The 144,179-nt window shown below is 45.6% G+C and overlaps 2 protein-coding genes and 1 long non-coding RNA gene across 6 annotated transcripts; 1 reads left to right on the top strand and 2 right to left on the bottom strand.

Annotated features, from left to right (window-relative positions):
- Nucleotides 1-79,916: 79,916 nt before the first annotated feature.
- Nucleotides 79,917-82,805, bottom strand: KCNA5 (potassium voltage-gated channel subfamily A member 5). The gene has a single exon (XM_003846207.5). The coding sequence runs from the start codon at nt 82,516-82,518 to the stop codon at nt 80,710-80,712; it is 1,809 nt and encodes a 602-aa protein (XP_003846255.3). The 5' UTR covers nt 82,519-82,805; the 3' UTR covers nt 79,917-80,709.
- An 11,647-nt stretch (nt 82,806-94,452) lies between these two features.
- LOC100985239 (eukaryotic translation initiation factor 3 subunit F-like) lies at nt 94,453-96,660 on the top strand. Its single transcript, XM_034934993.3, has one exon. It carries the CDS (start codon nt 95,537-95,539, stop codon nt 96,107-96,109), a length of 573 nt encoding a protein of 190 aa, XP_034790884.1. The 5' UTR covers nt 94,453-95,536; the 3' UTR covers nt 96,110-96,660.
- Nucleotides 96,661-102,330: 5,670 nt separating this feature from the next.
- Nucleotides 102,331-129,515, bottom strand: LOC100986566 (uncharacterized). 4 transcript variants are annotated; one of them, XR_010108885.1, is made up of 7 exons: nt 110,720-113,483; nt 109,825-110,006; nt 108,992-109,169; nt 107,097-107,177; nt 106,171-106,374; nt 104,961-105,074; nt 102,331-103,759 (listed from the first exon to the last, which is right to left on the bottom strand). It is a non-coding gene; the product is annotated as an uncharacterized LOC100986566 (long non-coding RNA). The 4 variants fall into 4 exon arrangements; XR_004665577.3 differs by having other exon boundaries at nt 102,333-103,759; nt 109,825-113,483; XR_010108884.1 differs by lacking the exon at nt 108,992-109,169 and having other exon boundaries at nt 102,332-103,759; nt 107,023-107,177; nt 109,825-129,515.
- Nucleotides 129,516-144,179: the final 14,664 nt, after the last annotated feature.

Raw genomic sequence — 144,179 nt, 5'->3', positions numbered from 1 at the left:
CACATTCCTTATTTGAGTATACTACTCCAGGCCATTTACTGAGCTGCCTGAAAAGCTGTTAGTTTTGAATGGGACCCAGAGAGAGGCTCTCCAGCAGGTCCAGATTACCATGGAAATATCCCTGCTATTTGGGCCATATGATCCAGCAGATCCCATGGTGTTTGCAGTGGCAGTGGTAGAGAGAGAGATCTCTTTGGAGTCTTTAAAAAGCTTCTGTAGGTGAATCATAGTCTAGAACATTAGGATTCTGGCACAAAGCCCTGCCTTTTTTTGCAGATAGCCACTCTCCTTTTGAGAAAGCTTTTTTTTGCTTGCTATTGGGCCTTAGTAGAGACTGAATGCTTAACCATGGGCCACCAAGTTACCTTGAGACCTGAGCCACTCGTCATGAACTAGGTGTTATCTGACCCACCAAGCCACAAAGCTGGGTGCTCACAGCAACATTTCATCATCAGATGGAAGTGGTATGTATGCAATTGGGCCCACATAGGCCCTTGAAGACATAAGCAAATTACATGAAGAAATGGTCAAATGCCCAAGGTTCCCTCTCCTGCTACGTTGCCTTCTCTTTTCCAGTACACATATATTGCCTCATGGAAGGTCCCTACAATCAGTTTACTGAGGAAGAGAGAATTTGAACCTGGTTTCTAAATGGTTTCATGTGATATGCAGACACTACCTGAGAGGGGACCACTGCAGCACTACAGCCCCTTAACTGCAATCCTGAAGTATGGTTGTGAAGGAGAACCCTCTCAGTGGGCAGAACTTCACAGTGCATCAGGTGATTTGGTTTGCTTCAAAAGAGAAGTGGCCAGAGATGTGAGTGTATAGCAATGCATGAGCTATGACCAATGGTTTGGCTGGATGGTCAGGAACTTGGAAGGAATGTGATTGGAAAATTGGTGACTAAAATTGGGGAAGAGATGTACAGATAGACTTCTCCAAATGGGCAAAAAGTGTGAAGATATTTGTGTACCATATCACCAATCATTTGTGAATGTTCACCAAAGGATGACCTCTGCAGAGGATAATTTTAATAATCAAATGGATAGGATGAATTATTCTATGGATAGCAGTGAGCTTGTTTTCCCAGCTACTTCTATTATTGCCTAATGGACTCATAGGCAACGCAGCAGCAAAGATGGAGGTTACACACAGGCTCAGTAACATAGGTTTCTACTCACCAAGGCCAGCCTGGCTATAGCCATTACTAAGCGCCCAATCTGCCAGCAGCAGAGAACAATGCTGAGTCCCATCAGGGGCTCATTACCTGGAGTGAGAAGCCAGCTACCTGGTGACAGTTTGATTACATTGGACCACTTCCATCATGGAAGGGGCAGTGTTATGTTCTCACTAAAATTGAAACTTACTCTTGATACAGATTTGCCTGCATGTAATGCTTCTGCCAAAAATACCATCTGTGGACTTTCAGAATGCCTTATCCACCATCATGGTATTCCAGGTAGCATTGCTTCTGATGAAGAAACTCACTTCACAGCAAAAGAAATGTGGCAATGGGCCCATGCTCATAGAATTCATTGGCCTTATTACATTCCCCATTATCCTAAAGCAATTGGCTTGATGCAATGGTGGAATGGCTCTTTGAAGATGTAGTTATAGCACCAGCTAGGTGACAACACCTTCAGGGATAGGGGCAGTGTTCTCCAGCAGGCTGTATATCCTGTGAATAAGCATCCAGTATATGGTGCTATTTCCCATAGCCAAGATTCATGGGTCCGGGAATCAAGGAGTGGAAAAAGAGGTGGACTCACTGTTACCCATAGTGACTCACTAGCAAAATGTTTGCTTCCTGTTCCAAGAACCTTATACCCTGCTGGTCTAGACATCTTAGTTCCAAAAGGAGGAATGCTTCCACCAGGGATACATACAATTTCACTGAAGTGAAAGTTAAGACTGCTACCTGGCCACTTGGAGGACTTCATACCTCTGAATAAATAGGCAAAGAAGGGAGTTACAGTTGTGATTAGGGTTATTGATCCTGATTGCTAAGGGGAAATTTGAGGGTTATTGATCCTGATTGCTAAGGGAAAATTGGAGGGTATTGATCCTGATTACTAGGGGTAATTGGATGGCTATTACACAACAGATGTAAGAAAGAATATATCTGGAATTCCAGAAGTCCTTTAGGTGCCTTTTAATACTACCATGTCCTGCGATTAAAGTCAATGGAAAACTACTACAATCCAATTTAGGCAAAACTACTGGTGGCCCAGGCCTTTCAAGAATGATGGTTTGGGTCATTTTATTAGGCAAAAGCACAACCAACTGAGATATTTGTGGAGGTCACAGGGAATATGGAATGGGTAGTGGAAGAAGGCAGTTATAAATACCAGCTTTGACTATGTAAGCAGTAGCAAAAACAAGGATTGTAATTTTTTTTTTAATTTTATTATGAATATGTTTGTAGGTGTGTATGTATAAACATATCTGTATACATAAAATACCCTTAATATATCTTTGTTTTCTTCTTTGTTATCCCCTTATCCTATAACATAAGATGTATTAGCTTTATATTATAGCATTTAAGCTACAGGATGTCAAGGAGGAGAATGAACATTATCCAAGGACTTTGGATCTTCTTCTAAAGAAAGGCTTAGTGCACTTTCAGTTGTATGCAGAATAGTTGTATTGTTAGGTGGGAGTATGATTTTGTAGTTATCTTTACTTGGATATTAAGTATGGTTTAAAAAGATGTGTATGGATGGCAAGTTGACAAGGGGTGGACTGGGAGGGTTAATTTAATGTGTCACTTTGGCTGGGCTTGGTGTTTACTTGTTTGGTCAAACACTCCATGTTGCTATGAAGGTATTTTGTAGATGTGACTATCATTTACAATCAGTTGACTGTAAGTAAAGAAGATCATCCTAGAAAATGTGGATGGGCTTCCTCCAGTCAGTTGAAGGCCTTTAGGGCAAAAAGGGCAATTTCCTGGAGAAGAAATTCTACCTCAAGTCCGTAGCATGGAAATTAAACCTGAGTTTCTAGCCTGCCTGGCTGCCCTACAGATTTCAAACTTGCCAGCCCTACAGCTGTGTGAGCCAATTCCTTTAAATAAATCTCTCTTTCTGTGTCTTTCTCTGTCTTTCTCATATATATGTATATATACATATATACACACATATATGTGTATATGTATATATATAATCATGCTTCACTCTTTATTGTGCTTCACATTAATGTGTTTTGCAGATAATGCATTTTTTTTTTTTTTTTACAAATTGAAGGTTTGTGGGAACCCTGCATTGAGTAAGTCTATCAGCAAGTGCTCACTTTGTTAGCACTTCTTAGCAATAAAGTATTATTTTACTTAAGGTATGTTCATTTTTTATACATAATGCTATTGCACACATAGATTATAGAAGTATAAACTTATATGTACTGAGAAACCAAAACATTCATGTAACTCACTGTATTGCAGTATTTGCTGTGGTGATCTGGAACTGAAGCGATAATACCTCTGAGGCGGAGGAGCCAAGATGGCCGAATAGGAACAGCTCCGGTCTACAGCTCCCAGCGTGAGCGACGCAGAAGACGGGTGATTTCTGCATTTCCATCTGAGGTACCGGGTTCATCTCACTAGGGAGTGCCAGACAGTGGGCGCAGGTCAGTGGGTGCGCGCACCGTGCGCGAGCCGAAGCAGGGCGAGGCATTGCCTCACTCGGGAAGCGCGAGGGGTCAGGGAGTTCCCTTTCCGAGTCAAAGAAAGGGGTGACGGACGCACCTGGAAAATCGGGTCACTCCCACCCGAATACTGCGCTTTTCCGACGGGCTTAAAAAATGGCGCACCACGAGATTACATCCCGCACCTGGCTCGGAGGGTCCTACGCCCACGGAGTCTCGCTGGTTGCTAGCACAGCAGTCTCAGATCAAACTGCAAGGCGGCAGCGAGGCTGGGGGAGGGGCGCCCGCCATTGCCCGGGCTTGCTGAGGTAAACAAAGCAGCCGGGAAGCTCCAACTGGGCGGAGCCCACCACAGCTCAAGGAGGCCTGCCTGCCTCTGTAGGCTCCACCTCTGGGGGCAGGGCACAGACAAACAAAAAGACAGCAGTAACCTCTGCAGACTTAAATGTCCCTGTCTGACAGCTTTGAAGAGAGCAGTGGTTCTCCCAGCACGCAGCTGGAGATCTGAGAACGGGCAGACTGCCTCCTCAAGTGGGTCTCTGACCCCTGACCCCTGACCCCTGAGCAGCCTAACTGGGAGGCACCCCCCCAGCAGGGGCACACTGACACCTCACACGGCAGGGTATTCCAACAGACCTGCAGCTGAGGGTCCTGTCTGTTAGAAGGAAAACTAACAAACAGAAAGGACATCCACACCAAAAACCCATCTGTACATCACCATCATCAAAGACCAAAAGTAGATAAAACCACGAAGATGGGGAAAAAACAGAACAGAAAAACTGGAAACTCTAAAACGCAGAGTGCCTCTCCTCCTCCAAAGGAACGCAGTTCCTCACCAGCAACGGAGTAAAGCTGGATGGAGAATGACTTTGACGAGCTGAGAGAAGAAGGCTTCAGACGATCAAATTACTCTGAGCTATGGGAGGACATTCAAACCAAAGGCAAAGAAGTTGAAATCTTTGAAAAAAATTTAGAAGAATGTATAACTAGAATAACCAATACAGAGAAGTGCTTAAAGGAGCTGATGGAGCTGAAAACCAAGGCTCGAGAACTACGTGAAGAATGCAGAAGCCTCAGGAGCCGATGCGATCAACTGGAAGAAAGGGTATCAGTGATGGAAGATGAAATGAATGAAATGAAGCGAGAAGGGAAGTTTAGAGAAAAAAAGAATAAAAAGAAATGAGCAAAGCCTCCAAGAAATATGGGACTATGTGAAAAGACCAAATCTACGTCTGATTGGTGTACCTGAAAGTGATGGGGAGAATGGAACCAAGTTGGAAAACACTCTGCAGGATATTATCCAGGAGAACTTCCCCAATCTAGCAAGGCAGGCCAATGTTCAGATTCAGGAAATACAGAGAATGCCACAAAGCTACTCCTCGAGAAGAGCAACTCCAAGACACATAATTGTCAGATTCACCAAAGTTGAAATGAAGGAAAAAATGTTAAGGGCAGCCAGAGAGAAAGGTCGGGTTACCCTGAAAGGGAAGCCCATCAGACTAACAGCGGATCTCTCAGCAGAAACCCTACAAGCCAGAAGAGTGGGGGCCAATATTCAACATTCTTAAAGACAAGAATTTTCAACCCAGAATTTCATATCCAGCCAAACTAAGCTTCATAAGCAAAGGAGAAATAAAATCCTTTACAGACAAGCAAATGCTGAGAGATTTTGTCACCACCAGGCCTGCCCTAAAAGAGCTCCTGAAGGAAGCGCTAAACATGGAAAGGAACAACCGGTACCAGCCACTGCAAAATCATGCCAAAATGTAAAGACCATCAAGACTAGGAAGAAACTGCATCAACTAACGAGCAAAATAATCAGCTAACATCATAATGACAGGATCAAATTCACACATAACAATATTAACTTTAAATGTAAATGGACTAAATGCTCCAATTAAAAGACACAGACTGGCAAATTGGATAAAGAGTCAAGACCCATCAGTGTGCTGTATTCAGGAAACCCATCTCACGTGCAGAGACACACATAGGCTCAAAATAAAAGGATGGAGGAAGATCTACCAAGCAAATAGAAAACAAAAAAAGGCAGGGGTTGCAATCCTAGTCTCTGATAAAACAGACTTTAAACCAACAAAGATCAAAAGAGACAAAGAAGACCATTACATAATGGTAAAGGGATCAATTCGACAAGAAGAGCTAACTATCCTAAATATATATGCACCCAATACAGGAGCACCAAGATTCATAAAGCAAGTCCTGAGTGACCTACAAAGAGACTTAGACTCCCACACATTAATAATGGGAGACTTTAACACCCCACTGTCAACATTAGACAGATCAACGAGACAGAAAGTCAACAAGGATACCCAGGAATTGAACTCAGCTCTGCACCAAGTGGACCTAATAGACATCTACAGAACTCTCTACCCCAAATCAACAGAATATACATTTTTTTCAGCACCACACCACACCTATTCCAAAATTGACCACATACTTGGAAGTAAAGCTGTCCTCAGCAAATGTAAAAGAACAGAAATTATAACAAACTATCTCTCAGACCACAGTGCAATCAAACTAGAACTCAGGATTAAGAATCTCACTCAAAACCACCCAACTACATGTAAACTGAACAACCTGCTCCTGAATGACTACTGGGTACATAACGAAATGAAGGCAGAAATAAAGATGTTCTTTGAAACCAACGAGAACAAAGACACAACATACCAGAATCTCTGGGACGCATTCAAAGCAGTGTGTAGAGGGAAATTTATAGCACTAAATGCCCACAAGAGAAAGCAGGAAAGATCCAAAATTGACACCCTAACATCACAATTAAAAGAACTAGAAAAGCAAGAGCAAACACATTCAAAAGCTAGCAGAAGGCAAGAAATAACTAAAATCAGAGCAGAACTGAAGGAAATAGAGACACAAAAAACCCTTCAAAAAATTAATGAATCCAGGAGCTGGTTTTTTGAAAGGATCAACAAAATTGATAGACCACTAGCAAGACTAATAAAGAAAAAAAGAGAGAAGAATCTAATAGACGCAATAAAAAATGATAAAGGGAATATCACCACCAATCCCACAGAAATACAAACTACCATCAGAGAATACTACAAACAACCTCTACGCAAATAAACTAGAAAATCTAGAAGAAATGGATAAATTCCTCGACGCATACACTCTCCCAAGACTAAACCAGGAAGAAGTTGAATCTCTGAATAGACCAATAACAGGAACTGAAATTGTGGCAATAATCAATAGCTTACCAACCAAAAAGAGTCCAGGACCAGATGGATTCACAGCTGAATTCTACCAGAGGTACAAGGAGGAACTGGTACCATTCCTTCTGAAACTATTCCAATCAATAGAAAAAGAGGGAATCCTCCCTAACTCATGTTATGAGGACAGCATCATTCTGATACCAAAGCCAGGCAGAGACACAACAAAAAAAGAGAATTTTAGACCAATATCCTTGATGAACATTGATGCAAAAATCCTCAATAAAATACTGGCAAAACGAATCCAGCAGCACATCAAAAAGCTTATCCACCATGATCAAGTGGGCTTCATCCCTGGGATGCAAGGCTGGTTCAATATACACAAATCAATAAATGTAATCCAGCATATAAACAGAGCCAAAGACAAAAACCACATGATTATCTCAATAGATGCAGAAAAAGCCTTTGATAAAATTCAACAACCCTTCATGCTAAAAACTCTCAATAAATTAGGTATTGATGGGACGTATTTCAAAATAATAAGAGCTATCTATGACAAACCCACGGCCAATATCATACTGAATGGGCAAAAACTGGAAGCATTCCCTTTGAAAACTGTCACAAGACAGGGATGCCCTCTCTCACCACTCCTATTCAACATAGTGTTGGAAGTTCTGGCCAGGGCAATTAGGCAGGAGAAGGAAATAAAGGGTATTCAATTAGGAAAAGAGGAAGTCAAATTGTCCCTGTTTGCAGACGACATGATTGTATATCTAGAAAACCCCATTGTCTAAGCCCAAAATCTCCTTAAGCTGATAAGCAACTTCAGCAAAGTCTCAGGATACAAAATCAATGTACAAAAATCACAAGCATTCTTATACACCAGCAACAGACAAACAGAGAGCCAAATCATGAGTGAACTCCCATTCACAATTGCTTCAAAGAGAATAAAATACCCAGGAATCCAACTTACAAGGGATGTGAAGGACCTCTTCAAGGAGAACTACAAACCACTGCTCAAGGAAATAAAAGAGGATACAAACAAATGGAAGAACATTCCATGCTCATGGGTAGGAAGAATCAATATCGTGAAAATGGCCATACTGCCCAAGGTAATTTACAGATTCAATGCCATCCCCATCAAGCTACCAGTGCCTTTCTTCACAGAATTGGAAAAAACTACTTTAAAGTTCATATGGAACCAAAAAAGAGCCCACATCGCCAAGTCAATCCTAAGCCAAAAGAACAAAGCTGGAGGCATCACACTACCTGACTTCAAACTATACTACAAGGCTACAGTAACCAAAACAGCATGGTACTGGTACCAAAACAGAGATATAGATCAATGGAACAGAACAGAGCCCTCAGAAATAACGCCGCATATCTACAACTATCTGATCTTTCACAAACCTGAGAAAAACAAGCAATGGGGAAAGGATTCCCTATTTAATAAATGGTGCTGGGAAAACTGACTAGCCATATGTAGAAAGCTGAAACTGGATCCCTTCCTTACACCTTATACAAAAATCAATTCAAGATGGATTAAAGACTTAAACCTTAGACCTAAAACCATAAAAACCCTAGAAGAAAACCTAGGCATTACCATTCAGGACATTGGCATGGGCAAGGACTTCATGTCTAAAACACCAAAAGCAATGGCAACAAAAGCCAAAATTGACAAACGGGATCTAATTAAACTAAAGAGCTTCTGCACAGCAAAAGAAACTACCATCAGAGTGAACAGGCAACCTACAAAATGGGAGAAAATTTTCGCAACCTACTCATCTGACAAAGGGCTAATATCCAGAATCTACAATGAACTCAAACAAATTTACAAGAAAAAAACAAACAACCCCATCAAAAAGTGGGCGAAGGACATGAGCAGACCCTTCTCAAAAGAAGACATTTATGCAGCCAAAAAAACACATGAAAAAATGCTCATCATCACCGGCCATCAGAGAAATGCAAAGCAAAACCACAATGAGATACCATCTCACACCAGTTAGAATGGCAATCATTAAAAAGTCAGGAAACAAGAGGTGCTGGAGAAATAGGAATACTTTTACACTGTTGGTGGGACTGTAAACTAGTTCAACCATTGTGGAAGTCAGTGTGGTGATTCCTCAGGGATCTAGAACTGGAAATACCATTTGACCCAGCCATCCCATTACTGGGTGTATACCCAAAGGACTATAAATCATGCTGCTATAAAGACACATGCACACGTATGTTTATTGCGGCATTATTCACAATAGCAAAGACTTGGAACCAACCCAAATGTCCAACAATGATAGACTGGATTAAGAAAATGTGGCACATATACACCATGGAATACTATGCAGCCATAAAAAATGATGAGTTCATGTCCTTTGTAGGGACATGGATGAAATTGGAAAACATCATTCTCAGTAAACTATCACAAGAACAAAAAACCAAACACCACATATTCTCACTCATAGGTGGGAATTGAACAATGAGATCACATGGACACAGGAAGGGGAATATCACACTTGGGGACTGTTGTGGGGTTGGGGGAGGGGGGAGGGATAGCATTGGGAGATATACCTAATGCTAGATGACGAGTTAGTGGGTGCAGTGCACCAGCATGGCACATGTATACATATGTAACTAACCTGCACAATGTGCACATGTACCCTAAAACTTAAAGTATAATAAAAAAAAATAAAAAAATAAAAATACCTCTGAGGCATGCCTGTGTATGTATGTGTATACATTTTATATATGTATATACACATACATATCTCCTGTTGGTTCTCTGGAGAACCCTGACTGATACAAAGCAGATGAAAGAGACACATTGACTCTTCTAAGTGCTTTGATGTGGGAGTGGACATGTGTTACTTCTCAGTCTTCTGGCCAGAACTAGGTCTCACTTTCCTGCCAAGATAAGGGTAGAAATTGAAGGGAGCCCATGGACCCTTAGGGAGCACTGTCTCTACTACATCTTCACTAGTAGAGTAATTTTAACCATCTTTTGGTCTGTTGAGGTAGTATGAGATGTAGAAAGGAGACTTTATGGGAGCAGGGCTCTTCCTACTTCAGAACTCATGCCACAGAGGCAGCTGCGTGCCTTATGGCTATAAGGCAATATAATTCAGTGGAATAAACCTGTTTTCAAACGCTGGCTCTGCAACTTACTAGATCTATGGATGAATCAAGTAAAATAACTTCTTTAAGCCTCAGTCTACATTCTGATAATATAAGAATGATGTTATCTAACCTATCACATGCTTAAGAGGCTTAAATGAGGTAATTTGTATGAAATTTAGTAGGCTAAACTGATAGTTATTAAGCAAGCTTTTGTCTAGAACTCATGATTTTAACAGAAGGCAATGTTAGCCAAAACCGAGTCTTCACGGTCTAGTGAGATGGGACATCAGGTGCCTTGGGGATGGCCTTTTCAGTGGTGTGTGGCATCTCCATGAGTCACTAGTGTCTTGCATCAGATGAAGTCTCCTGGCATTTTCTAGTTTTTGTTTCCAACAGGCATGCACCCTTTTCCATACACACCCACATTATGTTCGGCTCTCTCTATCTACAGATACAGAAGGACTTGAGCATCTTTGGATTTTGGTATCCACGGGGCATCCTGGAACCAATCTACTGACCCTACCAAGGAGCAACTGTATAGTCTAGCTTATACCTGCATCTCCATGGTCTCCAGGAGTGTGGACAACAAGCCATTCATAAAGGTCCATTCCAAGTGACAACAGTTCTCATGGGGCCTTGAGCCAACTGTGGAGAGGATAACAAAGGACTGGATAGCAGGAGGACTGGGCATGTTGGTCAAGGGAGTTCTGACCATACTTGTCCTAGGCCTAAGTCCTTGGTATTCTCTGAAAATAGGAAGAAAGAAAGCAGGAGGAAAGAGTTGAAAATGTTTAGGAAGACAAGCTAGGTTTGGAAACATCAGAGAGGGGAAGGGGAAGCAACAAAAGAAGTTGGAACCAGGGAGCTGTCCCTAGTTCTTGGCCTAAGTTAACATTCTTTCAAATTCTTTTTAAAAATAAAAGAAAAAGAGGAGAAAGGGTAATGTTATTGTACAAAAGCTACTGCTTTTAATTCTCCCATGGCAAGAGAGACGAAAGCAGGAAATTCATCCCTGGGTTTGGCCAAATCTCAGAAAAGCACATAAGAAGGATAGCCTAATTCCCAAGCGGCATTATAGAAAACATCAGAATGAATGAAATTTAAGCCTGAATGCAAACATCTGTGGAATTTTTACTTGGGGGAAGGAGAAAAAAAGTGAGATTAAGACCTACAGCATCTGAAAGAACAGGTTAATAGAAATAATAAGTATTTACCACAGTTTCGTAACTCTAATGGCACGCCCACAAGGCAAAGATTTTCTTAAACATCAACATCCTTGAGAAACCACAATGTTTACTCCGTGTTTAACCTGCACGTAATGTACCCACGAGTGTTGTTTTTGCTTTCCCGTCCTCTTTTCTCCCTCTTCTGCTAAAGAAACCTTCCTTCCTGTGAAAATCCATTCCAAGTGGTGCAGGCAGAGCTGCCCTGCCACCAGTCTGCCAAAACGGTGCATTAGTGACCAAACCTGGCTTCTGGCGGTGCTTCAGTCCTCAGGCCAGGGTGGATTGCTCAGAAATGGGCACATCACCCAAGGAGGGCCAAGCAGAGCCTGTGGTTTGACATGTAGACTTTGGGAAGGGGCAGGGGGCTTTCTTCTTCTCTGAGATCGTGAAAGTTGAGGACCAAAAACCTTGGAGAAGCTGGGAGCTATCTTTATCATTGCCTGGAGGGTGTCTGCTGAGAACAAAGATGATGAAGAGGAAAAAAACAGACTCAGGAGATGGAGTGAGACTCAGCTCTGGCTGACAGCTTTCCAAACAGGAGGCTGTGGTTTCTCAATGTCTAAGGAAGTCCCTGAGTGACCAGCACCAATAAGAAAGGGGTGCTGAAGTGGTGCACGCCTCAGAGGGAATGCCTTCTCCATCAACCTCCTGAGATATGTCCTGGAAGACAAGAGCATGGACCAAGAGCAGAGCCCACCATGGAGCTCGCTGCTATGATAGACAGGGTGCCCTGTGTCTGTCAGGAATCAGATCGTGTCTGCACTACCCTACAGACTTGTCCTCCTCTTCCTGGTTTTCAAATGAGAGTTCTTCATGAAAGGTCTCTTCCAATAAAATCTTACCTAATTGAAACCACACAAAATGTTGCTAAATTCTCCCAGCATCTTCTAAGTCTCTTAGTCATGAACATCAGCACACTTTCTAAAAAAGCTACCATAGATAGAGTTACAGGGATTAGAGGAGGTGACAAGTGTGCACTTAACCTTAAAATAGAACCTTCATGTTAGGGGCTCATGGTGATTGTCTTAAAGAAGCCTTAAACTGGTGTCCGTGTGTGCGTGTGTGTGTGTGTGTGTGTGTGTGTGTGTGTGTGTGTGTGTGTGTGTAGAAAGAAAAGAGAGACAGAGATGAGTCAGGGTCAACCAGATTTGGCACAAGCTGAAAAATATCTAAACCTGATACCCCTGAAAGACAGAAGGTGAAGGCACAGGAGGCTAGGGGTGGAGGTGATTGAAGGTTACCTGTGACAGTTTCCATCTCAAAAGTCCGGATCTATACTGACTCCAGGTCATAAACACGGCAACCAACATACCCAGGCCCCAAGGGCACTCACTGAGTCCCAGCTGTGGGACAGGAAAAGAAAAGAAAGGAGACAAAAGGCAAAAGTAAGGATGCATTCAGACAAATCTCTAAAATCAAAAGGAAATGAAACAGAGTAAGTGGGTGGAAAGTAGGAGGGAGATCTTTAACTCTTTATCAAAATCTGAAACTGAAAATGGAAATGTCTCCTCCGGCCTGCAGTTGAACACTTTAATCATTCTTAGGGAATGATTTGATCATTAGGGAAAAAAGATCAAAGAAGAATTGGATAGCAGATCTGGGATCGAATTTGAGTGTTCCCACGTGCTGATTGTCACACACTGCTTAAAGGCCTGGGCTTCATTTTTGTAAGGTGGGGGTGATAATGCCCCTGTGGCAGGGTTGTTGAGAGGAGAAAATGCCCACATGCATGGAAATTGCCCAGCACAGTGTCTGGGATGCAGTAAGCTCAGCCAGCATGAGCTCGTATCTATTTTCCCTTCTGCGTGTCCTGGCTGTCTTCCCACAGTGCCCAGGCCAGTTCCCAATGGTGCCAGTCTTACCTATTGTTTGATACCAATGGACATGCAGCACCACCTCAGGAAAGAAAGGGCTGGGCCAGCTCCAGCTCAAATGGAAGTCCCCCTCTTCCATGTTTCAGCCAGTCTTCAATCTAGTCCAGAATAAAGTCCCGCCTCCTACCTCAGGGGTATTCCATGAAGCTTTCTTTATAAATTCAAAACTTCTTAAGAATTTTCCCTACCTATCCAACCAGGGAGCTACCAGGATTCTCCTCTCCTTCAGAGCCCAACAAATGCACTTACTCTCTGCTTCCACATTTCTCAGTCTTAGCTATTCTGAGCCCATCAATTCCTCAGGCTAACCTGACTCCTCTCCCAAACACATCTCCCTGAATGAGTATCACCAAATGTAACATCCTCTGTAAGCCTTCTATGGGAATGAGTATAGCTCCCCTACGGACAGCAAATAGACAAGTCTTGCAAGAGTAGAGGATAGATGCTGGATAACAGAGCAAGTAAGGTCCTGTAGGTAGGGAGAGGCCAGATTCTGAGGCGCTAGGAAAGCCCGGTCAGTTCAGATCTGTTATGATGGCAAGCAGGAAGCCACTGAAAGTCTTTGGGCGTGGATGTGTTCAGTGACACCATCCATGCAGGCATTGAGATTTCTAGACAATGTGTTGTCTCTGGCCATCCTAGTACCAGCTTCCCACCCTTTCCACCCATGGGTATATAGCTAATTTCCCCAGTGATTTGGCAATGACCCAGGTGAAGAGAAGACACATATGAACAAGGTTATGGATTCCTGTATGATCATTTTGATGATGAATGCAGAGATATCCGTGTGCTCTACTTTTGTTCACAGTGAAAAATTCAAGCTGAACATTAACACTATTTTTCTTAGAATTTTTGGACAAAAGCTAAACGGTCTGAGGCGAAGGACAAATGGCTCTCCCAGCTACTGGCTTTCAGATGTAACCAGCTGCACATCAGCTCTCCTCTTCAGGCCCCAAGTAAAAAATGCCACCAGTCTGGGGGAGAGGGGGCAATCTTTTTTTCCCAGTCGTAAAGTGAACCGGAGCAAGATCAACAAACACCTGCCTGAATGCCTGAAAACAAACCCTTCGTGGGGCAATTTCCAGGGTGACATTGGAGCCGAAAAGGGATCAATGGTCACCAGGAGAATGTGTGAAATTCTTTCATGGATGGAATCAGAGCCTCTTGCCAGGTGAAGGGCAAGCCCAGAATGGGTAGGGAGCTGGCACTTCTATGTGGCACTTGGGGATTATTCCTGAACACATTGAAAAGGAGAAAGCCTCCACAAAAAGCAGAGTTCACAGAAAAAAAGAACAAAGTCATCTGGTTTGTCTCATTGATGTTTTTAACTAAAATTCCAGGAAGCAAATATTTCAAAGGAACAAGAGGCCAGTATACGGAGACGGGTTCAGATTGCACTAACATTGAGAGCTTCCCATATGCTAAGCACTGTGCCGGCATTTCATAGGTGTCATCTCATTTCATCTTAGCAACAACAAAAGCTACGTTATCATCATCCTCCTGTTCAGCTGAAATGCTGGGATGTAAATGAATTTAAATTTTTCCCATTTAAAATTGATGTATAATTCACAGGTAACAGAATGCACCTATGTTAAGAACACAGCTTAAAAAATAAATTGACAATTATACCTCCAGATAACCACCTCCCTAACCAAGATACAGAGTATTTTCATCAACCCAGAAAGTTTCTTGATGCCCCTTTTAAATCAAAAACCTTCCCCCAAGAGGCAGCCGCTCTTCAGTTTTCTATTATCATTTATTAGTTTTGTCCATTGTATTAATTTGCTAGGGCTGCCATCCATAACAAAGTACCACAGACTGGGTGGCTTAAACAACAGAAATTTATTTTCTCACAATCTGGAGGATAGGAGTCCAAGACTGAAGTGTTTGTAGGGGGTTGGTTTTTTCTGAGACCAATCTCTCTCCTTGGCTTGTAGATGACTTTCTTCACCCTTTGTTGCACATGGACTTTCCTCTGTGTGTCTGTGTCCTAATCTCCTTGTCTTATAAAGACACCATATTGGATTAGGGCCCATGATAATGGCCTCATTTTTATTTAATTACCTCTTTAAAGGCTCTATCTCCAAATATACTCACATTCTGAGTACTGGGGATTAGGATGTGAACATATGAATTTTGGAGGGGACATGATTCAGCCCATAACATCTATTCTTGAACTTCATATAAAGATAATCATATTAATGTAATCTTTTGCATCTGGCTTTTTTCACTCAACATAGGATTTTTGAGATTCATTCATATGGTTGTGTGTGTTGGTAGTCTGTTCCTCTTATTCATCATATGAATACATCTTAGTTTGCTCATCCATTCTTGCTAATGCACATCCAGATTGTCTTCAGTTTTGGCTGCAAAGTCTGCTATGAATATTCTCATTCAGGACATTTTGTGCATATGTGTTCATTTCTCTTGGGTAAATACCTGGGAGTGAAATTGCAGGATCATGGGGAAGATAAAGGGCTAACTTCATAAGAACCTATCAAACAGAGTTCCAAGGTGGCTGTATCATTTTATAAGCCCACAGCAGTATGAGAGATCACTGGTGCCTACACATCCCTGTCAACACTTGGTTTCATCAATCTTAAATGTAATCATTCTAGTGTGTGTGAAATGGAATCTCATTGTGATTTTAGTTCAATTTCTCTAAATACTGGTGATATCAAGCACTTTTTCATTACTTATGGGCTTTTATATATCTTTGTGACATATATAGCCAAGGTTTTTTTTGTCCTTTCTAAAAAATTGAATCATTCATTTTTCTCATTTATTTATAAGTAGTAAAACTTCTTATTTTTCTGTATAAAAGTCATTTGTGGCTGGGCACAGTAGCTCACTCCTGTAATCCCAACACTTCGGGAGGCCAAGGTGGGAGGATCGTTTGAGTTTAGGAATTCGAGACCAGCCTGGGTAACACAGTGAGACCTTGTCTCTACAAAAATACAAAAAATAGCTAGGTGTGGTAGTACGTGATATAGTCCCAGCTTCTTGGAAGGCTGAGGTGAGAGGATTGCTTGGGTCAGGGAGGTTGAGGCTGCAGTGAGCCAAGATTGCACCACCATACTCCAGCCTGGGCAACAGAGTGAGACTCTCTCTCTCAAAAAAAAAAAAAATCATTTGTCAGATTTATGTATTAAGAATATTTTCTTCCAGTCTGTGATTTGCTTTCCAATTTTCTTCACTACCATTTGTGATGAGAAGAATTTTTTAATTTTGTGAATTCCAATTTATTAATATTTTTATTGTATATTTAGTGTTTTTGATGTCCTATATGATAAATTTTTGCCTACCTATAATCATAAGTATATTCCCCTATGTTTTCTTCTAGAAATTTTATAACTTTACATTTTACATTTTGTTCTATGAGCTATGTCAAACTAATTCCTGTGTATGGTATAAGGTAGCGGTTAGGGTAGTGTCTGAAGTTCATTTTTTTATCCCCCATATGGAATCTGGTTTTTCCTGAATCATTTGTTTAAAGACTTTCCTTTCTCCATTGAGTTGCCATGGTGACTTGGTCAAAAAATTGACCGTATGTGTGTGAGTCTATTTCTGAACTCTCTGTTTTGTTCCATTGACCCATTTATCAATTCTTATGTCAGTATCACCCTGTCTTGACTATTGTGGCCTCATAACAAGCCTTGAAATCAGGTAGCATATGTCCTCTAACTCTAATCTTCTTTTTTATGATTGTGTTAGAAAACTTGGTTTCATTGTATTTCCATATAAGCTTTAGAATAAGCTTCTCAATTACTACCAAACAAATCTTCTTGGATTTTCACTAAAATTTCACTGCTTGTTTTCAGCAATTTAGGAAGTGTTTCCACCTTAATGTATTCAGTGTTCTAATCCATGAATATGCTACATCTCTCTATTTATTTAGATATTCTTCCGTTTCTTTTTAAATATAGAGTTAGAGGGCACAAAAACAGCTTTGTTACAAGGATATATTTCATAGCAGTGAAGTCTGGGCTTTTCGTGTAACTGTCACCTGTACAGTGTATCTCATAACCTCCCAGGTAATTTATCATCCCTTAACCTCCTACAACCCTCCCACCTTTGCAAGTCTCCAGTGTCTATTATTCCACTCTCTATGTCCATGTGTACGCATTATTCAGTTCCCACTTCTAAGTGAGAACATGCAGTATTTGACTTTCTGAGTTATTTCAACCTAAGGTAATAGCCTCCAGATCCATCCATGTTGCTGCAAAAGACGTGATTTGATATTTTTATGGATAAGTATATTCCATGGTAGATAAATACCACATTTTCTTTATCCAGTCATCTGTTGATGGACATTTAGGTTGATTCCATAACTTTGCTATCGTGAATAGTGCTACAATAAACATACAAGTGCAGGTCTTTTTGAGATAATAATTATTTTTCCTGTGGGTAGACAATTAGTAGTGGAATTTCTGGAATACTAAGACCTGAAACTATAAAAATTCTAAAAGAAAACCTAGAAAAAACTCTCCTGTACATTGGCCTAGGCAAAGAATTTATGACTGAGACCTCAAAAGCAAATGCAACAAAAATAAAAATGAACAAATGGGACTTAATTAAACAAAAAAGCTTCTGCATAGCAAAATAAATAATTAACAATGACAACAGACAACCTACAGAATGGAAGAAAATATTTGCAAACTATGCATCCAACAAAGAACTAATATCCAGAATCTACAAGGAACTCAAACAACTCAATAAGAAAAAAACATAAATAACCCTGATTAAAAAGTGGACAAAGGACAAGAACAGACATTTTTCAAAAGAAGACATATAAATAAAAAATGATCAACACCTCTAACCATCAGAAAAATGCAAATTAAAACCACAATGAGATACCATCTCACACCAGTCAGAATGACTATTATTAAAAAGTCAAAAAAACACAGATGTTGGCAAGCATATAGAGAAAAGGGAATGCTTATACACTCCTGGTGGGGATGTAAATTAGTACAACCTCTACAGAAAACAATATGGAGATATCTCAAAGAACTAAAAATAGAGATTCTTTAATTTCTTTCAGCAATATTTTCTAGTTTTCAGTACAGAGGTTTTGCACATTTTCCATAACATTTATTCCTGAGTATATTATATATTTGATGTTTTGTAAATCGTATTTTAATATTTTTATTTGTCAGGGTTTTTGCTAGTATATAGAAATACAACTTTTATATATTGATGTTGTTTTCTGCATCTTTACCAAACTAGCATTATTTCTACAAGGTTTTTTGTTGATTCCTTAAGATCATCTCTCTATATATAATGATGCCGTGTGTAGATTAAGAGTTTGACTTTTTTCCCCCAATATTTATGGCCTTCTTTCCTTTATCTTGGCTTGTTACATCGGCTAGCACTTCTACTACAATGTTGAATGGAAGTGGTGAAAGCAAACATTCTTGTTTTGATTCTTAGGGGGAAAAACATTTAGCATTTCGTGTAGGCTGCTAGCTCTAGTTTTTTCACAGATATTATTAATATTTATCAGATTATAGATGTTTCCTTTTATTCCTAGATTGTTAAAAGCTATGCTGCTTTTATTTATTTATTTTTCATGAATGGGTTAAATTTCGTGAAATGCTTTTTCTGCGTTTATGGAGATGATCCTAGGTTAGTGTGTTAAGTTATGTTAATTAAATTTTTAATGTTAAACAAACTGCTTTTCCGAATAAATTCTTGGTCATAAGTATTGTATAGACATTATGTAGAGCTAGAAAGAATTGCTAACATTTTATTAAGAATTTTTGTGTGTTGATTTAGTAACTCTTTCACAGTCACAGAGTTAATAAGTGGGCAACTCAACATTTGAGCCCACGTCTTTCTGATTTTGCATCCAGTATTCTGTCTAGTATTACATACAATTATATTCAACTGGGGTGTGTCAGGAAGCCTATGCTTTTTTAAATATCTAGGGAGATCCTAGGAAATCTGCCAGTAGCAGGTACCATTCAGGTATTCATGCCTGCTGTGATGGGATGCTACTTGGAATTAGCCAGGTGGACTGCAGAGATTAGATCCAAGGAAGGTGTCAGGTTATGTGTGTATGGACAGACTTCCATATTGGGAAAAATCAGAATCTTGATTATCAATCAAAACCCACTTTAATACCTGGAGAAAATGGTTCTGCTTAAACTGAAATGTGTTGTAAAGATAATGAAATATAAGCAGAGATCCTCAGGTTCTTTATTATATTTTATTTCATTCTATTTTTAGTTCCAGGATACATGTGCAGGACGTGCAGGTTTGTTTCATAGGTAAATGTGTGCATGGTGGTTTGCTGCACCTATCAACCCATCACCTAGGTATTAAGCCCCACATGCATTAGCTATTTACCCTGATGCTCCCCCTCCGCATGACCCCTCCCCCAACAGGCCCCAGTGTGTATTTTTCCCCTCCCTGTGTCCATGTGTTCTCATTGTTCAGCTCCCACTTATAAGTGAGAACATGTGATGTTTGGTTTTCTGTTCCTGCGTTAGTTCGTTGAGGATAATGGCTTCCAGCTCCATCTATGTTCCTGCAAAGGACATGATCTCGTTCCTTTTTATGGCTGCATAGTATTCCATGGTGTATATGTACCATATTTCCTTTATCCATTCTATCATCAATGGGCATTTTGGGTTGATTTCATGTCTTTGCTCTTGTGGATAGTGCTGCAGTGAACATACCTGTGCATGTATCTTTACAATAGAATGAGATCCTCAGGTTCTACCCCCAGCTCGGCCACCAGTTAGATGTACATCTGTGCATAACATTTTAATCTCTCCATGTTACAAAAAACTTACTTAAGATTACATAAAGTGCTAGACAAGTGCAATCTACTAACATTTAAAATCCAAAACTGACTTTAATAATGGATCATCAGTATTGACTTTTACCTTTGTCTATGGGGATGTTGGTAATATCCTTCTAGAAAATCAAATGTCCCTTGACCCAGCCATTCCATTACTGGCTATATACCCAAAGGACTATAAATCATGCTGCTATAAAGACACATCCACACGTATGTTTATTGCGGCACTATTCACAATAGCAAAGACTTGGAACCAACCCAAATGTCCAACAATGATAGACTGGATTAAGAAAATGTGGCACATATACACCATGGAATACTACGCAGCCATAAAAAATGATGAATTCATGTCCTTTGTAGGGATATGGATGAAATTGGAAATCATCATTCTCAGTAAACTATTGCAAGGACAAAAAAACAAACACCACGTGTTCTCACTCATAGATGGGAATTGAACAATGAGAACACATGGACACAGGAAGGGGAACATCACACTCTGGGGACTGTTGTGGGGTGGGGGGAGGGGGGAGGGATAGCATTGGGAGATATACCTAATGCTAAATGACGAGTTAATGGATGCAGCACACCAGCATGGCACATATATACATATGTAACTAACCTGCACATTGTGCACATGTACCCTAAAACTTAAAGTATAATAATAATAAAAAATAAAAAATAACAAAAAAAGAAAGACAAAAAATAAAAATAAAAATAAATTAAAAAAATAGAAAATCAAATGTCCCAAATAGCCTCCCTTCTTACAGCAGGTGCATTTCAAAATACTTTGTGAAAATGTAACAAAAACAGACAGAATAAAGGAATACAATAACGATGATAAACCTGGGCCCTGTTCTTTCAGTTCACTTACATCACGTCTAGTACTCAGCCTTTAAGGTCATAAAAGGGAGAAAGTCCAGTTGAAGTAGAAGCAGAATTTTCCAAAAGCAGTTTTAAACTCACAGCAGGCATAGCACCCAAGGCTTAAAACCTAATGTTTGATCTATATAATAGGTATTTTAAATCAGCAATATTTGAAGAAATGGGTAAAACAGTGCTTTGAAACATCGTGTTACTAGCATAAAAGTAATCTACCAATTCAAAAGGGAATTACATTTATAAGAAACTGTAATAATAGATATGATGAAATATCATTTTTGCCAGAACTCAATTTTAGATACTGAGTTCATCTGACCTTTAAAGTTGAAGAAAAGTCAGTATTCCAGTGTGTCTAAATAAATCCACACAGCTTCGGAAAGGAGCTGAAGTCCGTGTGTTTCTCAGTCTCCCAAGACTTAGACTCCTCAAACCCTACTCAGAACAGCAACAGATGTCAATCTGACAACCTATCTTCTCCTCCCTCACACTAAATTAGGACCCTATAGAACCTCAAGAGAGTTTATTCAAATTACCCAGACCAGACCATGGTTCAGGGAGCTGGGAGAAGAAAGTTATCAAATCCCTGCCACAGGCTGACGTTGAAGAAAGCCTGTTTCTTCTCATCTGCTGGGATCTGGGTCTCCAGCACTTCTTCAGCCTGAAAGCCTATTTTTCTTTCTCTCTTTCTTTCTCTTTTTTTTAAATAAGTACCCAACGGCTGGGAATGGCTTCCTGGAACCCCTTCTTTGTTTCTCCCGGAAATGATGATAAATTCATGGGTTTGCCTAAGAAAAATAAACCCAAGACTTCCAGCTGCTGCATTCTGTACTTTGTTCCCTAGATTAGACAACAGGCTTATTCCTCTTTCAAACATACCAAATTATCCCCAGATCAAAGTTTAAGCCCTTGAAACAAGTGATAAATGATAAGGCCCACAGGCCCACGGCTGTTCCTAAAAGGGCTTCTGTGGTGAGAGAGCAAATCTGGTTCCAATAGTAGGAAGAGAAGTTAAGGACTTTCTAATCCTATTATAGAGGGGAGAGGATCGGACCCGCAGTCCTCAAGCTTTTACTTAACTTGTCATGATGCCTGGGAGACACGTTTGGTCCTAGATGTGTCTGAACATGTGTAGTCAGTAAATAATGTGCTAGAGCTAATTCTTAGCTTTAGTGTTAGTATCTAGAATAAAAAATGTTAAAACAGTATACTTTTGAATAGCTTAAATAATTGAAGGAATGACACATTCTGGTGAGTTTAATATTTTAATAGCCAGAAAATATTTTTGCTCCTAACTCAGGTTGAATTTTTTTATATATATTTATGAGCTGATCTCATTGTGTAACAGAAAGAGATTCAACACTGACTCTTCCACCATCCAGCAGGGGCCCCTGGGCCAATTTGATATCCTTCTCAGAGCCTCAGTTTTCAAATCTGTTGGACTATGTGATCTAAAGCACCACGCTGCTCTAATATTCCATGGCCTTGCCTTAAGGACAGTAGACTCCACCGACTCTTCCTTTGACTCTGAAGGATCTCAAAGGAGGATCATTCTCCAAAGCGTCAACTCTGATACTGCTGGACTTGGAGAAGGAACAAGAGATTGGGTTGGATGTGCCCTTCTCGTGGAAGATGAGTGCTGCTTTATTTTAAGCCAAAATCTAATATTAATTCCACAATTTATTTCAACATGCATTTGCTTCCAAGTGCTTACTAGATGCAAGCAGCTGTTCTAGGTGCTTTGGGTGCTATAAGGAAAAACAAAACATAAATGTAGCCTTCAGGAACTCAATAGGAGAAATATGACCTGTATTGGACAGATAGCAATATTAGAAGGTAGCCTGGATTAGTGCTGAACTCCAAGTAAAAGGAACTGAGGGATTATTTGGAAAGGAAAGACACATATCAAAGAAATCTGGCTGAAAACATTGAGCAGATAGCTGAAGAAAGCTTACTTTCTAGTGCTCTGATATTTTTCCCTCTAAACTACTCTTTTAAAGGCCACTACAAAAACTTATTTTAAAGGCCACTAGAAAAACTTATTTCTAGAAGGCAAGAGTCTTCATGCTATTTATGGTAGGGAGAACTGAAGGTTATATATAAGTTAGTTAATTTTACTGGTGGTTTATAAGATGTACTAATAACATAACATTGAGAAGGGTCAGAGGGCAAACACTAGTAAAACTTTAGGAATTTTTTTGCTGAAATTTTAAAATTTATTTAACTAGCAGTATATGACACATGGAGCTCTGTGTGTTGATGGTGACCTGTGATTTCCGTCACCAGTATGGGGCATCTCATCCTCTTCTCCATCGGACCAGCCTTAGGAACAGGAACTCAGACTTTCACATCTTTGTGTGTGGTAGGTGTTCTTCCCTACTTTTAATAGGTGGATGTCTTGTTTATCCAGTCAACATGGAGATAGTAATGTTCTTTCTGATCTCTCAAATTATTAATGTATCTTTTGAAGAATTACTTTCCAAGTTAACTGAAGTTGAGCAACTAGAGAATTTCCCTACCCCAGAGAGTAACTGCCATTCCCCTTGCTTCATGCTTTCGTGCTGAGATGTCCACTGAGTAATACGTCCAGCCTTTCTCCCTGGCTTGGTCCTGGCCCTTCATGGGCCTTTACTTAGACGGACTTGGTGTATTAACAACTAAGCATATTGTGGTCTCTCTTCTTTTCCCTTTCTTTGGCACCACTTTCCTGACACTGAGATTGGGCATGTCTACACTCCAAACCATAATTCTTCCAAGATAATGGAAGGGCTAATTGTGGCTATCTGTCTCAACCACTTAGTTGAATTCAGCTTCATTCATAGTAAAAATGGCATTTTGGTATTCGTCTGTCTGACTCTTGTATATTCTCAGCTGATTTAGAACTCAGAAATATTTAAAGAGTGAGATCAGTTATCATCCACAAAACTCAGCATCTTAGAGCAGGGTTATTAAGCAAAGATAACTACTGAGTGGGCCTACAAAATCCTTAATAATTTCTCTTTGTCTGTAAAAGATCCTATCCTTTTAGGAGGGAGAAAGAAAACACACTGGATAAAATTGCAAACAGGGACCCTGTCATTAAAATTCTTCATCTATTTTACCCACAGTACAAAGCCCAGTGCTGGGCACTGATGAGTTGATACAAATGGTGCAAACCCTTGCACTTGGTGGAGGAGAAAGGGAGGGAGGAGGAAGGGAGCATCCCAACCACAGATTTTGTCTGTATGGAAGCTAATCCCCACTTGGAGCTGGAGTTAACTAGCTTCTGCCACACTCTTCTCCACTCTGGCATGACACAGGTCCCTCCATAGTCCCTGCGCTAAGAGAACATCATTGGAAGGGCCAGCTTCTCCTGAGGCACAGCCTCCTGGGTTGGAGAAGCTCCTCCTCTGAGGATGGAACTCTCCCAGAGTGGAGTCCCTGAGCTTCCCTAGCTCCTCAGCCTTCTCCAATTAAAGAGGCAAAACAGAAGGTCAGGAAGCTGAAATGGACGCCAGGAAGAGGGAGGCATCCATGCTAAGAGCAAATGCCTGATGGTATTATTGATCTCCTAATTGAAGCCTAAGTTTTTGCCTGAAACTTTGCCCCAAAGACAGGGGCTGAAAAAAAAATCCCTATTGGTTCAGACGCAAACTCTACCTACTTCAGGTGACCTAAGAAAAATCACAGGAGCCGATCTAATTGAATATCCTCCCCAGGCTGATAGACAAGGCCACACAACAAGGATATCCTCACACTAGGTGGCTTTGGGCTCTGATTCTGACACTTACTAGCTATGAGAATTTGGGAAAATTATTTGACTTATCTGATTCTTAATCAGATTCTTCCTCATTATAAATGGAGATTAAAAATACCTACTTTCTTGTGTTGCTCTACAAAAATATATGTATAGAAAGCACCTAAAATAATTCCTGATATGTAATAAGAACTAACTAAATGGTATCCAGCATTCTTCATTTTCAGGATAACTCCAAGAACTGTCTGTAAGTAGTTTTGACATCCAGGCATGCACCAAGACCTCTAGACATATACAGATGTACCTCATACATACACATGTACACGTTCTTCAGCACTTTTGATTCATCTGGGCATGATTCCCAGTTTAACCCTTCTGGAAGACTCTTGACACACACAAGATCCTTAGAACACTGCAAATAAAATACAATGAGTGAGAGATGACAGTGACTCTTAACCATGCTTCAGAAGTCACCCACAATCTTGCAGGTGATGCCTCAGAAATGAAAATGATAGAAAACTCCCCAAATATCTTAAGAAAGGAAACAAAAATTTCCTGGAACCAATCTATTCAAGAGTGAGACTGAAAATAGGCCAAAGTGAAGCAGAAAGGAAAGGGAAAAGGAGATCAAACAGCAGCAGAGGTGATCTTACATTGGGTTAAGTCCATAGAAAAGACTGTGAACATTAGAAGTCAAACCCTGCTGATGTTTGCAGCTGTCTGCTGACAGGAGCTCATCATGGGGCAAGTCACAGAAGGAAAGGGTTGTGAAAAAGTAGGTTTAGAAACCAAGACCCATAACATTTCCAGTCTGAATTGTGGTCAACTGGATTCAGAATTTACAGCAAAATTGGAGTTCGAGGGTAGGAAATTTAGAGATGATCTAGTCCTAATACTTACTTCCAAGTTCTAGGAGGCAGAGGTAAAACTCTTATGCATAGAGAAGTGTGCATAAATAAAGGTATTTAAGTGCTAAAAATAATAGGGGCAGCTGAACTACAGAATGCAATTAAGTATGATAGGGTTACAGTAAAAAGCTTTTAAAAATTTAACTTCCAAACTTCCCAATTGTTCTGCTGTAACTCTTTGGGTCAATAACTCCTCAAGGAAATCTGATCCTCGAAACCCTACTTGGAACTGTATGGGCTCCCCAGTGACCTCAGGAAAAAGGTCAAAACCTTATCCCTTGCTTCACAGCTGAGGGATAAGCAGATCAGAGGGAGAAATGATCATTCCTAGGCCATCAGCAGGTGACAGGTGGGATGGAAACCCCATCTTCTGTCCTTTGTCCTGTGCTCTTCCCAATATGCCATACTACTTCACAAAGGTGTCCCAGGTCGTTGTTCCTGAAGAGGTGGCTGAAGGTAACTAGAGGCAGCATCTCTTCTGCAGTGATTTGAATGCCATCCTCCCTGAAGGCAGAGGGATAACCAGCCACAGCCCTGCCATCTGAGCAGGCCATGGGTCAGTCCAGACCATAAAGGAAGTGATGAGTGTAGATGGACACTGTACCAGTCAGGGGAAAAAAAAACTCCTGCAAAGTTCTGGGCCAGAAATTCCTACCCAGAGTTAGAAAATTAACTGATAGCTCTTCTGCTCTAATTCAGAGGCATTTGAGCAATGCAGAGCAGTGAATTTTCCACGTTTAAGTCCAATATCATAAGGCATTTCAATTCCCCAAATCCCTTCTCTCTTTTCAGCCAGCTGTCTCCTTTCTTCATAGTGCTCTTTGTGTAGAGGCCTCTCCGGACCAGTCGGCTTCTATCATGGAAATCATTCTGTTTCCCACTAAAAGGGGAAAGAAAATTCACCCACTGAACCACAGCAAATTGCAGTGACAGTGTGGAGACCCCAGAGAGGTGCCATATTGATTAAAATGTTCAAGTTAGTAAGAAAGGAAGAGAGAAGAAAGGAACCGTGTAGACTCTTTAAAGATAGGGACGGAGAGGAGGAGGAATAGGGGTGGAGGAAAACAGGGAAAGGAGCATCCACCTCTTGCAGCCTGTCCCCCTGGAGACCTTCCAACATGATCGCTGGGCACGCTGCGAGAAAAAGCATCTAAGGTGCAGAGGGCCAGGCTGGAACTGTTGCCCATCCCTGCACTCGCGCATGGCAGATGTGCATGGCAGATGTGCATCGCAGATGCACGTCGCAGCCCTCCGCTGTCGCCCCCTTGTGGGGAGCAACACTGCGAGGTGCAGCCAGGAATCTGCAGAGCAGACCCTACCAGTGTAGTGGACGGTGGACAGCTGGATGCCATCTGGAGGTGTAGGTACAGCCCTAGTCCGAAGGGGGTTTGCAGGAAGCACTGAATTTTTCTGAATGACCCTGGGAATAAGGTTCCATCACAAGTGTCAGCTTAAATGGTTCCCTGCATTAACAGTCATCAGTAAACAGAGTAGCAATGGCTCACATTGTGTCACAGTGCTTGACAAAGTGCATTATTTCATCTAGTCCTTGCTGCCTCCCAATAAGGGAGAGATTTTTGTCACTGTTTTATGGATGAATAAACTGAGGCTCAATGAGATTCAGTGACTTACCCAGGAGACAGGAAAGCACAGTGCCTTGCCTTGAATGAGGTCTCAGCACTCCAGGCTCATAAAGCACCGTCTGAAACCCCAAGGAAAAGTGGTCTAACTCCTCCACCTCCCTTCTCCTACTCCTCTATGTGGCAATGACACTGACTCTCCCACCCTCATAGACCAAGGTGGAGCTGGTCTGACTGTAATGCTCCTCACGTGCTCTCCTGGTTGTATGTGAACTCAATTGGAACGGGCTCCAGCATCAGGATTCACTCAACAAATTTTTTTTTTGAATTCCAACTAGAAACTGGGAGATTCTGTGATTTTAAAAAATCCCAGGTCAAATGGGCCAGGAATTTTATTATTTTCCCCACTGAACAGAGAAAACAAGAGAAGCTCAGAATGAGACAGCTGCCTCAGTCACAGCACAAATCAGTTAGTCTAAATTCAAGACTTTTTGCACCCAACATGCCACCTGCATTCAGGGACCAAGCTCTTTTGCAGAGAAGTGGGAGACTGGACTGCATGACCTTGAGAACTCCCCTTGACCCTGGGGCTCTCATGGAGGACTGCGGCAGACTTGGAGGTGTTAGGGCTGTGATTCCTCCAGACTCAGTCTGATGGATAAGTAGTTGAATGGGATCTCAGAGACTTTGGCTCTAGGCCTGAGTTTTACCAGAGGCTGGATGCGTGACTTCAGGCAAGTCGCTTCACCTCTCTGGGAGTTGTTTTCCTGAGAGTGATCTGAGGGGTGGGATGGGAGGGTCTCTTCTTCCTGCTCCATGTGCTGGCCCCAGAGCCAGGTGGCCTCATGGGTTTGCTCTTCTGTGCTGGTTGCTGTTGAGGGTGTTGACTGAGTTCATCTGTTTACTGAGACACATGCAGCTGTCCCCCCTCCAATTACTTCATCACAGGCGCTGACAGACCCTCCGGGGCAGGGCTCTTGGCACTGCCTCGCTAGGGAGCATCTCCAATCATTGCCCGTCCTCATCAAATTCAGATTTATGGAGTGTGAGGGCAGAAGAGGCTGAGGAAGGCCACGGAACACATGGTCTCCAGGCCCCTCAGGAGCTTGTGCTCTGCTCTAGGGCCATTTCCCAAGACACTCTGTCCAGCGGGTCAATATCAGGGTTCTCACCTCTCCTAGGGCAGACACACTCACCATTTTAACAAGGCCACTCAGCAGCTTTACCCCAGCGGTGGTACAAAGCCAGACATGAAGCTCGTGTACTATTTCTGTTTTATCTGTATTGTTTGGACCACCAATTATGCTACGGGTGTGATGAAGACCAATATGCCGGAGAATCTTGAATCTAAACAAATTACATCAGCTTTATCCTCGAGTAATGGTAATACCAAGGGACAGTGTTTTCAACTCGTTATTGTGTGCCAACCATTATTCTAAGTCCTGTACATACTTTTACTCATTTACTCCTCCCAATCATCCCTGGAGGGTGGATTGATTAACTCTGTTTGACTTACAATACAGCCATGCCTCGGAGTGCAAGCTGCTTGCCTGGGGTTTGGACTGGAAAGGTTGTATGCCTCACTCTTGCCCATGTACCCCAGTTTAGTTGGGGTAACACAAACCAGTAGCAAACAGAAGAGTCCACCAACAAGGGCTAAAATCGAGTGGCACAGAGTACAAATGTGCGGGTGTTGGAAGGAAAGAGAGAGAACCAGAGGATGGGGCATTTGGGAAGGTTGGTTGGGGGCTGGCCTTTCCAGGATGAGTAGGATTTATCCAGAATAGTAGAGGAAGCAGATTCATAGCAGGGAAGAGCCTGAGTGTAGTGAGGTTGGAGTAGGATCTGCGTGGTGAGTGGAAAAGAAAGTGGGGCATGTTTCATTCTCATCCCTTCTGTCCCCTCCCTCGTGGCTTGATGTCCAGGGACTTCTGTCTCTGTGGATGGGTGTGCAGTGGGGATTTCAGACAAAGGCCTGCTTTCTTATGGGAGACAAGAAAGATAAAGAGAATATGACCCCAAATATTTTCTGAGCCTCTCTGCAAAGTTGGTGGACACTAGTTTTCAGGTATTTTTGTTCTTGGGGCAGAATTTCATCCACTACCTTTGAGAGCTAGAAAGTAGAAGGAGTTAAATTGCACTCTGCATTACTGCACTAATTACACAGTGAATTTTCAGTCCTGGTTTGCTCTTTGACACACCCTAAGCAGAATTCTTGACTATTTGGATGACAGTTTGTCCTCAGGCAATGCCTCGCACCCTGCTCTGTACCACCATTCAGATGGACAACAGAACAGTATGTATCCTCGGTGAACCCAAAGGCAGTGCTAGACATTGGTCGAAATTTGTCAGCATGTCTAAGAAGGGGCTGAGGTGCACGTGTGCTCTGTGACTAAGGGATGGGAGCCAAGCCCCAGGGCTGAGTGACCGGAATCCATGCCAGTGAGGGCCAAGATGGGCAGCAGAGTGGACTGGGGGCAGAAGATGCCAGGTCATTAGCAAACAAGAGACTTCAAGGACTGGAATTCCAGCTTGTGGTTTTAGGTATTACCACTAACCTATGCTGCCACCAAGTGCTCATTTTACCAGCAAAGGCTTCTTAGAGCCAGGGCTGGAGATGCCTCTCTCCTCCAGGCTTGCCTGGCTTCCACCACCCCTGCAACACACACAGCACACACATTCAGAAATAGGAAAGGTCAAACCGCAAACCTCCCTGACTGCTCTGTCCCCATGGCTTTATTTTTAGGTTAGAAAAGACCCTTTCCTCTTCTGACTCATGATCCTGCTGACAAATATTCCCTTAGTGGAGAAAGCTAAATAGAATCATTCCTCATGTCACATTCTCTTGAATCAAAGAAGCTCTTGTGACTGGAGCCTGTTTTGTCATTCTGCATGCTGCATGCACCCAATGTCCATGCTCTGTGAACACTTCTTCAGACCAGGACACTAAGGCCAAAGAAGCCACTCCCTCCCTCCAACTATACTGACCTTCCCTCTTGCCCCCGGCCCCCACCAAACTAAGGCAGTTTCTTGTAACATCTTGGGTGATGTTACTGGACATTTTGCTCAGGAGTCACTCCTTTGATGGCAGAGCACCCCCATGTCAGAGATGACCAGAGATATAAAGGGGACTAGAGAAACTGAGGTAAACTATTGACCTAGTCAGGACACTCTCAAGTACTGTCTTAGCCCATGAAATTGCAGAGTGTGTTGGAACCAAAAATCCCTTGCTGATGAGACCTGGATAGCAGACTCAACCCTGAATTGTGATTTTGGCTAGTCCTGGTGGCTTTTCTGAACCTCAGTTTCACTATCTTCCAATCTAATCTTTAGCCCTGTGAAGTCCACATGTTTCTCCCGTCACCTTCTAGGCAGTTTATTGCTCACAGATCCTTCCGTAGGGAGTAAAAATTAAGGCATGGATATCCAGCATATCATTTTCCTATATCCCCTTCATATAGAAAACTGACTAAATTATTTTTAAAAGTTTGAGACTAGAGGCTAAAACGAAGATACCTGAATCTCCTGTGAGTTTCAGGTCTCATGTCATCTGTCACTATAGAGAAAAGACACTTGGTTGAGAGCATCACAAACTGTTGATTTGATCTGATCCACCACCAAAATGGCTCACATTCTTCCAGCAAACTTCTCCACATTCATGATTTTATATAATGTTCATGACAATCCTGGGAGATAGGTATTTCTGTCCTCATTTTACAGATGAGAAAATTGAGTTTCAGGAGAGACTAAGTCTTTTGCTCAAGACCACTGAGCACTTGTATGAGTTAGGAATGTCTTCATCCCAAGTCTTCTGACCTCTAAGAATCCTTCACTTAGTCACCATGGAACAAACATCTGCCACACCGAGCACTAGGAATTCCTATGACGATGGCTTTCCAGAGGTCCTGGCCTTTTATGTGCTCCCAAATTATGACAGACAATCCCTCACCTTTCCTGGGAAATTGTCCCCCGTGGTTGCAGGGACCCGGAATTGCAGGTGGGAAAAGCCAGGCGCACAGCTGGTTCTCCCACCAGTCTCCTTCCTCTGCTCCCATGGAAAAGAAACCCAATCTCTCCAGCCCAGTGTTTGAGCTCCCGAGAGCCTCAGCCTACAGTGGCTGATTGAATTATCTTTATTGGCCTTATTACCATTGCCAAACCTCTGGGGAGGTGAACCAGATGTCCCCATTTGACCAGCCATTGCAGTTGTGTTCAGCAATGTCCAGCTGTTCCAGGCTTCATTCACAGAGCATCCCATTTATCTTGGATTTCTTAGTGCCATAATCAAGCTGCCAGGGGAGAAAAGGATGCTCCGTTCCTGACATCAGGGGGAAAATATGAATCAGGAATCTAGAAAATGTTGCTAAGCATTGTTTTCTTCCCAGCATGCACCCAGCCCTCCCTTTGCTCCCCACGGAACCAAGGAGGTATGCTTTGCTTTCCTTCCTTGAAGAACCTGATCCAGGCATCTCTCCTTTCAGAAAAGATTTTCTAATCATTCCTGAAAATCTGCTGCATTTTAAGGTCAATCCCACTAAGTGATTAGCTGTTGGGTTTTAGTTCCGTGTCTTTGGAGAATTAGGATAACACAGCTGGATGAATAACTCAGCTTCAAAGATCACCAAAAAGAGCTTTAAGCCCCGGGAACTCTTGGGGACCTTCAGCCCTTTACCTTCCCTTCCTACCCAAGTGTGATTTCATATTTATTTCCAGGACTGGGTTAAAGTGCCACTCCAGCTTGATTGTGATCAAGGTAGAGAAGTCAAGTTGTCACAGATTCAGTGCCTAACGTGTGCTGAGGCATTGACAAGAAAGTCACACTGTTTAAAAAGTGGAGGGACCTGTGTTTTGTTCTGACTGTGCCTCAGACATGCTGTGTGGTTGGATACACACTGGGGGTGTGCTCATCTCACAAAGATTTGGGGGAATATTTTCCACCCATCCTAATACTAAGGGGAGTCCCAAGCTGACTTATATAAGCAATCCAATCTTGCACCTCTGGAGCCAACTTAACGTATCAGGACTTGGGTACTGACCCAGACTGGACCAGTCAGAGTCCTTTCCCCAAGAACTTGGGCTTGGAACTAGGAGAGCCCACCTCCCTTGGGCTGGTCTCTTACACTGGTGAGGGGTGCCGATGGCAGCCTTTTTGTCTATCACACGAGCTGGAGAGCAGAGATGGCCCTGAAGAGAGAGGGGAATGAAGGGGGCCTAGAGAGAAATAGCTGCCCCCAGAAGTGACATAGAAAGGAAAAGAGATGACCACGGGAAGCCAGGCTGTCAGCTCTCTGCACCTATGCATTTTTCTCTGGGAATTCATTTGACTCAGCTTAAATAAAAAAGGTGATTTATGAAAGATGTTGAAACTAGTGGGTGAAAGTTTACAGCGAAAAAGTATATGTGCATGATCTCAAAGCAAAATTTGTTAATGACAAATGGAAAATAGTGACTGCACAGTGAAGAAGCTGGCAAACACCATCTTAAGAAAGTAATTGAGGTTAACTTCACCAGTAATGAGATGCCTCAGCATCGTGTACCACCTGATGTGCGGCACTGAGAGGGACAGGGGAGCGTTCGGTGGTAATGTTTGCAAAGGTCCATAACCTCAGTCCCATCATGAGAAACATCCAGAGACCCAAACTGAGGGACCTTTTACAAAATATCTGGCCAATACTCTTTCATGATCTCTGTCAAGATCATGAAAGATAAGGCTCAAAAACTGTCTCAGATTGATGAGACATGAAAATTAAATGCAACATGGGATGCTGGATTAGATCCTGGTAAAGAGAAAGACATTAATAGGAAACATGGTGAAATCTAAATAAAATCTGCAGTTCAGCTGATAAAATTGCATGAATGTTTGTTTCTTGGTTTTTCTCACTGTGTGATGATTATGTCAGAAGTGAACATTAGACAACGTTGGGTAAAGGATATGTGAGAATTCTCTGTACTATTGTTGCAACTCTTCTGTAAGTCTAAGAGTATCTCAAGATAGAAAGTTTTACAATGAGAACACAGGACTACAAAGAAGGGAACAACAGAAACAGGGGGCCTACTTGAGAGTGGAGGGTGGGAGGAAGGAGAGGATAAAAAAGTTTACCCATCAGGTAGTAGGCCTGTTACCTGGGTGATGAAACAATCTGTATCCCAAAGCCCTGTGGCACACAATTAACAAATATAACAACACTGCACATGTACCCCTGAACCTGAAACAAACATTATATATTTTATTATAATATAGCATATAATAATATAATATGGCATATATTATAATATTATATTATATTATATATTCCGTATATATATATAATTTTTAAGCGGTAATATGTTATCAAGATAGAGGGGTCACTCATATAATTCAAGATCATAGATGTGTTTGAGCCTCAGGCTTATGTTAGTGCCAGTGACTTTTGTTTCTTACAACCAAAACATTCTGACTGGTGCACCCTGAATAAGTCGTTTAAATTCTCAAAACTTCAGATAGAATCTACCCTCAATCACCACAGAACATTGAACTTCAGGCCCAGCATCTGACAAGTTACAAAGCATCATCCCTGTCCTCTCTTCTAGCCTTGCAAAAGCCGACTTTGAACATTTATCATGAGATCTTCTCTTTCAACAAATTTTTAAGTGCACATCTATTAACTATCGGCAACCAGACACCAATAAAGCTGTTTAAAAAAGGCAAGTTTGAGGACCAGATGGAAATCATGCTTCTATAAGGACCAGGAAGAGAGAAATGTAAATCTTATTTACTCACTTTGGCAATACTGCTGATCATTTTCCAGGCTGAATTATGGACTTTCAGAACTAGACCGCCATCCAATGATCATCCAGCCACTTGGACGTCATCTAGTGTAGCCTCCCTCCCAATGAAGGAAACCTTTGCACAATCCTGCCTAACACTATAACACATCTCAAATAACAGAAAGATCAGCACTGTACATCAGCCTTTTCATTTCTCAGTCAAGTCTCTACTCATTAGAAAGAGTTTCTTGTGCCTGGGGTGATGATGGATGGCCTGGTTTGTGCAGGGCAGTCCCGGTTCATGGGTGTCATTCAGGTGTAGTTATTTCTAGTACCTGTCTTAATCATCACCTTCCTTATACTATTATAGGTTCAAAACAAAACAGAACAAACAAAAAACCTGTCTCTTCCTAGCTAAACATGAAGACTAAAACTTCATAAAACAGAATAAAACTTCATAAAACACTCTTTCAAACAGTGCTTCAAATATTTGAAAACAGCAATCTTGTCTACCCCCATGCCTAACAGTCCAGTTCCCCAAGCTGAGCTTCCTAAGCCACAGCTTCCAGAATCCTCAGCACCCTCTTAGGCCCCCTCTGGATGTGCTGTGAGGACTAAGGCTGGAATAGAATGCAAACCTCCAGATGTGATGAGACTAACTCTGAGGCATTAGGATTATTACATCAGTCTTCTCAAGGTAACATTGACCAGTATTATCATAATGCAGGAATTAGAGGCCCATCAAATGACAGACAAGAGGGGATAAGTAAATAGTTTATGGTATTATCAAACTGTGGAATATTATATAGCCATTAAAATCGCATTGCAGAAACACACTTAAGACTGTGGAAAAGAACTCATGATACAATCTTAAGAAAGCAGGACACATGGGAATGAATAAGCTATAACTACCTGCAACAACAGGAGTGGACCTCAAAGCATTATGCCAAGCAAAAGAAGCAGACACAATTCAGTCTGGTTCCTTTCCATAAAGTTCAAAAACAGCCAAAACTCACTAATAGCGTTAGAAGTCAAATTAGGGCTTTCCGTGTATAGGGGAGACATGACTGCCAAGAGTCACGGGGGCTTCTGAAATTTTGGTAACATTTTGTTTCTTGATCTTCTGGGTGCAGGTTAACAGAATGTGCTCACTTTTTGAAAATGCAAGCCTTACACTTTTGAGTTGTGCACTTTTATGAATGTATTTTATGCTTCTAGAAAGTTAACATTAAAAACAAGAAGAAAGAAAAGAATCAGTATACAAAACTCAGTTCTGAAACTGCTACATATATTTTAGGATTGAATAAGTAAGTAAATGAGTCGTCAATAGTGAGAGCCAAGATTTTCACTGTCAGAGAAAGAAATTACAAATTAGTAAAGAAGGAAGACTAGAATGAACCCTATAATCGTGGATTAGAGATTAGTGTAACCACGTGAACTCTTGTTTATTTTAAGAACTCGTGTTTACTTATACTGATAAGTAGAAATACAGAAGTGATTATAGCTATGTGTCTATGCACATGTACATACAGATATTTCCTAGCTCTGTCTGCTGAGAAGGTCTGGAAGCAGGGACTGACACCCCAGTAGCAATGAGCATCCCCAGGGCCCAGTGATTGGTTTTTAAATACAATTCTCCAAGGAAAGAAATCAGGACTCCTAGGAGAAAAGGCTGATTGTAAGGCAGAGCAGGAAAAATATAAGAGGAACCTTGTAGAGCCAGAACGAAAAAAAAAAAAAAAAAAAGAAAGTGCTCACCAAAAACAAAAAGGAGGTGGGATGGGGAAGCTGAAGAACACTGGAGCCAAGCTGAAAGAGACCCTCATTCCCAAACTGGGACAACCTGAGTGACAACATGAATAATTATAACCCTGCAAAATAAAATGCATATCCATGGCTCCATAGTGATATAAATAAATGATTGAACACATAAATGAGAGACAAAGGACAAATATTTCTCTCTGAAAAATTCCAGATAATATATGTAGATACTCCCCCCACCCACCCCAGAAGGTTTGGAACTTAATCCCCCTCCCCTTGAGTGTAGGCTGGACTGTGACATGCTGCCAAAGAATAGCATGTAAGATGGGAACACAGTAACTCCACAGTGGAGAAACCAGACAGTCATAACCACGTGGTAGGTCCTGTTGACGTGACACTCTCTGCTGTGTTGCAGTGAGGGGGTACTTCACCTCTGTGGTCCTCCCATTAACCCACAACCCCAGCCTAATCATGAGAAAACATCAAGAAAGTCAAATTGAGGGGCACTCCGCAAAATATTTGACCTGTGCTCTCCAAAATTCTCAAGGTCACGGAATACAAGGAATAGCTGAGAAACCAGGAGACTAAGGAGACATGAAGACTAAATGCAGTGTCGTATCTTGTATTGGATCCTAGAAGAGAAAAAAGGACATTAGTAGAAAAACTAGTGGAATCTAAATACAGCCCATCATTTAGTTAATAGGAATGTGCTGATGTTAATTTCTTAGTCTTTGCTATATAAGATGTTGTTAACATTATGGAAAGCTGGATGACAGGTGTTTAGGAACTCTACTATTTTTGCAACTTTTTCCGTAAATTAGCAAGAATTATCCCCAAATAAAATACTAATTAATAAAAGTAATGATCTCTAGGTATTAGATGATCCTGTTTGTTTAAATACACCCACAAGCATATGCACACATATGTACATACGCACACGCACACACACATACTGCAAATAAAGAGCAGAAGAAAATACAGCAAAATATTAAGCATAGTATGTGTGAGCATACTCCACACCTGCAAGAGCAGTGTTCCCTGGGGGAACTCCTGGAGACAGGAACAGAGGCAGTGAAAAGGACCCTCTTATCCATTTTTTTCTGGGACATTACCAGAGATGAGCAGGCTGGTTGTCAGGGTCTGGGACAGAGATCTTGGCCTTTGGGTGGCACGGTTGTGAGTTGCCTGATTAGAGAAGCCACCAGCCTGGCATCATCAGGGCCAGGATGCAGCCACAGTGGGACATGGCAGGGCCTTGGCCCCCATCCTATCTGGCCAGCTCTGTGTCTGTGGTTGTGCAGAGCACCAGGCACTTCCCTCCTAGTCAGAGAGCTGGGCTCAAGCACTGCAGCTCCAGTTGTATGACGTGGCAAGCCAGTGGTCAGACTCACACTGGTGTTCACAGCTGGGGAGCATCAAGGAGGCTTCCTTGGCACTGGGCCAGAGCTGGCTGCCACCTCCTTGCCCGGGGAGCCAGCCTGACATGGATGTCTGGGACAAGTTAACTTTTACCTCTTAGTCACCACCCTGGTGCAGAAGCGCGGCTTTGAGACACTGCGCCCCACCCTGCTAGCAGCCAGTACCACGTCAGTCCACGGGGCTGGGAGGTGGGGCACAAACATCCCTGCAGGCCCCTGGAGGATGGTCGGAAAAGGCCCTGTGGACTTCCTGCCTCAGAGCACGTTCACTCCGCAGAGAGGCAGACAAGGGAGCCGTTTAAAAGAAAATGTGCATCTCCTGCCTCCTTGTTTCGTGGCCTTGAACATGCGTTTGGAAAGCAGGACGAGGCCGGCGTTTGCAGCCGCTGCGGGAAGTCAAGGAAGGGCTGACTGGGTGCTCTGCCAAGCCACTTCCAAGGGTGGAATCTGGATGGTTTTGGAGGATGGGAGAGTTACCCTGTGTGGCTTACTCAGGCCTGGTCCTGTGGACCAGGAGGCCAGGCACTGCCAGCCGCAGGATGGGGACGCTTGGAGCCCCGGCGACGGCCACTGGCTCTCCCTGCCACGTCAGGCCACATCACAGATCCAGCCACAGGTGTGTGGAGGAGGGACTCACCTGAACGAGGGAACAACTCTCTTGTGCAAGTGAGTGAGCGCCTCCCTCCCACTCTTGTGAAGTCATGGCCTCCCTCCCACCAGGCAAGTGAACCAGGAGTTGCCCAGTCACCTCCAACTCCCCTCCTGTGGCCTATGGTGGCTGAAGAGCACTCACATGCCCGGCAGGGTGCCTTTAGGACAGGGCGCTTGCACCTGGGGGCCCAGGATTGCATGGAGCAGAGCACAGGGAGCAGGCACAGCTCTGAGTAGGTGGCCTGCCAGCAGCCTGCAGGGAGATGGAAATGCTTCCAGAGGCGGCTGGCAATCCCAGCTGCTTAAGAGGCTGAGGTGAGGGGATTGCTTGAGTTCAGGAGTTCAAGACCAGCCTGGGCAACCGAGCAAGACTGGTTCTCTTAAGTACATACGCACATACACACGTGCTTCCAGCTGGTTCTCTTAAATACATACGCACATACACACGTGCTTCCAGCTGGTTCTCTTAAATACATACGCACATACACACGTGCTTCCAGCTGGTTCTCTTAAATACATACGCACATACACACGTGCTTCCAGCTGGTTCTCTTAAATACATACGCACATACACACGTGCTTCCAGCTAGTTCTCTTAAATACATACGCACATACACACGTGCTTCCAGCTGGTTCTCTTAAATACATACGCACATACACACGTGCTTCCAGCTGGTTCTCTCAAATACATACGCACATACACACGTGCTTCCAGCTGGTTCTCTCAAATACATACGCACATACACACGTGCTTCCAGCTGGTTCTCTCAAATACATACGCACATACACACGTGCTTCCAGCTGGTTCTCTCAAATACATACGCACATACACACGTGCTTCCAGCTGGTTCTCTCAAATACATACGCACATACACACGTGCTTCCAGCTGGTTCTCTCAAATACATACGCACATACACACATGCTTCCAGCCAGACTTCCTCCCTTTGGTATGGGCGCCGTCCAGACTTCCCAGCCGCCTGAGGGAAAGAAGAGGCGTGGAGAGAATATGCAGGCAGGGCCCCTGCACAGGTTGCTATGCTCCTCCCCGTCCAGCTCCTAAATCGCTCATGGATCCCTAAGAACAGGAGGTGGCTGCACTCAGCCACATGGAGCTGTGAGCAAGGCAGGAGCTGCTGCAATTTGTCATTGGTTCAGCTGTCTCAGGTCCATGGTCAGAATCAGGGAATAGGCCTCGTCACTCCCTGTGTATACGATGGGTCTTCATAGAGCTATATCTTCCCAGGGCACCTTAAGAAAACCTACACTTCCTGCATTGATCTCGGGGCATTGAGGAGGAAACAATGGCCTGTGAAGCTACTGAAATCCCCACCTCAGAGGCCAGCCCTGCGTGTGCAAAAAGGTTCCAGCGTGCAAACACCTGCTCTATACACGAGGAGAGGCTGTGACCTCCTCAACTCCCTCAGTGGCCACTCTAAGTGACCACGGTGGGGCTAGAAATATAGTCAGTGTAAAGGAGCCTCTTTTCAGACAAGGATGCGAAGGCAAATGTCACTTCATTTACAGCAACGGGCTTAGAATTCCCAATATAGCAACGGGGGAAGGCTGCCTACCCGCCCTCCCCAACCACACTCACACACACACACACATACACACACACACTGAGGGCCAAGAAGCAAGGAGGCTGGAGGAAAACCAGGAAGCCCGTTTAGGTGTCCAGACATTGACAGGGAAGCCGGGCAAAGACCTAGGACCAGCAGTGAAGGGACTTGTGGGGTATTTACTATGGATGGCGTGGTAAGGGAGGGGGACTTGTAAAGTCAGCTCTGCCCACAAGTACTGTGCGTGTGGCTTTGTCTTTTAATCTATTCACCAAATTTTAATGAATACCTTCTAGGTGCACAGAACTCTGCAGCTCTTGATTAACCATAACAAATGTTGAATCCCAGCCCAACTTCCCAAATACCCTGCCAAGCCTTGCATCCTTGATCTATCTGGAATTACTCTAGTGGCAAATAAACCAAATCCTTTGAAGAAGATTTGCCCTGCTTTTCCTGCCTTTGGCCCAGAGAGTCACAGAAAGGCCTGGAGGCAGATGCTACAGAGCCTTCAGATGAAGAGCTGGTGTGTGTTGGGCACCAGGGCCAGCCCATCACCTCTCTGTGCGCATCTGAATCCCAAATCCTGTCTGGGGACTGAGCAACACAAGACACACAGCATCTCCAAGTCTTGGCCCCTTCTTCTGTAGAACAGAAGTTTCACTCTCATCTTCCAGCTCCAACGACTCATCTTAGTGCCCACTCCTGGGTTTTTCCTTCCCAGTGATCTCCAGAAAGTCTTTGCACTTTAACATCTTGTGAGATGAAAGAGTCCGTGTAAGTGAACCGGTGATGAGAGCTCCCAAACTCTGTCTCTTGGCCAGCCCCAGCCTTCCCTCTAGAAGCTCAGTGTAGTCATTGATTCAAGTAGGTTGGTTAAAGCAGGGAAGCCTGATGATGATGCCAACTCATCAGCAGACACCCCTTGGAGCTGACACTTCTGGTTCTGAAGCATCTCTTCCTACCTCCAGAAGCTTTGTGCCTCCATGCACAATATATTGCAGGACTTACAGAGAATGACTCTCAGCTATGATCGGGCTTTCCCTCAAAAGCCATGCCACAAGAGCCTGTGTGTTCTGGAGCAGGGCACTCTCTTGGGCATGAGAAAGCTGGTGGATCCATCCACGCTTCAAGGGAAACCATTATGACTGACCAGAATGAGGGTAGAATCTCTGCCATAAGCTCTTCATAAAAATAACTGATCCATATAAAGTTCAAACCCAAAGCCTTGATATCATTCGACTACATCCTTTCAAATAAAACATGTCTTTTGTGCAAGAAGTGATTCATTCATTAAGCATTTTGACCTCATACTGTGTGCCAGACCACATACTGAGGACTGTCGATACAAAGATGAATGAAAGAAGCATTGCCATGGAGTCACTCATGGTGCAAACCACTAATCCTGTGAGGTAGCATGCATGGACGGTACTCTATGTGGGAGTGATTACTGCTACCAGGAAGGAAGGAGGATGCAGGAGAGGCCTCGCTGAAGAGGTTGTATCAGTCAGGGTCTTCCTGGCAGAATGCAGAACACACTGGAAAGGAATGACAAACAGAGCCTAAAGAAGGGACCAGGTGCAGGGGTGTGGGCAGTGCCATGAGAGCCAACAGGGCACCGGGAGCAGCAGGAAGCCACTAGACCTCTAGGCCCAAAGAGTCAAGTGGCTGGAGTGAGTGTGGGATGCCCAGAACCTGCAGATGGCTGTGGCTGTGGAGAAGAGCTGTTACAGGACTGGGACCTAGGAAGAGGGAGGCACCCACTCCCCAAATCACAAGGAGGACTGTGAGCACCGGGACCTTGCTCTCTGGTCTCCGGCTAGTGCAGGATTCATGGCTGAAGCCAACTGGAATCCAGAGAGAATGGAGCCTGAGTGATGGTCTCTGGGACAATAAGCAAGGAAGAGAAATGAGGAGAATGGATCCGGAGGAGACAGCAGAATGGCCAGCCTACAGAAGTGAGAAGAAAGCATGTTGTGAGAGGAAATTAATGAGGTGGGCGGTGGAAGACTAGGGGGAATGGAGATCAGCAACCGTATGTGGCTGGAGCTCAGATTTGGTGTGTGTGGTGGGACACAGGTGGCAGGGAGGAGAGGAGCTGGGGATGAGGCTGTCGATGCAGTCAGGAGTCAAGGATTTTGTGCAGGAGGCCAAGACGGTTAAGCTTTGTGCTGGCTGCAGTGAAAACCATGGCAGTTTTATTTTGGTTTTTGTTTTAAATCATGTGTGATTGGATCTTTGTCTTAAACATACAACTGACTCCACCATGGAAGGGCGTGAAAGGGGAAGAGACTGGAGAGCAGGGACCAGGGACCATTGCAGTCATTGCAGTAGAGATGGGAGGACTTGAACCATGAGGGAAGTGAGGTTGGAGTAAAAGGGCATGAGGGAAGAAATCATTGCAGCTTGAAAATAGCAAAACTAGGACCACAGAAGGGAAGGCCTCTGCACTCTAGTCCCAGAAGCAGCATTGCACAGCAATCTGGCTTTAGACCAGACATTTCATTTCCCCTACCAAACAGCTGAGACAATAATCTTGTCATTGCCCACCTTACAGGATTTTAGGGTCAGGCTCAAATAACAGAGGTACTTCGTAAAAGTAAAGGGTAAGACAAAGGAAAAGTGGTACTGGGGTCATTGTCATGGTTAGTGGGGCCTTGCTGATGAGAATGGTTTTGTGATACCGTGAAGTTGTCATAAAAAATGCATGTACAGAGAACAGTAGCCCTTTCCTTTGGGCCTGGGAGGTGGGTGGTTCACCCCGAACACATTCCTCCCCAGGACCCCTCCTTTGTCACCTGGATTTTTTGAGCTCAGCTAGCTGATGCATATTTATCAACTCAGAGGTCTGATCCCCTGGCTGGTCAGTTACCTTTATTCATGGAAACAAGTCAAAAATATCTATTGAATCTTTTCTGCTAGTTTGTGTACTGTTGGGCAGAAGAGAAAAAATGGTTGCGATATGGCATTTAACCATCAGGTGTCACCCAAGGACCATGTCCGAGATTCAGCTCAGCCTTCTAGCCTTTGATGGAAACTCATCCTCTTCCCTCCAAAAAAAAAAACACACACACACACACACAAAACAAAACAACAACAACAAAAAAACCCTAATCAGGAGAACCAGAGAAGACGCTCCAGGCTTTGAAATAGTTTTCTATGGGATACAAGTCTGTGGTGACGGAATAAGGGCAGAGGGCCTAAAACTACACTCGTTGTGATGGATGGAAATGAGTCAGGAAAAAGAACATTCCAGGGTTGATATGCGCTTGCCAATGGAATGGAGACTTCCATCTTTAGAGGACTTTCCAAATGATAGCCCCCTTTAGCAGTCTGGAGACAGGCGATGGGAAAGCCAGCTTCTGCAGAAACCTGTCATTGCTTCCAACCCGGGAGGCATATTTTGGAGCACATGAAGTTTGGTTTATTCTTGTGATTTTAGGGCCTGTCTCCAAGCTCTGAAAGTTCTTGCAGCTCTTGCTACCTAGTTTAGGAATTTTAGAAAAGATAAGAGAAAATGTGGGCAGAAAAAAAATCTGAAATTGTGCACTACATTCCGTTCATTTAATAATTATAGGTAAATTTGACTGAGCACATAATACATGCACAAAGCATTTTACAGGAACAATCTGATTTCATCATCACAGCAAACCAGTGAAATGGAGGCAATCCTCATTGCACGGAGTGATTAACTTGCCCCAGTCCCACAGCAAGTAAGTGGCAGAGTTGGGACTTCTACTCAGTTAGACCTCAAAGCTCATCTTCACACCTACAACATGTGGGAGCCTCCTGGTGTGTGCTGGGGATGGCATGGCTGCTGTGCCAGGGGCTGGGCATAGAGATTGATGAGACACAAGTTTCTGACCTTAAGGGAATCTGGGAGATGACTGACACATGAATGAGATACAAGGTGCCAAGACTAACATACAGTGCTCTAACAGCCCAGAGGATACGCCAGTTAATGGCCTGAGGGGTCATCAAGTAAAGTTTTGAAAACCTGAGAGGCAAAAAAGGTCATTCCAGGCACAGAGGAGAAGTGGTGCCAAGACACAGAGGCATAAGCTTACACAATGTCCAGAAAGAAGGTTAGTACATGATGCATAAAAAACAGAAGGAGATGAAATTAAAAGCATCAGTGAGGGTTGACACATGTATATCCCAACATGGGGGTTGGATTTTCAACATCAAGGCTGGAGGTGGTGGTTTGGGCCAATGCGTTTTGGAGGATGGGGAAGGGAGAGGTGCTTTGCAGAAGGACGACGGTGTATGTTCCCACTGGCTGCACAGTCCTGAGGGCTTTTCCACCCTCCCATGGTGAACCTGAGCAAGTTCTTGGTACCTTAGTCAGGGGGGAAGGAAAAGGACATCTTTTTATGTTAAAATGAATGAAGAAGAAATCAGAAATTTGAGTACCACTTTGGAAACCTACTGGGAAACTCCAGCTTATCTACTGAGGTTCCTAAAGGACCAAAGCCTCAGGCTCCTAGACAAAGCTTTGTGAAGCATAGGCAAGGGTCAGGGCACAGTGGGAATTGCAGAAGGATGGGGCGCTGGCACTGTGCTTTTTAGGGACACTGCAGAAGAAGTTTCCTTTGGAACAAAGAGCTCCCTATTAAGAGTCAGGAACTAGAGTCTCAGCTTGTATTTGCCATCATTCTACATAAGTAGGAATCTCACCTGTGCTGGGGAATGCTTCCTTTTCACAGAACGGCATCTGAGCTAACACATCTTTTGTCTTTTGTTTTCTCTAGACTATTTCTTAATTTAAAGAAATTAAGGGCTCAGATATAGGGCCCTGAAATAGTCAGAAAGGCCAATTACTGAATGTGGGGAACCACAGAACCAAGAGAAAAATACAGTAACAGCATTCTAGCGTGTGTGTGTGTGTGAGTGCGTGTGTGTGTGAGTGTGTGTGTGTGTGTGTTTCTCTAATCTTTTTCCTGTTCTCTAGGTAGAAAAATTCTTATTCTCCAGATAGTCTTCCTAGACACAATATTCCTGACCCTTGAAGAAACAATGTGCCCGCAGTAGCCTGACCCTTTAATACGCACTCGGCCTTCTTCTTTCACTCCCATGCTCCCTCCGCTGGAGCAAGGTGAGCCTTATCTGCCCCCTCTCCCACCCGGCTGTCACAGAGTGCCAGCTTATCCCTCCTGACCTCCATGGCTTTATCTTGCTTAAGAAGACAGATTTGGCAGTCCCAGAAATCAAAACATTTCTCTGTCTAGATTCTGCTGACCAAGATACAATTATCTCTGACCCATTAAATGCATTAAGTGGTTTTTATTATTATAGAAATAATTGCATGCCCATGATCTTAAAAAATAGCTACATCACAGAAAGACATGAAACAAGAAAATTCTCCCTCCTCTGCCCTCCAGAGATAACCGCAATGACTAGTTTCTGGCTTTTGTTCTTCTCATGGTTACCATCTTAGTAGAAAACAAAATGTTTATGCTTCTATTGCTGATTTACCTAATTTTAACAGAAATTGTTGTCTACCAAATGTCACAGATAGGGAATTTGTCGAATTCTGCAACCTCATACCCTCTCCTCGCTGGATCTTAATTTTTATTAGTAACTATTTTAATTTTTCCCTAGTACTTATCTTTGTGACATTAAATAACATACCTAAAATTACTTTAAACATAAATAAACTTTAAAAATACTTAGAATTTTAAGATTAGTGTTTCCTTGCAAATGTGGACAGTATCTGTTAACCTCTCTCTATGAAAGATGAGAAATTCCTTTTTCCTCTTTTCTATCTCTCAAAATCCCAATGTATTGTGTTATTTCGTCAATGTCGACAATGATCCTATTCCACGCCAAAGCATACCTTCTATCTGAAATTTTAACATTAATAAAACCCTGGTTTCTCTTGTTCGGTGTTAAGGGCTTCGCACATTAATACTGGTCTACAAAGGAAAATCCCCACAAACTAGCTGATACCCCCCTTCCGTTTCTTCAACTCCTCTACCTCCACCTCAATTACGTCATAACAGATAAAGCTGGATATATCTTTGAAACCATAGAAAACTGAAACTGGGATAAGCAACTTGTATGGCTGGAGAAGAAGGGAGATTATTTCCCCACCCTCAGGCGTCCTCAGGGAAGCCGAGGATTCTCATCCAAAGCTTCCCTCCGCCCTGCTGGGTCACCAGGCGGTCACTGTCCATCCGAGCACTCCGCCAGCCAATGGGGGACTGTGAAGAGAGACCCAAGCACGTTCCCAGGCAGGGGAGGAGGGGCTAAAGAGTGGCAGCCTCCAAGGATGGAGCGTCTTAGGAATGAAGCTCCTAGGTGCCTCGGTCCTCTCACCATAGAGCAGGGAACACAGAGAGAAGGGATTTTCCTGTCTGCCGCTTTTGGTTCCGCATCAGTAGAACCCCATGGGAAAGTCTGGACTGGTGAGAGATTCTCTCTGCTAATTCCAATAAATGGCTTTCTTGTCTAGAAAGGAATCATGCAACACGGTGTCGTCTGGGACTTAGAGTTATGGACATGTGCTGAGCTGGGCTAGTGTAAGCTTGCACCTCAGCAGATAAAAATGCAAAATAACATACATTTAAAAAATACATATGTAGTTGGGCTTACAAGAGGAAGAAAAATCCATAGATGTCTGAAATGATTAATTGAAAGCCAGAATGGGGAGATCTCTTACTGAAGCAGTTCCCAGTGGAAAGGTGGCTTGGGGTAAGGAATGTCTAGACCGGACCTGAACTGGGCCCACAGGCTTCATTCATCAGACACCAGGGCAGGAGAGAAGGCCATAAGGATCTGGCTCTGAGAACCCTATGCTAAGCTATGATCTTCAGTAAAAAGAAACTACAAAATCTCCAACTCATTCGCAAAGGGCAATGACCTCAGTAAAAAGTGACTATGCAATCTCTACCCTCCAGCTCAGGGAGCTGGCAGGGATGTTTGTCTTTACTTGGAGTTCTGGGTGGGAGAAGGCTCCCATGAGAAAGCAAAAATCTGCAAGGCTGTGTTCAACAAGACTTTGGTGTCCAAAAATATACTATACACATGATGAAGGAGGACATCAATATAGAAATTGGTTCTGGGCCACGATCCTCATTCTGAGACCTTTTGCGGAAGCCAAAGTCCATGCTGACCAGCAGGGACCCTACAGCCAAGTGGCCCAGGATTTGCATTTAAACAGTTCAGGTAAAGATGAGCTCAAGAGAAAACCCTACAGACCACCTTGAGAAATGGCATGAGAGTCAGCAAACATGTTAAAGACCTGACATAACAATGGAAGGGATGGAAGCACCATGAGAGTTACCTCATCTACACCTGACCTCGAACAAAGCTGCCCCCAAGCCATCCCAGGACAAAAGCCGGAAAATCCAAAAGGACCAGGCACCTTACGACCCAGCCCCACTCCTTGTTTGGCAGCTGAGGACTCTGAATCCCAGGGAGCAACTCGTGGTTGTGTGGGAGACCGTGATTTCACAGGATAGCTCGGGCTTCTAAGGCCACAGACGGGCTTTGAGGTTTCAAAACTGGAGGTGGAGTGGCCATGGGGCGGTATAGGGAAGCAGTTGTAAGATAACCAGGGAATCATAGCATGGTTTGTTATGGCTTCAGAGCTGCCACAGTGGAAGGATTCAGGTGGGTTGACTTGAGCCTTCTTTTCAAGGGGCAGAGGCCGTGTTGCCCTGATCGCCTCATCAAGTAGCCCGACCCTCCCTCCCCATCCTTCCAGATATCCAGATGTGTGTCTTCCACATAACAAATTCTGAATCTCTGCTAAAAGAAGGGAAGAGAGGGACCCTGAGGCTCCTGTTTTTGCTGAGACCCAAAGTGAGCACTTGGTGGTATCCTGGCTGCATCCACCTTGGTTTGACTCAATGCCATTCTCTTTGCTTTTTACATTATCTTTAAAGTGGAAGCGCCCTCTGCAGCAGTGGTTCTCCAACTTCAGTGTGCATTCAAACCATCTGGGAGGCTTTGAAACACTGAACGCTATACTCTATCCCTGGGATTTCTAATTTGGCAGGTCAGGGGTGGGGCCGGAGCATGAGTTTCCAACAAGTGCCCAGGTGAGGTTGATGCTCCTGGTTCACATACTACACTTGGAGAACCGCTGGGCTAAAACCTTGCTTCTCAAACTTTAACAGGCATAAAAATCACCTGGATATCTTGTTACAATACCGATCCTGATTCAGCAGTTCTGAGGTTCTGTGTTTTTTAACATGCTCCCGGATGATGCTGAGGCTGCTGGTGCAGTGCAGGGGCCACATTTTGAGTGGCAAGTTATTTTCCTATTATTCTACTTCTTGTGACATATGCCTATCCTAGACAGATGTAGAAGAGAGGAAGGAACCACTGTGATTCTTCATAAGGGCTCTTTTCCTTGCAGAGAAGCTGGGGGAGCCAGCACCGAGCCCATGGCCGAGGTCAGGGAACTAAGGGCTGCCGTGGAGTGACCCGATTAACATTGCTGCCCTTTGGGTTGGGTGACACAGAGAGAAGGCATAGATGGAGAGATGGGGAGCTGATACCTGGGATGGCAGGAGTGGTCTGGGTCAGAGTCTGAGGAGGCTCAAATACCTTGGCATGGGACCGGTACAGAATGCCCTAAGCACCAGCTTGCTTAGAAAAAAAGGAAAACTGTTCTAAAATTGGCCTTTCTTCTCTTGGGAAACTCAGATTCTTTCCAAACTGCCACTAGTCTGTGGAAGATGGGGTGGGGGAGGGTAGGTAGGTCCTTCCACACACCATTACCTTCTATGATGAATGACTTTTCCCTCAGGGCGTCACTGAGAGCCAGTGTGCTGAGTCTTGGCTCAGGCCCAGCTGTCTGGGAGCCTGGACAGCCCTGTCTGATAGGGAGGCACCGGGAACCAGCCCCTCCACTGGGTTCCCAGCAGCAGCCCTGGTTTTCTAATTATAACAGTCTCTTAGCTCCCAGGTTGTGCACGTGCTTCTCAAAATTCTCCATTCGCTCATTCATTCCTCTCATCAACAAACACTGGGTATCTGCAACGTGCATAGTATTGCATTCTGCCCCTGAGGAAGGAGCTGGGAACCTAAAAGTGATACTGATCACTTGACTACAAGAAAGGCACAAATGCCACCCTGATGTTTGGGTCTCCCACAGTGCTCTTTCTCTACGACATCTTGACAGGCAGGGAGGCTCTCGCGAAGGGCCTTTCCTAGCCCACAGAGGAGCACCCAAGGTCACAAGACACGAATAGTGAGCCTGGGAGCCAGGCCTGCAATTCGAGGCACATTTCATGAAAGCACTAGCATGGATTCCTTTGGGGGCTTTTCTCCACCTCCTTTTAGACCTCAACAAGAGCAAACAGATTCAGAAGAGGAGTTTGAAGGTCTGAAATGAAATAAAAGAAAAACCCCTGCTTGTGAGAGCCGGGGGACCCCAACAGATCCACGGGGAGACCACCCAGGACTACTGAATGGGGGCTGTTTCTCCCTGCATCATGCCTGGGGTGTGAGAAGTGATTGCAGCCTGGCAGGGAACTAGTGGGAGAGCTTTGGGTTTATATCCAGCCCTATGACCTCAGATGCTCTAACTGTCTGTGGCCAGAGCACAGTGCCACTGGGTTCTCCCAACAGCAGGAACTATTGCCTCCTGGCAGAAACCTAGTGTAGAAGTGCAGCTTCTGACATGGGAGCAGAAGTCGACCTCCTCCAAAGGCTGACATTTGGTACAGGAGCTGGTTGAGAGACCCTGCAGCATAGACTTTACAGTCAGGTAGACCAGGGCAGCTGTTCTTACGACATCTGAGCTGACCCTGTGGGGGTCAGAATCACCATGGGCTGCGTCTTCTGAGACTCTACTATGTGCCTGAGTTGGGGCCCAGGCTTCATAGGTGGCTCTGAGATGCAGTCAGAAAGGAGATGACCAGGTGGTAATAAATGGTGTAGATATACCTTCTCACTGGCAGAATTCTTCCTTCCCCCAGGCCTTTTTAAAAAATGGTTTGTTATGAAATTTCTCAAATAACCAGAAAATAATCCCTGTACCTACTGCCAACATTTAACAGATGTTTTTGCACCCTGACACATTTGTTCTGAGTATTTCTGTTTAGAAAAAAAATTACAGAGGCACGGAAACCTATCTGGAAGCCCTGTCTCACTCTCCACCCTGCCTCCCAAGAGGAAATTGCTCTCCCGAAGTCAGTGGCCATCCTTCTCATGCATGGATTCTACTTTTCTACCAGTGCACGTACCTGGTTAAAAGGTTTGCATGGATGCTATTGCAGTGCATCTTGTATTTTTCACTCCACATTATGACCTCAAGGTGTATCAACACCGATCCATATTGATCAACCTTGTTTGCCTTTACTGCTGTGGAGAGGTTGCCAAGCCCTGGACATGGAGTGCTGGCTGAAGACTTGCCTCACTGCCCTGGAATCTTTCTCTTAGGGCTTGAATCTGGCACTTGGATCAGGCGCTTATGGACTCCCGAGTTCCAGGGCTGGGTTGGAGTTGGCCCACACCCATGGTGCTGTCACAGGATCCACACTTGTTTGCCCAACAGTGCGTGTCAGGAGAGCCAACTCACCTTGCCGCTTTCTTGGGAGACCGGATCCTCTTATGGGGCAATTAGAAAATCCTGGGCCTCAGCCCTCTGCAGCCCTCTTGTTTCCTTTTCACCTCCTTGAGAAAGGGGTGATCAGCAGGATCCAGAGGTACCTACTCCCAACATTTAACAGATATGTTTGCACCCTGACTTCCTGTTGCTGCGAAACTTTCATTCTACCCTTTCCTTTTTCCGAAAAGTAAGGATCAGACACACCGAGCCCCCTGTTCACTCTAGCATCCCTTCGGAAGGGACAAAGATCAATCAGAGTAGAGGCCTGAGTTTGTAACTTACCCACAGACCACAGCATGTTGGGATGGAAGAAACCTAATGTTTCCATTATTCCTGATTTAACGATTGGGTTTTCCGTCTCTGTATCTATCCCATTCCCACCTCATAAAACTGTGAATGCCATGGGGTGGGAACCTCACCTCTTCAAGATAATTCTCAATTTATATGTTATTAAATGCTTGCCCTTTGCAAAGCGCAAGGCTTGGAATATGTACAGGGTGGAGGAGACTGCAAGAATCAGTAAAAGCCAAGCCTCTCCCTGCCCCTGCAGCCTGCACCAACACTTCTCTGATAGCTGGCAGATGCTGATGAGTGAAAAGAGAGTCATACAGAGCCAGGGTTGGGTACCCCGGACTTCAGAGGGACATGACTTAGGGGATCCAGAGAGCTTCTTGGAGAAGGTGGGCTGAGCCTGGTACAGTCCAGCTTGATCCTTAGAGTTTACACCCACTCACATCCTGGAGTGGAATTACTCATTGCTACACTGAGAAAAATGGCCTTTAAAATTTACAGCAGGAGCACCTATTGCTTGGAACTCAAATGAGAACACACAGTCTTCATTAGAAGTTTCCAGGAAACTCTATCAGCTGCTGTTATGAGCAGAGAGGAAGAGAAATAAAGGACTAATAAACAGGCCAAGAAGGTAGAAGACCCCAAGTGTAAGGACCTTCTACTCGCTCTTTATGATGAATACAGAGGTTGAGTGCAGTCCGTGGAAGGAAGACAGCAGAGACTACAGCTCAGAGAGGTAGCACCAGCCTGAGCCTCAACTGCTACTGTGCCGTGGGCCACAGAACAGCTCAGCCCACTGGGTAACTGCACACCGCTGACAACCCCGGATGGAGGAGAGGAACTGAGGGAGTCCCACAATGCACTGTAGCGGAGACCCCAGTCCCTCTGCATTCAGTGTGTGGCAGAACTTGTTCCAGGGATGGGGGAAGGTATCTTCTGCATTTCCCAGGGAGAACCCCATAAAAGATCTGGGAGATACTTGAAATCTTAGTAATAATGATTCAGGTTGCTTTCACCAACCTGAACTCATTAGGTTTGCAAAAATCCTGGGATTTAAACCACTCAGTTGCTATCAGTTTTTTATAGAAACAAATGCATGAAGATGTAAAAGTCTTCAGTCTTTAAGCTAGGGCTACAATTCCAGTCTTCTGATTACAAATCTATGGGATCTCCACTATGGCATACCGTCTGTCTTGCACGTACTATGTCACACACAAGCACCAACTGCAAGGATGTCAAAAAGTATAGGCCCAAGGTCCTGACGTACACTTCTCTTTAGCTTATAAAATCACTTTTCCAATGACTGCAAGAGGGTGCAGAGCTCTAAAGGAATCATGTGACTAAAAACAATCCAAGTGTGCTTGGAGAAAGAGCTGGGTCTGGAGATATAAGAAGGAAGAAGAACCGAAATTGCCTCGTGGTGGGGCATGGCCTGGGCTACCACATCATTAGAGGTGAGCCTCAGTCTAAACCAACTGGCACCTTCCTTCACCATCCTTAGATCCCGTTGCCTGTCTTGTACTCTGATGATCCTTTTTCCCCACTATTAATGTTGACCAAAGTCCTGGAGGTCCTATGTCTCTCGGTGAAGCATGCACTTTCTGAGTGATGTGTCTTTGGGGCATTTTTGGCTAAATAACACCCTTTGTTTGAATAATATATGTGGTTGTCTTAAAATCTTTCTCTGAAAAGGAAGATAATTTCATTTATACTCTTAAGGTTGCCACCTTCTTTGACTTCAAGGAATGGTCAAATGATCTCATTTGCATGTGAACTGCCTTCATGCTCTGAAACTGATCCAAAGGCCCCAAGTACTTTGCAGATTATGGGATTAAAGCACACTGGGAATCCCTGGGGACCTTGCCCCTCTTCTGCTCTTTGTCCCTTCTTCTGCTCCTCTCTCCTGTGTGTAGCACTATGAGCGGCTAAGTAAGCATCTTGTCCCTGGCTCATCAGTGGCTCCATCTGTCCTTACTCCCACCTGTCCTCCCATCCCACCTTCAAGGGGTTCAGTGCAGGAGCCCACAGGTGGGTGTGCTCACAGGAAGGGGATAGAAAGGCAGGCACATTTCAAAGGTGGTCATCGGGTAATTGCACTGGGTTAAGGCAAAACTGAACACAGATCACACATGGGATCCAGCTGCTCTGCTTTACAAGTAATTGTGGTTCACTGGAAGCGTGAGCCTGCCACCATCAGTCAGATTCTCAAATGGGGAGAGGGTGATACCACGAAAGAAAGGAGAGGGAGTGATCATCCTCCGCATGAATTGAAGAGGGTTCCTCAGACAGCTTCACAGTTTCCATTCCCAGGATGAAATCTTGGAAGCACATGGGAGGTGGAGGGAGGGAATGAACCAGAAGCCCGAACTGTGGCTACAAGGATGGCCTCCTGGGACTCTAAATCTTAATATCAGGCACTTTGCAAGCTAAATCCCCTCCATGGCCCCCAGGACAGTCACGTTAGGAGATACTGCCATCTGGTGGAAATGTTGCAGGGCTCCCCCACTTTTCCAGGCCTCATGCCTAGAATTTAAGAGCATCCAAAATGGCTGAAGGGTGGGGCCTAAGAGGTCTGTGCCCTTCTAGACCTTCCAAGGCTTGCTGTCATTACAGCCCATACCTCTTTAGGGTATGGATCTCCAGGGCCATTGCCTCCATTTCTGTGTTTTGAGATCTGGGTATTCATGTGCTTAGCCCTCTCTGGTAACAGCCTTTGCCTTATACCACAATGGATGGGACCTCTCTGCCTTTGCCAAGCCTGTTCCTTTTGCCTGGAATGCTCACTTTTCCCCCGTGCACCCATCCCAGCATCCAGTGCTTTCAGACCCAGCTCATTGCTCTCCTGTCTAGCAGCCTCCAGTATTGGCCTCCTCCAGTTTGGTTTCCCCAATTCTTACACAAATTGCAAGCCATTCTGTATGCCCATGTTCTCTTCGCTTGTCTGGTTTGCTGTTTAGCATTTAGAAGATGCTCAATACATGGATGCTGATTGATGCCCAGCTTATATAATAAGTACATTCCTTGAATTAGGAATCTGAATGTATAACTCTGAAGGCACCTGATCCTTGGAAGCAGAGACAGAATAGGAGACGCCTTTGATTCCATTTTTAAAGATGAGATCTCAAGGCAAAGTTGCATTTAGTTGTATTTTCACAAATAGCACAAGTAGGAGACGTGGACTCAATGTGTGGACCTGTGTGAGTCGGGCACTGTAAATGCAAGGCTTTTGTGCATGTACCTCTGTGGGTCCTTCTGGTGTGATGGTCGGGGCAAGAGGGAGATGTGTGATGCCCCTAGTGGTGTGATGGAAAGGTTTTGAGTCCTAAACCCGATTTCTGACTCTGTTTATTGATAACTTACTATGGGTCAGTCACTGAACCTCAGTTTCTTCATCTATGAAATGTGATTGGTAATTCAAGACAAAGGTAACAAGGTTGGCCCCAATACTTATCTCCCGCACATGGAGGAGCTCAGTAAATATTTGTTGAAAGAAAAAAATACCCACATTAGTGTTGCTGTGGAGAATTAAATGAGACAACACGAAAGCCATGTATAAACTATTCCTACTGCAAACTCTATTCCAAATGGTGACAACTAGAATCTGCAATGCCATGCAGATTCTAGTTGTCACCATTTGGAATAGAGTTTGCAGTAGGAATGGTTAGGCTGGGTGTCTCAGCATCCACTCCCTGCCCGCCCATTCCTTTCCTTCACAAAAAGGGTTCCAGCGTGGTTCCTCTGTTTCTTTCTCCTGCTTTCTCTTTTCCATTTGGATGGTTGTCTAAGCTAAGCATGGGTACCTCTGACAGCAGAGCCTGAAGTTACCATGAACAATGCTCCAACCCTAGTTACTTTTCTTCAGGCCCAATTGCAGCACATTTGTCTGCTGAGAAGAGGATCACAGCAGAGCCAGCCTCTCCAACAACAAAATGCACCATAGCCAGCCTCTGATTTTCCGTTCTGTAAGTAGGTCGCCGCTGCCAGAACCTCTCAAGGTCCTGCTTCTGATCCTTCCTCGGGCCAGCCACAGCACAGCCCTCTCCAGCGCTTTCTCTCTGCTCCAGTGAGCAGCCCAGAGCCACTAGAAGCAAGCTGGCTTGCCAGACTGCCATTGGGCTAGGAGCACACAGAGGTGACAGTAAGGCGGAAGTCTGGGAGCTGGGTTCAGAGGAAAGAGATGGAAGACCAGATTCTGGCCCTGGAGCTAACTCCACCTACAACTATTACCAGAACTTTATCTTTCTGGTCTTCAACTTCCTCATCTGTAAAATGAGAGGCTTAGGTTGGAGGATTTCTAAGCTCTTGTCCGGCTCTGTAATATTGGGGGAGATTCAGCTAACACAAGCAGATTGATGTACGTGTCCCATGATAATCTTCACCTTCCAAAAGCCAGAGGGAGTGCTCCTGGCCCAAGCCCCTAGATTAAACATAAAACCCTGTTGGTGGATAGCCTGCTATGCATCAGGCACTGCAAGAGCTGCTTTCTATGCTTTTACTTTAATACTTCTAATGAGCATAATTAGTCCAGAATGATCATTCTCATTTTATAATTAAATGGAATGAGACACTGTTGATTGACATGGTTAGCCTAGTTAGAAGGAGAGTGGATTATTTTTAAATTCAAGTTTTCTGACTCCAAAGACCATCCTGATACCAGGCTGGCAGGTCACCAGGGCACAGTACCCTGCAGGTATGGTGGCCTCACGCTAGAAGGAACATTACAATTTCCTTTCACATTTATCCATCCAGTTTTCAGTCACCTCATTTACTCTGTATTGCCTCATTCAGTATTCAGGATAACCCCCTATTGGCAAAGTGTAAAATAGCCTCCTACTGACAAAGGAGAAAGCTGGCTTGCCTACAGTTGCACCACTTAGCTGGCAAATGCAAGGACCAGGACTGGAGCCCTGGTCACCTGAGTTCAAATCAGGATTCCTGCTGCCGGGCCACAGCTGGGAAAGAAGAAACACCAAGCTCCTTTTTCCCTCTCTCTCTCTAATGTCCCAGTTCGCAGCCAGGGTAACTGAGGCATAAAGAGTCTAGGTTTCAACCAATCCGGAATGAAGATTGTGAGTTTGCACGAGGGAAGCCTCTCTCGCTTCCAGCACACAGTTCTTCCCATTTATTCCTCCTCACTCCCCATGTTAAACCAGGCAAACTCAAACTCCTTCCTGAGGCTCACAGGGCCCTGCCCAATCTGCCCCAGCTCCTGTTTCCAGCCTGCTCTGTAGCCTTATGCTGGGACTCAGTGTCCGAGAGGGAGTCTCTGCTCAAGGTCAAAGAGCTTTGAGCCCATAGACCTTGGGCCTGGCTGGTCTATGGGTTACAGCCAGGGATCCTCAGGGTAGCTCAGAAGAGGCAGAGGGGCATGGTGGGCTTCAGACATAGGGAACTGGAGTCTAAATGCCTGCTTAGCCACTCACTGCAAGTTCCTGAGCTCCCTTAACTTCAGGTCTCTTACGTATAATATGAGGATAATAGTGTTCGCCTTATGGGGTTATTCTGAGGCTGAAATAAAATATGTATATGTATTGGTAGCAGTAGTATTGGCTGCCCTGTGGAGGTTGTTTGCAGCTTTAAATTAAATACATATATGTGAAAATGAAAAGCACGGTGTGTGCTAAGTAAGAATATTCAGCAAGTGTTCATTCCTTTCTTTCCCATCCACCCCTTAGTTTCACCCCATTAAAATTCCTAGATGGCAGAGGAGGTGTTATTCTTCTGTATTCCTGGCACCTACCACAGTCCTGGGTACACAGCAGAAGCTCTATAAATGTTAGATGAAACAGAAAGGAAAATAAAAGAAAGGAGAAAAAAAGACAATAATTTAAAAATGTTTCTCCTGCCTGATAGGTTTTTTTAAAAAGTCAAACTGTAACATTATCATTACACTCAATTACCAAAGCTATATAAATAACCATGCATTTTACAAATGAACTATAGAAATACAAATCCTTTGTCCCCAGCTGCTCAAAGGATCTGGATGAAGAGGATCAGATCTCTTGTCCCATTGGCTTTATTACCTGGGTTTTGAATTCAGCTCTTGGCCTCTTGCCATGAGTCCTTCTATCACCTCTAGGAAGGAGTGGACCACCTTCCCCGCGAGGCTGGCCAGCTGACCCTCCCCCAGGGCCCTCCTCTAAGCTGAATTCATTATGCTCCTGAGATAAGGTCCCAGAGGATGGGAAAAAGGTGGCCAGAAAAATCCCACAACTTGTCAACACTGGGAAGATAAAAGTCATAGGCGTATCTCTTCACACCAGCTCCATCAGCTGGAGGTGCCTGAGGACCACCCCCAAAATAGCCCCCTCTTGAGAAATGTCACTCCACACCCTCCTCACCACCGCCTGAGCCTTTCTTCCTTTCAGCTCCCTCCCCAGAGACACGCAGAGCTGAGGAGATAATAACAAAAGCAGTAACTGAGGTTAGAGACATACTAGACAGTTCCTGAGCTCTCTTGCTGAAACATCTTCATTTGGTCCTCCCCACCTCTCCCTAAGATAGGAAAAGCAGAAAATAAGGGGGTTCCTTCAGCCACACCTTGGGATGAGCGACTGAAGCTCAGAGAGATCAACAATCTGCTCAAGCAAGTGACAGAGGCGGGACCTGGACCCAGATTTTTTCTTCTCTAAATTTGAAATCACATGACTTTCATACCAGCAATGAGGTTACACTGAATTTCTATAGTTCATCTCTTCTGAGAGGCCTTAAAGATTCAAAAATATATTTCAGTTCTCAAATATATTTTATAAATCTTCATACTGTCTCTGATTATTGGGGAAAGCCATATCTCCACATTTTATAGATCAAAAAAAAAGTAGAGCAAGAAATAGGATTTGATTAACGTTAGGCTCATGCACGCATACAAACAGCACAAAAAGAGCTCTTGTTGGTATTGCTTTACCTACTTTCCAACCTTCGTGGGGCCTCTTTTGGGGGCTTTGTGTTGGGATTTTCAGTGCAACATGCAAGGTCCTATCTTCTCATCTACATTCTTCGGGTTTTGTGTACTAATCCAGCTTCAATGGATGATTGAAACCTTCAGTGAAACAAAGTAAGAACTACACATTTGTAAGACTCAATTCTCTCTGCCACTGTGCAAACGAGCACTTGTCAAAGAGCAAACAAATATCTACAAAATGGCTTGAAGAACAAATATCAGGACAAACTTGAAATAACTAAGCAGCAATTTTCTGCATATTAAAAATCTTGGTAGGGCGCGGTGGCTCACACCTCTAATCCCAGCACCCTGGGAGGCCTAGGTGGGCGGATTGCTAGAGCTCACAAGTTTGAGACCAGCCTGGACATCATGGTGAAACACCATCTCTACAAAAAATACAAAAAAAAAATTAGTCAGGCGTGGTGGCGTGCCAATGTAGTGTCAGCTGCTTGGGAGGCTGAGGTGGGAAGATTGCTTGAGCCCACGGAGGCTGAGGCTGTAGTGAGCCATGATCACACTACTGCACTCCAGCCTGGACAACAGAGTGAGACCTTGTGTCAAAAAATAATCTCTTCCAAAGGCCTCAGTTATTGTTATTTTTTTACTACTATTATTACAGCTATAATTTATGAAATACCAGGCACTTTACTAAGTATTTTGTTTATGCTATCTCAGTCCACACAACAACCTCCTCAATTAGGTATTTTTTAATCACCATTTTACAAATAAGGGAACAGAAAATACAGAGGTTAAATAGCCTGCCCAGGCTAACTCAGATCATGAATAGCAGAGCACAGTCCAAAGCCATTTGCACGTGACTTCAGCCATTAAACTCCCAGCTGACTCTCTCAGGAGTGTTTTCTGAGGTTATAATGCCAATGTGATTATGCCCCAATTTAATATTTTCAACAATGATTTACAATCCACTTATTATGTGAAAGATACTTCTTCTGGGTAACATAAAGCAAAATAAAATGCTCAAGCCATGAAGCTGGACCTAAGAAGCTTATGCACTCATAAAGGATGTATGACATACACACAGATGTTCATGACAGAGGCATGGAGTTAAAATGTCATGGGAGGTCAGAGGAAGGAGAAACCACTTCTCATGGGAGAAATTGAGCTTGGTACACATAAACACAGGACAATACCAATGGAGAAAAGTCACCTCACCTAAGAAGGATTAATTACACAGCAATAAAGAAAAGCTGAAGAATGCACCCGCCTCTGGAGTGCCTCATTGTAGTCATTATTCTCCTTGACAGACACAGATAACACTGATGACCATTGCATGCAGACATGCACTCTGACTTGTTTCCCCAATAGAAGTGGCAGGTAAGCATGGATTCTTCCCCACTCTTGCACAGCTACTCTTTGTACAGAATGACATGCTTCCTGAAGTATGAAAAGGTGTGATCTTTGTCAAGCTTTTTTAACAACTGATATTCCCAACGACCACCTGTGCTAGGTGGAGGGCTTGAAGGGGGGACACTTACTGCCTACAAGGAATTCACGGTCCACCTGCAAGGCCCACAGATGGATCAATTGCATCACAAATAATAGATGTCAGCTTATTGCCTGCCAACTTGACATTAATATTTAAATAGGTTCTCCTAACACGCAAACCTTTTGGAACACATCTTTTAGTATCTAATGGGAGGTCACAAGCAGCTGTAGAAAAGAGAACATGAATGAAAACTTACAATGGAAAAATAACACAAAAACAACTTACAAACATGATTCCCATCAGCAATGGAGATACACAGTTTTAGCTATATGGATTTTGTGATGAAAATTATTTCTGGTCAGGCATGGTGGCTCATGCCTATAATTTCAGCAATTTGGGAGGCTGAAGCAGGAGGATCGCTTGAGCTCAGGAGTTCAAGACCAGCCTAGGTGATGTAGGGAGACCCTGTCTCTATACAACGTTAAAAATTAGCCAAGTGTGATGGCACATGTCTGCAGTCCCAGCCACTTGGGAGGCTGAGGCAGGAGGATTGCTTGAGCCTGGGAGGTTGAAGCTGCAGCGAGCTGTGATTGCACCACTGTACCTCAGCCTGGACGATAGAGTGAGACCCAGTCTCAAGAAAGAAAAAAATGATTTCCATGGTATGGTGATATGGTTTTTTAAAATTGATAATAAAATAATTACATTTAAGTAATCAATTAAATAACAACAATTATTTGAAGAGATTTAAGCATGGAGTGGCCTGGGGCAAGCAACTAGAAAGGAAGGAGAGAATTCATCATAGAAATGTGGTGTAGGAAGACTACCTAAAATCGTAGAAAATATTGGCTGGGCACGGTGGCTTATGCCTGTAATCCCAGCACTTTGGGAGGCTGAGGCAGGTGTATCACCTGAGGCCAGGAGTCCGAGACCAGCCTGGCCAACATGGTGAAACCCTGTCTCTACTAAAAATACAAAAATTAGCCAGTGTGGTGGCGGCTGCCTGTAATCCCAGCTACTCAGGAGGCTGAGGCAGGAGAATCGCTTGAACCCAGGAGGTGGAGGTTGCAGTGAGCCAAGATCACGTCACTGCACTCCAGCCTGGGCGACAGGGTGAGACTCTGTCTCAAAAAAAAAAAAAAAAGAAAGAAAATATGGTAAATAAAAGAGGGTTGGGGAAAAAGATAAATTACTAGTATTGTAGAAAAAAATGTAGTCTTTGGAGCCAGATGGGCCTAGATTAAACCTTGGCGCATCCATTTATTAGCTACTTGGCCTCTACTATTAAGCCTCAGTTTGCTCATCTGTAAAACGGGACATTATATTTACCCAGCAAGCTCCTTGTGAGGACAAGATACCTTGTTTAGTAAGTACCTAGCGTAGGATGTGGCCTAGAGTAAGCAATCATTCATGTTACAAATGTTACTGAGTGCCTAGGGGCTGCAAATACAGTAATGGACTGAACAAAAATGGTCCCTGCTCTCATGGAATTTACAGTCTAGCAAAGGATAAAGGGTTGTTTTAATTATTGTAGTTAACTAAGCAGCAAAACACAGCATTACAACACATAATCAGAGCATAAAAGGCCAGTCTTATAAATGGTGTAATAGCTACAACTAGTGCTTTCTCATGCAAACTCAACAGGTCAACCAGAGTCCTAGCAAATGAGCTAGTGAATACTTTAGAAACAGGTCACTCCACAAGTTGTTGGTCTAAAATTCTGGGTATGTTTGTCTCACTAGGCAGGCAGACATTCCAGTATTTGATAAAAGGAGGAATACAGATGAATTCCGTTACGTGAGCCAGCTGTATCAGTAAAAATAGTATGAGAGCTGGTACCACGAAATGGAAACATCTGGCTCTGGAGAAAAGGCTAAAGGAAGTGTGGTGCAGAGTGAAGTGAACAAAGCCTAAACGAGAGGGCTAGATTCTGGTCCTAGGGCAGCCCCTCAGTAGCCGTGTGACTCAGAAGAGACCCTTAGTTAGCCTTTCTCCAGGCCTGTTCTCTGACTGTGAAACTGAGTGAGCCCTGAAATCTCATCCACTTCTGCCATTCTAAGATTCCATAGGCACAAAAATGGAGAAATAGTTCAAGTTAGTTCGCATAGCAACAAGATTTGCTTCAACAAACTATTGGAGCATCTAGTAAAATAAAAGACTAGATCGTTCCTTGGCCTCATTTTGGAAGGTAGGATTTCTGAACACTGGCCATCACTTGGGGACCTGTGCCTTCACAATCAACTACTTGATGTTCTGATCACGTTGGTTTCCAAATACCGACTGGAGTAATGACTAGCATTTCCAACTATTTCCAGCTCTCTACCTTCTGGGCAGAATCGTTCTTTCTGGGTCATTTGTAGTTTGCTACAGTCATGTGACTAGTTCTGGCCAATGAGTTGGGAGTAACGGGAGTATCTATCATGTCTAGGCAAGCACATTTAAGTATCACTGTGAGATTCTTCACAACTCTCCTTCCCTTTGGCATGGTGGCTCGTAACGTTCGGGTGCTGGCTGTTTGTCACCATTGGTTCCTGAGTGACTAGAGTGACCAAAGCTCCCTGCTATTCCAAAATGGACAGATGAAGTGAATATGAAATAAATCTTTGTGTTTTAAGCCCTTGGGACTTGGAGGCTATTTCGTTACTGAAGCAGAATCCAACCTATCCTTACAAATACATTGCTTCCTATGAATGCTTTGCTAACTTAATAGCTTTTTGAAATACAGACTGGAACTATGTACTAAACTGCTTTTTATTGTTTTAAATATGATTTTCTTCCACCTGACTTGACACCACTGCATTGCCTGATTTGACACTACTACAAAGGATACAGACACCGTTCACATCATGACTCTGAAAATGCCATTCATATGGAATGCAATATGACTGGCAACACGGCACTCTGGATTTGCAACAGTATAGGTGAAATATAATCATTCCACTTAGCATTTCTACTTTATTCCTTTTCAATTTAACAGACAAAATCCTTTTTATTTCAAAGTATTTTATAGTTTTTAGAAGGTCTTGCATTCAAAAGAGACTACGTCATTTGTAAAATATTCAAAACCCTATAAGGCATACAGTATTAGCTCCATTTTACAACAGGGATCTGAAAGTCACACAGCTTAAGGGACTGCATGAGGTTGCCAGTTAGTAAGTGGCAAAGCAGGGACTCTTGTTTCCTGGCTCCACATTTGGTGCTAATTCAACTATGCCACATTTCCTTCCGCATCTTTACTCTCAACAGAAGTTTTTTGTTTGTTTGTTTCTGTCTATCCTAATCATATTTTCCTGAAGTGGGGGAGCACTGTAGCAACCAGTTGCTCATCATTATTTGTTTTATGCAACCCAGTTGTTCAAAAGAAAGTGCTGCTGGCAGAAACCCTGGGCTCCCAGGGCAGTGGAGTTGCTCTTACCGGTGGGTCAAGAAGAAAATGCCATCCTCCAGGCTGGATAAGCTGAAGGCCGGCTATCTGGTCAGCTCTGAGCTCCTGGCATCCTGCCTATGTTATCAGTCCAGGCCTTGATGTTGGAGAGGCTGACAACCTGTGCTACACATTGTCTCACACTCTGAAGTAGCCCGCCCATGAATTGTGGGGACAGTGAGCAGCATTTAGGGCAATGACCCTGCAGGTACTTCCTGACTCCTTTCCCTCTTCCCTCACTGTCATCTTTTTTCCTTCCCTCTGCTTCTTCTTTTGCCCCTTCTGATAAATCTTTGGTTGGGTGGATTGGCCTCCTTTCCTAAATTGGCTCTAAGTGAATGAAATCTTTCTATTTTCTGGGTTGCTTCTCAGGTATTAGTAAATATCTGAGATCTCGGTTGAGCTGGGGTAAAAGGACTGAAAGACCTGGGCGGAAAACCTTCATCATCAAGGCTCCTTCTGAGGTGATAAAGAAGCCTTCTTCCTTCTCTTCCCAATGAATACAGTACACCCAGATTGTCAAACACTTCGGAAATCACCTGTATAGCCCCCGAGTTTCCAAAGCTCTCCCATGAATCTATGCGGTGATGCTCACGCCAATCTATGGAGACAATGTGTCCTCTGGAGGCCCTAAGCTTGCCCCTCATTTCATCACAGAAGGCACTCCAGCCAAACATAGAAGAAGGGCCTTGTCTGCTTCTCTAGGATGTGCCACTGGGACTCCAGCTCCCACGGAGTCTCCATCCTCCTCTCCCCTGAAACCTGCATGCTGACCCCCATTTCTCTCCAAGCAGATCTGATGCGGTTGATTTGCTTTGCGAACTTTCTTCAACCTCAGAGGGTCTGGTGCTGAGTTCCCACACAGAGAAAGAGTAAGCTTTCAGGATGTTCTCTAGGGAATCATCTATTTCACTCCTCTCAAGGGTTCAAGGGGTCCATTCAGGGCTGGAAAAATGAGTCTGTTAGAGAGGGAAGAAGAGAAGCTGCCTAGAGGGTTGCATAGCACATTGTCCTGCTTCTTCTGTTCTTTCACCCCAAGGCTTTCAAAGCTAGAGTTAGGTTTTAAGGTCCCTAGCAGTAGTGACCACAGATAGGCTTGCAGACTCTTGGTATAAGGGGCCTTGTAGTTCCAGGTCTCTATCTCCAACACACCTGAGAAGGTAAACCATCACTTTCAGGCACCATAGACATGCCCTTCAGTGCTTTTTCACACATGCGATTTCACATAGGTTTACGGGACTATTTGATCAGTGTCTCTCTCCTCCATTAGACTAAGCTACATAAAGTCAGAGACTGTACAGTTTTCCTTCACCTGGCAAAGAGTAGGCATTCAATAAATATTTGCTCAATGGGTGAATTAATCTTCTCTGCTGACACAGCATGAGGGAATAAGCTTAAGCTATGGCAAGAAGGATTAGCTCAGAGCTAGCTCTGGAGCTGGACTGCCTGGTATTAAATCCTGGTTTTGCAATTTGCTTCCTATGAGACCTTAGGCAAATATCTTTCTCCTGCCTCATTTATAGTTCAAAATGGCAATAATAGTAGTACCTACTCCCTGATTGTTTTGAGGAGTGAATGAGATAGTACATAGAAAAGACTTAAGGCTGGTACGGTGGTTCACACCTGTAATTCCAGCACTTTGGGAGGCCAAGGCAAGTAGGTCGCTTGAGCCCAGGGGTTTGAGACCAGCCTGGGCAACATAGTGAAACTGTCTCTACAAAAACAAAACAAAACAAAACCACACACTTAAAACAGTCTCTGGCAAATATAAATGCTCAATAAATATTAGGTAACTACAGTTTGCTTGCAAATTGTGGGTAACCAAGGGAGAAGTTTTAATTTTGTCTTTTGTAAAATAGAGGACAGGTTCTATGCCTTACACTTATCCTAGGAGGCAACTTTGAGAGTTAAGACAAAAATAATTTTGTAACTGCAGTATAACTGTTAAGAAAAGTTTTGGCTATGCCTAGAGATAGTGACCTTATAACTAGAGACAATGAGCTTGTTGAAGGAATCAGGACATAAACCATGGAGACCTTTGGCAGTGGAGAACTGATCTTAAAGCATGTAGGACCAAAAGATATTAAGTGGACATCCCAATAACAGTCTATTTTAGTGAGGAAAAAACTCTCCAGAGGTCTAGCATGTCACACTTGAGTCAGTTCATGGACTCACAGCCTGCCAAAGAAGAAGAGTTCAGGTGAAATACAATGGTTAGAAGAGGACAAACTTTGCAGCCAGAATGCCTAAGCTTCAATCCCAGGTAATTCATGACTTGCCATATAACTTGGGCAAGTTACTTAACCTCTCTGGGTTCCAGCTTCTTTATCTGTAAAATGGGAATCATAATAGGACACCAATTTTCCAGCGTTATTACAAGGGATGAATATATAATAGTACATGGTAACACTGTGTATGTGTTAGGTCTAATTAAAATGATTGAAAATTATCACCTCTAGCAATGGAAAAATGGCTACCCATTTTTCTTAAAAAGGGAGATAATCTGAAATAAGAGCCTCTATAAAATAATAGAAAGTTGTCAATATTTTCACTCCTTAGTCAAGGACCTAGAAAGGCCAAAATTGTAAGGGTGGTGGCATGGATATTCAGGGAAGAGGTGTAAGGAGAAATCCTTCTGAAGGGGCGCAGAGTGTGTGAGTGCCACTATAAGGCCCCATAGGGAGCTGGAGCTTAGCACTCAGATCGACCAGATGACCCTCACTAGGATGTCATTCCGCCTCCTTCTTTGCTTTCCAAAAATCTACTGTCCCAGGAGCAATTCTGCCTGCTGAGCTTAATCAGACAAGATTCATTAGTGCTTCCAATGAAGAGGTCCAACTAATAATGCAGACTCCTGAGACCCAATAAGCTAGAAGATCTGGGGAGAGGGCCCAGTAAGCTCAATTTCTGGAAGCATCCCAAGTGATTTTTACACATCCTGAAATTTGAGAACACTGCCATTGTTGGACTCTGAGACCCCTTCCAACTCTGACAGTCTCTGATTCTGTGGTTGTCTGGTTGGATAAACTCCTGAGATCATCCCATGTTGTCAGATCCAATGGACACAGTTTCCAGAGGCTGAAGCCATCCCTCAGATGTGGAGATGACAGGACAGCAGATACCCCAGAGCCCTCATCCCATCCCTCTCCCCATGCCCATACACACTCCCATCTGGCATAGGTGTATCACCTGGGTCTGGGGTCAAGGGAGCTGGCACCCTCTCTCCTGGTAAAAGTAACCTTTCCTTTTCCAGGAGCCCTAACTACCTCGTAGAGGGAAAAATATCATAACATCTCACTGCCCTTCACGAGCATGTGAATTTCCAGCAAAAGATAAGCATGGTATTACGGAATATGTGATTTGGGTCTCCCATTTAAAACAAGAGGCAACAACTTCCCTTCCTTCCCAGAATGGGACAGGAGAAATAAATTATGACCTAAAACGTCCAAGTTGTTTCTAGAATCACCATCAGCATTTATAGTAAGAGAGCAAAATATTTGTACCTCCCTGTGATGGCAGCACATTGGCAGGCTTCCTTCTGGCTATGAAAATGTGCTTGCTTGGATCTGCTGAGTGCTCCCAGGCAACCTTGGACATGGTCGTGGCCCCCTGGTGTGGAGGAGTCAGGCCACAGGCTAGCAGGAGCTGGATAGAGCACTCTGAAGGCCTACTTGTGGGGAACATCAGCAGCTGTGCGGAAATGGAGGTGAGCAGAGAGGAGGGGAAATCTTTCTCAGGCAGAGCAGCAGATGGGGGAGTGGGAGCCTCCTCCTGCCTCCACCATGGCAAAACCTTATCTATGGTTTCCCTGCCTCAGCTCTCCCACATGCCATTCTCACCAGTCTTCCTAAAATACCACTTTCATTATGTTAATTCCCCTCTGCTTTATTTTCCATTTTTTAGAGATGGGGTCTCCCTCTGTCGCCCAGACTAGAGTACAGTCAGCCTATCACAGCTCACTGCAGCCTTGATCTCCTGGGCACAGGAGATCCTCCTACCCCTTGCACTAGCTGGCACAACAGGTGCAAGCCACCATGCTTGACTAAGTTTTCTACTTTTTAGAGAGATAGGGTCTTGTTATGTTGCCCAGGTCAGTGTCAATCTTCTGGCCTCAAGCTATCCTCCTGCCCCAGCCTCCCAAAGCATTGGGATTACAGGCGTGAGCTACCACATCTGGCCTTAATTCTCATGAGAGCTCCACAGCTGTCTTCACCTAAAGTATAGCATCGGTTCAAAATTCCTCAGTTTGTTCAAAGCTTACCACAGCCTGCCTCAACTTGACTTCCCAAATTTGGCTCACAAAATTCCCACAAACAGTCTCACATGCTTGCCAACCTTCTGCTCAAGCAACAACAGCCCCTCCCTCTCTTCCCAGTGTGTTTCCTGTCTACTCCTCACCAGGCTTCTGCAGCTGTGATTTCTCCTTCCTGCTACCCAGCTCTACCCGCTCTGCCCAGGCCCCTCCTCTCCACCTATGCAAAAGCTTCATTGCTCTGCCTGGACAATCCACCAATACAGATTTCTGCTCCTCCGTGTCCAGCCCTGACTGTCTGGCTGGGTGGAAAGAGACACAGTCTGGAGTCAGAGAACATGCGTTCGAACCCAGCTCTGCCGGCTACTAGCTGTGTGGTTTGAGGCACATCATCATCCTCTCTGAATGTCAGTAGCTCTACAACCTGGCACACCATTCCAGGGACTGGGAATAACGCATATAAAGTGTCTACCACGATGCACAGCACACAGTAGGTGCTCAGCAAGTGGTAGCTAGCAGTGCCAGTCATACCCACTACCTGGAATTCTTAAATCTCTTCATCTGTGTAGGGACTGACTCCCCAGTTTGACTCTTGGTATTTCACTGTGTCCTCCCTTCCCTATAGTATTTTGCTCACTTCTGCTTCTTAGAAGGGGCTCACAAGATATTTTCTGGGGTCTCTAGGTGTTTGTGCTACAAGTTCACTAGATTTTCTTAAGTAGAAAAATGGATAGTGATGAGGCCTGAGACCTGCTTTGTACTCAGTTGACAAGCCAGCTTCACAGAGTTCACAGACGAATCCGAATAACAGCCTTAGGATGAAGTCAGTGTGCACATCTGCAAGGGGAACCCCCGGAGAGTTTCAGTCCTGATCCAAAAGCCAAAGCTTTCTCCACCGAGCTGCCTGAGAACACCAGCAGCTTGCTAAAGAAACCACTTGGTTGTCAAAACATATCCCAGCTTCTCCTGTCAGAGGGTGTCAGCCAACATCTTGGAGAATGGCAGAGAAGCGAGCTCTTGGGAGTTCAGTGCTGATAAATGACTTGTAAATGTCACGTAGGCCCAAGGGGTGAATGCCAGTGTAGATGGAAGTTACCTCTCTTTCAGAGCAATGGAAAAATTGTGAAACCTCCAGCTTTCTTCTATAAGCTCATGGGCCATATTTTTAAACTTATCAACAGTAAAAATGACTATAAATCTACTTACCCTTATCCTACCACAATAATAATACCTCCCCTGCACTGGAAACAATTTTCTATGCCTTTTTCTGTCCTCAAGACCCATAATCTCATTACTCCCTTTACTCCATCCAGGTAAACCTCCTCTCTGTTCTGATTGACTCAGCCAGTCCACTAACAAGTGTTTATCACGTTCCCCTGCATGTGCAGAACCTGGTAGGCAACTAAGAAAGTCTACAGAAGAAAACGTGGCCTCTGTCCACAAGGAACCACTTACAATCTAGCGGTTTTGTCCGATCTGCACCATCCCAAAACCAACTTCTAATGACTTTCTTTCATCTAGTAGTGAGTTAGTCAATAAGTACTTATTACACACCGCTGTGTGCCTGGAATACACAGGGTGAATGAGCCAGGCAAGGTCCTGGTTCTCATGGAGCTTGCATTTTAGTAGGAGGATGAGGCAATATGCAAGTAAACAAAGAATACAAATTCAGAGAACAGTAAGTGCTATGAAGAAAGTAGGGTAATGAGATAGGGGGTGATGGGGTTGCAGGACGTGGAGGCCAGAGAAAGTCTTTCTGAAGAGGTGGCATCAACAGCCTGTCAAAAGTGGTGAGATAGAAGAGAAGAGACAAACTCCCTTCAGGAGAGGGCCTGACCATAAACCCTGCAGAAACTCAAAGGACATGGGGATGAACACAGGGCTGCTGCCTCTGAAACTTTCTGTGTCTCTGGGTCAAGGGCTATACTTTATTCATAGCACCAAGCACAGCACCTGATACATAGTAGATGGTGAATGATGAATGATACTGATGAGTAGCATTACTCACAATTTTCTATATACCAAGAAATGTCCTTGCCGTGCACTATTCCTTTAATTCTCATCACCACCGTGTGAGGAAGGTGCTATCATCCCTACGTGACAGATACAAACAGATATTCACAGAAAAGGAGAAGCAGAGCCTGGATTCAAATCCAAGCACTGTATTTCCAAACCACCTGGTCTCAACTCCTATGCTGTACTGTGTTCCTTCTACTTGATCTTAGGTCTCATAAGTTTCTAGGAGGGATACAGAGGTGAAAGTTATTTCAGGCCTTGGGTTGTTGGAATCTGTATGTTAAATTTTATCTGGTATGTCACTATACCCAAATGTTCACACCTTTTTTTTTTTAACTTAGAGTTGGGTTCTCCCGTCACCCAAGCTGGAGTGCGGTGGTGTGATCATGGCTCACTGCCATCTTGAATCCCTGGGCTCAAGTGATCCTCTCACCTCAGCCTTCTGAGTAGCTAGAGATACAGGCATGCAACACCACACCTGGCTGATTTGTTTGTTTGTAGAAATGGAATCACACTATGCTGCCCAGGCTGGTCTCAAACTCCTGGTCTCCTGCGATCCTCCCACTTCAGCCTCCCAAAGCTCTGGGATTGCAGGTGTGAGCCACTATGCCCAGCCCCTCATGTTCACACTTTCTTCATTATCCAATCAAATATGGCTACTTGTCTCAGAAAAGAGCCAGTCCCTGGAGGATTTAATTTCTGAGGTTGGGCAAATCAAGCAGTGAAAGAAATAGCACTTGCTATTCTGTGTAGCTCATCTGGAGAGAAACTTGTGAACTGGCAGATTTTTAAAATTGTTTCTTAATCATTATAAGTTCATTTTAATATTGACAAATGCTGCACACTGTGCTGCGGTGAGCAGGAATAAGCCCAGTTCTCAGATCCATGTTGGAAATGAAGCTCATGCTGAGATGAGGTGAGAGGACACCATTGCATTGAGGGCCCTGCAAGTCCTGTTCAGGACAGCTCTATTCCCACTGCACAGCACAAAAGATCCCCTCACAGACCTGGATGTCCTCACCTCTGTGCCTTCGCTCAAGCTGATTTCTTCTCAAGGACTTCCCTCTGCATTTCCCCAGCGGTGCGGACCTCCTCCATCCCTCCACACCCATCTCAGACACAGCATCCTCCATGGGAAAGGCTCTTTTGAGAGCACCCCCCCATACCTGACCCTTGCCCACTCCTGAGGACCCAAACTCTGCTGTCACCCAAACTGATTTCTATATCAGTTTTGGTTATGTGTGCACTTAGTTTGTGCTGTTTAGTAGACTGTGGGCAAATAATTCCCTCTCATTCAACTTTTTATGTCTTACAGCTGTAGTGCAGCACCCGTGATAAACAGTGTTGAACTAAATCTGATGGTGTCCCCATTTTGAAGGGGCAGAGCTTGCTCTAGGCTTTCTCCTGTACCTTTATATAATAATAGCAACAACTGGCCTCTACTGAGGGCTTCCTTTCTGACAAACATCTATGTCATTTATTACATTTGTCCCATGACAATGCTAAAAGAAGGCCGTATTATTATCTCTACTTCATAGTTGCACAAAACTATTTTATAGCAGGCCGCTTAGAAAGGTATCACCTGCGTTTGGTCACATAGCTAATAAATGACAAATCGAGATTCGAACTCAGACCTACCTGCCTCCAAGCCTCACTCACCTAACTAAAATGCTGGACTGACTCCATGCCGCTTCCCGCACCAGCCCCGAGGCTCCTCCTTATGTCTTCCCAATTCTCTCTTCCACCTCGGCCCCTTTTCCCAGCTTTCTGTCCTCTCCCTCCTGGGGCACAGCTCACTCTGCAGCTGCTCTCTGGAAGCCCTGTTTTCTACTTCCCCAAATTCCTTATCCCCCTCTGTTGTCCAGCATTCACTTCCAAGCTCTCCTTGCCTCGCTTTCCCCAGCTTAAACTCCCATTTCCCAGACTGTCAGATTATAGTTAGTTGCATTTGATTTAACTAATTCACACTAAAGTGTGAGTGACAATTAGCCCCTTAAAGTTCAATGGGAACTTGTCATTTGAAAAGAGGATATTAGTCATCTCCAAAAACAGAATTTGAATGTCTTCCCAACGAGAATTCCAAAATGTTTGAAGCAATGGCAACATTTTCTAATCACCTTCTCCAAGATGGCCTTCTCCAAGTTGACTCCTTTGAACATTTATTTATTTATATGCCTGAAAGTCCATAAACATAGATTTGCTTAAAAAGTATAATAAATTTATGGTTTCTTCACATGCTTTTTGTGATACAATTCAATTGTCTCATTAATGTTTATTTTTCAAAAGGACCATATCATTGTTCCCATTTCAGGCCAGTCTCTTTTGTCTCAGAAATGTAGTGTTCACACTAAATCACCTCTGCAGCCTATAGCCTAAGGGTGGCCATGCCCAGCATCAGTGATGGGTGATCACTAATCAACAGCAGAGATCACTTAATCCTCAGCTTTGCCTTCTCAGTGTTTTCTCAGAAAAGAGCCAACCAACGAGACCCCTCTGCAGGTGGCATCAGAGCAGCCTCCTTCAAAGTTGCAGAACAGTGGCCGGGTGCGGTGGCTCACACCTGTAATCTCAGCATTTTGGGAGGCCAAGGCGGGAGGATCACATGGGGTCAGGAGTTCAAAACCAGCCTGGCCAACATGGTGAAACCCTGTCTCTACTAAAAATACAAAAATTAGCCAGGCATGGTGGCGGGTGCCTGTAATCCCAGTTACTCAGGAGGCTGAGGCAGGAGAATCACTTGAACCCAGGAGACAGAGGTTGCAGTGAACCAAGATCATACCACTGCACTCCAGCCTGGGTGACAGAGCAAGACTCCATCTCAAACAAAAAAACAAAACACACACACACACACACACACACACACACACACACACACAGCTGCAGAACAAAGGCCTCTGTGTGGCTCTGGGAAATTGCAAGCTCCACACAGACTTAGGTCTGCCCTGGTGGCCACCAGCTGTCAACATCTGGAACCTATTTCTCACTCCAAAAAGCCACCCAGACAGAACTGACTTTACCCATGATTGGACCCAGTGATGTGGCCAAGAGAGCTCAGTGGAGGGACCCCTTGTTGATTGCAGGGGATTGGGGATGTTGGGTGAGGCCTGATTGGACCTCAGTAAACCTGGGCACCAGCTAAACAGAGTATCAAAATTTTTTGAAATAACTTGACATTTGATATTTTAATAAAAGCACTAAGGGAAATACTAGAACTTTCAGGGATTTTCTTAATTCACGTTTTGGTTGGTATTGTTCTTATTTTTGCACTATGTATGGGGGAGCATGATATTATTTTCAGTGCTTAGGACTTCTACAGATTTACCCAGTCCTGGGCTGAGGATTGGAGAAGTGTATTTTATTGGATTGGAGTTGAGAACCCTAATTAAATGCTGCACACAGCCCCCTAATGTCATATTTATGCTTAAATCTCAGCGTCTAGCATAGCCTCTGGCACATGAAAGCTCAGAATACACGTGGTGGCCTGGTTGACCTTGGCCCTGCAGGCACCACTTGCCGCCGGTATTATTAACTGACCCGACCACCCAGGGCTGCCCCACGAAAATGACAGCAGAGAATAATGGAAAGAGAAACTAATACCACCCTTACTACCCACTACTTCCTCTCGGGTGACCATTTCATTCATCTTCCAAACTGGGACGTTATGGGAGAAGATGGGATGAAGTGTTATAAATAAGCAATAAAACTTCATTGTTTCACGCCTGTAATCCCAGCACTTTGGGAGGCCAAGGCGGGCGGGTCACGAGGGCAGGAGATGGAGACCATCCTGGCTAACACGGTGAAACCCCGTCTCTACTAAAAAATACAAAAAATTAGCTGGGCGTGGTGGGGGGGGCGTCTGTAGTCCCAGCTACTGGGGAGGCTGAGGCAGGAGAATGGCGTGAACCTGGGAGGCGGAGCTTGCAGCGAGCCAAGGTCGTGCCACTGCACTCCAGCCTGGGCGACAGAGCAAGACTCCGTCTCAAAATAAATATAAATAAATAAATAAATAAATAAATAAATAAATTAAATTAAATAAAATAATTAAAAAAAAAAACTTCACTGTTTAACAACATGTATACCTGGTTGTCCTTGGCAAATGAGACACATGGTCACTCTATCTCTCACTGACATTTTTTGTTTTTTACCCAGAATATGATCATGTCCAATATTCTAGGTCTATCCCTCAGCCTATCCTCTCTTTCATTCTCACCTTATAGTTCTGCCTGGTCTCTGAAACACTCCCCTGAGTCCCTGTCCATACAGTTCTCTTTCTTTTTAATTCTAGGAGTCCAGCTCACATTAAATGTTATCATCCACCTGGACTGCACACATGGTGAGTCAAGGCAGAGCAAAGGGAACCATCAAACAAAGACCATGTCCTGCAGCTTCCTGGATGCCAAGGAGCATCTGTATCAATGGTTTAACAAATGCATTTGATGTAGGAGGCACATAAGTGATTGTACTTTCAGTCAGAAGAGGAGGCAATGCAGTCCAGAAAGTCTTATTGGGTACCTGCTGCTGCCACAGCCCAACTCTAGGCACTGGGATATACATGGGAACACGATGAGCTCTGATCTGCTCTCGAGGAAGGGTGAAGAAGTAGAAGTAGAAAAACAACTAACCACAGTTGGGGCAGGATACGTCTGTGATAGAAGTGCCAAAAAAGGAGAAATGGCACTGGACAAGAGGGACTAAGCGTAGTTTCTTTGAGGAGAAGATATTTTGGCATCACTTTAAGGAGGACTGAGGTGGGTGGATCACCTGAGGTCAGGAGTTCGAGACCAGCCTGACCAATATGGTGAAACCCCATCTCTACTAAAAATACAAAACAATTAGCCAGGCATGGTGGCGGGCACCTGTAGTTCCAGCTACTAGGGAGGCTGAGATAGAAGAATTGCTTGAACTTGGGAGGCAGAGGTTGCAGTGAGCCGAGATCATGCCACTGCACTCCAGCCTGGGCAACAGAGCAAGCCTCCGTCTCAAAAAAAAAAAAAAAAAGTCAAACTAAAGGGACTGAAATTATTCTATTCAGGAAACCTGGCATGACATGATAAGAGTGGTGTCCTGGAGAGATGAATTTGAAGTCAGGTGTAGGGTAGACTGGAGGTTGCAGTGAAAGGGAAGCAGAAAGTCCATGTGGAGGTCATGTTTGCCATCAGCCGTCCTAGATTCCAGTTTAAAACTGGTGTCCAGATGATGTAGAGTTGGTAGGTAGCTTCACCACAACCAAAGAAGAACATAAATAGGAATAACATGAAATTACAGAGAGAGTATAATAGAGGACCAAACACACAAGCAAACCCAGTTGTCCAAGTTGGGTATCGCTGAGAATATATCATTGTAATCGGATGCCTTGGTCACCTAAGTGTAATTGGGACCTCTTTCCTCAATTGGCCTAAGTGATGTCCATTTTAAAAAATGCAAGTGATTGCAGTAGTGAAAAGTTTAATCTGCTAGGGAAGAAAGCAAACAAACATGCATTGGTGTCTCATGTGCATTCCCTGTAATTGGCATGGATTACTGAGAGCTACAATTCAGGTTGTAGTAATCTCAGTTGTTTATAAAACATGCCTAAGGGGCAGCTGTTTGGACTCTGGAGCAAAGCTGCTGTATAAATCTTCAGTTTTATAATGGCAGCGATTTGGAAATTTATAATAAACATTACAATTGCAATAGGGTCACATTATTCAGAAATTCCTAAGAGTAGGTCTTATATTGGAACACAATTCACAGGATTACCAAATAATAAAGCTGAAGGCTCCTCAAAGTAGCCTGGTTCCAGAAGACCAATTACTACAAAACCGAAGACGTAAAAAAAAAAATGGAGCAAAGCTTGTTTTTAAAAAATGTAAACTCAAGATTCAACAGATCACTATTGATCTCTTACTATATTGCAGCAAATGGGCTCAATCTGTGTCACAGGCCATGAGCCAAGAGGGCCATGGTGAGTGACGAGACAGGATCTGCTGAGCAGGTCAGCTTGCAGCCTAGGTGATAGCCAGTTCAAGGGACAGAGTGACCATCGACATGAGAGGCCTGGGGAGTTGAGAGGAGGGTTCATGGGGCAGGAGGGTTCATGGGGCAGGAGGGTGGGGAAGACCTACAGTAATAAAGACACAGATTTATATGTGATCCTTCTTTCACACTGCTTCTGAAGGTCTCCTCTTTCAGGAATCCTGGCTCAAATAAGTGCGCCAGGCTTAGATCAATCCCCAAAACCATTAAGTGCAATTATATTTGTCTGTGGCATTTATAGCTGGTTCTTTAGATTTTGTCCTTGATTTTTATATGTGTGGCTCCCTATACAGGCAGGTGTAGCATGCCCACATCAGTCAGTGAGTTTCCTGAGGGTAGAATCTGTCTCCTTTCTATCCCCACCACACTACCTAGGATTGACGGGCTTGTTCTGAGACTTGAGACCCCTGTAGGAGGCAGAAGTGACATCCTCAGTGCACACAATGTCATGCACAAGAGGTTATAGAGAGCACAATGAGAGGAAGGGGCGCTGAGCAAGCCCCTTTGACAGTTAGCGCTGATGTCCAGCTCCTGCACAATTCACATCTCACCACTTCTCCCAAAGGCAGGGCTACAGGAAGGGAAAAATCCCATGCCTACCAGAGAGTTGCTGGAAGGAGGGACTGGTGTGTGCAGGATAAAAGGGGAAACTCCATTGTCTTCCAGAGCACTCCAGTCTGAAACATAAATGAGCATGCTTGTAAGGGTCCAAATCAAGTTCCCCATCCAGGTGTAAGTGAAGCTTTCCTTGTGAATTTCTGAGAAATGGCATTTTTTGCACACAGATGTTTGGTTTTCCTGATGCTCTCTTCTTGGCCCCACCACATCCTCTCTCAGATTTTTCGGTTCCTGTTCCTGGTCTTAGAATAGTTTTGAGGAACTCTAGGTCTCTAGGACTCCTTGCTCCCTCTGCACCCCTCTCCTCACCTTGGGACCTGCCTCCTCCAGGATCCCCAGGTTGTTTATATCTGCTTTTTGGCACATACCCAGAATCCACTGGGGTGTGCTGCTGGCTGGTGAAACAAGCCAGGGGCATCTGAGGGCCTTTGCCTGCCCCCTCAAATTAAAGAAAAAAAATCAGATTTAAGCCTGCTGCTTGCCTTTCGGCAGAAACTTATGCTGTGCCTCCCTCAGTGAAGTGGTCCAGCTGCATCTCTTTGGATTTGCTGCCTGCAGTGGCAGGGCTATCTTCCTGCTTCTTGATGGCGAGTGGCCAGGGCTGGCCCTGGGATTGAAAATCCTGCCCAAAGCACTCCAGTTACTTGGCTTTCCTCAGCTCCCAGCTCTGTCTGAGGTCTCCACCCTCTGCTTCTCCAAGAAAACCAAGGCTCCCCACAAAAGTCCCTATAGTCCCAGCACCACTGCTCCCAACTCATTGTCTCTTTTTATGTCTTCTTTTGCTTCGCTCAAATGTCTCCTCTTCTGTAGCCATGCATCTGTCTAAGTAGCACATCTGTCCCCCAAATGTAACTGACATTGCTCATTTCCTCAATTTGAAAATTATCTCTTCATGCTTACTTAATTGTTGATCCTCCCCACTAGACTGGAAATCCAATCAGGGAAGACCTCTTGCTAGTTATTCTCAGAGTCTAGCACGGTGCCTGCCTCATAGTAAATATCTGTTAAATGACTTGAACAAATGAATGAATGATAGTACTAAGTACGCTGGAATTGCAATGTTTCCATTTCCCCCCTTAGATAGTGAGATGCTTCTTTAGGGGGCCCTGTTCTTTACTGTACCATATTTCCATTGCCTATACTGCCTTGAAATTTGAAATAAACACAAGTTGAAATTAGTAACATCAAATCAGAGGAGGCAAATCAGGGCTTCAAAGGCAGCTTGGATACAGATAAACTGACATGGCAGGGATGTGCCTCAGGAAGGAGCGTAGGTAGGGCAGCTGAATGAGAACTGGGAGGCTTTCATGCAGAAGACATGGAGTGGAATTACTGAGAGGAATCAAGCCTAGGAGTCAGGGAAAACAATGCCAATATTAATTGGAGGCGGGACCTTGGGTGAGTTCCTCTTCTCTCTGAGCCTTGCTTTGTTCATCTGTGAAATGAACGGGACAGACCAGATTATTTGTAAGGTTCCTTCTAGTGGAAACATCCCTTGGAGGAAAATTTGATGCTAGAAAATAAATGACAAGTAAAAGAGAAGGTAACAGGCATCTTCCTCTGTCTGGAGGCCTGTGGTCTGGAGTTGAGTCACTCCAGGCTGGGCTACCCTGGCCCCAGACCCATGCACACTGCTACATGAGTAGACAGTGCTATACCTGTGCGTACCATACACACACCATGTGCACACAGAGGCCACCCGGCCCAGGGCTTACCTGTATAGCCAGAGAAGAACCAGCTAAGGGGGGTGGGGCAGGTGAAACGCCCCCTCCAGAAAAAGTCTAAGGCCAGCAGGAGAAGGAGGCCTACACTCTGGTGGTGGGGGTCCACTTCCACCAACAGCTCAGCGAAAAACACACTGGCCAGAGTCATAGGCAGAATTTCCAGTTTGGCATCTTCTTTCTCTTCCCTGAAAATAGAGCAGTCTGTCCCACAGACACATAGAAAAAAAAAATCTACATTTTATGAGGCGGTAGAAGCAAGCTAAATCTTTCTTCCCAGGTCTACCGTGGGCTAGGAAATGCCAGCATGCGACCTCCTCCCCAAACCAAAGATTGGCATTTGCAATAAATGCAAGTTGAACTGAGCAAAGTCAGATCAGGGGAGACAGATCAGGGCTTCGCAGGCATGACTGGATACCCAGGAGGCAGCCTCTGTGTGACTGATTAACTGGTGAACTGACGTGACAGGGATGTACAGCTCTGGAGCTGAGGCTAAGTGTTCACATTTTTAAAAGATTACATTGCATATGGTTATATAAGTAGCTACACGATAGCCTCAATTTTGCCTCTTGGCCTACAAAGCCTAGAATATTTACTTTCTGGCTCTTTCAGAAATGTTGCCAACCCCTCCCCTGAACAATTGCCGCATCCCCCAGCTACTGGTAAAATTGGAGCTCCTACTACAGTCACCGATCTTGAACTCTGGACTCTATCCCAGAAGACAGTGATGGGGACACAGCAGCGATTCTCCTCAGAGCCACTGCCCTCCCTGTCCTCATCCGGCATGCCCTCCTTTCTTCCCAGCCTCACTGCAAGGCCTGCAGCAGCTTTTCTCTTCTACACTCATCCTCACTGATTCTCTCACTCCCACTTCTGTTCCACATAGCTCCATTTTGGAACCCCCTACAAGGTACATGGACACACATTATCTTGCATGACTTGCTTTTGCTTTATACCTGTGAGACTTCAGCTATATGAAGGAAGGAATCACATCCTAAGATTTTTCCCAGTAAGTCCTTCCACACGCGGGAGAGTGCTGGGCCCAGAGTAGCTGCTAAGTAGATCTGTGCCACTGAGGTCAAACAAGAGAAGAATGCTTGTTCCTCACCCAGGGTCAATATCCACTGTGCACAAATCTGCCACTTCTGGAGAGGACTTGAAGAAAGGTGTCCCTGCACCAAGAGAATCACTCTGTGTCATGCTAAGCCTGGGAGTGCTTTCATCATTCACGCGAAAATAACACAAATCCCAACTCTCTGGAAAAACTCCGCCAGGGCTCCTTGTCTGTTTCATTCTCTCACCTAGGGGACGTCCCCAGCAGGGCAAGATGAGGAACTGAGACTTTTAAAGCATGTGAATTTTTTTTTTTTTTTTTCCTGAACCTGTAATTATCTAAGGTTTAGCAAGCATTTAGGCAGGAGAAGAAAAAAAGTAGGCAGTAAAAAAGAAGGAGCCAGATGTTTTGTTGTCCTTATACCCAACTGCAACCTGCTTTCTGGGCCTTGGTTGCCAAAGCTGGTAGATTATAAACTCAGGAGTGGTTTCCTCCCATGGGAACCAAGAAGAAACATCTGGATAAAAGGCTTGGCAGAGGCTCCTTGATTTAATCTCCTCAGGAAGGTAAAGGCTATGGAAATCAATAACAGCAGAGAAGCTGGGGAGGGTGGGAGGGGACAGGAAAGGGCTCTTGACCTCAGGTAGCCTCGGGAAGAGTCTTGACTCTCAGAGCCCTTCCCTGCTAATTACATCAAAAGGCAAAGCAGGTTGGCTGGAGTGCAATAGTGGAGCCTGTTTCCAGAATCACAGAAACAGGTGCACGGAGAATATGGCGAGACGGAAATACTCTGAACTGCCTAGTGGGTGCCCCCCCAACCAGCGCTCCAGGACAGATCTCACACATCACTGGTCCCCAGGACTGAAGGCTACAACAGGGAACTGAGATGCTGGACTCCAGGGTTCCCTCTGGAATCACTCTGGTCCCTTTTGGAAACCCGCTTCACAATATCCTCCCCCCCAAAAAAAATTACAGGGAGCCTCACTCTCTCACTCCCTCCTCTCTATCCTTGAGGATTTCTATAAGATTATGCCCGTTTACCGGACATTTTAAAGATGCAGTCCGTTCTAATTGAACCAACATCTTGTCAGGCACCTGGACACATGGAAGCCTGGACATGGAAGCCTGGAGGGCTTCTCTCTCGGTATTTGCTTGAGCCTAAAGGAATAAACCTTCAGGTCAAAGGTGGTGACATCGCTTGTTTTTAAGGAAAGCTGGAGCCCTAGGGGTGATTTCCACGTCCCAGTCACTAGGTGTGTGCTAAACTGCAAACATTAGCTTTAAAGGCAGAGAGGGCTTGGAGGTGAGACCGTGTACAGTTGAGCTCTGGCAAGATGCCCTGCTTTTAGGCAGATTGTAAATTATAAATAAATAAAGTGTCTCTGTTCTTCTTCCTTTGCCTTAGCATGCAATGAAAATCAACAGAGCCCTGTCTGCACAATCCTTCTGTTTCCTCCTCAGATTTGGTGTTAAAAGCTTCTGGCTAGAAATGACTTTGGGCACTCGCAGACCCCGGCTTTCCTTACCGTGCTGGCCATTTTATTTAAACCCACGATTCCCAGGCATTGACTTATAGATCTCCTCTCACCCACAGGGAGACCTGGCCACACCCTGAGAACTAGCCGTGAAGCCCACTGTTGTCCTGGGGGAGGTGTGATTCCAGCCCACCAGCCCACCTTGGTGAGGATGTAAAACAGCCCCAGCTTTGGATCATTCAGCAGAAAAAGCAACAGCAGGAATCCGTGGGGCTCCGGATTCCTATCAGCAGATAGCTAATCCCAGAGAGAAATGCTAGCTAGTGTTATGCCAACTGCAATGTTTTGCCGCAGCCTTCCAGTGACAAGGGAACAAGGAGATTTGTTCTGAGTTTAGGGATTACTTGGGGGCAAGGCCACAATCTGCAGAAAACAGCTCTTAATGTGAACAAGCAAATCCTTCCATTTGGCCTCTCACTGTTGCTGTTGCCATAAAGACATTACGTGCTCCTCTGCCATGCCAAGAGGGCAGTGAACAACTGGTGCAGGTCCCTCTGTGACTCGCACACTGGGGCTGCCAGGACTGCTTCATGTCTGTGAGAATCAGGCTTGCTTTTCTCAGAGCGGCTGAGAGCCACCCTGAGGAGGGCTGAAAACCTGCAAACAAAGGAATGAAAGCCAGTGCCGGGAGACCCAACAAGACTGGCAGGGGTCTGATCCCCTTTTTCCTTTAAGTGCCCTCCCTACTCCAGGCTGACCATAAGGGCTGATACTACTGCTTCAGAGAGCATCTCACAGGGGCGTCCATGCCATAAACAGCCTGGACAAAATTCACCCACCATTGTCTATGAGGCACCAAGGGGTGCACTGAAAAGACGTCGCCAAGCAAATCATGAGCTTTTCAGATTTCCTCTAATCCCAGTCAATGCGTTTGCTCTGATGTCAAAACCAGAAACAGCCAGTGACAGACTATTTTTAAAAATTTCAGAAAATGTATCAGCTGCAGAAAAACTAACACTTGCCTCAACAAGGTAACCTTTTATTTCCTGGGATAAAAATAAAGACAATAAATTATCAGAAGTATTCCTCCAATATCATTAAAATGCTTTTTTGAAGAAAGTTACAAGAATTGTTTAAGGCGCACAGAAAAAGTCAGATTTGCCTTTCTTCAAGAACATTCTCTGCCCTAGACACAAAGCACCAATACCACATCCCAGAAAAGACAGAGGCTTGGAGACACAGGAAACAGAACAGCCCATACCAAGATCTCTGACTCTAATATAAGTAACACAGAAAAACATCAGGACAACTCTTTCTTCCATAAATACAACATGTATCTTGAAAATATACCCAAAATATCTCTATCTGAACTACAGTACAAAAAGCCACTTACCAGGCATAAAAATAATATTTTCCCCTATACACAAATACAATCATATGTAAAGCAAATTTGGAACACATGGATGGAGGAGTTACATAATCTCTTGGGATCTGGGCTATTTAGAGTCATTTTTGTTTGGGTTATCCCTCTGCTGGGTATAGGAGACTGGCTACAAATACATCCATCTCACAGCGCTCACCATTTCCACAGCTCCTGCGTCATGGAATGTGGTACTTTTTAAAAATAGGCGACCCTTGGGTGTCATGGAAAGAATAGAGAAAATGGGGGGATCGAGGGAGGGAGGAAAGGAGTGAAAGGAGAGGGGTAGACTGAGGTTACAGTGTGACTTCAAATACTCTGCGGTATAATGTAGATATCCATGTTCAGCAAGCCTCCCATTCCCTACTCCACTGCCACCAGTCTGCCTGAATCTCCTTTCACAAATCTGTTTCCCGGCTGGTGTCCAGGCAGAGGGCATAAAGGGACCTCCGCAAGTCCACGTTGCTCTTGGCCTTGACGTTACACTTCTCTAGGGGGCAGCTGCCCCTTCGGGCACTGTCTGCATTCTCCAGGGTCCCCCCAGCCTTGCAGAAGGATCCCCTGCTCCCGCTGACCTTCCGCTGGCCTCCTCTGTCCAGCCCCGGCCCCTGGCTCTGAGTGCCCTGCTCTTCCTTAAGGACTGCCGGCTCCTCGTGATCCGTTTCCCGGTGGTAGAAGTAGTTGAAGTTGGAGACGATGACGGGCACAGGCAGGGCAATGGTGAGGACCCCGGCGATGGCACACAGCGAGCCCACGATCTTGCCCCCAACAGTGATGGGCCTCATGTCCCCGTAGCCCACAGTGGTCATGGTGACCACTGCCCACCAGAAGGCGTCAGGGATGCTAGAGAAATGGGTGCCCTGGTTGTCAGCCTCTGCGAAGTAGACGGCACTGGAGAAGAGGATGACCCCGATGAAGAGGAAGAAGATGAGCAGCCCCAGCTCCCTCATGGAGGCCTGCAAGGTCTTGCCCAGGATCTGCAGCCCCTTGGAGTGGCGGGAGAGCTTGAAGATGCGGAACACCCGGACCAGGCGGATGACTCGGAGGATGGCCAGGGACATGGCCTGCTGCCCATTCTGGCCGCCTCCTCCGCCCCCTGGCTGCTGCTCTGCCAGTTCAGTGCCCAGGGTGATGAAGTAGGGGAAGATGGCCACCACATCGATGATGTTCATGATGTTCCGGGAGAACCCTGCCTTGCTGGGGCAGGCGAAGAAGCGCACGAGCAGCTCGAAGGTGAACCAGATGACGCACGTGGTCTCCACGATGAAGAAGGGGTCGGCCAGGGTCCTGGGCAGGAGCGGTGCCACCGTAGGGCCAGAGGGCGGCGCCATGACCCCGCTGCCGTTGGCCCCAGGGGCGGGCGCGGGAGGCTGGTGAGGCGCCGGAGGGTGGCGGAGCAGCTCACGTTCATCCCTGAACTCAGGCAGGGTCTCCAAGCAGAAGGTGATGATGGAGATGAGGATAACCAAGACCGAGACGATGGCGATGGCCCGCGCGGACCCAGAGCTCTCCGGATACTCGAAGATAAGCCACACCTGGCGCTGGAACTCGTTGCGGGGCAGGGGCTTCTCCTCTTCTTTAATGAAGCCCTCATCCTCGCGGAAGCGCTCCATGGCCTCGTCCCCCAGCTGGTAGAAGCGTATCTCGTCCGCGAACACGTCCAGGGAGACGTTGACCGGCCTCCGCAGGCGGCCCCCGGACTGATAGTAGTAGAGGATACCGTCGAAGCTGGGCCGGTTGCGGTCGAAGAAGTACTCGTTCCTCAGGGGGTCGAAGTAGCGCAGGCGCTTGGCGGGGTCCCCCAGGAGTGTGTTGGGGAACTGCGCCAGGGTGCCCAGCTGCGTCTCAAAGCGCAGCCCTGAGATGTTGATGTGGACGCGCTGGTGGTGCAGGGACGCCGTGCCCAGAGCCTGGTCCTCCTCCGTGCCCAGGCCGGGATCGCCTTCTTCCTCCTCGTCCTCGGGAGGCGGCCGTCGAGGCCGTGGCAGCTCCTTTGGCAGCGGAGGCAAGGGCCGCACTCCCGAGTCCGCGTCTCTCTGCGCGCCGCGCCCCTTTGGCGCCGGCTCCTTGGGCCCATCGCTGAGCCCAGCCGTCGGGGGACACTGGAGCTCTCCCCCTGTGGCCTGGCCGCAGCCTGCCCGGGCCTCATCGCCTCCTCTGACGGTCATGGCACCGCCGTTCTCCAGGGGCACCAGGGCGATCTCCATGGCGCGGGAGCAGAGGGCATGCTGCGCCCCAGCTGACCGGCTCCCGCGCCCCCTACTCACGCTCCGCGGGCGCCTGGCGTCAGGCTCCGCTCCAGCGGTCGGCCGGCCCCTCTCTGGGGAGAGCTGGGGTTGCTGGCGCGATCCCCTCGCTTGGCCCTGACGTCAAGAAGCCGCTGCCCTGCTCTCTGCCTCTCTCTCTTCTGGCAGCCCGTTACCAAGCAGCCGAAAAGCCTCCTTCCAGCAGATGCAACCTTCAGCCGCCCCTCTCTGGCTGCGCCGCGCTTGGCCTCCACCCTCGGCGCCTCCCCCGCCTTCCCCCTCCTCTCCCCCTCCTCCCGCTTCCCCTCCCGGGTCTCGTGGCAGCGAGTGTCTCCCCGGAGGGCGCAGCTGGGGCCCCTAGCAAGGGAAAGGAGGGGCTGAGAAGGGTGCAGCCCAGCGGAGGGGGGGAAGGAGTGGGGAGGATGGAGGAACAGGTTGTACCGACAGCGCTGAAATTCCCAGGGCAACCAGATGAGAATAGCTCTGGATTTCAGTTCACCTGGGAACCCGCTGGAAACCGAGTGGACTCCAGGAGGAACGAAGTGCCTTGGGCTAAAGGGACGAGGCTTTGAGCTGAGTCGGAGTATGAGAGACAGAGACGGGAGACACCAGTCCTTTTTATTTTGGAGAAATAACGGTATTTCTTTGGGAAGGATTACAGAAGGGAGGGGGGCCACGTAGTTACGGACCTTGAAATACATGTATCAATGGAGAAGCATCTCTCTTCCCGTCTTCCTACAGATCCACAAAAATGTACAAGGGGGTTGGAACCCTGCAGGATTCCCATGCCCTAGCCTGTTTCCAGTACAGACCCGGTGGCAGCCCAGGCAAGCAGCCTAGTCAGGAGATGAGCTGTCTGGTCTCAACCCAGCAGAACCCCTCCACCCGCTCCAACGAATCCCATTTGCAAAAACCACAGCAGGGAAGGGGAGAAGCGATTTTTACAATCCTGGTGAGGGCTAATCCTGCCTGGTGAATCTTGGACCTAGCAACTGCATCTAGGTCCATGAAGGAGACTGAGGGTGGAGGTGGCTTATGAGAGGGAGCCAGGGAGGTTGTCCAATCTCCAAGGCTGGAGCATTCCCAAGAATGGAATAATAACAACCAATACTTACTTGGCTCTCATTATGCACCAGCCCACTCTCAGCACTTTACAAATATTGTCTCTGTGTATTCCTACAGCAACCTATTTTGTAAGTACTATTATCATCACCATTCTATAAATGAAGAAACTGAGGCACAGAGAGATGGACAGACTCACCCAGGCTTATGCAGGTAGAAACTGATGATGCTGGAACTCAAACTCAAACAATCAGAGTTTGGCCCTTGTCCCCTATATTTCACTCCTCTATAGAAATGCATAATCCCTTTTCCTGATACAAGCACTCCCTCACTCCAACATCTGGCCTGAGAACTTTAGTTCCCTGCTGCAGGAGGCAGGATGATGGCTGATATAACATATTAATCTTTCTAGGTTGGGACATTAGGAAATCTTCCCCTGCCCTGTCTCGACCCCTGCAGGGTTTTAGCAGGCATTGGTAACCAAGAGAAATCTGTTTCAAGGTGTGTGTCTGGAACTGCCAGACACAGTCTCCAGAAGTTTCTTGGTTTTAAATTATCATAAAGTGGCTGTGTTTTTGAATGTCTGTTTTCATTGTCTATTTTTGTTTCTGCATATTGTTTCAGATTTATATGCGTGAAGTTAGGACCTCTTGTCAATGAATGTCTCTATCCAAAGGGTGTGATTTGGAAACTTGGTCCTGGGTGCCCAAGTGTGTGTTGCAATAGCAGCACATAGACACACAAACTTGGGTCAAGGTTTGAGAAGTATGTGTGCATATGGCTTTTTAAGAGTTTATATGTGAAGGTGGATGTGAATTTGGTGTGCATAAGTATTTTCATTCTGTGTGACTGTGCATATTGTTGGCTGTCTTTGCAGACGTGCATGAGTGAGGAAGGGTATGAATATGAAAATCAGTATGTGAAGGCATCACTGGTTAACCACAGGGCCTTGCATTCCCTTTCCCCATATCTGTGCCATCCCTGCTTCATCTCCAGTGGGCTTTCATTCTTCTCTGGCTCTGAGGTTGCCAGTCAGGATCAGGTATTTTTCCTGGGGAGCCTGGGACTTACTGAGCTTGCAGACAGTGAGGTCAGAGACCCATGACAGTCTTGTCTACTGATTCATGCATCTTGCAAATACAAGGATGCTATATTGGTTCACCTGGGTTCTCCTCGGGCTCCCCAGAGGAAAGAATTCTCTGGAGCTTGTCTTTCAGGGGCTTTCTGGGAGATTGTTCCCTGAAGAAGGAGAGTACAACATAAACAGTCCAGGAAAAGCACGAAACCCAGGCCTCCTTCAATGTGGTATTTCCTTAGATCTGTTTCCCATGCATTTGCCAATTCTTATAGGTTTCTGGCAAAATCACCTTCAGATGTCACATGTGGTAGCCATGGAGGTATACTGCTCAAATCTCCCTTAAAGAAAGAATTTGCTTTTCAACTGCCAGAGTGCAGTGAACTGACAGGCTCCAGCTGTTGGCACTGCCTCAGCTTTAGTGCAGGGGCCACACTCCTTTGGGGTAGCCCTCTGAGCACAGCAGGGTTACAAAGACCTGGCCATTTCTACTCAGTGCAGATTTCCACTAACGGCAATCTTTGCTCTGCATTTCCCCAGCAGATTGGCCAAGACTTTGAAAGATCTACATTGCACTCTGAGACTCTGTCCAACCCCTCTGCCTCCCCTCCTTCCTTTCACAAGTGCCAGATCAGCATCATAATCTGAATGCTTTCCCTAATGAATTCTTCTTCCTATCACTTTTAACTTTCTTTGTTATCTCCCAGTAAACCTCTTACACTCCTAACTTGATCTCTGTCTTCTTCCCAGAGCACACATTATATAACTGAAAGCTGCCTTCTTTACTATCTAATCCTACGAGGTTAACTCTTTTATAGCAGTGCTTAATGTGCACCATTGCCTGAGGATCTTGTTAACATGCAGACTCTGAACCAGGGTAGGGCTTAGCGTGCATTTCACACAGCGCCCAGGTGATACTGATGCACCTGTCTAGAGATCACATTCCCATAAGAATAGATTTTTATCTCTATGTATGTATGCATGTATGTATCTAGCTATCTAGCTATCGCATCTGCGAATGGTATCTACCACACTATATCTATCTATCCATCAATCTATCTATCTATTTACCTACCTACCTTTCTAGCTAGCTACTCTCTAGTTACCTATTTATCTATTTATAAATGATAGGTAGGTAGATGAGAGAGAGGGAGAGAGCTAACAGAGAGAGAGAGATATTTTGAACTCAAGGAACATTTTTTATTGATCTTTGATTTTCTTTGCAACACCAAACATGGTGCCACGTCCATATTATGCATTTCACTAAATATGTACTGAACGCAATTGAACTAGGGGAAGGAAATTCAGCTGTTGGAACAGCGAGGGAGGGGAAACCTGGGGATAGGAACTGAAAGGTGGTTTCTGAGATTAGCTAAGTATGCAAAGTGGTTGTAGAGATGGGACCTAACCATCTGAAGACTTATAACCATTTGTTCGGGTTATATACCACAGCATTATCACAGACCACTTCAACTTTGTGGGCGAAAAGCAACAATTTCATATTTTGGACTGTATAGTTTAATTTCTTGTGTTTGAGACCTGAGGTGACTATAGCTCTGTTTATTATGTGAGTAACACAAAACAAGGAGACCTGCTGGATTTTCATCTAGTTCAGGGAAAATCTTTCCCCATTGGACAGCATTTAAAGGGACGGAGGGAGGCAGAAAATATGCCACTAGTCTTTCTGTCAGACATTGATTTTACTCCTCTGTGGTGCAGGGAGTTCATAGATGCAGGAAGCCCAATGTGAGGACAGGATCCTAGCAGTGGCCTTGTCTGACACACCCTGCCAGCCAGGTAAAGATACTAGCCAGTCTGTCTGTCCAAGTCTCGGGGCTCAGGATCCCTCTGCTCCTTTCTTTCAAGAGGAAGAGAGGTTGCTGCTGAAAGGACCACATCTGTAAAGCATCCCTAGCCAGCTCTGGCAGGGCTCCACCAGCAAACCCAGGCACGGCCCAGAGAGCTTGAGTAAGAGAAGTGCGCTCGGAGCTGCTTTTCCAGCTTCTTTTTTATTCCTCTGGTAAACCAGTTATTCCAACTTACCCCCATTACACCTGTGTCTGACTTCCCCAAGTTTTCCCTCCATTAAAAAAGAAAATTGAGCAAAACCAGCATTGTATCTTCTCCACAAGGGAGGCTGTCAGCCCCAGATTAGAGAAAACTTGTTTTCTCCAACCTCCCCACCATTCCTTGGCCAGCATCTTTCATCATCTAAAGCATTTAAAGGGACAGAGGGAGGCAAAAATTATGCCACTAGTCTTTCTGTCAGACATTGATTTTCCTCCTTTGTGGTGCAGGGGGTTCATAGATACAGGAAGCATCTATGTGTTACTCATATAATAAACAGAGCTATAGTCACCTCAGGTCTCAACATGGAGGCATTGGAAGTGGGAAACAAGGGCTCAGGACTTCTTAGGCTGGACCAGCAAGAGCCAAAGAGAAGACAGCTTGGTCAGAATAAACCATACTAAGGCACCTTTCTTTAAAAATAAATAAATACATACATAAATAAATAAGAACTTGATTAACAGGTCCTTGGTAGACTGGGTCTTACTGCCAAATATCACAGAGTCTGTAATTCCATGGTACATCACTATTCCATAATGCATGGCAAAGATGAATTGTCAAGCAATAATTGGTATTATTCAGTGTATTAATCAGCAAAAGAGTGAAGCTGTCTCTCACCTAATTCTCTATCCTGGATGCATTTGCCTCATAGATCTGCAGAAAAAAAAAAACCCAAAAAAACAAAAACACTTTAATGAAGGGGGCAGCTGTTCTTCCCTTCCCTCCCCTTCCCTTCTCACTGGCCCCTTAATCCAACACCTTGGGAAGGAAGCCCTGGAAGTGACCTTCCTTTCCTGTTTGACGGGAGTGACAAAGATGGAGTAAAACAAAACACAAAAACAAAACATGCATGCCTGTGCTGGGGGCAGGTGGCTGGTCACTTGCCTGTTAAGAGATGGAAGCAGGAGGGGGGGGCAGGAAGGAGGCGGAGGGTTGGGGGACAGCAGGAGATTATGCTTAAACTGACCCAGATCCTGACAGAGACCTCCAAGGGCTACTAGGATTTCCTGTTTAGAAAGATTAATATGAGAGCCCATTCACACAAATCAAGGCTCCCATCTGGAGCTTGATTTCTTCTTTTCCTCTCTCCCTCTCTAGGTATAATCCAGGAATAAATTCATTAATGGATTCATTAAATCCAGTGCATTTTCAAAGACCAGACATAGAAAATAAAGCAACCTAAACACACAGGGGCTGGGGGTTCAAGGGACAGCTTGCCCTGTGAGTGCTGCTCTTCTCTCTCTCCTTTCCTTCCCTTCCCTCCTCCACGGGCAGGCTGGTGGGTTACAGGTGCATTGTCACCCTCTCTCAGACTCTCTTTTTCTCTTGTCCATCTTTTCCTCCCTCAGACATCTCAAAGGTTTCTACTCCCATAACATGAAAACCTAACTGTGAAATTATGAACCAATGGCTTCATTTGTAGTTTAGGGCTAGACATTGTTTGAATTGTTTTCTGTGTCCTCAAGAACAACTGCAACTCTTATTTTCTAACTCTCTGCTTAGGTGCCCAGACCAAGGAAGGCATTCATTAACTACTTTTGAATATAAAGTATATTCAACTGAATATATGTCTTTTCTGGCTAGATTATTGTCCACATTGTATAAAGATATGTTTATGAATTTAACTTATGTATCAAGACATAGTTTTAAAGTACTTTATTTTAAAAGTGCTAAGCAAATGTAAGACAATTTTATTATTATGTAAGCAACATCCCTTCTAAGGCGGGAAAAATCAAGTGGTTGCGACACAATTCCCGCAGTTCAGGTAGACAAAGATGTGCGTAATATGAGCCTTTGCACCCATTTTTCCCAATGTCCTATCAAAATAAGTTCTCTTTATTTCGATTTGGCAAAAAGTTGGTTTAGTCACGGAATGGGATTAAGGCTTCACCACGGTTTGGATGTAACCGGACCTGGGGGCTGGGATGGAATGGCTTCCAGAGGCCTGCTACTCAAAATGCAGTCCGTGGACCAGCAGTATCAAGGTCACCTATAAATGTATCAGAAATGCAACTTCCTAATCCCATCCCCAGACCTATTGAATTAGAACATCTGGAGACTGGGCCCAGGAATTTGTTTCCACAAGTTCTCTGGGTGATTTTGATGCCTGTCAAAGTTTTAGAACACTGCCCTACAGGGCTGATTCTTTTACTGGGTGCCATGGTGCATAAGGAGTTCTGGGGCTGGGAGAAAAATTCTCTTAGATAAGAGCTTGGGATCTGGACTGGGGTAGACCTAGCCAGAGTTCCAGCAATATGCCTTACTCATGTGACACTCAGCATCTCTACGACTCAGTTTCTCTATCTGTAAATTAGACACTACTAGTACCCACCTCTTGCAGTTGCTCTAAGTATTAAAGCTCTGGTGGAATATATGTACTCAATTATTATACTTGGTATTGTTAATGCTAGTTAATCTGTGAAATTTAACAGCTGACAAGTACATGCATAGTCCCCAAATTATCTGCATTAATTGTCTACAGTGACCACTGGGGTAGTTAGTGGCCTCTATCTTTGTTCACCCAATGATGTGGCCATGATCTTCTAGCTTAGTGGAAAGTGAGGCAAACTGTTTCCTTGGGTCTTAGCCTCAGCATGGCAGATACCCTAAGTAGTTGGTGTCACAGTAAGAGACCCTCATCATCTGGTCCAGGCCTTCCTGGTAATATCAGTTTTCCAATTGCTGCTGTAACAAACTGCCACAAACTTAGTAGCTTAAAACAACACAAAATTTTTATCTTGCAATTCTAGAGGTCGTAAGTCCCAAACAGGTCTCTCTGGGCTAAAGTCAAGGTGTCAGCAGGGCTGGTTCCTTTGGGAGACTTCAGGGGAGAATTTGTGTCTTTGCCTTTTCCAGCTTCTAGAGGTCACCCATATTCCTTGGCTCATGGCCCCCTCCTCCATCATCAAAGCCAGCAACTGCATCACTCTGACCTCTGCTTCCTTTGTCACCTCTCCTTCTCTGGCTCTCCAGCCTCCCTCTTCTAGCTTTTAAGAACCCTTGTGATTACATTGGTTCCATCTATATAATTCAAGATAATTTCCATTTTAAGATCCTTATTTTAATTACATCTGCCAAATCCCTTCTGCCATGTGGTAACATGTCCACATGTTCCAGGGATCAGGATGTGGACATCTTTGGAGGACCATTATTCTGCTACCACACTGTTTTTTGTCCCTCCAAAGTATGCTGGGAGACTCATAGGATGAGGCTTCCAGAGACGCAAGAGACCTAAGAGATCAGCTAGTCAAATCATTACATTTTACTGTCAGCAAACATTTGGAGATTTGCTCTCGAGGAAGAACAGAGGCTGAACAACCTAAGACCCTGGCTTAAAACCCAGATCTGTGGGGTCCAGTGGTCTCACCAGCAGGCAAACTCTCTGATGCAGAGAAAAAGACCCCAAGCAGCCAATAGCATCAAGTCATAAAAATTTAGACCCGGACTTCCAGGAAGATGAAAGGTGATACTAAAGACTGAGTCATACCACGAGGTGCCTCAGTCTCCAGGTCTGTGGAGGAAGAGTTTATCGTGTTTGCTTATTCTCCGAAAGCTGTCTTTCTACTCCTGAAGTCCAGTGCATGCATGGAATATTTGCGAATTGGAAGCCTGGTCTCTCATTAATCACTGCCACTTCTCATGGAGCAAGAGACAGTGTGATTTCTCACACATAGCAATCATTTCTTTCCCTGATAAAGACAGTAATCTGGGGAAGGGCAATTATCTCAGCAGAATTACCAATCTTGCGGCGTGTCTGAAAGCACACGGTATTCATTTGCTGCTATTTTAATGTCTGCCGTCTTCCTAGCCCCTCCCCAGCCCAATGCTGAAATCCCCACCCTCCCACCCTCCTTCTTTTCTTTTTTCTTTTTTTTTTTTTTTTTATTGATCATTCTTGGGTGTTTCTCGCAGAGGGGGATTTGGCAGGGTCACAGGACAATAGTGGAGGGAAGGTCAGCAGATAAACAAGTGAACAAAGTTCTCTGGTTTTCCTAGGCAGAGGATCCTGCGGCCTTCCGCAGTGTTTGTGTCCCTGGGTACTTGAGATTAGGGAGTGGTGATGACTCTTAACGAACATGCTGCCTTCAAGCATCTGTTTAACAAAGCACATCTTGCACCGCCCTTAATCCATTCAACCCTGAGTGGATACAGCACATGTTTCAGAGAGCACAGGGTTGGGGGTAAGGTCGCAGATCAACAGGATCCCAAGGCAGAAGAATTTTTCTTAGTACAGAACAAAATGAAAAGTCTCCCATGTCTACCTCTTTCTACACAGACACAGCAACCATCCGATTTCTCAATCTTTTCCCCACCTTTCCCCCCTTTCTATTCCACAAAACCGCCATTGTCTTCATGGCCCGTTCTCAATGAGCTGTTGAGTACACCTCCCAGATGGGGTGGTGGCCGGGCAGAGGAGCTCCTCACTTCCCAGTAGGGGCGGCCGGGCAGAAGCGCCCCTCACCTCCCGGACGGGGCAGCTGGCCGGGCGGGGGGCTGACCCCCCCCACCTCCCTCCCGGACAGGGCGGCTGGCCGGGCAGAGGGGCTCCTCACTTCCCAGTAGGGGCGGCTGGGCAGAGGCGCCCCTCACCTCCCAGACAGGGCGGCTGGCCGGGCGGGGGGGCTGATCCCCCCACCTCCCTCCCGGACGGGGCGGCTGGCCGGGCGGGGGGCTGACCCCCCCACCTCCCTCCCGGACGAGGCGGCTGGCCGGGCAGAGGGGCTCCTCACTTCCCGGTAGGGGCGGCCGGGCAGAGGCGCCCCTCACCTCCCGGACGGGGCGGCTGGCCGGGCGGGGGGCTGACCCCCCCACCTCCCTCCCGGACGAGGAGGGAGGACGCTCCTCACTTCTCAGACGGGGTGGCTGCCGGGCGGAGGGGCTCCTCACTTCTCAGACGGGGCGGTTGCCAGGCAGAGGGTCTCCTCACTTCTCAGACAGGGCGGCCGGGCAGAGACACTCCTCACATCCCGGACGGGGCGGCAGGGCAGAGGTGCTCCCCACATCTCAGACGATGGGCGGCCGGGCAGAGACGCTCCTCACTTCCCAGATGTGATGGTGGCCGGGAAGAGGCGCTCCTCACTTCCCAGATGTGATGGCGGCCGGGCAGAGACGCTCCTCACTTCCCAGATGTGATGGCGGCCGGGAAGAGGCGCTCCTCACTTCCTAGATGGGATGGCGGCCGGGCAGAGACGCTCCTCACTTTCCAGACTGGGCAGCCAGGCAGAGGGGCTCCTCACATCCCAGACGATGGGCGGTCAGGCGGAGACGCTCCTCACTTCCCAGACGGGGTGGCTGCCAGGCAGAGGCTGCAATCTCGGCACTTAGGGAGGCCAAGGCAGGCGGCTGGGAGGTGGTTGTAGCGAGCCGAGATCACGCCACTGCACTCCAGCCTGGGCGCCATTGAGCACTGAGTTAACGAGACTCCGTCTGCAATCCCGGCACCTCGGGAGGCCGAGGCTGGCGGATCACTCGCGGTTAGGAGCCGGAGATCAGCCCAGCCGACGCATCGAAACCCCGTCTCCACCAAAAAAATACGAAAACCAGTCAGGCGTGGCGGCGCACGCCTGCAATCGCAGGCACTCGGCAGGCTGAGGCAGGAGAATCGGGCAGGGAGGTTGCAGTGAGCTGAGATGGCAGCAGTACCGTCCAGCTTCGGCTCGGCATCAGAGGGAGACCGTGGAAAGAGGGGAGAGGGGAGAGGGGAGAGGGGAGAGGGGGGAGGGGGGAGGGGAGAGGGGAGAGGGGGGAGGGGGGAGGGGAGAGGGGAGAGGGGAGAGGGGAGAGGGGAGAGGGAGCTCTATCTACCACACAGTCCTTCTCTCAGGATGAATCTAACCATTATTCTCTTTTTTCTTTTTTCTTTCTTTCTTTTTTTTTTTTTACTATCTTGGGAAATAACTTCCTTATTTGTAGCGGACTGATGCCAATTGTGGGAATATGATATTGAGGATCGTAATAAGGACTCTCACACTCTCAGCTGAGGCTTGGCCACCACCCATTGCATTTTTCGATGGAGCTTCAAAGCTTTTGTCTTTGCCGACAAAGAAATGACTGGCAAACGCCCCCATGGCTGACTTTGTGAAGGGCCTGGTGACTCTCAGCTCCCTGGTATTACTCTACTAAACTGGATAACATTGAAAACCAGTTACCAAGTGGTGAAGGCTGCTTTCCTAGAGCCCAGGAATAAGGCAAAATTGCAATGTGTGTGTGTGTGTGTGTGTGTCTGTCTGTCTGTCTGTCTGTCTTTGGGCTGAGGTGAGGAGGGCCTGGCTGCTAGCATCCTCTCTAGGCCATGTAATGAGCATGACATTGGCAGGCAGAAAACAATGGTTGAGTCCCACTCTACACCTCTGACCACTACCTATAAGGTTTGAGCAGCTAATTTATCCTGTCTAATGTTTTAACCTATAAAATGGGAAATGCAACATTGAGTTCATGGTTACAATAGGGTTTGTGTAAAATAAACTGCATTTAAACTGGGGCCTATTATGTAATCGTAATAGTTAACATTTCTTGAGCTGTTGTTATATGCCCAACCTTGAACTATAGTTTTCACATACTCCACAATGCTGCATCCTCAAAACAGCCCTAAGGAGTAGATGTTATTGTTAATTCTAGTGTATAGATAAGGAAACTGACTAATGCAGTTACACGAATTGTCGAAGGTCTCTTGAGTAGTAAACGGTAGAGCCCTGGTGGCTGCTGGTCACTGCTATGCCATTATTGGGGCATCTCCTCTGAAGGACTGTACAGCAGAGGATGTTTTTCACTGGGGTTCTCCTGCTAACTCTCCATACCCTTCTCTCACCCTGGCCTTACTTACATCAAGTACTATTCAAGGACAGTTGGAGAAAAGCCAATGATAAGGTATGAATAACTGAGAGCCCCGAAGAGCTCCCACGACATTGCTTGTTCATACACAAGAATCTCTAAAAGGTGGAATGCCTTACATCTTGTCAAACCTAAGTGACTTCAAGAGGCAGAAGTTTCAGACCTGATCGTCTATGTGACTTCTGACGGGGGAGCAGCCTATTGGCTCCTCAGCCAACCAAGGCAGCTCCACCTGCTGCCTCCTGGCTCCTGCCTGAGTCAGATCTGTGCAGCCTGGTTGAGATCAGAAGGAGTGAGATGAAAAGGAAGCTGTTGAGAGAAAGGAAAGTTAAGGCCACCAAGACTCAGCTGTGGAACATCAGAGGTTTGGTTTTCAATCTCAAAGGAAGGAGCCTTTGTGGAGGCCATTAGCACTTCAGAAACACTGGAAATAAAGAAGCACTTTCTTTTTGAGACAGAACTGATAGTCACCAGAAGCCACTGCTGGGCTATGCCAGTTTTCACCTCGTTATGGACATTTGTAAAGATTCAGGCTCACCCAGGGCCTTCCTTTGAGGGAACTCTGAGCCCCTGAGCCCATCATCGTCTCAGCTTTCACAGGAAAGAGGAGACAGGCTAGGATGAGAAGTCCGAATCTCTGAAGGAAAGGGCAGCAATACATGGTGATGGGTGTGAAATCTGACTCTGCAAAACTTACTGGCTGTGTGACCTTGGGCAAAACACTTAGCTTCCCTGTCCCTTCACTTCCTTCTCTGTAAAATGGCACTAATCCTATTACTACTATATTAATAGTAGTAATATAACAGAGTTGCTGTAAAGATTGAATTAGTTAATATTTGTAAACTGCTCAGACCAGTGTCTGGCACAAAACAGGCCCTATGTGTTTATTAATAAATGAAATTTTAAAGATAGATTTCATGCCAGGAAGAGGGCCCAACACATTCCTCTTTAGAAAGACTATAAATAGAGCCAACCAAAGGACGCAGGAATTTCCTGTGAGTTAGGAAGCTGTAGGGGCTATGCAGCGAGGCAGAGGGAAAGATCACAAGCTTTGGAGTAGAAAAATCTGGGTTTGGATCCCATGACACTATTTATGCTCTGTGTTACCTAGAGCAAGTCCTATAACTTCTCTGAGCCTCATGTCTCTCATTTGAAAGAGGAGAAGATGGCATCTAGCCCGCCAGGTTATCACCCAGATTGATGATACATGAAAAGTAACTGGGACCCCACAAGCCCCAGTCAGGGTTTGCTCCATTGCCATCATTCTTATCATTGTCCATCTACCGAGTAGGAAAACTCAGGAAGACCATGTAACCTTTGTCAGCTACTCTCTCCACTCCAGTTTTCATGCAGGTACACATACTGCCTCAGGACATCTTTCCTTTTTTTTTTTTTTTTTTTTTCTTGAGATGGAGTAGTCACCCAGGCTGGAGTGCGGTGGTGCGATCTTGGCTCACTGCAACCTTGCCCTCCCTGGTTCAAGCGATTCTCTTGCCTCAGCTTCCCGAGTAGCTGGGACTACAGGCGTGTGCCACGACACCCAGCTAATTTTTTGTATTTTTAGTACAGACGAGGTTTCACCGTGTTAGCCAAGATGATCTCAATCTCCTGACCTTGTGATCAGCCCGCCTCGGCCTCCAAAATGCTGGGATTACAGGCATGAGCCACCACGTCTGGGTCATTTTTTTTTTTCTTAAGAGATGAGGTCTCACTCTTGTTGCCTGGGCTGAACTGCAGTGGCTTTGTCCCCATTTCTTACTCCAGGTTTTCAGTGAGTCTGTGAAGCTTGTGTACATTGCAAGGAGGCTGTATTGGTCAGGGTGCAAGCAGAAACGCAGAACCTCTAAGAGGTATGTGTAGTAAATAATCAGTTACAGGGACTTGACCCTATGCAATCCCGGGAGCTGGTTGAGAGTCTCTATAAGGCTACTGTCTTTCTGTCAGATGCTGGAACTCCAGGGCCCCAGGGAATGCATCAAGAAGGGAAAGTGGGAACCAGAGCCGCAGCCGGTGCTGGCATTGGTGCTGGAACTGAGGCTGGGACCGCTGCCGGGGCTGGGGCTGGCGTGGCTGGAGGAGCACTTGCTGGTACCACCGGTGTGGCCATCTTGTGGAGAAAGAAAGCCTGGGAGGACCATGGGAGTGATGTTCACACCTCTGACAGTGAAATATGTATACTGTGACACTGAACGCATTGGAGTTGACCTGATCGTGAAGACCTGCCTTAGCCCCAACAGAGTGATTGGACTCTCAGGTGACTTGCAGCAAGTAGGAGGGGCATCCGCTCGCATCCGGGATGCCTTGAGCACAGTGTTGCAATATGCAGAGGATGTACTGTCTGGAAAGGTGTCGGTTGGCCGCTTCCTGGTGAACCTGGTTAACCAAGTACCCAAAATAGTTCCTGATGACTTCGAGATCATGCTCAACGGTAACATCAACAACCTGTTGATGGTGACCTACCTGGCCAACCTCACACAGTCACAGATTGCCCTCAGTGAAAAACTTGTAAACCTGTGAATGGAGCCCAAGCAGTAAGCCTGCTGGTCTAGGTCTTAACCCCAGGACTCAGAAGTGAAGGAGAAATGGGTTTTTCGTGGTCTTGAGTCACACTGAGACAGTCAACTGTGTGTGACTCTAATAAACGTAGCCTACTTTTTGTAAATTAAAAAAAAAAGAAGGGAAAGTGGATGTAATGTGGGAGAAGGCAAAGACAAGCTGGGCCCCTCAGGGCAGAATGGAGCCCGTATCTCTGTCCTCACTGCCTCCAACCCTGATGACGTGCTTGTCCTAAAGGGGAAGGTGGCTCCCTCTGTCATGGAGCTAAAACACATACCTGGTCCAGGAATCAGAGAAGCTGGTGAAGGATTCAGAGAAAAGCAGAACATGTGCAGGCCCACCTGCCGCCACCCCAAGGGCATGAGTCACAGATCAGTGACAATGTGCCTGAGCTGCAGAAGCACCTGCCCCACCTTCTGACAGTGAAAAGTAACACGGCTGCCACTTCACTTTTGTCCTTCAAATTTCAAGCAAAAATGTCTCTTATTCCCCACTCTAACTGGGAACTTGCAGGGAAAAGAATTCTGGGAAACATATTTCAGCCTGGCCCACTTGACACATTACAAAGCCGCCACAGCAATTGTTGAAAAACCTAGACGAGCCCCTTACAGCGAGTTCACATATTCACAAGCTGCAAGGTTCTCAACTCTAATATAAAAACATAATTTTTTTATAACTGTTTCATCTATTTTGTGCCACATTCAATCCCTGCAAAGGCTCTTCAAAGAAAGAGGCTGTATAGTGTATACTGAGGTACTAGTCATAGACATTTAGGTGTCTAATTGAAGTGTAACAGTGATTTTTTTTTAGGGAACATGTAGGAAATGTGTTTCTGCACTAAGCTAAGAATCCTTGCTATCTGAGGCAGGGCTAAAAGGCATCCGAATTCACAATAGAGTGGAGGAGAAAGTCATAAACATCATCAGTGACCTTGGGGTCAGTTGTAGAAACCAGCAAATGGTGGAGCAGAAGGACCAGGAGGTACCAGTAATGAGGAACGAGTTACAGAAACGTGACTGTAGGCAATTATGGAGACCGCTGGACAGTCTTTAGAAGTCTGCTGTCTTCAGATCTGATTCTGGAGCTCTGAAAGACGCACCTGTGTTTCCTTTTTGGCTCTTTGAGAATCTGAATACGCATAAGTACCATTTTTTTCCTCTTCTTTTAAAAGTAGTCTATTTTTACCTTTCTTTCCTCTGCATCTTCTCCCTTTTCCCCTCTTCTCATCCTGATCCCATCTTGATATTTTGCAACCAGAGAACTGAATGGTAACTTTGATTGCCACAGAAGCACTATATTTGTAAAAGAAAGAGGGGAGGCGAAGACACAGGATGGCGGTAGATAGCAGAATATAGAAGCCTAATATCAATTTTTTTTAGTAGGATAAGTTACATTACAAGATAGGATTCAGTTCCAGGGTGTGCGAACTGCCCTATAAGAAGAAATTATTTTCATCTTGACCCAGTCCATTAGGACACAGAGCCCCAGATAGGGAGTCAAGAAGCCGAGGTCCCAGCCCTAGCTCTGTCAATATATTAATTCTTGACAAGTCTCTTCATTTATGGAGTGCATTTTGTTCAATGACTAATAAGAGTCATTAGATATTAAGGTCATCTGAAACTTGATAGAGCTGTAGTTCGAAGATAGCTACCACTCGGTACTATCAATGTACTGTTGCTATAGATGTGAAGACTATTATTGGCCTCCCCTGACAAACAGTCTCTGCTTAACCAAACTTTAATCAGGCTTCGAACCTTCTCCTAGGTCCATCTGTGTACTCCTAGGTCTAGTTTTAGCAAATAATCTCCCATTCTTGATACCTGATCACCCTTCACTTCTGATAAGGTTCTTCGTCCTCCACTATGTTGTAACCAAAACACAGGTCAGTTTCTTGCCACATGCAGAATCCAATGAACAAGAGTAAGACTTGGTACAAAAATAGTGAATTTATTCCGAAGTGAGCTTGGGGAAGGGGCACAAAACTTCTTGCCTTTAAATGTGCTGCTTCACCTCTGGAGCAGATAACAGACACTTTTACAAGGTAAGGGGGAAAGTGAGCAAGGGCAGGGGTTCCTCCTGCAAGCTTGGTGTCTTATCTACCAGACCTTTGAGTCATACCTTCCTGGGCAGAAATAAGTTGGAAAAGGGGTCAAGCTGGCATGCTTTTGATATGCCCTTCCGGTGGATGAAAGTCTTGAGGCAATTCCCAGAGGGTGGAAGTTCCAGGCCACCTGCTGGAGGTGACAGTTCCCTGGAGGGTGTGCTTTGGCCTGCAAATCCACTGTCAGCTCTGGAAGAGAGATCTATCTTGGAGCACACAGTTAGAAGAACTTGCCCTGCAGGGAATGTCTGGTGAGGGGGAAGGGAAAGGTTATATTTGCATTCCTAAAGGGCTAGATGGAAAGGAGAGAGAAGAGAAAATAATAAAAAATAATAATAACTCATTCTTTTTCCTAGAAAAAGATGGGGGCACTCAGTTCAAATGTCCCTGGTGATGTATGTTCATCCTGGCCTATCTTCAGCAAGAGTCCATGAGGTCAGTTTAGCCAGAATGCCCCGTACCCTGATGTTCCTTTTAGTAATTTTCCATCCACTGACCTCCCACCCTGTTCCTTGGCTATATATTTCCAGTTGCCCGTGCTATATTCAGAGTTAAGCCCAATCTCTCTCCCCAACAGCCAGACCCCTTTGCAGTGGTCCGCATACCTTTCACAGTGGTCTTTAATAAAATCATCCTTATCTTGCTTTAACACATATCATTGATTAATTTTTTTTCCGTTAACATCCCTTAGATTCTTACTCCAAGAAACCTCCCTATTATCATGGAATGAGTCCATGGTCTGTGCAAAATTTAGTTCTTAGATGTGCATAATGGTTTTTTTTATATATTTTTTTATTATACTTTAAGTTCTAGGGTACATGTGCACAACGTGCAGGTTTGTTACATATGTATACATGTGCCATGTTGGTGTGCTGCACCCATTAACTCGTCATTTACATTAGGTATATCTCCTAATGCTATCCCTCCCCCCACTCCCCCACAACAGGCCCCATTGTGTGATGTTCCCCTTCCTGTGTCCAAGTGTTCTCGTTGTTCAATTCCCACCTGTGAGTGAGAACATGCGGTGTTTGGTTTTTTGTCCTTGCGATAGTTTGCTGAGAATGATGGCTTCCAGCTTCATCCATGTCCCCACAAAGGACATGAAGTCATCATTTTTTATGGCTGCATAGTATTCCATGGTGTACATGTGCCACATTTTCTTAATCCAGTCTATCATTGTTGGACATTTGGGTTGATTCCAAGTCTTTGCTATTGTGAGTAGTGCCGCAAGAAACATACGTGTGCATGTGTCTTTATAGCAGCATGTTTTATATTCCTTTGGGTATATACCCAGTAATGGGATGGCTGGGTCAAACGGTATTTCTAGTTCTAGATCCCTGAGGAATCGCCACACTGTCTTCCACAATCGTTGAACTAGTTTACAGTCCCACCAACAGTGTAAAATGTTCCTATTTCTCCACATCCTCTCCAGCATCTGTTGTTTCCTGACCTTTTAAAGATCGCCATTCTAACTGGTGTGAGATGGTATCTCATAGTTGTTTTGATTTGCATTTCTCTGATGGCTAGTGGTGATGAGCATTTTTTCATGTGTCTGTTGGCTGCATAAATGTCTTCTTTTGAGAAGTGTATATTCATATCCTTTGCGCAGTTTTTGATGGGGTTGCTTGTTTTTTTCTTGTAAATTTGTTTGGGTTCTTTGTAGATTCTGAATATTAGCCCTTGTCAGATGAGTAGATTGCAAAAATTTTCTCCCATTCTGCAGGTTGCCTGTTCACTCTGATAGTAGGTTTTTTTTGCTGTACAGAAGCTCTTTAGTTTAATGAGATCCCATTTGTCAATTCTGGCTTTTGTTGCCATTGTTTTTGGTGTTTTAAAATGTGTAACATTTCATTGGTTTTTAAGAAGAGGTTTTAGACTTACACTTGGCCACAGTGCTTCAGATGTTCTGGGAGTTCATGTCAAGCCCAAGAATGAGGTTGCCACAGGAAGACTTGATTCAGGGAGATTAGCAACCCGCCCCATTTTCACTCTTTTTTTTTTTTTTTTTTTTTTTTTTGCTTTTTGGCACAAAATCCTTTCACCCCCACCCTCTGACCAGACTGGCTTTTTTACTTTCCCTAGAGCAGTGGATGTGGCTAAAGGCTTTACTTTGTAAGCATTTACATGGTCCTTACAATGAAAATCAAGTCTGGTCTTTGTGTCTGGACCCCCAAGACCCAGCTCAGTGCCTAGAAGGAGCAAACCCCCAATATTTGTGTGTTGAATGCATGAGAGGTCAACAGTGGGGTCAAGTATGCAGGTCAATAATGAAGACCTGATTAGCAGATCAAATAAATACTTCAATAATCATCAGAAAAAAAAATAACAATCCTGGATTCATCACATTATAATATTAAATTTTTATGAGTAAAAATAGGCATTGCAGAAAACAGGAAAATAGAAAACAATAAAAAACATCCATAATTTCACCATCTAGTGAACATTTCCGTGTTTATGTTTTATATATAATTCTTTTCAAAATAGAGATTTTCCTACTTTTTTATTTAACATTGCATTGCTAAATTATTAAATATTTTTCAAGAAGGGTTTGTAATGACTTTGTTATTATTCTACCAAAGTATATTTATTAGAGCCAAATGCACCTCCTATCCTGATTCTATACATGAAAAATGCACTAAAAAAAAATGATGTGAACTGCCCAGCATCCCTCCCACAGCCAGGAAGAGGACAAAGGTAGATTCTGAGCTCAGATGTTCTGAGAATCCAGAACTGCCTCCCTCGCGAATGTGTCTCTAGCTTTATAATGGCTGTTATGCATGGCTGGTTTAAGTCACACTTCCCTAATTTTATTCAGACACCTTTGTATGCCCTACCCCCACTAAAATACAAGATTCCTGAAACCAGGGTCTTTTATTTCGCAGTGTTCTATTCCCTCCTCTTCCCACCACATATCCCTGTCCAGTGTCTAACAGAACAGCTGAAGCTTTCACACTGGGCGACCTTAAATTCTGTTTGGGAGGGTTTGAATTTCAAAAGCCCCATTAAAGCTCTCCATTTCCTTTGTAACAAACATTTTGCCCAAAGAGTACTCAGGGACCGAGGACAAAAAGCAAGCACTTGCTTCTTTAGAAAGATGTTCCTCCATGTATATGGAGAATTGCAAGAAAAAGAGAAAGGGAGGGTAGGAAAGGAGGAAATCAAATCATCTTTTCTTCTGATTCCTGGCTCCAAGAGGACTGGTCAGGCTGCAGCAGCTCTTGGGGACATGTGGTCAGCTGAGTGGACAGTGGAGTATGTATGGGGGTGGGTGGGGAGGAGAGGTCTCCACAGAATTTTTAGCAGGAAGAGGACAATGAAGGCCACTGGGAGGTGGTTTTTATCTCTCAATTAGATGTATTCTGATTTATGAGGTGACAGCCAGGAGCCCAAACCGTCAGTTGTTGGAAGCTCATGGGAGACAGGGGGTGGGGGCCTGCCCCCTACTTCTGTGTCTGGAACATTCCCTCCCAGTACTCTGAGCCTCCTTTTCTCTGAGCAGTAGCCCAGCCCTGCTATGTTATATACTTAAATGTCTACCACCACCCCTCCTTGTCATTATTTTAAACAGTTCATAGAGATGAACGTCTACAATATTAGTTAAGAATTTTGGTATTTTTGCTAAATATAAACCACTTTGGTTTATCATATTCACACAATCAACCTACACTGATGAACAATACCTACAAAGCACTCCTACGTCAGAGCTGGAGTTGTTACATAGTAGTACAGGATAGAAAAATGAAGGGCCTTCAGTCCATTGAGAATTTCCCCCAAACTCTCTCTGGGACACTGCCTCACAAAGGCTCTCCCCAGCAAAAGTCTCATTCCATTCAGACGTGACCTGGAACATATCATTTCCCTTTGCGCTGCTTTATCAGGCAGAGGCAGCCACAAAGAACTGGGCAAATATTAATGCTAAACTGTGAAGTGACTAATTTTTCCCTTCCCTTGGCTGCTAAGCAAATGAACAAACCTTACTCCTGTGTTTAAAAAAATATAAAAGTTTGCCTTAAAATAAGCACCTCACCACCCCCCACCGCCCGCCCGAAGGCACTCAACCAGTGCATGGAAAAGGTGTGGAATGTGCTCACATCCTGCGTAATTTAGAGGGAATTTTCTCTGAGTATTCTGTCCACAGGATGTAGCCTTGCCTGGCCTTGGGTTGATTAACTAAAAGGCCAGATGGAGACACAGTCCCCAAATAGCACTGCATAACCTTCAGCAATTCTTTAATTTTCTTGACTATTGAGGCATGGCAAAATTAGAACTTACCTAGGGATGAAAAACAGCCGAAGAGCAATTATAAAGGAGAAAAATCATCATACTGGAGATATAGAGACAGCTCCCAGGCAAACTGCTTTCAAGAAACCCATCCTATTCTGGGTTTGAACAGTCAGCCAATATTTGCTTTTGCCATAGTATCTCAGTCATATATTCCCCTTTGCTGGTCCTCAGTTTCCCTCTCTGTGAAGAAGATGGGTGTGCCCCATTTCTCCTTTTTTCCCATTTATTTTTGGAAGCTCTTAGTGGAACATGTATTCGGAGATTTCTCAGTGGGCTTCCATGTCTCCCATCAGGACAGGAGAATTATTGATCCCAGTGGCTTTTATTTGCCAATGTGGCACTTTCAGAGACTTACAGAAGAGGCAGGCAAACAACACAAATGGAGAGAAACCCAAATGGAAACATGCATGTATATTTGAAAACAAGTATTCAGACATGTGCACATGGCCCTCTCCCACTCCCCATGCACATACACAGAATCACACAACTCTATGAATACACATGCAGGCAGTTGTGAGTAGACAAAAATATATGCAGAGCTAACTATTTACACAGCTACACCTGAAATCAAACAGACCCCACACCCACTCTTGAATATTCTCTGTCACAATTTCCCACCACAGGGTTAGAGATCAAGCGAACCTTGACCTCTTTCCTACTCCCAGCCCTCTTCTTCACCAAGGTTATGACGGCAGTCATGGGATCCAAGGATCCAAACACACACGTTTATTGAGATGTTTATTGAAATTCCAGGTGTGGGGAACATCAAGAATAAGAGAGTCCCTCCCGTGAGGGGCTTAGGTCTAGTAGAGGAAGGAGATGCACACAAAGCTACAAAGTCACATGAGAAGTGCTCCAACTGAAGTGAGCACAGGAAGTTGGACCTATTTGTTTGATCCTGAGATCTGGACAGAAGGCAATCCTCCTCCTTCCTTCAGAGGGTCCAATGGAGACCCAGAGCAATCTGCTCAGCACCAGTAAGCTGGAAGCCACGCTGCCTTCCACCCAATTCTCTGTGGGGATGCTGTGCTGGTTTCAGTCCCTGGGTCCTGCTCCTAGTTCAGCCTCTCTTGCTTGCTTCTCAGATGTGTCTGGTGGTAGAAGTTGAGGAAGAGAACCAGGAGGCTGAGGGCTTACAGGAGCACAGATGTGTTGAACCCAACAGGGAAGGGGCACTCAGTGAGGAGACTGTAGGAAGAGGGGGCAGCAGTGGCCACAAACTGACCCTGGGCAAAAGAAAGCATGAGAAGAAAGAGAAGGGAGAGCAGTCAGTTTTTTCCACCCCATGATCCCAAGAATCTTCTTGACCCTTCTTCTGGTCCTGGTTTCCCCAGTTCCCCCATCCAACCATGTCATGGTGGCCCTGATGATAAACTCAGTCTATCCAGAGCCCCGTATGGGACACTTTAGGCTGTCATCACCATCTGGGGGGCAGTGGTTCTCCCAAAACTGCAAGACATCCAGGCACCTGGAGGGTGCAGTCGGTGATCGCAGACTCACAGGATATTAATGCTTAGAGGTCATCTGGCTGAGGCCCTCATTTTATAGATAATGACATTGAGACCTGAGCATGGAAGCCATTTGCTCAAAGTCCCACACTGTGCCAGTGAGTTAGGGTTGGTTCCAGGATCTGATGAGATGGCTACTGAGGCCCTTGCAAGTTAGGAAGCTAAGGAAGATCTAAGGATGAGAGGGCTTGTTTATGGGCAGATGCCAAGTCACTGGTATAGAGTGACAAGCCAAGAATAGAACCAAGGGTTCAGCCAAGGCCCCTGGAGCCAATAAGATCTCCTTACCAGCTGTAGGGTGGTAAGATATCATTTCCACCAGAAGCAGGGCCACATAGAAGGCCACAACCTGGCCAGTCCATAATACAGATACATGAAGACATGGACCAAAGAATTAAGCATCCCTATGAAGAAGGCTGCAGAGTGGGGTGTGGGGGGATAAAGGAAAATAAGTGGAGCTGGGCTTAGCTGTGGCGTGGGAGTTCTCTTTGATGTTTCAATCCTCCAAGCTGCAGAGAGCACCTCTGCAATCTCCACAGAGAATCCCTGGAAAGACCTTATCCTGCAGAGGTCTGGCATGAGCCATCTGAGATCGTGATGATGGAGGGCTGGAGTTATTGAGATGCTCAATGAGAATGTTTCTACTACCTTTGTGTTCTCTGGGCTGATGGCTATGAGCATCTCCCAGCAGCCACCTCCCCATCCCAGAGAGGGGTAGCCCGAGAGCTCTGAGGAGCCACAGGGACAAATGGGAGCAGAGGCCTGGTCTCATGGCCTCAGAGAAGGGAAAAGTTAGAGACCAGCCATGATATTCCAGGGATGCAGGTCTCCTGAGCTGGGACTCAGCCCAGCCGACCAGCCCAGCAGACCTGCCTTACTAGGGCCTGGAGCAGGGCCGTCCACGGCGTGCATCACTTACCTGGCTGCCTGCTACGTATTTGACTCCAGCTCACCCATCACAGGGCATGGTGCCATGGTGGTAGAGATGCAGGAAGGTAGGCTGCTCCGGCTTCATTCATAAAGTAAAGAACACCTGGAGAGGAGGAAGAGATGGCATCAACTCTGGAGGTCTCCTTTCTCCAGACTTCTCCAGGGGCCTCAACTACCTCTTAGAGTGGGATACGGTAATTCTACCTGTTTTACTGAAGAAGAGAGTAAAACTAAAGGGAAATAACAACAGTCAAACACCAATTTATGACCTACTGTGTGCTTTAATTGAAGCTTTTGAAATTCAAACCCTCGTAGGATCTAAGGTCTGAAAGTGTGAAAGCTTCATGTGGTCTTCTAGATGCTGGGCAGGGCTGTGTGGTGGGAAGAGGAGGGAAGAGAACACTATTCTACTTTATGTGTATAAAATAATCACTTAAATACCACATAATTGTGTGCAGTTTATACTTCTACTACTTCCATTTTTCAGGAAAAAAAAAAAAAAACGGAGGCACAGAAAGGTTAAGTAACTTGCCCAAAGGCGCAGAACTAATAGGTGGCCAAACTGGGATCAGAACAGTCTGGCTTCAGAGACCGGGTTCTTTCCAATGTCCGATCCTTGCCCCCCAGGCCACCGGGGTAAGAATTCAGGTGTTGAACAGTCAGCCCAAGATCCGGACACCCACACAACACATTCCCACGTGATCTCTGCTCAGACCATTTTGGCAAGAGACTGAGAAGAAAGAGTACCCTCTTTTCATCACCAACCACACCAACATTATGCTCTTGCCCCACCCTGCTTAATCCCACAAGCCCCCTGGCCTCACCAGCAAGGTTTCTTCTCATTAACATGGAATGATGGCTTTTGCTGTTGGATGACCCTTGCTATATCATGTCAGTTTTAAAATTTGTTTAATTTTCCATTTTAATTTTACCTGGAACCTGGATACTAATGGGGCAAATGCCTACTCCTACTTCTGTTGATAGAAAGCAGGGACCAGGGGAGCCGGCAGAGAGGGATGCTACCTCAGTGGCTGAGCATCCTCCCTCAGCCAGGTACTGGACCAAGGCTTTACTCTGAAATTAGTCTCTGGCATGGCTGCCTGGGCAAACCTAGAGAGCATTCTTGCTGGCAGAGTCAGACACCACCCCAGATTTGGCTGACGGATATAATACAGGAGCCCATGGGTCCGGGATCTTACCTGTCAAGCAATTCAACGTCCTTTGGAAAGAGGCACCAGCAGCACACGCTCGCCATCTGCTGGGCAGGAAGGGGAAGTTCCATCAGACTGCAGTCCGGCTGGTGCCACGGCTTGTCCCACCTGGGCTGGGTTCAGCCCCAAATCCTCACTGTTCTACGCACCGCTGATTCCACAATGCCTACCTTCCTGTCTCCAGGAAGATGCCTGTTCGCACAGGAAAGAAGGGGAGAAGCTACTGGAGTGACCACAGAAGGACTCTTCAAATGTGCCCCAGCCCAGAACCTTGGAATCTAATGAGCATGTGGGCATCTTGTTCGTTGAAAAGAGGATGCTTAATCAGTGTGCCTGGGATGGAGCACAGATTCTGCATTTCCAACAAGCTCCCAGATGATGCTGCCGGCCCAAGGATCATACTTTGAGTCACAGGACATGAGCCCATCACCAACATCCAGTGACTCAACATCCATATCAGCTGGTGAGAAGCCTTAGCTACCTGGAGACAGGCTTCAGCTAGAGTCTTTTGTTCTGCTTCCAGTTGAAACAGAGAACAGCTAACAGTGATGAAATCACTACCACCTGCCTACCGCTCAGTGTGTGCCGGCCCCTGTGCTAAACACTTTCACATATTATCTATCATATATTATCTGATTCCGTCTTCCTTCAATCATTTCACTTTATAAAATAGGTATTATTGTCTCAATTTTATAGATAAGAAAATTGAGTCCCAGAAGAGTTAGGTGTGCCACCCAGAGTCACACAGCAAGTAACTGGCAGAGCTGAGATCCAAATTGATATTATCTGACTCCAAAACTAGCTAGTCCCCTGCCTCTCATCAAAAGGCTCAGGTGATACCTCCTTGACCTCCGATTGTTATGAAGTTGTTCCTCCTAACCCTCTCCAGGCTTGCTTACTGCTCCCTGCCATACCCTCATTCCATCCTTGCTCCATCTGTAGTCCACTGGCTGGCAGAAGTAGCTGCAGTTAGCCAGCAGCGGGGTGGCCATGACCTGAGAGGAAAAGGAAAGAGGAAAAGACCAAGTCATAAAGCCTGCTGCCACCATGGTGAGCCCCAACTGGCTCGGGCTCCTGAACACCACCACCCCAATGCAACCTCTGCTGACACTTGGTCAACAACTGCTAAAAAGAAACTCCATGGGGTGGCGAGATCAGAGGCGGCAACTTGCATACATCTTGCTGGTCTCTAATTTTTTAATATGGGCAAATACAGGCTACAACCCTACCCAGGGTGCCTGCTATGCATGAAAGCCTGAGATGGGTGCTGGAGACACCAAGGTGGTCCATACGCCAGCCCTGCCCTAAGGAGCTCAAAGCCTGGCTGAGGATGTAGGAAAAAATCCTAACCTTACAGGTTGGTGCTAGAGGAAGAGTAGAAAAAAGCAGGTGTTCCAGGAGTCGGATCAAAGAATGAGGAGGCTTTGGGCAGACAGAGGGGAGGGAGTGGGAGTTTCATGCCAGGACAAGAGTATGTGGTACCTGGACCTGAGGGGCTAACTAGGAGATTAGTGGGACTGGTGCGGAGGCTCTGACCAAAGGAGAAGCAGGCCACAGAAATGGAGAGACAGAATTGTGAATAAAGGGTCTTGAAGGCTGTTGTAAGGAGCTTGAATTTTATCATTTATTGATTTATTTGACAATAATGTGTTGAAAGGTACAAAGCATTTCTCCATGCTGGGCACTGTTCTGAGCACTGGATCTCATTGATAAAACCAAACAGATACAAATCCCTACCTTGGGGGACGTGGCATTCTGGCCATATATGCAAAAGGGCCTACTGAGGTTTCTGAGCAGGAAGCTGACTGTGGGCGTGGCAGAGTTTTCAAGGGATTGGGTTGGCAGGAGAATGCCTGGTTGCCATAATTAAGTGACAAATTCTCTAGGGCATGCCTCACGTCTCATGAGTTATTGGCAGCCCTCATGTGCTACCAGACAGTATGCTCGGTCTGTCTTTAAACGGATAATTAAGACAGAGGCCCTGCCTTTGAAGTACTTGCCATTTGGGAGGGGAGAAAGACACATACGAAAGTGGTGACACAGTTGGAGAAAGACACAGTCAGTGGGGGGTCAGTATATCCTTAATAGGCTCCTAAGGTGGGGGAGGTGTCTGCAGGGTTTGTCAATTCCTATGGTGTAAATACTGCCACCACGGTGGAGGGACTTCAAGTTACTTCGCACAAAGTCACTGAACATGAAGTTGCGGGGAGACCCACACCTGGTGCTCACCCGCGGGTGGAGTGGCTCCAGCCCACCTCAGAAAGTCCAGGACTGTACCCAGAGCTGGGAATGGCTAAGCAAGGAAACAAATAACCTGGCCGTAGAGGAGTCAGGGACCGCTTCCTGTGAGGCGACAACTGACCTGAATCTAAAGGATGTGCAGGAATTTGTCAGGAGATTGGGGGACAAGAGCAATTCTGGCAGAAAATCAGTGATGTGCCCAGGCCTGAGGACTTGCTGAGCATGGCTGTGTGGGCTGGCGAGCAGGCCTGTGCTGGATGAGGGTGGTGTGCAAGGCTGCTGAGAGCATATAGAGGGAGACGAGGCGGAGTGGAAGACAAGGCTAGAGAGGACTCTAGAGGGCTTCATGTGTCCATGAAGGGGGTTCAGCCTCAGCCTCTGCGGGATGGGAAGCATCAGAGGCTCCTAGCAGGCAGTGGCACCATCCTCCCTGTGCTTGGGGTAGATTATTGTCAGTAGGGTGGAGGATGCACTGTAGCTCAGCAATAAGAAAGGAAGAGACGTAGAGGAGTTGGAAGAGGTGGGGCTGTCCGGACCTGCTTCTTCTGTCTCCTCCCTGCTAACTCACCAACAGGCGGAAGAGATGGAGGAGGAGGCTGCAAGCTGTTCAGTCAGGGTGCCTGGTTTGCACTCTGCCTCTGTGCCTTGCCACCTGCTAAGTTATTTAACCTCTCTGTGCCTCAAACAGTGCTATCATGAGGATTAGATGAGCCGATCCTCATAAAGTGCCGACACCAATTCCTCGCCTGTAATCAACATGGAAACATATCTGTGATGATCATTACCACCTGTGAAAAGCTTTTCCTGACATCCTTACCCCTGGACCAGAGACTGGGTTGCTGCCTCATCCTGCCTGCCCCTGGTGCATGATACATCCTCTCTGTTGCCCACTCAACACACACTGCATTGCAACTGCCTGTGTCCACACCTGTCTCCCCTCTAGACTGTGAGCCTCTGGAGGGCAGGGGGTCCTTATCCAACAGGGATTCTGCAGGCCAAACACAGCCTGGCACGAAGAATATATTTGATATACACCTGCTGAATGACTGTTTGCAAGGTCTGAAAGGAATACCAGATTTGGGGATCAGAAAACCAGGCAGAGATGAACAGAGCCCAGGTAGAAACAGGAGACTGGGGATCCACATGAGGTGGGAGGGATAAGGAATTCCACTCTGGCTTGCCACTGACCTGTACTCTCTCATGTGAGGAAATGAAGAGTGAAAGTTTGCAACAGGGATTGAGCAGCCAGCGATGGCACAGAATCCCAGCTCCTGCATGTGACCCCATCAAGAAGGCTTTTCAATTTTCTATGTAGGAATATCATGGTTCTAATTATCCCTTGGTCAGCCCTCCAAAAAAAGATCCTAGAACTCTCCAGGAACCCCAGCCCACCAGCCTTACCTCCCAGAGGCACCCTAGGAGAACCACCAGGCCCAGGTTGTAGGCAGTGAGGGCTGTGCCAGCCCCAGAGGCTCCTGTTGGGACACGAAGCAAGGCCTGAAGCCACCAGGAGAAGACAGAAGACAAGGAGGAGGGTGGCAGGGAGTGGCAATGCACCAGGAGCCAAGAATCCATCCTCAAGCCTAGACAAGCAGAGGAGAAGTGATCACCGGGCCAGCCACACTGCCCATTCACCCCCAGTCCCTCCCCACAGGAACTCCCAAGGTCTTGTTCATCCAGCCCTTGTTCCCAAAAAGCCTGACACAGAGGCTGGCTGAGGAAACAAATGAAAGCTCCCACTGGATGGCATTGTCTCCTGCCTCTGCTTTCTAAGGCCCAGGTGTATTTATTCCAGAGCTTTTCCAGGGCACTGGCCATTGTGAGCACCTATAAGTAGAAGCAAGATTTGGGTCTTGTTCAAACCACCAACTCATCTACTTCCCTTTCCCCTCCTCAGTAACACAGTTGACTGAGAGTCCACAAACCGAAGTTCCTCAGTCTCTCCCATAGGACCCCCAGCTATGGGGTTGCCCCAGCACTCCTGCCTTTAGACACTGGACCACAACCTTCCATGCACTTTGGGGAGCCTCCATTGGCCACAACTTTGTGCCAATCCTCATACCTTTTGCTGCTGTACTTGGGATTTCCCACTTCTGGCAGTGGCCTCCAGATTGCAGGGTACAAGAGACATGGATGTGGCTAGTATGCAGCAAGAGGGGGACAGGGGGCAGAGAGGCACGAACGCTTCCCCCTTCCCTCCTCTCTCGCGCACAGTGCCTCCCCTCCCAAGCATCCCTGGCTCCTCCCACTTGTCACGGGGCTCAGCCACACCCAGTCCCTCCACAGCTTGACTTACACCTCTGGCTTCTCCCAGGCTCCTCTGGGCGGCGAAGAAAGCGGCTCCGGCTGGTCCGGTGTTGCCAGCTGGTGGTGGGTTTGAGCGAAGGGTCCTCTGGGCTCCAGGGTGCAGGACGTGACTCACGGGTGACCCCACCCTCCCAGAAGCGCTCTACTCCTGTGCTCTGATCTGTTGTCGACCCCAGCCCCAGCCCCTACACACAATGCACACACACAGGCACTCACACGTACACGTGCACACATGCACCCACACACAATTATTGAGAACAGGGAGCTGAGGCCGCCGTCCAGGCCCTGGCTGGGCTCCCTGCCATTCTAATGGCTCAAGGGAGAAAGAGAACAAGAGGCGGCGGGGGTGGGAGGAGAGCACTCCGAGGGCAAAGGACAATGGTAGCAGCTCCGGAGAGGGGTGGGGAGAAACTTCAAGATGGGCAGCACCCACATCCTCAGAGTGTCCGCATGGCCTGTGGCCCACACTCTTCCCTCAGAGCAAGGACGAACCTACCAGGGACTTGGACGGGCATGTAGAGAACACGCGCCTCTCCTGCCTCCACCAAGTTAGGCCACTCCTCTTGCCTCAGATTTCAATCTTACTCTTCCGTCCCTCTTTCCCACTGTTAAAGAGTAAGCGTTTATCTTTCTTAACCTGCTAAGTCCGCACCCCTCCTCTAGCTCCCCCTCAACAATAGGCCAAGGAGTATGGGGGATTGGGAATCCCAGATCCAGGCAGCCCTCTTCCCCCCACCTGCCTCTATCCACCTGTGCCTGATAGGAGGCAATTACAATGGCCATTCGTTCAAATAACCTTTCTTAGGCCCATCCTTTCCCTCTTTATGAGATACAGGAAAAGAACCAACTTTAGAAGCCAGATCCCTGAAGGAAGGGGCCTGGCAGCCCACACTCTGGGTCTTACTCCACAGTGATTCAAGGGCAGGTCCTAGAACCAGCCTCTTTAGAATAGAGTGCCTCAGTTTCTCCTTCTGGCAAGATGGCACACTGTGGTGTTGTCTGTGTCAGCCCCGGATTGCTGATGCTCACAGACAAGAGGGTTAAGAGATTTGAAGAACTAGGGGAGGTAAAGGTAGGTTTAGAAGCATGGTGGGCCACACGCAATGGTTACATGCGTGTACATTTGCACATGCTGCCAAAGGCCCTCGCTCTGCCCTGCCCTTGACTCTACTGGGAAAGATTCCCAGCTGGTTTCAGTTAGAAGACAAGCCCTCCTACACTGTCGTATGTCATTTTCCATAGAATCAAGTCAAAATTATTCCACTGGGGCTTCAAGGCTGCCCTTACTCTGGCCAGACCACCCCCCCGATATCCCCTCTGATCTTCTGGCAGAAGCAGAGGTCAATGTGCTGCTTCTGCCCCCTCCATGAACCCTGCCTGCCTGCCCTCTCTGGCATGCACACATCCATGTCTACTTCTCTGGCCTTTCCACACTTCCTTCTCCACTGACTGTTCAAACCCAGCCGTCATCCTTGCTGCCCTGAAGCCCCTCCTCGGCCACAAAGCCTCCCACTCCTTTTTCCCAACTCCCCACAGGACTAGCACTCTCTGCACCCAGAGTGTAGCCTATAAGTTTGGTCTTCCAGAGTAAATGGGAAAGTCCCTGAGGGACACGACCACACACTGCACTTAACAGATTGATGGAAACATCAGGAAAACCCTAGGGTGATGTTTCAGGAAGATGAAAACCATCTAGCTCAAAGCTTTGGCCATCACTCTGCTGGTAACTCTCCCTTGTGTCTTCATAAAACCATCCCCTCATGTAGACAGCACCTTACAACTGATACGGGCAACTCTTGGGAAGTCCCCTATATAGCACCTGAGACTCTGTGGCGCCACGCTCATCCCCCAGAAGCAACTCAGATCAAGAGAATGGGGCTATGAATTCTAGGCCAGTTGCACCACAGCCAAGTGCTCTTTCTCAGAGCTCAGCCACATCACATAGCTGCTGTGAAGGAGGAGGCCACTGACCTGTGACCGCCCCCTATTAAAGGCTGTTTGGGCTTATAGATCATATAGATTAGGGAGAAGTTTGTCTACCAACATCCTGCAGTTGTAAAATAAGATAATGACTGCATGCTACCACAGATTCCTTCTGACCCAAGCAAAACAACAAAAGGACTCCAAACCTCGTTCCTTTCCCTCCTCAACCCACCGCGTTCACAGAACCCTGACTGCAGCTCAGCCACCTGCTCCCACTGCTGGGTGAGCTAAGCCACCATGAGGCCCTGAGATGAGACAGGCTGGCTCACCTGAGGGCAGAGGACTGGAAATTGTGTGGGCAAAAACTGACATTGCAAGGAGTAGTGTATTTATATACCCACAACATAATGACGGCTGACATTTATTCCCAGACCATGTGGCAAATGCCATTCTAAACATCGTACCCATGCTAACACATTTTCTCCTCACAATACTCCCATGAGGTAGGTACTATCAGCACCTATTTCTGCAGATGAGAAAACAGGCACAGAGAGGTTAAGTAACTTGCCCAGTATCACACAGTGATAAGTAGCAGGGCCAGGATTCAAACCCAGGCAGTTTGGTTTGGAGCCCAGACACTTAAAAGTGCACTGTACGGTCTCTTCAGTCTCGTAGTGTGTCGTGGTTTGTTTTATTGGGATGAAATGAGCCAAAGAGTGGTCTTGATGAACAAGAAGAGGAAGCCCCAATTTATCCGATTCAAAATAGCAACTTCCCTACTGGCTCCCACAAGAATCCTGTGCAAGTGGCAATGAAAACCAACATTCTTACCTCCCTCCCTTCATTCCTCTATTTCTTCCCTCCCTCCCCCTTTCCTTTCTGATATCCATCCTTTCACCTAGATGGGACAAGGGGTTTTCAGATGCTTGGGATTCAGAGCAAAGGTGCCTCATCAGGCCTCACCACTCTCTGCGTGGGGAAAGAGAGGCCCTAAGAAAATGGTCAGCCCTTCCCCCTCTGAAACAATGACCCACCCGCCCTGTTTTCTCTGTGCTTGTGCAAGATTTTACTGGACTAGAAGAGTATCACTGCTTTTTATAAGTCATTGAACATGACTGGTATAGACAGTGATGATGAAGCTGGATAATTTGGGCCACGATACTTTGGTGTGTACTGGCGGGAGTGCTGGCCTCCCCTGCCATCTTCCGAGAGGGATGTAGCAGTCATAATGGGGTCTTTTCTTTCTCCACTGGAGGGGCGTTATCCAGGGCACTGCCCTCTGCCTCTACAGGTCCTCTATATCAGCACCCAGGGCTATATATTTCTCACTGTCAAAATTAGGAAGGGCCACACCTCTCAGGGCCAAATTAGTAGGCCCTCAAGTCATAATAGAGAGATTTTCAGGTGCTAATCTCATCTTTAATTTTATTATATTTTTTACATAGTATATTCCTCTGACATAATTTAGTTTATCCTTCTGTTTCACTATTATTGTAAGTAGCCTGGAAATTTTTACTGAGTGGCATGCAGAGGTTGTCAACATGAATAAATCTGTATGTATGAAAGCAGTTTTCAAGCATCTATCTTTTGCTGTGGATTGAATGGCTTATGCAGAGTCACAACCAGTCAAAGGAGTGAAGCCAGGTCAATGCACAGACCACCCACCCTGTTACACAGCCTCTAATACCTGCCTCTGTGCACACTCAGTGCACGCTTGGTTCTGCTCATTTCGCAAGAGTCCCTTAACCACGTGTTAGTCTAGTCTCTTTAAGCTGAAACACATTTCTCAGTCACAGCTCTGGGCAGCTATTTCCCAAACTGAAGAACTTATTCCTGAATGTCATCGTCCAGAAGACAAGATGAAATGTGTATGTGCAAGTGTGTGTGTGTGTGTGTACACATTCTTGTGTGTGTTAACACAATGTCCTTCAAATTACTTTCTCTGTTTATGTCTCTATTTACCTTGATCAGTCCTACTTGCTCCAGTCATGCCCATTGCTGTCTACTTTTCTTGCTCGTGTTCTCCCTTCCCTTGAAAAGCAGCAGGAATGAGCACTAGAGGAAGATTGGGCCTAACAGGAAACGAAGGAGCAGTACTGTACAGCCACTAATGGGGAGCGAGGAGGGAGGGGAGCAAAAACCCAGTATTACCAGCAAAGTAAAGATGTTCTCTTTGGCAGAGGACTTGAGGGAGGGGGAGGAGCTGTGCCATGGTGTGTGATGGGGAGAGGTGTTTTATTAATAGGATACCCCAATATGCTTCAAGGTACCTCATCTGCCGGTCAGCCAAGCTGCTCCCTGGACCCAAGGAAACCTGACATGATGCATGTCCCCACAGTCCTTCGGGCTGTCCGTCCCCTGTGCTAGGGGGAAGCAGCCCCAGGCTTTGCAGGTCAAAACTGGCAAATGAAGAGCTCAGTCCTGGCCTCATTTCTTATTTTGCCCCTAGATGCTCCCAGCTCTTGATGCATCGTGGGGACCATGCAGGGGACAGGCTGCACCCCTGTGGCCACTGGCAGCCTTCTCCTCTCCAATCAAGCTGATAAGAGAGCTAATTGTAAGAATCGCTCACAGGTGCCTTGGCCGGCACTCCTGCCAGCCTCATGGATGCAATAATGGGTCTTTGTGCAGTGTGGGCCATTACTAACAAGGATAACTAAATCATTCATTTCATTAACAACGGGGTTTGGCAGATAATTGTGCAAGAGGCAATTCTCAGCGATGCATGTTCCAGGAAGGAGTGTGGTCAGCTGATTTTCAACAGAGCTGCCAGGAGAAATATGAGAGAAGGTTGAAACCACCACTGGGCCCTCAACCCCAGGATAGCCACTCTTAAAAGCCTGTGGCCTTATGGCTTTATGGTCAGAACTGGAGACAGATGGGAGAGAGAGAGAGAGAGGAGAGAGAGAATGAGAATGAGTCTGCTTCTTGCACAAAGATTCCCTTGGTGACCTTGATTTTCTCTCCAATTTAATAGAATGAGGCTCCAAATTTCATCATCCTCCATCTCTGCCTCACCGTAGATCTGGTCTTTATGGGCCCACCACAGTAATCTTCCTAAAACACTAATTTTTACTATGTTAGGAGATGGAAAAAAAACTCATTGTCTATAGCTTTCAAGTTCAGCTCAGACTAGTACCAAGATCCTTCTGAAAGCATGAACAGATGAAGAGGTAAACAAAAGGTGCTATATGCATACAATGGACTATTACTCAGTTGTAGAAAAGAATGAAGTACTGACATAAGCTACAACATGAATAAACTGTAAGACATTAAAGGAAAGAAGCCACACGCACAAAACAACATATTGCATGACTCTATATGAAATGTCCAGAATAGGAAAATCTGTAGACACAAAAAGATGAGTGGTTGCCAGGGCCCAGAGGGCAGAAGGAAGGGAATTAGCCGTGATTGCCAATGGGTATGAGGTTTTCTTGAGGTGATAAAAAGGTTCTGGAATTAGATAATGATGATAGTCTTATAACTCTGTTAATATACTAAAGCCACTGAATCGTACAATTTAAACAGGTGAATTTTACAGTATGTGAATTAAAAACATCTTTTCTGAACTCAAGGCAGAGGGTCAGGTGGCGCCTGCCAAGTGCTGGACTTGTGGGGACAGAGACAGTTTTCGCTGGCACTAGGCTGTTGGCACGGTCCTGGGAACAGAGCTAAATAGCTTCCACTGAGGTTTGTGTCATGCTCCCTTCAAGGAGTTCTTTCGGCCTGTTCACAAAACCAGTGCATGATGCAAGTTAGGATTACAACAAAAGTGTCTGTTCTTTCTAACATTTCTCCTATTGGCTAGATGATCTAATTAGCTCCAAATTCTGAATGACCCTTCCCTCTATCCCTGTTCTAATTTGCAAAGGAAGGTTCTGAGGCATTCCAGAGTATTGCAGTGTGGAATGGCAGCTTTTCTCCAAGAGCAGGACTGCCAACATGCCCAATGAGATATTTGTTCATTTATGACCAATACTCACTCCCTCATTTCCAAATCCTGTCATCCTACCTGACTAATCACTTGTCCAGAATTAATATTTTTTCAAGCATGAATTCCTATGCTCAACTTTGTAAATTTTACAGTATTGCATAAATGTAATTCGGTATTTCTGAAATGACTACTGTTATTATTCTCATGGTATATTAGATGAAAGAAGAAAGGCATATGCCATTAGGAACTGATGCTTTGAGCTACAAGGAAGAGACATTTACAAAGGAGTAAAACCTGCTTTAGTGACTCCTGTAATTGTAGATATATTTGCTATATCATTGGTCATATTTCTCCAGTCATTTCCTGAGTGCCTCTTCGATTCTGCTTCTCCATCTAGAAAATAGGGGAAAACACCCACTGGTCGAATCCTTTTTTGTTTGTTTGTTTTTGTTTTTGTTTTTGTTTTGAGACAGGATTTCCCCGTGTCACCCTGGCTGGAGGTGCAGTGGCGTGATCTCAGCTCACTGCAGTCTTGACCCCCCAGGCCCAGGTGACCCTCCCACCTCAGCCTCCCGAATAACTGAGGCTAATTTTTTTTTTTTTTTTTTTGGAAACAGAGTTTTGCCCTGTTGCTCAGGCTGGTCTCAAACTCCTGCATTCAAGCAATGTGCTGGACTCTGTCTCCCAAAGTGCTGGCATTGTAGGTGTGAGCAGCCACTGTGCCTGGCCAATAGAATTCTTAAGGGATCTTATTTCCTTATTTCATTACAGTCTTTTCACAGTCAAGAAATAGTTCTGATTATTATTGTCTTCTCTTCCCTATTTATTTTATTTATTCTTGTTTCAGTTTATTGTTTCCTGAACTGAATTGGGAAGGGAAGGAAAGTCATCAATAAAGCCAATTTCCTGTTTCTGAATATTTCACAAGACCAGTCTAGGAAGGGAAGAAGTTCAATGTCTTGGGGCAAAGTTTAGGCTTATCTGTGGAGTTGAGGGCCCCTGCAGCATCAACTGGTGGGAAGGAAACTGGGGCAGGGATAGGAAAGGAGGATGGGCCAGAGCAATGGGGCTCCTAGACTCTGGCACCAGCTTGGCCTTTCATTACATAACAAGGAAGATCATTTTTCTGGGTCTCAGTGTCTTTACCTGTGAAATGAAGTATCTAGAACAGGGTCCTTCTCTAGGTTCTCTAGGTTACCTGTGAAATGAAGTATCTAGAACAGGGTCCCGCTCTAGGTTCTCTAGGTTGCCTGTGAAATGAAGTATCTAGAACAGGGTCCCGCTCTAGGTTCTCTAGGTTGCCCGTGAAATGAAGTATCTAGAACAGGGTCCCGCTCTAGGTTCTCTAGGTTGCCCGTGAAATGAAGTATCTAGAACAGGGTCCCGCTCTAGGTTCTCTAGGTTACCCGTGAAATGAAGTATCTAGAACAGGGTCCCGCTCTAGGTTCTCTAGGTTGCCCGTGAAATGAAGTATCTAGAACAGGGTCCCGCTCTAGGTTCTCTAGGTTACCCGTGAAATGAAGTATCTAGAACAGGGTCCCGCTCTAGGTTCTCTAGGTTACCTGTGAAATGAAGTATCTAGAACAGGGTCCCGCTCTAGGTTCTCTAGGTTGCCCGTGAAATGAAGTATCTAGAACAGGGTCCCGCTCTAGGTTCTCTAGGTTGCCCGTGAAATGAAGTATCTAGAACAGGGTCCCGCTCTAGGTTCTCTAGGTTACCCGTGAAATGAAGTATCTAGAACAGGGTCCCGCTCTAGGTTCTCTAGGTTGCCTGTGAAATGAAGTATCTAGAACAGGGTCCCGCTCTAGGTTCTGTAGGTTGCATGACCTCCAGGCTGTCACTGTGTCACTTCATCACAGTAACATTGTTCACTCCATATCTGCCACCCAAGAGGTGGGCTTTTCAGAGCCACTGTGAATGGTAAACAAAGCAGTTAGTTACCAACAAGTGCTCTCTCTCTGGAGTTGGCACAGAGGCTCAGCGCTGAGATTTGCTGGGGAACTGTGGGGGAGGTAAAATGATCTCATCTTCATTGAGTTCCTCTCTGAGTAGCTCCCAGTTGCTCTGGCACATTCGCCACGACACATGTCTGTTGGCCACATCCGAGGAAGGCAGGGTGGCTGGGGACAGGATGCCAAGGCAGGTGGATGTGGCTTGGGAATGCCAGGGCTTGGTCAGACTGCCCGGGACGAAGCCAGAAAACCCGTCCACAGAGGTTAGGGATTCGAGGTGGAATAATGTCACAGGATCCTTGCAAGCAGGGCCTGCATCTTCATCTTCTTGTGGCTAATGCCAGGGCTGGGCTGGGAAGAGAAGGTCTGTCCTTTGGCACTGCTACTGAGGGCAGAGACCAGGGCTTCCAGTCAGAAAAGCTCTCTGGCACTACCTACTCACATTTGTGACCCACATCCTCTGCACACTCATTTTGCTCTTGCTCATAGAGCCCAGAGAAATTCTCTGGAGGTCTGCTGAGGATGTTCCCAGCAGGGACATTTGTGGGACAGGGAGGGGAGGCTCTGCAGTGGGAGGATGGCCAGGTAATGTGGCAGAATGGAGAACAGCATTGGGGGTGGTGCACACCATGAAGCAACAAACTTGGAGAACACACAGTAATGTAGATGGGCCTAAAATCCACAGTTGGAAAGGAAAAGGTAAAAAAAAAAAAAAGTTAAATTGATAGCGTGATCAATTTTGCATAACTTTAGCAATTGATTATGCCATATATGAAAATTAAACATGCATGCATACAAAAGCATAATACACAGTTGGGAAGAATGCATACAAATAAAAAGATATATATTAAACACCGCAGAAAGTTTATCTATGGGGTGAGGCATGGAAAAGGGAATCAAAAAGAATAATACATACATGCATGCATATATACATACGTACACACATACATACACACATGAAACAAGACAAGGTCAGTTTAGTAACTTGAGGAGTGTGATTAAGCCCAAACCTCTGCACTGGAGATAAAAATAGAACACCAAGACTTGATGGCTGAAAATTATTTTTTGGAGAATGTGTCTAGAGCCAAATGACCTGAAAATCTAATGTGCTCACCATCACAAAGTCCTAGGGCCAACGTGTCTCACCCCCACGATGCTGCCTTTCTCCACTAATTATGCATAGGAAAGGAGAAACACAAGAGGAATTTTGTGGTGCTCCTTTTGTGTGCAGCCTCCCTGCTGGGATGGTTCCCATTTAGAGTGGTAAAGTAGTGAACTACTGAGGGCGTGTCTCCCTGCAACTGGGTGGGAAGGGATGTTTGACCAGCTCTTAGAGCCTGTACTCAGGTCAAGAAAGACTCCTCTGACCTCTTGTTTTATTATTCCTTATTAGACGAGATTATGGGAACATTAAGATGTCCCAATTAAAAGTAATTTTTTGGTAAGACAGCAGCAGCAAAATGCATCCTGACTCCTGGATCTACAGGGACACAACCACACTGCTTTACAAAGGGCCCCTCACATCAGCACCCTGTCTGGCCACTGTAGTATGTCATCCCAGTGTCCCCCAATGGACATGCTTCCCACTATTCATACTCTCATATGGTTCCTGCCCACATTGGCCGTGGGCTTAACCATGTGACTTCCTTTGGTGAATGAGACATTAGCAAGCATAATGCAATCAGAGTTTTGATGAGCACTTGCATGTAGTGGCTTAGACTCTTGCGGAGCTCTTGAGGCTGAGAGCCATCCTGTTAAAGTTCAGTTACCCTGCTGGAGACACCACAAAGAGAGAACGATGCCTGGTCAGGCCCCAGCTGGTCCTGCCATCCCAGCAGAGATGCCAGGCATGGGAGTGAAGAAACTATTCTGGCCATCCAAGCCCTAACAGAAATCTTGCAGCAGAAAACCTGCCCTGTCCAGCCCAGTCAACACACAAAAATGATGAGAAATAATAAGACAGTGTTGCTTTAAGTTGCCAAGTTCTGGGGCGGTTTGTTACACAGTAACAGATAATGGAAACACTGGCATATGGTAAAACAGAATAAATATATCAAATTATTTTTGTGAACCTATTTCCTTCTTTTTATAATAAGGCAAAAAGAGTCTGACCCTTTTTTCCCAATGCCAGGTGAAAGGCATGTCAACATCCACAGCTGTGGTCAGGTAGATGCTACTATCCCACAATTTGAGTGGGGAGGAGCCACAGAGTCTAATCCATCACTGATCCATGAGGTCCTGGCACACTGCTAGAAGGGAACAGGCCAAACATGGACTTTCAATGATATGCCCAAGGTCACCTGGCTAGTAAATGGAGGAACAGGATTTCAAACCCAGTCTAACCTACTGTCTGTTCAGGGCTCCTCCTGTTATATTACGCCATTTAATTGTTGGGGCCATTTCAGGAAAGTCCAAACATGAAAGGTCGCAGATTACATGATTGGCTAGTGTTGTTAACTCCCCACCTGTGTCAGGAAATATGCACTAGAATGAAAATCCCATGACTGGATAAACTTGCCTAAGTGTAATTTTTATGGGAGAGGGGTGGCTTTATGAGCATTTTTCCAGCTTTATTGAGGGATAATTGACAAATAAAAATTGTATATATTTAAAGTATACAATGTGATGTTTTGATACATGTATACATGGTGAAATGATTAACACAATGAAACTAATTAACATAGTCATCACCTCACATAGTCACTTTTGTGTGTGTGTGGTGAGAACATTTAAGATCTACTCTCTTAGTAAATTTCAAGTATACAATGCAGTATTATTACTATAGTAACTATGCTATACATTAGATCTCCAAAATTTATTAATCCTGCATAACTAAAACTAAAACATTATACTCATTAAAATATAATTCCTTATGCCCTCCTTTCTTCAGCCCTTTAGCATTCTGTTTTCTGTCTGTATGAATTTGACTAGGCTAGGTACTTTATGTAGGTGGAATCACACAGTATTTGTCTTTTTGTGACTGGCTTATTTCACTTAGCATAATGACCTCAAGTTTAATTCATGTTGTAGCATGTCCTTCCTTTTTAAGGCTGAAATATATTTCAGTGTGTGTGTGACCACACACACACATATATGTTTACCCTCACACACATACATATGCATACCATATTTTCTTTATCCATTCGTCTGTTGATGGGCACTTAGGTTCCATATCTTAGCTATTGTGAATAATGCAATGAACACACGAATACAGATGTCTCTTTGACATACTGATTTCATTTCCTTTGGACATAAACCCAGAAGAGGGTTTTCTGGATTATATGGTAGTCCTCTTTTTAATTTGTGGAGAAACTTTCATATTGTCTTTCATAACGATTGTACTAATTTGCATTCTCACCAACAGTGTTTAAGGGTTTCCTTTTTTCCACATCTCAGCCAATATTTAGTTTTTTTTCTTTTTTTTCTTTTTTTTTTTTTGAGATGGAGTCTCGCTCTGTCACCCAGGCTGGAATGCAGTGGTGCGATCTCAGCTCACTGTAACCTCCACCTCCCGGGTTCAAGCAATTCTCCTGCCTCAGCCTCCCAGGTAGCTGGGATTACAGGCACGTGCCACCAAGCCCAGCTAACTTTTGTATTTTTAGTAGAGGTGTGGTTTCACCATGTTGGCCAGGGTAGTTGTCTTTTTTATCATAGCCTTTCTAAGGTGTAAGGTGTAAGGTAACATCCCATTGTAATTTTGATTTGCATTTCTCTCATGATAAGTGATAGTGAGCATTTTTTTGTGTATCTCTTGGCCATTTGTGTGTCTCCTTTTGAAAGATATCTATTCAAGTACTTTGCCTATTTTCTTAATCAGATCATTTGTTTTCTTGCTATTGAGTTGAGTTGTTTCTTTTGGGGGGGTTGTGGGTTTTTTGTTTGTTTGTTTGTTTTTGCTTTTTTGTTTTTGTTTTGTTTTTTGTTTTTTGTTTTTGTTTTGTTTTGTTTTTTTGACAGTCTCACTCTGTCACCCAGGCTGGAGTGCAGTGGATTGAACTTGGCTCACTGTAGCCTCTGCCTCCTGGGCTCAAGTGATCCTCCCACCTCATCCTTTCAAGTAGCTGGGACTACAGACATGCACCACCATGCCCAGCTAATTTTTGTATTTTTTGTAGAGATGGGGTTTCACCATGTTGCCCAGGCTGATCTCAGACACCTGCACTCAAGGAATCCATCCTCCTAAGCCTCCAAAAGTATTGGGTTTACAGGCATGAGCCACTGCACTCAGCCTTAAGTTGAGTTTCTGATATAGCCTGAATATTAACTTCTTGTCAGATGTATGGTTTGAAAATATTTTCTCCCACTTTATAGGTGTCTCTTTCAATCTGTCAATTATTTATTTGCTTTACAGAAGCTTTTTTGTTTGTTTGTTTTGATGGAGTTTCGATCTTGTCACCCAGGCTAGGGTGCAATGGCGCAATCTCAGCTCACTGCAACCTCTGTCTCCTGGGTTCAAGCAATTCTCCTGCCTCAGCCTCCCAAGTAGCAGGGATTACAGGCACCTGCCACGAGGCCCAGCTAATTTTTTTATTTTTAGTAGAGACGGCATTTCACCATGTTGGCCAGGCTGGTCTCGAACTCCTAACCTCAGGTGATACACCCACCTAGGCCTCCCAAAGTGCTGGGATTACAGGTGTGAGCCACTGTGCCAAGCCCAGAAGCCTTTTAGTTTTATGCAATTCCATTTATTTTTGCTTTTGTTGCCTGTGCTTTTCTGGTCATATCCAAAAAATCATTGCCCAGATGAATGTCAAAAAGCTTTTTCTCTATGTTTTCTTCTAGTAGTTTCACATCTTACTTTTATGTTTTTAATGCATTTTGAGTTGATTTTTTATATGGTGTGAGAAAATGGTTCAGTTTTATTCTTCTGCATGTGAATATCCAGTTGTTCCCACACACTTTATTGAAAAGAATATATTTCCCACCTTGTATATTCTTGGCAACTTTGTCAAAGAGCAATTGACCGAAAATGAATAGATTTATTTCTGGGTTCTCTATTCTGTTCCATTTGTCTATATGTCTATTTTCATGCCAGTATTATACTGTCATGATTACTATTGCTTTGTAGAATATTTTGAAATCAGGTAGTGTGATGTCTCCCTCTATTCTGCATAATGCTCTCTGTGTGTGCATAATTCTGCTGCTGTTGGATGGAATGTTCTGTATATGCCTGTTAGGTCCATTTGGTCTATAGTGTTGTCCAAGTCCACTGTTTCCTACTGACTTTCCATCTGGAAGATCTATTCATTGTTGAAAGTGAAGTATGGAAGTCTCCTACTATTATTGTATTTCTGTCTATTTCCCCCTTTAATTTTTAAAATATTTTCTTTATGTACTTAGGTGCTCTAATGTTGGGTGCATACGTATTTATCATTGTTATATGCTTTTGATGAGTTTATCCCTTTATCATTATACGTAGGATAAAACTTTTTTATTTCTTGTGACAGTTTTTCACTTAAAATCTAATTTATCTGATTTTAGAATAACCACCCCACTCCCCTTTTTGGTTACCATTTGTATGGAATATCTTTTTCCATCTCTTCACTTTCAACCTATATGTATCTTTAAAGCTGAGGTGACTCTCTTTTAGGCAGCATATAGTTGGATCTTTTTCCCCCCCAAATACGCTTAACCACTCTATTGTTAAATTAAATTAAATTTGGTCTGACAATGCCTCTGCACTTTGAGTCCCTCTTTAATTAACTTCAACCTAACATAGGATGGAAACTAACTGCAAGCCTAACTTAGGAGTATAATTTTATAACAGATAACTGAGTCTCAGCCAGTCTCAGCAGCTGAGCTTCAGTCAGTTGCAGGGGGCCAACTGATAAGAACATGCTCAAATAAGACAAATGAAGCCATAACCCATCAACTGGTCTCTGCACCTCCCTTCCATTTTCTGTCCATAAATGCTACCTGACCATGTTGCAGCCTGGAGTTCTCTGAACCTATTTGGTCTGAGGACTGACCGATTCATGAATTTTTGTTATTTGCTCAATTAAACTCTATTAAATTTAATCTGTTTAATGTTTTTCTGTTAACATTATTAGACTCCAGGATCCTGGATTCATAAGGGCCAGCCTAGCACTAGGGTCCACAGTGAAACTGGCGGTCACTTCGCTCTCTTTCCTCCACGTAGAAGGTATCTCTCGGTGATGCCCTGCATAGGCTTGGGGGTGTGAGGACACAGGTAATCTGAAGCTGTCCTTCCTACTGCCTTCAATGTGTCTTTTCTTTTTTATTTTATTTCATTTTATTTTATTATTATTATTTCACTTTAAGTTTTAGGGTACATGTGCACAATGTGCAGGTTAGTTACATATGAATACATGTGCCATGCTGGTGTGCTGCACCCATTAACTCGTCATTTAGCATTAGGTATATCTCCTAATGCTATCCCTCCCCCCTCCCCCCACCCCACAACAGTCCCCAGAGTGTGATGTTCCCTTTCCTGTGTCCATGTGTACTCATTGTTCAATTCCCACCTATGAGTGAGAACATGCAGTGTTTGGGTTTTTGTCCTTGTGATAGATTACTGAGAATGATGATTTCCAATTTCATCCATGTCCCTACAAAGGACATGAACTCATCATTTTTATGGCTGCATAGTATTCCATGGTGTATATGTGCCACATTTTCTTAATCCAGTCTATCATTGTTGGACATTTGGGTTGGTTCCAAGTCTTTGCTATTGTGAATAGTGCCTCAAGAAACATACGTGTGCGTGTGTCTTTACAGCAGCATGATTTATAGTCCTTTGGGTATATACCCAGTAATGGGATGGCTGGGTCAAATGGTATTTCTAGTTCTAGATCCCTGAGGAATCGCCACACTGACTAATCAGGTACTGTAATCTATCACCCAGATTCCTGAGCTCTTCTGAAGGTATTTTCGTGCACAGATTGTTGTTCAAATTCATGTTTCAGTGAAGGGGCAAGTGCTGAAAAGTCCTTTTCTGCCATCTTGCCAATGACGTCACTCCCTCATTGCCTGTTTTGATCACTGTCTTGATCTACTTCCTAGAGCCATGCCCACACGTAGCAGACACTTCATAAATATTTGTTGAATGAATAAATGAATGAACAAATAAACAGGTGAGTGAAACCCTCTACCCCAGGCCTGGAATGTGTTGTGTGATGACTTCTGTGTGTTGGCCTTGCTTGGGTTTGTGCTGCCTGGTGCTGCTAGGTTTCCAGGTGACCAAATACACACCATCACTCAAAGGCAATTGAATCTGGTTGGCAAGCCTGGCCCAGAGTGGCCAATGCCTTTCCCTCTCTCGCCACTAGAGGACAGAGGCGACCCATGGATTCAGCCAACGCCAGTCAGTTCTGCCACCCGGGCTCCAAAGGCACCTTGGGCTTCCCGATGAACAGAAACTAACTGGCCCTGTTGTGATACCTCTAACTCAGAGGTCGCCACTGAGGTACCAAGTAGAGAAAAGGCATAAAATGCAAGTTCCGTATCCTCACCCAGGGTGTGAAGATTGAAACAGGAGTCGTCCTCACTTCCTTGGCTGTCCCTGCAGTGGGGACGCCCAAACTAAGGGCTCCCAGCGCTCTGCGTGTTCTGACCCAGGCAACGTCACCTTTTGGAAAGACAGGCTTGCACCCTGCTCCGCAAAATGAGGAAGGTAAATGTTCCTAACCCAAAAACTGCCTGAAGAAGCAGGCCTGAAGAGTTGAAACAAGAGGAGGGCCTCAGTGCATGCCCACGAGTGTATGTGAGATACAGGTCAGTCCCGCCAACCTGTCCTGGGTGCTTGCCTACATGTCTCTGCTCAGATGGTCCTCCAGGCACTTCTGCAAAGTGAGTATGATGATTACAAGTTAACACGTTAACTTGTAATAAGTGGTAAACTTGCCCACAGTTACATAGCTGGTGCATGACCAAACCAGGGCTCTGGCACAGGGTGAGCTGGCTTCATAGTTCCTGCAGTTCCCCCCACGGGACCACCAATTATAAGGACACTAGGGCTTTGGAAAATGAGCAAACCCTGGCAGTGTGGAAAAGGTAGTGAAGCTCCAGGATGGATCAACACATGTAAAGAACTTTGTTGACTGTCACAACTTCTCATTGCATTCTCACAACAAATCTACAAAGAGTGGTGGCTTATTCCCCATTCTAGAGCCGAGGAAAAAAGGCAGGGCCAGATGAAGAAGTGCCTGCCACGTGCTGACCACAGGCCACTGCATCCCATGACCAGAGCATAAGAGGAGGGGCCACACTGTTCCTCCATCTCCTGATTCCCCTAAAGACCAGCACATGTCCAGGCTCTTCTATTTCTCTGTTACTTCTGTTGCTCTGGTTCCTGCCCTGCAGAGGGGATGGCCATGACTTCCGCTACCTTTCATCCAGCCCTCCAAGATACCCATTAGCCTGTTCCTCTTAGGCCTGATGTGAAAAGTCTGAGATGTAAAAAAAAAAAAAACAAGACTGTAACCCTTAAAAAATGTGCACACTCTGCTTCTCTTTTTCAAAGATTTTGGCAAGAATAACAAGAGTTTCCATGGGACAAATCACAAGCCTTTTTCTTTTTTTTTTTCCCCTCAGCCCCTAATTCATTTCAATTCAATGCAACAGAAATGGACTTGGCTAGGCACCAGCACTGTCCTAGGCCCTAGCAGGGAGCTGCGAGGTGGGTGTCCATGAACCTGAGCAGTTCAGCCCCCGATGATGGGAAGAGCAGCCATGCACAGAATGCAAATGCTGGGTGCTAACGCTGCTTGCATTGGGGTATACTTCTTTCACTCGGTAGCTTGGAGATGACCTCAATGTTAGGGTGAGGCTCTACGAGGCAAAGGCTCCCAGGCCAACCGTGGGCTCCTCGGAGGGCAGAGTCACAGAGCACCTGCAGCCACAGAGTTCTCCCTTCTCCATTGCTGCTTCTCGTGCTAGGAGCCAGGTTTGTGTTCCCAGGAGACACAGTGACCGTGGGGCTCCATGTCTCTGAACTGCCCAACCTCCCTAGCAGCCCACACTGGGCAGAACCAACTTGCAGCAAGCCTGTATTCTCCTGACCAGCTGAGGCATAGGCTTCTCTCTCCCTGGGAAGACAGCATCCCATTTCTTTATCTGAGGTGTCTGCTCTTAACTGGGCTCAAGCCGTCATAGTTGCCTTTCCTGCTGCAATTGCAGGAAACACTTTGTGCTTCTTTCTCTAAGGCACTCGAAGTCCCCCAAACCTTCTCTTGTTCACCACTGTGAGTAGGTCACAGCACTATTCTCCCTAATTAACTGGGGCAGAGGAGGAAGGCCAGGAGATTGCTGCTCTGAGTTTTGCCACGCACTATCAGCCAGATTGACAGGAGCACATGGGTACGCACCTCCCGGGGCTGGGTCTCATTCATGAGTTCACAATACACAGAGGCCTCCTGCTGTGACCAAGTGCATTTTCAGCATGGGGAAAATGGCTGGCACATAGTAGGTGCTCAAAAAATGTTGCCGGATGAAGGAACTGGTGGCATGCTTGCTCAGTTTTGACAAAATAGCTCTCCAGAGCCTCCAGATATACAGGTCACTGTTGCTCCAGAGCATGAAAATGCTGTGATCCTCTTTCTCTTGCCTCTGCAAGGGGAGCCAGAGGACTCTCTGACCCTGATAGAGGCGGCCACAGCCCCTGCTGAGGGGAAGAGGGAAGAGCATGTAAATGCAAAGAGGACTGCAGAGCCTGCTGCAGCTGTAGCCACTCGCTCGGAGTGGGAAGTCCAGGCCACCCGAGGGCAGCAGCTTGTCCTCCTCTGCCCTCAGAGGCTGTGGTCATTGAATGAGTCTGGATCTTCTCCCTGGGTTGGGGGAAGGAATCCAGGTGACCCCTCAAAGTGTCTTTCAATGTGTGAATTGGAGAGCTAAGTTCCAGGTGGCTTCTGCTGGGGCTACCAGTAGGAGGAAAAAGGAGAAATCTAGACACAGATAAAAAGCATTCTGCTTCCTCTGTGCCCTGGACCTCCAGATCACCACCAGGACTCTGTCCCAGGACAGCAAGGTGGACCCTGAAATTCCCTGAGCATCGTTACCAGAGAGGTGAGGGGGGCACACAGCAGAACCATGGGGCCTCCAGACAGAGTGCACGCCAGTGGTGCCCCTTCAGGCAGTGTACACAGCAAGCTGTGTAGATCCCTTCACAAATACTGCCACCTAGGAGCTGTGTTCCGGAGAAGCAGGTTCCAGAGGGAAGCACATTTTGCCTAGCCGCAGATCTACCAGGATGCATAAAGGTTGGGAGAAGGTTACTAGCTCTTCACTCTCCCCATCCCCAAGTCAGAGAGGACGAGGGCCTGCTGAGTAAACCTGGCCGATCCACAGGGTAAAGACTGGCCCAGCTTCACGGAGAGCAGGAAGTAATGGTCCTCTGTAGGGCTGGGCCACAAGTTAGCCATGCGACATGAGCAAACCACTTCTCAGAAACCTCATTGATGGCATCAGGAAATGCTCATGTGCCAGGCTGCTCTGGTAATTCCATAACATTTAGTGCGGCATGCGACCCATCCACAAAGACCCCACCTATGACAGGCAGCCGCTTTGGAAGTTTGAAACTCATTGGCACTAGACAAATACATTTTGAATGAGCCAAGAGAAGAATGACTTCTTATTTTAGTTATTAAAAATAAAGTGATGCTCACCCTCAGGGACTTTTTAGATTGTTCATTCATGGTAAGCATCACCCAAGGGCTGGTTCTCTCTCCTCCATGCCTCAATTGTGTAACCTCATAATTTTAGAATGTTTTGGCTAAAGGAAACCTCATTCAAGCCCTCCTGTTCAGTGCATGCCCAGAGAGTGCAGGCGCTGGGTCTAAAGTCACACAGTGGCCCAGCAGAGACCAGAGCTTAGTCCTGTGGAGTCTAGAGGCACAATGCTTATTTGTCACAGTTCTTCTTCGTCTTTTTCTATCTCCCTGTATTACTACTCATACCTTCTAACCTCCACTGAAATGGTCTTTCCTCTGCCTTTCAAAAAGCCTGAGAATGGAAAAACATAAAGAGAAAGACAAATGAAAAGATGGAGAGGGAATCAAGTTCACATTTCACATGAGAAGATGTGCCATCCGATTTCAGATCACAGTCCTCGAAAGGTGAGAACTGCGTTTTCTCTTTGTTCCAGGCTGCAGTGACTGCACCATGGATGTGAGAGTGAATGCTTGTCAGGCCATCAGTTGGTGTTTTCCCCACATCGCACGTGTGCACAGGTACATACCTGTGAGGCACATGGCCAGGGAGGCCACCTGTACTTCTTCCCCAGAGAGAGACCTTCAGACCACCCTCCATGTAAGCAAAGGGTATGTGGTGATTACAGAAAGGGATGGGCTAGGCCTCCAAGAGCATTTAGTAAGACTCCATTACAAACAGATTTTAGGAGGATGAAGCCCAGAGAGGTGAAGACACTTGTCTAAAGTCACAGAGGAAGTTAGTTCCTGTCTGAGGACTAGAACTCAGCTTTTCAGACTTCAAGTCCTGCAGTTGGGTGGCAAGGGGGAAGTGGGGATGGTTAAGGGGTACAAAAAATAGTTAGAAAGAATGAGTAAGATCTAGTATTTGATAGCACAACAGAGTGACTGTAGTCAATACTAATGCAATTGTACATTTAAAAATAACTAAAATAGTATAATTAGATTGTTTGTAACACAAAGGGTAAATGCCTGAGGTGATGGATGCCCCATTTTACCCTGACCTGTGACCACGACGCATTGTATACCTCCATCAAGTACACTCCATAAACATATACACCAACTATGTACACACACACACAAAAAAAAAAATCTATACGTGGTATTACACACACACATGCACGCATGCACAAAGGACCCCTATTCCAAGGTGAACAAAGACTCACAGCAGTCAAGCCCAGCAAGATGCACTCTCTATAGCGGGAACTGAATGACCCTAAGGGAGGGCACCTGTCCAAAGGTAGGGCCCATACCTCAAACCCATCAATTCAATCACATACGGTGAGGCACGGCCAAGGCCTGCAAGATATCAATGTATTTAAAAGACTCATCTTTCCATTTGCAGGAGGCTGGGCAGTCTGGGGTCTCCTAAACAAGAAAGTGGGCAGAAAGAAGAGAGGGGGAAGTCCTGAAGATCAGTTTTGCTGCCTTCGTAACTCCACGGAGGGTGGGGATCACGGTCTTCCCAACCCTACTCCTTCCTTCTAGAGCAACTAGAGAGACAGGGAAATTCCTGCCTTTAGAGATCTGCGGGAGGAGCTGAGGGCAATGAGATGATGCTGCTGTGGCTGCTCCTTGGCATTTGTTTTCTGTTCACGAATCAACTTCTCTCAGTCCCCTGAGGAAGGGTGGATTTAGGGGGAAGGACACGGAGTCTCTCGGAATCTTTTGCATCCAGGGATGTGAGTGGGTTTTTATATTTAGTAGATGACTCACCTCCAAGCACATTAGTCACTGCCTCCCAGCTCCATTCTGGCAGGCTGGGTGCTGGGGATCGCAGTGGGGTGAGATCAGACAGGAGATTGGGAGAAAGAGCAAGAGAGCTCAAGGGAGGCAAGAGACTGGGAGACTAATGCTAGAGGAAGTAAGATTAGCGCCCCGAAGCAGAAGGCTCAGGGAAAGAGGGCGGCCAAGTCATGCTCAGCAGAGAAGTTCCAGGGAAGTTCTGGCTCAGCCTTGCCCCAAGCACCTCACCATGGGGGAAAGAGAGAAGGGCAAGATCCAGAGTCCCTGGCTCAGCCGCCTATAAGCCCTCCGAGGGTCCCCTCTTGGCAATGTAGGCAGCTCACCAGCCTGGACCTCATCCATTGGCCGCCTCTGGCCATGACAGACGGCCAGGGCAGGGGTTTTCAGAGAGTGCCACCAGAACATGCTGGGGCCAGGAGCCTGGGCAGGGCAGAAAAAGAGAGCATCCGTGAAAGATGCTCTGTGTCATGAGAGAGGAAGGACCACAGATGAAGGAAGAACGTATGGGGTCTAAAGCAAAGGCTCTCAAGTGTGGTCCCTGGGCCCCCTGGGTCAGAAGACCCCGGAGAGCATATGAGCAATGAAGACTCTAGCCCCATTCCAGGTCTGCACCCTCCTCTGGGTGGGTCCAAAGAACCTGCTCTTCACTGGGCCCCAGGGAATTCTCAGGCACATTCGGATGCAAAGCCCTCAGGTCTGGAGCGGGAAGGCTGCATCCCAGCGCTTCAATTCCTACACAGTGTGGGATAAAGGCCATTGGTACGCTTGACTGCGCCTCAGTTTACCATTCAAAAATGAGATGCCCACTTCAAGAATTGTTCTAATTTAAAAACAAACAAAAAACAGGAAAGGGATGTAAAGTTGGCTTGTATTTTATACTTCTTAACTGGGTCAGAACTGGGTCAGGTCATAGTAGAGGAACACCACACCTGGCTGGATTCCATAGCTCTGGAAAGGACAAAGGTCACCCTGAAGCAAGCTCCTTTCTTTCTCACTGACCTGCAAGGTGGGTGCCATTACCCAGTGGTCAAGGAGAGGAGATAGAGGCCGAGAGGCAAGTGACTTGTCCATGACTGGATGGCCAACACCAACAGCAGGACTTGAAGTCAAGCCCAGAGCCCGTGGTTTTGTTTTGTGTTTTCACTTCTCCAAACCGTCAGTTCACTTTGTCACCAGGATCCTCTGGGTCACTTAATAGACCTACCAGCTTCTTGCCAATACAGTCAGGATATTGATTTCTCCCTCATACCTTTCCCCTCTTCCTCCTCCCTTTTCTCCATTGTGGCCCTAATTTTTAAAAGGCTGCATTTGGCTCTCCGTATGGAATTCTTCTCCCCTTGATTTTTGGCCCATTTCCTTCCATTCTAGTGCCTGTGTCATCCAAAGCTATATGAAGCTCATCTTGGAGGACCCTGGCTCACCCTTTCTCCACTTCCCCGCCACCCGCTGTACACTGTCATGCCCAGTCGGCCCACAGGTGTTTGAGTCTGTTTTCCCTGAAGGTTGGTTAGGGTTCTTGTTGACATTCTTGGCTTTCCTGGACTCTGGGCTCTCTGAGGACAGGGATTGTGTCTTCTCATTTTTCTGCCTCCCTCATAACTTAGTGTAAAGCTTTATACCTGGAGAAATCATCCTTGTTGGCAGGTAGCTTAGCCACAAAAAGGAGCCTCCCAGAAGTGCCCCAGCAAAGGCCTGCACCTCTCACCTTGAGAAGCAGAAAGCCACTTCTGCCCCTTGACTTGCCTGCAAGTCTGCAAGTCTTTGCTGCCTCCTGCTCTCCATAGAGGTGACTTGGTTGAGGAACTTGCCAGGCCAGAGACCTGGGATGCATTGCATGCTACAGGCAAGATGCTCCAATAGAAATTGAAAAGCACAGTCTCTGCCCTCATGCAAGTGTATGCAATTCTCTCTCCTCTCTCTCTCTCTCTCTCAATGCTCAACTTCCCACCAATCAAACTGCAAGCTCCTTGAGAACAGAGCTATGGGTTTCCTTTTAATCCATTCCTGAGCCCTGAACCCCCCATCCCAGCACACACGTTCTGCTGGTGCTGAGTACTCCGCTAGCCCGTTTCCATCCCCTCCCACATCTGCTTCATGCTTATTTGCTTATGTCTCTTGAGGGTGCATTTGGCTCTCCATACGGAATTCTCCTCCCCTTGATTCTTGGTCCATTTACCTTTTTTCTGGTGCCCATGTTGTCCAAGGCTACATGAAGCTCATCTTGAAGGGCCTGGGCCCATGCCTTCTCCACTGCCTCACCACCCGCTGTACACTGCCATGCCTGATCAGCCCACAGGCACCTGAGTCTGTTTTCCCTGAAGCTTGGTTAGAGTTCTTGCTGACATTCTTGGTTTTCCTGGACTCTGGGCTCTCTGAGGACAGAGATTGTGTCTTCTCATTTGTGTCATCTCCCTTGAGATAAGCAAATAAGCATGAGGATGTGGGAGGGGATGGAAAGGGGCTAGTGGAGTCCTTAGAGAACCCTGTTTCTCATGCCTGGTCTCTAGCCTCAGTTATTCTATCTAGAAAATGGAGAAAATAGCATCGACATCACACAAACAGTTGGGAGGGTTAAATGAGATAACCCCTATTGAAAGTGACTAACAAAGTGCTGGCTCATAAAACACATACATAAAATGGCAGCATAAGCTAAATTAACTTTGTGCTAGTGCAAGCTGTGCACATATCAGAAAATGAAGGGGGTGCATTAAAAATAACAACTCCCCACCATGTGCCAGACACCATACTAGATGCTTTGGCCATGTCACCCTGTAACATTCGCATCAATCCTGTTTCACAGAAGAAGAAGTTGAAGCTCAGAGAGGTCAAGTTCCCCACCAAAAGTCACACAGCTAGCGAGTGGCCAAGCCCTGCTCCAAAAGGATGCTTGTCTTTCCCCAAAGTTGGAGCTCATTCCTTTAAGCAACAGTGCTTCAGACGGTCTGGGAGATGGAGAGGAGATAAGATTATTTTCGAATAGATTTTGAAGAAGGCTGTGGGAGGCTAAAGGAGGGAAGACAGACAGCAGAGCTATAATGCAGCTTTGGGCACTCTTTAAGAATGGGTGGCTTCACTGGAGAGAGGAGGCTGAGCTGTGCACCACTGTCACAAGCAAAGCAGAAACCATGTCAAGGCTGAGTGTATCCCGCAGGTGATCAGGAGAGGACTCTAATAGTAACAAGCGCTGGTTGTGCCCAGGAAGGCCCACGGATGTCAGAGATTCCACTGGCTGGGAGCCTAGGCAGGGTGAGGTCCTGGGGGAAGCAAGAGCGATGGCAGTGGTTCAGCCTGTACCATGTGCACATGTGAGTGTGAGCTGTGTGCTCCAGTTCAGGTAGCTATTTAATGTCAAGTGAAGTCCTTGGGACAAAAGGCATCATGACTCTTCTTTCTAACACAAGTTCCTTGGATCCAAGATTTAAGAGGGAAAGAATAATCCTTCCTCCCCCCAAATCTCTCTCAACTTCCTTAAAAACTCCTTCCCCAGTCAGATGTGGTGGCTCACGCCTGTAATCCCAGCACTTTGGGAGGCTGAGATGGGTGGATTACCTGAGATCAGGAGATCGAGACCATCCTGGCCAACATGGTGAAACCCCGTCTCGACTAAAAAATTCAAAAATTAGCCAGGCGTGGTGGCAGGCGCCTGTAGTCCCAGCTACTCAGGAGGCTGAGGCAGGAGAATAGCTTAAACCCAGGAGGCGGAGGCTGCAGTGAGCCAAGACGGTGCCACTGGACTCCAGCCTGGTGAAAGAGCGAGACTCTGTCTCAAAAATAAAAACAAACAAAACAAACAACAACGAAAAAAACTCCTTCCCCAGGTTTAAAAATTGTTGCTGCTGGAAGACCTAGCACATCCAGTTGGGATTTCTCCTACTGAAATTAATGTCATGAAACACACAAGGAGAAAACAGGTTCCCAGCTAACTCCTGGTCTATGGTCTCCAGGAGCTTGGCCGGCTGATCACCGGGCACTGGCAGTTACTGCCTGGTAAGAACAGTGAATTTTTTCACGATGCCTCTTGCATTCCCCAACAGACTCTGGGGTCTCCTAGAGGAGCTGGGGACACAGTGCTTCTCTGTGATCTCCAATGTGCCCAGCAGAGCACTTGGCATGTAGTAGGCATTTAATTATATTTATTGAGAGTCTATTATGAGGATTGCCATTTAGTGTTTCTAGATGCAGTGGAAGACAGTGCAATGCTTTCCTATCATTCATTGTTTGTTATTTACTAATTCATGATTAATTAATAATTAAAAATCCAATGGTAAAAGCAGAACAGACCAGGGAGACTGGGAGCTGGGGATTTCTTAGTTCTCTGTCTTCTATGTTTTGTCCCTAATATAACTTGTTATATTAGGAAAATGCCAGAGCCTGCTTTTAGGATGCTCTGAATAAGAGAAAAGGAAGGAAAGGAATTTCAGCAGCTTCGGTTTTTTTCTATAAAGTCGACTCTTTGAGGTTTTGGTTGTACATTGTGCCTTGGCAAATACAAAGCCAATCAGATACCATCCTGCTCTTAGAAATGTGGTAGGTCTACAATTCTCAGGAGCCACCGTCCCTCCTATTGCAAAGACTTTGCCACCCTCATCTCGATATTCCTCTCCTAGGATGCGTCTGAAAGTTAACCAGAAAAAAAGAGATGTGCCTGCCTGAGGGTAAGAAGGTAGCTTCCCAATGACACCTTCTGCCAATGCCTTCCTTCCTTCTTCCTTTATTTTTTTTTTCTAAGATGCAATCTCACTCTGTTCTCCAGGCTGGAGTGCAGTGGCATGATCTAAGCTCACTACAACCACCATCTCCCAGGTTCGAGCAATTTTCCTTCCTCAGCCTCCCAAATTGCTGGAATTACAGGCGCCTGCCACCACACCCAGCAAATTTTTTGTATTTTTAGTAGAGACAAGGTTTCACCATGTTGGCCAGGCTGGTTACGTTTGCATCTAGCTATCTTTGAGGCCAAGTACTGCAACCCATATGTTTATGATTTGCTAACAATTCCTCAAAATGTTCTTTGCCTTAAAAGCCACAAGAAGCCTAAGATGCACAAGAAACATTTTTTATTTGCTTCCTTAAGTTTCTCTTTATTTAATAATAGAGAATTCTGCCAGGAATAACCAACCCCTACTGTATTGAGTGCAGAATGGACCCCATGTGGCTCAAGGACCAGGCAGCCAACTGCAAGATCTTGGGAGTCTGATTCTGCCTCCCCTGTTGCTCTCCTGTGTGGCTGGGGCGAAAGTCCCCAACGTTTCTACTCCCGCATTCCTTCCATGGTCCAGCAGAGCCTGGGGACAGCCAAAGGGATCCCTCACCCTATGCTGGCCCCATAGACCTATATATACCACTGATGCCAATTCTCCATGGAGAAACTTTGCATAGCTACATCAGATGTGGATTGTTCTCATTAGACTCCACTTTATTAAAAAGGAAGATATCAGCTGTGGCATCAGAATTCAGTTTTCAAAAAAGACTATCCTGAGGAGATTCTACATTTGACTCAATTTCCATTTCCTGCATCTTTTGTCATTATATGTTACTCTGGCACTCTCTGTAATAATAGAAGCCAAAACAACACATCTGCCATATACAGGATACCACTAAGCTCCAGATCTTTACCCACAATGCTTATGACTTCCATAATAGCTCTACAAGGTAAATATAGTCATCTCCATTTCTGCAGGCTAGTAAATAAAACCAAGGTTAATAAAAGTTAAGCCAGGTGTCAGAAATCACATGGCCTGTAAGTGCCATTCAAAGCCTAAATCCAACGCCAGATTGTCTCATTCCAAAATCCATGTCATTTATGCCTTAATGAGCCTCTATTCTCAACTACAATGAGCCTTTATCATTCAAAGACAGGTTCGTTTACTTATGATATTTGCCAAGGTTGGAAAAAGGGCTAATGCCTGTAGGAAGATTTTTAGTAGCATGGTGCAACCGAAAAAAAAAGTGGGGGGATGTTCTGGTTAACTTTCAGACATTCAGGAAAGTGCATTAGTCAGAATAGCACAGCAACTGAAGAATTCAAACGTAGCTCCACGAGATGTGACAGCTATGTGGGTTGTCACAAGGGGAATTTCAGAGGGTTAGAGGCTGCTTGTACCTGCTTAAAGCTGTGTTCTATCTTTCTATCTTTTCTTTCTTTCCGAAGTTTTGGGCTCTCAAATGTATATGCACATGAGTGTGTGCACATGATTTGTACACACGTGAGCAAGTGTACGTGCATGAATGTGTATGTGAGCAAGTATGCATGTGAATGAGTGTGTGCATGTGAGTGTGTGTGCATGGATGTATATGCATGTGAATGAGTCTGTATTCATGTGAATGCATGTATGTGAGTGGATGTGTGTGCACGGATTTGTGTGCATGTGAATGTATGTGTGCCTGTGAGTGTGTGCACCCACACAGGAGATGAAGGGTGGTGATGATAAGAGCAGAATCTCAGGCATAATCTGGTCACGTGATTGCTTTAACCAAGGACAAAGAAATGGATCACATTGCAAAGGACTAACAGGGTGGATTAGGTAAACCATGAAGCAAGTAGTGTGTTTCTTGGCAACTGAATAGCGTGGTGCTAAAAACAAACATAAATTGACTTATACCTATATCATTGGTTGCGCAAACAGGCATGGCTGCAATTATAAATACATAACTAAGAATGGAATGAGGGATGGGTTGTTTTCCTTTCAGGAAAGGGACACCACAGGCCTTTTATTTTGCAGCATGGCTCTCAGCTGGTGAGCCCATTTAATGAATTAAACACTCTCGGGATGGCCTTACAGATTGCTTTCCTACAGCGTCGCCTGTCCGTGTAACAACAACAGTTTCTCTGCTAAACAACCAGGCCTGTTCATCTCAGCTTTGTCCCATGAGCATTCACTACTCCAAGTGAGGACCCAGTCATGTATGGGGGTTGGAGAATGGAAGCCCCCATGTCACAGCCACTGAAGCTCATCTCAAAAAGTTACATGGCAACTACTATGTCCTTTGGCTCTGTTTCCCAAAATTAGGGGAGGGTCAGACAGACAGATGGGTGGATGAATGAACAAATAACAGAAAGATGTACACAGAGTGCCTACTGTATGCCAGGAACACGGATGGGGATTTCTATATAAGTTTTCTATCTGCTTATGATCTAGAAGTCCAGCACTCAGGTCTCTGCAAGGAAGTATCACCTTATGATCTGTAAACAATTTCTGGTTAAAAAAAAAGCCCAGCCAGAAATATTATATTTAGGGAAGAAAGCATAAGGAATGGTGATGCATCTACTCCTTTGGGCATTCATAGTTCATCCCATATCAGACTAAATGCTGAAAGCACTGGCCTCTCAGGAGCTTTGTGGAGCCATCATCACTAAATTGCAGTTTGATGCTATGCACTCAGCTTTCATCAAGATTTGTTGTGAAATCCACTTCTGCATCTGTTGTAAGATTGTAGTTGACATTATCCACTTTGTTCTTCAGGGCCACACATAAAAATTTGTGGTATATAATTTTATTCCCTTTCCCTTTTTACCTTGGCTGGCAAGAAGCTCAGAGATAAACATGATGATCAATTACAGTGACAAGATACGCCTACAGCATTAACATAACTTTTAATCTTGATATACAAATATATTTCTATATTAAGCATATTATACTATAGTTACACTTATACCTATAACTTCACTTACGTATCATCTATATCCTTAGTTGTGAACTATCTCGGGTCCTTTTTTTGGGGAAAGAGGCAGTAGATAAGTAAAAATAAATGAAAAAAAGCATAGTATTTATGTAATGTTAGCATGTCTACTTCTAATGGAGGCTGAGAAGAACAAAACACTTAAAACAAGACTAATCTTTAATGCATTTACATGTGGTCTAGGAATCAAATTCATTTGGCTACACACTGTCTTGCACACCCAGCCACAGATATGCACGTCCATCCTGGCACCCATAGTGATCCATAGAGGCACACTCACACTTGCACTACTCCCTAATTTGTACGGCTATTCACATCTCCAACACTCTCTGGCTCAGCCCTGAAGTTTGGCAAAACCAAGACTGAGCATGCAGATAGATGAGCAGATAATTGACTTGCACATAGTCAAGATTTAACTGGTTTTGTTTAGCACGAATCTTGAATATGTGCCTGTGGTGGTTGATGTCTTCAGTGTGTTTACCACTAGACTTCTGGGACTTGATTTCTCTTCCTGGTCATCCAGTGTTAGGTGGGAAAAAAAAGCATTTCATAAAAATTTTGGGTGCTGGTTAATATTTTCTGAATACCCACTATGTTCTAATCCTTGTGTGGTTAAAGGCATGGTTACATGCGTCTTCCAAGTGGGAGAACTGAGGACAGAGGGATTAGCTCACTTCCAAAGCTCGCATAGCCAAAACCCAGGATCTTCTGATTCCACAACCTGTACCCTTTCTCCTGCCTGACTCTAACCCTGGGGTGATGTCAAAGATGTCCAGTAGGGAATGAAAATGAAGAAGACCCTGGCTTTTTCTCTCCTTCATCTGCTGTATCACAACCACTTACTAAAACCACCTTGATGCCGGGGGGGAAAAGACTTGACGACAGCATCACAGGAAGATGAAAAAGCTGCAGGTAGGTGAAACAAACAGCAAGTTATAGGGGGTCCTCTTTTTAAGGGGAGAAATTTAAGCCCTAATACTTTGCTCTAAGGCATGTATTCTGGTAAAGTCTTAACCTGGTTACCTGTGTTTCTGGCTCTCCCAAGTCCCTCCCAGACCTCTGGGCACTTGTCTACATTTCTGAATCTCAGCAGGATTAACATTTTCAGCTGGATAATTCTTGCTTGTAGGGGCTGCCCTGTGCATTGTAGGAGATTTAGCAGCATTCCTGGCCTCCACCCACAGATGCCAGTAGCACCTGCCCCAGCTGTGACAAAACATCTTCAGACATTGCCAAATGTGCTCTAGGGACAAAATCACACCAGGTTAAGAACCATGGACTAGGGGAACGGTTGTAGAGTGGGGCTGCTGATAGGCAGAGGCAGAAAGGGGCAGCTCGAGGAGGCTGGACTACTTTAGTGGGCCAGGTGGCCAAGAGAGGCCTCTGGACTGGAAGGGGGTTCAAGGAACCATGTCACTGACCGCTGCCAGCCTCTCAGCCTATCTCTCTGGGATAACCCTCCACCAGTCCCTGCTCCGAGGCTGGAGAAATGGAATGGAAATCAATGGTATGGGCCCTTCCCATTTCCTAGGTGTTTTGCAGTTTGGGTCTTTGTGATTTTGAATTTATGACAAATAAGCCAACCTGCACTAAAGTGTTCCTTTTTCCTCAGCTGAGTGGAGGACTGGCTGAGCTGATGAGTGGTGTAAATCAACAAGGTGGCAAATCGGTGAGTTCTGCTGCTCCTTTGCCCCCAAGGAACTACTTGTTAAAGCTCCTGAGCAGCATCCATGTCCCTGAAGCACCTGTCATGCAGGCTGCGGGTGAGAATGACCTCATGATGAGCACAGACCCCAAGGAACTCCAGATCGCGTTTTTCAGATGCTTCCCAAAGATAGTGCTTAAGAAGCTCTGTAATCTGCTTTCTCATGAATTCAGAATATCTTGCTCTCCTCAGACCCTGTTGGCCTTAATAAATGAGGCTGGAAGGTGGGCCCTAGGGGGTAAGGCTAGAATGATGTGCCCCACCTTCCCAGTGAGGCCATGCCCCTGGGGAGTGAGGCTGACCTGACTCCACGAAGCAGGTGGTGTCTGGCCCCCGGCATGGTGGGGTCAGCTGGGGATTGGGTCCTGGGCTCATCTGCTGAACCCAGCCCTCAAGTCGCACTCAACTCCCCTGGCACAAGCAAAATACACTCTTCTTCCATGCCTGGTCTTCACCTCTTCCACTCCCAGATGGATGCCTTAAGATTTTTCTTTTTGGAGAAATTCAATTTTGAAAAGTCATACCTGAGTCTTAAACCTACTTGCTTTGGAGAGAACCCGACTGTCTCAAGTGTGACAGCCAAGAGAACCCCTTGCTCTCCATGTGTGAGCTTCACCACAGCAGCGGCTTCCCGAGAGCTGGCTAGAAATACACAACCTCGGGCCCCACCCAGACCATTGGAATTAGTCTGCCTTTTAACAAGACCCCCAAGTGATTTGGTGCACAGTCACACCTGAGAAGCACCGTGTTCCCCCACAAGCGGAGAGCACTCTCCCCAAGGCCCCTGATGGCGGTGAATAGCCTCTTCAGGATTTCCTGCCCCTCCTCTGGTCACCCGACCTGTCTGTCCTAATGGTAAATGTCCACGGAAGAGGTTACCTTCACCACCCTTACCCCTGTTCAAACAGTCTCTCGATCCCGGCAGCCAGGAAGACCTTTCTCTTGCCAGCCTTCCATCTCTCCTATTGTAATCGTGGCTGGATTATGCTTGCTGTAACCTCAGCACGTCACTATTTCAATTACACTTCATTTGCTTAATGACAGTGAGTCACTGGCTGTTTTATGGCTCATTTCTGGTTGTTTTCTGAGAAGAAACCTGAGGTCCTTAATCGTAGGGGCAGCAATGTGTACCAGTCACTGGATACACAGCTGGAGACAGAGCAGGCAAGAAATGAAAGTCAGCTAGTGGAGGGGCCTGAGGTCCTTGCCTCTTCACCTTTGGACCCATAGCCTCTGCCTCCAAAGAAGAGGCCTGGAAATCTCCAGGAACAATGGCTCAAGCTGTGCCGGAGATTACAAAACACAGGCTCCATTTTGTTGTCTGGGGAAGCCAAGAGCTCAGGGAAGGATGGAAGGTGGATGGCTGCCAGGCAGGCAGGAGAAGGCTCTGTGGCCCGTTCCTGGATGCCTGCCTCCTCCTCCCACCCTGGAGTTGAGTGGGCCACAGGCTGCTCAGGGGTTTCCAGCTTTCGGCAGGCAGCGTTCCCCAAGGACAGGTAGCAAAGCACTCCTGTAGGCCCTGTGCTCTGAGCCTCAGTTATTCTCAACAGAGCTTAATGATCCCCACCTACAAAATGGGTGGGAATAACCCAGCTCTTTACAATAATGTAAATATCTTTCAAATACTCCCACTTGAGACAGCTGGAAGGATAAGTGAGGAAAAACACGAATCCGCTCCTTCCACCGTTCAGGTGGGCTCCTCACGGCCCTGCTTCAGGCAGAACTTCCAGCTTCCTGACTTGATGTTCTCTGGAGTGGCTCCCTGTTAAATCTGCCTTCGGGAGCCCTGCCAATGTTTTAAGGACCAGCTCACATTCAAACTCATTGAGGCCACCTTCCCAGGCTCTCCTGTGAGAATTAAGTAAGCTTTCCCCTCCCCTGGGCACTTGATTTGTAAGCCTGGTGGAGCCCTTTTGTGGTTCTGGCTTCTATTTGCATGGTATATGATGGAGTCAGTATCATGGTGCTGGAATTGGCCAGAGGTGGGTTAAATACCAGCTCTATACCAGCCAGGCTCAGTGGCTCATGCCTGTAATGCCAGCACTGTGGGAGGCCAAGGAGGGTGGATCATGAGGTCAGGAGGTTGAGACCATCCTGGCCGACATGGGGAAACCCCATCTCCACTAAAAATACAAAAAATTAGCCAGGCATGGTGACACACACCTGTAGTCTCAGCTACTTGGGAGGCAGGCAGGAGAATCGTTTGAACCTGGGAGCCAGAGGTTGCAGTGAGCCGAGATCACGCCCTTGCATTCCAGCCTGGGCAACAGAGCAAGATTCTGTCTCAAAAAAACAAAAACAAAAACAAAAACAGCTCTATTACACACTAGCTCGATGCCTTGGACAGGTGACTCAACCTCTCTGAGACTCAGGTTACCCAACCACCAAAATGGGTATAATGGTAAGAGCACCTATCTCCTAGGAGTGAGGGGGGAATAAACAAGGTGATGTATGTCAAGGGCTTTGTGCACTCACTGCCTGACACAAAACGTGAGCTCACTCAGGAACTGGTGGACCATGCTGCTGATTCTGGAGCCCAGATGTACTGCCACTCTGATGGCGATTAACCACCATGGTCACTAGACTGAGCTTCTGGAGGGACGAAGCCATTTAAAAACCACCTTTGACCCTTACAGTGTCCAATCAAGTGTCTCTCACACAAGAACTGACCACATCTCTTTTTTCAGGAACTGTCTCTCACAGTTCCTCTTTAAATGAGACAATATCGTTAAATGAGATAATAACGTAAATGAGAGCAATTAGCACAGAGCCTCTCAACAAAAAGCTCAAGAAATTTGAATATCTCTTTTCTAAACAAACAAAAAAAAAGAAAGTTTGTTCTATGGAAGCTTCAACAGCTTGAATTAAGGTTGCTAATCCAAAAGGCTTAAAGGTTATTTGTTGGGGACTCCAGGAACTGAAAAGTGATTTCTGAAGAGACCATAACTTTGTAACTATGAGGAATGAATTAACTGATTGAGGCAACTGATTGAACCGGAATGGATTCAAATCAAGTCTTCCATGTCCTGGTCTCGCCCTCATAATGCCTGCAGAAATGACAAAGGGAGATAAATGATGAGCCTGACATGCTGTCGGGAGGGTTGCAATAGCAGTGGTATGAAAGCGCCTGGAGAGTGTATGAACCCAGAAAGGGTCAAGCCTGACCCCAGAGAAGGGGCTTCAAGGGCTCTAGAGGAATCAGGTTATGTCAAGGACCCCAGGAGATGAGCATGGGGGAGAAACTGATTACTCATGTCTCTTTCCAAATCAATGCCTTCCCCACAAATAACCTTCCCCAGGTCATGAGATCTGTGGTGCCTAGAGGAGGAAAGAAATACTGGTTTCTGCTCTATGCCATGGGGAAAGCTAAGCTGAAACCAAAGCAGCAGCTGCCTGCATGAGCCGGCAAGCACACATCCCCACGCACAGCCAGGCTCCAGAATCAGTCCCGGCTGCTCTCTCCTCGCAGACAAATATTCCAAGCTGCGGTGCTTGCTGTCAATAAAAATAAACAGTTTCATCACAGCATAAGAGGAAAGCGTGGCTGGCAGACAGGGGAACAACAGCTCGGAGAGAAGACAGGTGTGTTGCTCTCTCCTTTTCCCTCTCCCTCCCCAGGGGCCTTACTGCCTGCCATCATCTGCCACTGCAAACAACCTGTTCAGCAGTGTGCAGCTGTGAGCACATCCTCTGAGAGAAGGCATCTGCTACCCGAAGATACCTTCAGGTATGCCTGAGGACAGGAAGGGTGCTTTCTGAAATCTAGACCTCTTGGGTCAAAGTTCTAGAACTGTGTGGTTGAACATGACCCTGGACAGGTCACTGAATTGTCTGGGTCACAGTCTCCA

Source organism: Pan paniscus, chromosome 10 (assembly GCF_029289425.2).
Source record: "Pan paniscus chromosome 10, NHGRI_mPanPan1-v2.0_pri, whole genome shotgun sequence".
NCBI lineage: Eukaryota > Metazoa > Chordata > Mammalia > Primates > Hominidae > Pan > Pan paniscus.
Note: the sequence above shows the minus strand (reverse complement) of the source record. Positions and strands in the feature narration are given on the sequence as shown.

Coding starts and splice junctions, on each gene's coding strand:
- LOC100985239 (XM_034934993.3), top strand. CDS start 95,537: ATGCTGGAACTCCAGGGCCCCAGGGAATGCATCAAGAAGGGAAAGTGG.
- KCNA5 (XM_003846207.5), bottom strand. CDS start 82,518: ATGGAGATCGCCCTGGTGCCCCTGGAGAACGGCGGTGCCATGACCGTC.